This window comes from Lytechinus variegatus, chromosome 11 (assembly GCF_018143015.1).
Source record: "Lytechinus variegatus isolate NC3 chromosome 11, Lvar_3.0, whole genome shotgun sequence".
Lineage (NCBI taxonomy): Eukaryota > Metazoa > Echinodermata > Echinoidea > Temnopleuroida > Toxopneustidae > Lytechinus > Lytechinus variegatus.
The window spans coordinates 9,963,069-10,107,247 of record NC_054750.1 but is presented as its reverse complement, the minus strand read 5'-3'; the positions used below and the strand labels follow the sequence as shown (position 1 = coordinate 10,107,247).

General features: G+C 36.1%; 2 protein-coding genes and 1 pseudogene across 3 annotated transcripts; 2 read left to right on the top strand and 1 right to left on the bottom strand.

The window, feature by feature from the left end:
• Positions 1-8,771: 8,771 nt before the first annotated feature.
• LOC121423776 (selenoprotein Pb-like) lies at positions 8,772-18,238 on the top strand. The gene is made up of 5 exons (XM_041619263.1): positions 8,772-8,864; positions 12,755-13,006; positions 13,686-13,949; positions 14,770-14,923; positions 15,411-18,238. The coding sequence occupies exons 2-5, from the start codon at positions 12,771-12,773 to the stop codon at positions 15,471-15,473; spliced, it is 717 nt and encodes a 238-aa protein (XP_041475197.1). The 5' UTR covers positions 8,772-8,864; positions 12,755-12,770; the 3' UTR covers positions 15,474-18,238.
• Positions 15,494-18,238, top strand: LOC121423775 (annotated as a pseudogene).
• A 5,640-nt stretch (positions 18,239-23,878) lies between these two features.
• On the bottom strand, positions 23,879-105,780 carry LOC121423646 (pikachurin-like). 2 transcript variants are annotated; one of them, XM_041619060.1, is made up of 14 exons: positions 105,664-105,780; positions 103,861-103,875; positions 76,772-77,014; positions 48,498-48,702; positions 42,981-43,125; positions 40,854-41,052; positions 39,584-39,709; positions 30,663-30,903; positions 29,830-30,058; positions 29,051-29,231; positions 28,335-28,413; positions 27,498-27,641; positions 26,385-26,575; positions 23,879-24,205 (listed from the first exon to the last, which is right to left on the bottom strand). In XM_041619060.1, exons 1-14 carry the CDS (start codon positions 105,764-105,766, stop codon positions 24,057-24,059), a joined length of 2,250 nt encoding a protein of 749 aa, XP_041474994.1. In that variant the 5' UTR covers positions 105,767-105,780; the 3' UTR covers positions 23,879-24,056. The 2 variants fall into 2 exon arrangements, with proteins under 2 accessions (XP_041474994.1, XP_041474995.1); XM_041619061.1 differs by lacking the exon at positions 103,861-103,875.
• Positions 105,781-144,179: the final 38,399 nt, after the last annotated feature.

Below are 144,179 nucleotides of genomic sequence, written 5' to 3'. Positions count from 1 at the left end.
GATGGGGCACCTTGTCAAAAGCCTTGGCAAAGTCAAGCAGAATCACATCAGTCTGGACACATGCGTCGATGTTGCGAGCAAGGTCGTCCACGGTTAGGATCAGCTGGGACTCACAAGATCTTGCCTTCCTGAAGCCATGTTGCACATCAGTGAGAATCTTATGAACATCAAGATGGCCCATTATGGTGCTGTGGATGATATGCTCTAGGATCTTACAGCATATGATGGTCAAAGAGATCGGGCGGTAGTTGGATGGTAAACTCTTGTCCCCTTTCTTATAGATGGGTGTTACATTAGCAGATTTCCATGCCTCTGGTAGAATGCCAGTGTCAATTGATGCTTGGTAAAGAGTGGCAAGAACGGGACCAAGAATATCTGCGAGTTCTTTCAGAAGTCGGGGAGGAATGTTGTCGGGTCCAGATGCTTTGTGTGGGTTTAGTTTCTTAAGGAGTTTGATTATTCCATTTGAAGTGACGTCAATGTGCGATAGGCGGGGGTACGGACTAGGACCAAGGTTGGGGATGGGCTCCCTGTCCTCATCAACGTTGTTGAAGACTGATGAAAATTGGTCGTTGAGGAGGTTTGCCTTGTCCTTACTGCTGGTGAAAGTTGCGCCAGTTGGTCCACGAAGGGGGGAGATGCCATTACTATCACAGCGCTTGCTTGAGATGTAGCTCCAGAATCTTTTGGGGTTAGATCGAAGATCAGGACAAATGATGTTGTTTATGTATGTCTCGTAGGCCTCCTTACAAGCTTTCTGCGTTTTCCTCTTCAGTGAGATGAATTTCTCCCACATCCGTGCCTTCCTCGGACCACAGTATGAGCGGGCCTTGTTGTAGGCTCTTTGTTTCTGTCTACTTAACCTCTTAACTTTCCTGTTGACCCAGGGTTGATTGTATCTTTGAGTGGTGAATTTTGATGGAACATGTTTGTCAAGTATTTCCTGTAATTCTGTTTTAATGGATGACCACATCTCATTTACCGATGAGGACGCGTCGTATTTGCTAAAGAATTCTTCAGCCATCCTTTCACCTCCTTTACGGACATCCTCCATGTTGGCCTTGTCCCACAGATAGATCTTGCGTTTGGCAGGTTTGCGTCTGCGTGGTATGATGTCGGTGTTGATACACACGATGTCATGGTCACCAATTCCAGGCATCGACTGACAATTGTTGATGAAGGCTGGTCTATTTGTCAGGAACAGGTCGAGAGTATGTTCCAGTCTAGTGGGAAAGGTGACAATCTGCTCAAGACCTGCTTCGACGATTGTAGTGAAGATGTCATTATTCACTGATTGCGTGTTGCGGTGGCCAGTGACCACATAGTCACTCCAGTCGATGTCTGGTAAATTGAAGTCTCCTCCAATCCATAAGACAGACTTTCTGTGTTGTTGAGCCACATTTCTTATGTTGGTGCAGAGACTCTCCATGTAGTCATTCCGAGAGCTTGGTGGTCGGTAGACTGCTCCAACAATGATGGACTCCTTCCGACTCCCGTTGGCTGTAATATTAAGCTCGATAAACAGTGCTTCACAGTCATCTGCAGTGTGAAGATGTTTTGCATCTGAATGAAGATGCTAACCAAGCCGAAGGGTGACGGTGGAGGGGGTTGAATGTTGGTGTGTGTGTACATATTTTGGTCTTGGGGTAAAGGTGTGCAAGACACATTTTTTGCATGTGTTGGAAATTGTGTTGCCATGGTAACAGTGTATTATTGCAAAAATAAGGTAAAAATCTTGCAGTTAGAACCACTTCCTCTGTTTTTAACTGATTCTCATGAAATTTGGCACACACATTGGTCTTGAGGTGAAGATGTCTAAGACACACTTTTGTGTGTCTTTCAGAAATCTTGTTGCCATGGTAACAACATATTATCTGGTGAAAATTTGGGAAAAAACCTTACAATTCAAACTGTTTCATCAGTTTTCAATCAATTTCCATGAAATTTGGCACACATAATGGTATTGAAGTAAAGATGTACAAGGCACTTTTTGTGTGTGTTTCCAAAATTGTGTTGCCATGGGAACAACATATTATATGGCAAAATCTGTGCTCATAAAAGTTGACACAAATATTCATTTTGGGTAAAGATTCATATTCAGTATTAAAAGGGAATCAATCATCCCTAAGGCTACTAGTATGTAGAATTCAAATTGGCAACTGGGTAAGTAAATTATGACAAGGGGTGGGGCCGCAAGGACAACTTTCCCATAAGACTAGTAGTTATCAGGATTTTTGGTTTTCTCCTAAATCCCTATTCCATTGGGGCCGTAATATAAACCCGGTAGTATGTTTTGTGTCCTCATGAAAGAAAGATATAATTTGAAGTAAAACTTTTGAAAAAAGAAATTTTAGCTAATTAATTATTCCAGTACATGGAAGAGTGGTCCTTGCCTTCTTAAATCACTGTGACATAACATATGCAGTCAATTTGAAGTCTTCATGGGTATAGTGATTACCAATGTTTATAACTTCAATATGTTCACAACTTTGTTATGGTTTGTCCGATATTGTTCAAACTTTGACCTATAAACTTGTCTGATTTTTCATTTTCCTCTAAAAACAAGTGTTTATTTGGGTTTGATTCCCCTTTATAACGTCATATAATAGCGCAGGGTATTAATCACCTTCAATAATATTTATAGGCTTTTGGGGGGGGGCGGAGAAGGTCCTTAAAAACTGACAACATAAAAATATAGAAGGTTAAAGGCCATGACCATGAGGAACTTAAACACTCTTAAAAAAATACCCCTTACATTTTTTATTTGGGGGGGGGGCTTTAGAAAATTGCCACATAAAGATTAAAATGAAATTATAACGACTAGGAACTTAACCCCCCCCCCCCAAAAAAAAGGGAAATCCTTTACACTTCAGCATATTAATTTAAAGCCTCAAACATTCTGCTTTGAAAAAAAAAGTTTCCGGTGTCCAATTAATCAATGTTTTATTTGAAGCTTGAAGCAGGGGCTGTCACAGAAATATACTGAAAAAAATTAATGAAAGAAAATGTAAGGCTAAAATCTATTGTGTACATTTTTGATATGGTATGTTACTGAGTCATGGATTTGCAAGTGAATTTCTAAAACAAGTGCAGAGATTTTTGTATATATTTATATTTCTATAACAATTAGTTGCATGATTAAAGGTACACTTTAAAATATGTCAGAAAAAATATACTTGGAGAGAGACAGGAAACAGAAGGAGATGGCATGGTGAAGCTCAAAATCAAGAGTGATGTGAAAGTTAAAAAGAAAGAGTAGGAACGGAATATGAATATGAATAAAAGACTGAGTAGGAGAATATAAATAAACAATGGTTAATTGGGTACTGTAAACAATTTTTTATCAAATCAGAATGCATAAAGCTTCAAATGAATGGTCTGAAGTGCAAAGGACTCTTCTTACCTTTGAAGGGGGGGGGGGGCATTTTCTGCTAAAAAGTATTATCAGCCCCCTATTTTTTCGGGGGGGGGGGTTAAATTCCTATTCATAATCCTTTAACTGTAATTTTAATGAGGTCATTTTCTAAAGACCTCACCCCCCCAAAAAAAAAAAAGAGTAATGTCTAGCTTTAAAAATGCATTGACCCCTGAGGGACAAAGGTGTAGACTGGTTTGAGCATGGGGAAGTAGAACTAAAAGTGGTATGGGGAGGGGTGCACATCTTGGGGAGGTGGAACTAAGGTTTGGAAAATCAGCTGTTGAAAGTAGAAGGGGTACACATTTTGTTTTGCTTGCCAGTGTTGGAACTCCTCTGCTTCAGCGGAAGGTTTCATATTCACCCAATGTACCTCCAGCCTATATGCCCTTTTTTTAAAGAGTGTTTATCATTTTTATGTTTCTAATGGCCACTGTCTTTAACCTTCTTTGATGTCAGATTTAAAGGACTAATCCTGCCCCTTCCCCCCTAACCCAGAAATATTAAAGAAGGTGATTAATACCCCCACATTTTAATACAGAGAAGACATTTAGAATTTAATATGAATCTTTACCCTAAGATGAATATTTCTTCCAATTTTTATGAGCACTGACTAAAAACAGGGGGAGAAGTTTGATTCACAATAAGTTTTCCTACATTTCTGGCTATCATATGTGGCTACCCTGGTAATGCACTCTCTGACAAATGCAAAAAAAAAGGTTCTTGCACATCTTTACCCCAAGGCCAATGTGTGAGCCAAATTTCACGAGAATTGGTTCAAAACTGATGAAGTAGTTCAAATTGCAAGTTTTTTACCTAAATTTTGCCATATGATATTTTGTTACCATGAAAATAGAGTTTCTAAAACACACACAAAAAGTGCCTAGTACATCTTTACTTCAATACCAATGTGTGTGCCAAATTTCATTAGAATTGATTGAAAACTGATGAAGCAGTTTGAATTGTAAGATTTTTTTCCCAATTTTCACCATATAATATGTTGTTACCATGGCAACAAGATTTCTGAAAGACACACAAAAGTGTGTCTTAGACATCTTCACCTCAAGACCAATGTGTGTGCCAAATTTCATGAGAATCGGTTAAAAACAGAGGAAGTGGTTCTAACTGCAAGATTTTTACCTTATTTTTGCAATAATACACTGTTACCATGGCAACACAATTTCCAACACATGCAAAAAATGTGTCTTGCACACCTTTACCCCAAGACCAAAATATGTACACACACACCAACATTCAACCCCCTCCACCGTCACCCTTCGGCTTGGTTAGCATCTTCATTCAGATATTTGGTGCATTGAGATGCGAGGACAAACAGATCTGTTCAAAAAGGGTCTGAATTCAAGAACTAATCCAATGCAAAATAATGCACTGCTATTGAGTTTTGCACTAGCGCTAGTCTATATATCAGACAAATCTGAACTCATAAATTCTGACATTTTCACCCATTTTTTCACTGTTCCTGCAGCCAGATTTTTTGGAGCATACCCCATTCTTAATTCTTATACATAAACAAAGGTCTGGAGAAAAAATCACGCTTTTGTCCACCGTGTCCACATAATTCCGCTAACTGACCAGACTATAAGCGATGCGATGCAAAAAAAAAACTATACCAATGTGTCTTCACAACGAGAACGGACGAAGAGATTTACAGGGTTAATGGGAGCCATTACAGCTAATATAAAATAATAATAAATAATGTCTTCCAGATAGCATCCCAAATACATACAGTGGAGGATCGGGGGGGGGGGGTCACATCCAACCCTTGCCCCCCCCCTTAAGAGCCATAGTCAATATTTCGAATGTAAATAATTATGTCGTTGATCAGTGGCGTAACTACGGGGGGGCATAGGGGCACATGCCCCCCCCCAATCGGCTAGCCAAAAAAAAAAAACGAGGACAAAGAGAAAAAGAGGGAGAAAGTGAAAGAAACATATAGTGAGAAGGAAGAAATTACTGTTAATTATGTTATGTTATATTACATAAAAATAAATATAACTTTATGAAACATAATTTGCTCAGGGCCTATGTCTTCATTGTTCCTGATACTCGCATTGTCTGTTTAACGAGATATACTGTATAATCCTGTTGTACTAAAACCTCCCGTTTTCAAGTCAATATACACCAAATATATCTCCTCGCACTTCGAATTATTATTGTTTTATGTAGTGACATATCATTTTAAGGTCTTAATATAAAACATTTCCCGTCCGTGCTTACGTTCGCATTAGTGGATTAGTGAGATAATACGTCTGCTCTTCATGATTTCCTAAAATCAGTCCTTAAAATGTCAATTTTTTTAAATCTGAATATCAAAGATTTCAGCTTGCGCTCGCATCATTTGGTTAGTGGTCTACGTGAATTCCTACAAACAAGCCCCTCTTCAGGTGTGAATTTCCAAATTTTTCAGCTCGCGCTCGCAATATTTGATTAGTGAGATGCGTATGATAATCATGACTACAATGACTACAAAGAGTATGTCTTTAGGTGTAATTCTAACAAAATCAGCATGCGCTTGGCACTCGTATTAGATAACTATGGTGAGATATGTGTACTCTTAATGAATTCTTTTAAATATAGTCCTTAAAATATCCATGTTTGGGGTCAATATATACAAAAATTTCAGCTCGAGCTTTGCGCTCGCTTCATTTGGTTAATGAAATACGTAGGGTCGTAGTGAATTCCTACAAAAAAGCCTTAAAATGTCCCTCTTCAGGTCTGAATTTCCTAAATTTTGAGCTCGCACTTCGCGCTCGCATTATGTGATCAGTGACATACATATCCGTTTAATGACACAGTCCTTAAAATATATTAGGTCAGCATAATTTAGCAACTGAACCTTGCTGACTTAAAATTTTTGCTGGTGCCCCCCCCCCCCAACGCCGTGACACACGGTACGCCACTGTCGTTGATACAAAAGTGTGCCCCGTCCCCTAATTGAGAGTCATATGATTTTTTTTTCCAATTGGAATATGTCATTCAAACAAAAGTGAAATTCTTCTTTTTCGACTGAAATTTTTTTTTTTTGCTTGTCAAATTTTCCTTAGGCGAATGTACTTGTGCCCCCCCTTTTTTTAATCCTTGATCCGCCCTTGAACACATGCTATCGGTTCCAATTCCAAGTCAAATAAATGAATAAATTATTAAAATCAAAGAATGTTTAGAAACCGAAGTGCAAGCTAACTGTAGTGAATGGGTAAAGGTTTCGTCGTCGAAATGACGCTATCAGACGAATACCATCAATGAAAGTGTGTCAATAAATTTTGCATGACTGGTGGCGCTGTTCCACACGATCGGTTGTATTTGATAAAGATCATTTCATGAAAGCTGGAAATATTGGAGTAGATGTCGGTATTCTTTTTTTTATACGACCTTAAAGGGGAATCCAACCCAAATAAAAACTTGTTTTTATAAGGAAAAGAAAAATCAGACAAGTTGATAGGTGAAAGTTTGAACAATATTGGACAAACAAAAAGAAAGATATGAATTTTTAAAAGTTGTAAATATTGGTAATCACTATACCCATGGAGATTTCAAATTGGCCGCATATGGGATGTCATAGTGATGTAGGGCAAGGACTACTCTTCCATGTACTCTAATACATATTATGGCTAAAATGTCATTTTTCCCAAAAGTTTTTATTTCAAATTATATTTTTCTTTCATGAGGACATAAAACAATATACTACATGGGTTATATTTAGATTACTGCCCCAGGGGAATGGGTACTTAGGAGAAAACCACAAATCCCTGATAATAAAGTACATGGCCTATGGGAAAGTTGTCCTTGCCCCTTATCATAATTTACTTACCCAGTTGCCAATTTGAAATCTACATAGTATTAGTGATCTCAATTTTAAAGCAGCTATAACTTTCTTATTGCTTGTCCAATTTCTTTCAAACTTTCACCATTCTGTTCAATTTATTTTTCTCCTTCCCAACACAACATTTTATGGCCAAGGCTGGATTCCCCTTTAAATCCTAAAAAAAGCCGTGAGCATTGCAATCGGTAGCCTAGCTCACCCAGTGTAAAATTGTGCGGAATATCATTATTATCATCATCATTTATCAGAAATACACAAAATCTAAGCCCAATTCATTAACTCCGCTTACTGAAATCAATCATATATTATCTCAACCAAATAAAATCAGGGTTTGGATATCGGCATTTTTTTCAAAACCGGATAAAATTAATGTACATGCCGACATGTTGCGCTTGTAAGTTGAGAGTGAGTCAGATCAGCCAACTCGTCCATATGTTCATACGCTAAAAGTGGCGTCCGCCCCACCCCCCCCCCCAAAAAAAAAAACAGAGATCGTACACGTATAAGCTTCCCGCAGGCATTAACCATGATTTGATTGCTTTAATACTTTATAGGCATAATATATGTTTTGAATCTCGAAATTTTGTGACTATTATGCAAGTATACGGCCTCCTTAGTTTCCATAGCGAATGTTTATTATTTTGTAGAATCATGGGTAGGGTCCATGATAGAATTAAGAACTCTCAATCAGTCAATTGCAAAGCCCCCCCCCCCTCTCCCCTAATCACTGCAAGTATCGCTCATCACTGTCCTATACCTTTGAACTTTACGATGTACCTTCACCTTATTATTATCATAAACGCCTATGGTGGATTTAAATAAGTCTTTTTGCCTGTATCACTGCTTCTTTGTATTTTTCTTTAGCAGTCTAAAATTCATCGCATTTATTTTATTCCATCTGCCTTTTAATTCGTTTGGCCTTGAACAAAACCATTACCAACATGGAGGTATTGTATGTAAATTTAGATCCCTGGGCATATTTGGATTTACGAAGAGAAAATGGGTCAAACGGTTATGTTGGTGAGCTTTAAAGGAATTGGTGAGCTTTCAATAAAATGCCCACCTTGTTCGAGACGAATTGTGATGATGATGAAGATGATGATGATGATGATGATCACAGTGATGATGATGATGATGATGGGCGATGAGCTAACCTAAAATACAATTTTGTGGGAAAACAACCCAAGATTTCATTTTTTTTTAATTCATTAGATCAATAAATAAAAAATAATGGAATATTCAGGATTTACTAAAGTGAAGATATTGTCGCCATGCATATACGCCCCTTAAAAATAAAACATAACACGTAAATAATACAATTGATTTATATCATTTAATCATTATATCATGTAATTCACCCTCTTAAACGTGCAGTCAAGTACTGAAACATGGTGCCCAAGTACTTCTAGACATGTTATCAGCCGAGTATCAGTAATCTGCGACCTTTAATCTTATAATGCGATAACCCGTCGTCGTTATACCTGATTTCAAGGGTTCGCTGTAAACATTGGCAAAAATTCAGTTCAGGTTCATGCGTCGTATGAGGTGGGCGGAAAATAAAATTCTTCTTGGTTTTTGCGGCAAAGAAATTAGTCTATCAGCCCGGTGGTAAGTTGAACATGAATTATTGATAATTTATTTGTTTCTTAAAATTGATGTGATTTTATGCTCATTTTAACGAATGAATTTGTTGCAAACTTATATGTTCAACAGCAAGGCTTCGTCATTGTAATGTATCATATCAAGAACAAGTATTTTCGTAAGAACACCTACTTTGCTTGGTTGAACAAGATATTCAAAAGTTAGTAAACGCTATTTTTTTTTTTCAATCGCAACAATACCGGGGGTGATGTTTTCGATTTTTTATCGGTTTTAGATAATGACTCATTCTCCAACAAAGTATCAAGAGAAGAATGGAGAACTACCAAAGGGGCAATCTTCCCGAGTATTTTTGTTTTCTTTGCACCTTTTTGTAGACTATTATCTTCTGTGATAGAATACCATTTTTTGTCTTTCATTTGTTCTCTATTTTCATTCATTTTCAGTTTTCTTTTTTTGATATATTAATTGAAAGAAATCCTGGAACAACCTGCCACTAAAAATTAGACAGTTTCCATCATTAGCAATCTTCAAAAAGTCATTAAAAACTCATCTTTTTCATACATTGTAGTTTTTAAAATATTACATCTTATTCATTGTAAGCGCTTTGGGCCTAATGGGAAAAGCGCAGTACAAATAATAAGTAATAATAATAATAATAGCAGAAAACGATACAGTTCAGCGTGCTCTGTTTATGACCGTAGTTCAAGATCAAATGTCACATGATTGCGATTGCCCTCAAAGTTGATATCAAGGTTAGGGGCGATCCCAAAGTATTTTGATAGGGCCGAGCCTGGAAATAGGAGCGTCTGATGAGTTTGCTTAATGTTTTTATCAAACTTAAGGATAGAGGTATTACAGCCAAAACTGTTTTATATCCATATTATATTTGTTTCTCTTCTTCCTTCTTTTCTCGTTTTGAAATGTTTTTCGTTGCATGAATACTAGCTAGAAATCGTAGGGCAGCATCACCCTAAGACCGTTGTCTGTTCTCCTGACGATAACTACATTTTAAACCTATCTTGATAATCTTATATCTAATCTTACTACAATGGGTGATTTCAAGTTCACTGTTGACCTTTTGGTGTTGGTGTTAGGTCAATTTTTACAACAGCATAAAATTTGAGAAATCAATATTGTGATCTGGATCAGTTTTGCAAACTCAGAATAAGTTTTGGAGCTAGGGGAAGCAATCCAAATTCCAACACTAACACCAACACCAACGCCAACACCGGACTTGAAATCACCCATTTTCAAACTTCTTTTCGTGTCCCCCCCTTCAATTTGTAAAGATTCAGAGCAATTTTACAATTACATTAGCCTCGCATTTCATAGAGGAATTAATGATGGTACATATGTGATGATGAAAAATGTAACTTTATATTCAAATTAATGAAAGCAAAATTCATGACGGCCAAAAACTGCCCGGGAATGCTGTAACGCAATTAAGGTTTAATTGTTCCGAAATTATTGACAAATCGTTCCATAAGAATTTCACATGTTGCGTTAAGACATCTATATCAATTTAAGATTGTTGTGTTTGGTTAAAAAAAACGATGACAAACATATTCTAAAATTGCTTCTTTGGTGTTCTTTATGATGCTCAAAGGCCATGTCGGGTTATAAAACCAAAATAAAACTTTTCATGGATGCCATCGTGACAACGATGACAATGGCGACCTTTGAGATCTGAAGCCGCAGTCACACTATCGAGACCAGCTGCAGACCGATAAATGCTTTACCAATGACATACCATCGGTCGGTTTGGAGTCGGTTTGGTAGGTGTGACTGTAGCTACAGGAGGAAGACATACAGGATTCACGAGGCGATGATCTGATTTAGGGTCATTCTCTTGTTTGATTGTGAAAACAGTTAACATCTTTAAAGATTTCGTACGCTATACGACTACGTAATATTGATTAGCTATTTGGAGGAGATTCGTTAAATACCGCTCCACATTGAGGCGGCACCACCAGATGGAGGAGGGGGGGGGGGGGCAGCAGAGGCGAGCCCCTTTGTGATTTTTCAAATTGTTCAAATAAGAATAAATAAGATAGAGGAGGCAAGCTGATGAAAAATGGAAAGAGAAGAAAAGAAGTATAAGAAAAAAATATGAGTCGTGGGTACATTTTACAGAATCTGTACTTTTCAAGTGAATAAACATGATAGAGGATGCCACCTTCTGTTGCATTGACCATCCCCTATCAGAAAAGGACCTACCCTGTTACCGCCCCTCCAACCTCATGATATACAACTTACTATCATCTTGCAACCTGTCTTCTTTTTTTCCTTTTGTGAAGCCAGATATCTATCATAGGTTCCAACCGATTTTGATATTTATTCTAAAACAATAGTGCTGCTGACTACTTTTTTTCCAGAATTATTCACACATTCGGGGAACTAATAATAATAATATTTTGCATTTATATAGCGCTTAGCACATCGGAACGATGTCTTATAAGCGCTTTACAGATATATTATTAATATCACGGTCATCGGATCTCTGCATAGTGCCCGCATACAATGAATGTGCCTTCTCCACTCCCTGGGGAGCATTCCGACATGAGTTCCAAGACTCAGTTGCTATGCATGCCACATAGGCTTTCGCACCTAACGGGTACCCATTTAACACCTGGGTGGGGAGTGGCAAATTGTGGATTGATGCCTTGCCAAAGGACGCTAGGCCATTGTGGAATTCGAACACACGACCCTCTGTTTACAAGGCGAGGGTCAGAAAACCACAGCGCTTCCAAAGGGCGGATAAGGAGGTTGATCCTTGCGCAGTACCATCGAAATTATGGAACTCAATCGCCCACACCATTTCGCTTTAATTCTGTTCTTTCTTTTCATCGCAGCCTTATTTGTTGGTGTCATGACTCATTGTAGAATCGATATTTTCTGTATGATGGTGCTTCAAAAGGATGCAAAAAAGGAAATGGAATTGAAATGATTTTGTCAATACATTGGTGGATATAGGAGAGGGGTTCAAAGTCCATTCTTTTTTCAATAATCGACTCAAAGGCCCATATTCTGAACTCAGGTTTAACTTAGACCATGGTCTATAACTCTGTGCTAAAATTATGGGAAGCCGAAAGTGTCAAAAATTTTATTAAGATGTATGTTTTTTTTATTGTGCTCTTTCCTGATTCATCGATGGTGAAGACAATCATCTACTAATAATTCCTAGATAATTATGAATGATTTGAGGCCAAATGAGCCGAACTATGATATATATACTGTTAGTGATTTATGTAACAATTGGCTACCCATACTTAAACAACAACTTTAAACCTTAGTTTAAATTAAACCCGACTTCAGAATACGGGCCATAGAATCGAGAAGCAACAGGCATCAGAAAATGGTATTAGACTCTTTTGATTCTTTTTTTTTAGTCGCCCCTCAATAACCATTGAACTGTTGCTCTTCTTTAATGGCGGTATAAGGGTTTTTAAGGGTATGATGAATTTAAAAGGGGGTGCTGAAATCTGTATTATGATCGTCCAGATTTTATAATGTATTTTTAACGGGAATGGAATGATTCGTTACCCTGCAACGGCCGAGTTTGTCTACTTACATGTATACGGTATAATCTTTTTCAACAAAATGAATTAGTCAACAAATACAAAACCTACCAAATAACAAAATATTAATCATAAGAAATTATTTGCGACTCTCCACTTGTATTTTTACACTGTAAAAACGCTGTTTAAATTTTTAAGCATGTTGTTTAAGCCCGTCACTCTAACAACTACTGTTTAAACTTTGTAAGCAACTGTATAAACTTTTTAAATAACTGTTTAAAATTTTTAAAACAAGTTGTTTAAAAGTTTGAACAACTTGTTGTTAGAGTGGCCGGATTTAACAACATGCTGTTGTTTTTACTGTGAACCCTTCTGCAGATCCCGGACATCCGCTATGGGTTACCGGGGCATCCCGGGCCTCCTGGCTGCCTTCCTCTGCCTCCTGTACTTAGGGGCGGGGTCGGCTAGGGAACCCCCCTTCGGCACTTCAGAGAGGTGCAATGTGGCCCCTCCCTGGTCCCTTCGGCATGCTAACCAATGGCGACAGCCCATGCTGGAGAACCGTGGACAAGTGACGGTGGTGGCGCTGCTACAAGCCAGCTGAGGTTTCTGCCTGACGCAGGCCTACTAGTAAGTCAAATCATAGGGTTTGATTTTGGTGATAACTGGGTTGGAGACCCCACCCCCTTTTCAACAAAGTGAAGTCCCTGTATTTATTATCAACATGCACGATTTACATGAAATTTCTTCCAATTATATGTGGACGGATTCATCTTTTTAAAATGTAAAATCGATGTCTTACTTTCTTGATAAAATAATAGGCCTAGTTGGGGGTTGCTTGTTTGATTCCCTAACTCGCAAGTTTTCATATAATAAATCAATGTAGTAATGGCTCCTTAAAGTCGGACATGACACCTAGCCATCTTCGTAACATACTTTGGTTATGTAATACGAAGGCAGCGGTATATATCTAAAAAAATGTGTTACTTTAATTTTAAGACCATTTGGTAATGTGCATTTTGTTCAGAAAATTGAGCAGTTACCAAAAGAATTCCTGTAGGATATTGATTACTTCTAAACAATTGTGTCACCAATCGCTGGACGATGTTAGAGTTAGAAAATAAAAGCCCATAATAAACAAAATTATGCAACAGATGCTACAGTCCAAACAACGAAACTGACTCCATATTGACGGATGATATATTATTGGTAATAACGTAATAGATTTCATCGGGTTTGAATCTGATTCGCCGGTGTGAGTTTTCGGGGATCGTATTACTAAAATATCGGTTTTTCTCCTCTTTTCTAGTTTGGAGGACATGCGCAGGCAGTACATATCTCGATACAACATAACCGATATCAATTTTATCGTCATCAATGCTGGCGACATCCGATCGCGTCTCAGCCATCACAGGCTCCGTAGTCTGGGTTCGTACGATCTCTATCAGGATTATGCACCCCTGTCACACTCAGAAACATCCCAGTCACACCCAGGAACCTCGCAGTCACATCAGGATGATAGTGTATGGAATCTTCTGAATGGAGAAAAGGATGATTTCTTGATATATGACAGGTAAAGAGTTGATTGTATATTCTACTTACCCTTGATCAATTATCTACTTATTCTTAAGTGAATTTGTTTAGCATTTTCTATAAAGCCTCATTTATATTATGCTGACAGTAGTATGATGGTGATGCTGCTAGCATTGCTGCTCCTATATACTACTACTACTAATAATCATGACATTAAAAATAATGATTTTAATGATAATAAAAATAGTAATACCGGTAATACTAATCATGATTCTCCACACTACTTTTTTTCAAATGGTTCTATGTCTCTAATTCCATTCTAGTACATGTACATAATTACTGTTCACTTTCAACATTTTAATTGAGAGGAAAACTGATGGTTTAAATTGTTTGGTTACATTGAATATATGTATCAATCTATTTGTACAAAATTAGATAATTCCTGCTTTTGTCCTATTTCAAGAAACAAAAATAATGCATTTTCATGAGCACAAGGGATATGTTTATTTAATATCGGGTTAATATAACCAACTTTCATACTAAATTGATGTCACTCCAAACTCAATTTACTTAAAAGAAAATGAGAGAAATATAGAAAATTACATTACATTAAGTTCTTTGAGTTCAGAACTCATTTAAAAAGCGTCGCTCTCTAACGTTTAAACCATTGTGAGACAACTGGTAAGACTATTCAACTTCATTTTGTCAAATATCACAGAAGTGGTTTACAGTATTGTTCTTACGACCATGCAAATCTTCAAACGTCATCTTGTAAAATGTGTTTTGCTTGATTTGGATTCAACAAAATAACCTATGCCTATGGTGGGCTAAAAAGTTTGATTTTCTTCTTTTCCATGCAGGTGTGGCCAGTTAACCTATCACATCCCCTTGCCCTACTCCGCTCTGAGGTATCCCTTCGTTCAGATTGCCATTGAGTCCACCTACACTGGCAGACACCCTTGTAACTGCTCTGCGGATTACCCAACTACCACGGTAACACCTAGTACAGAACAGGTAGGATTTGGGATTGGAAACTATCCTGATGGATTCGGAGAGGGGTCTTATCAATCAATCAATCGATCAATCAATCAATCAATCAATCAATCAATCAATCAGTCAGTCAGTCAGTCAGTCAGTCAGTCAGTCAATCAATCAATCAATCAAGCAAGCAATCAATCAATCAATCAATTAATCAATCAATCAATCAATCAATCAATCATTCAGTCAGTCAGTCAATCAATGAACACAATGATTCAATATGGATCTATCTATATATTCACTCATTAACCTACCAATCTAAATGGATGAATAAATCGTCAGTGTAAACAATTCTGACATTTCGGCCAAAGAAATTGATCACTTTGATGAAGGTCTTTGGCCAAATCGTGAGTATACATACGTCCTCACTCATCACCAATGCAGATTTTTTTCTCATTTTCAATTATTTTGTCTATTTCATTATCTGATTGATATTCACATTTGTATTTTATGACATTACTAGACTAAAACGACATCTCCCTCATCTTCACCGCCTGTCGTAGTGGGGCCAGATACCCAGCTCTGAAGCGAAGCAGAGCTTACAGCATGCCAAGAGAGACAGCAACAACAGCAACTGATGGAGCAGGAAGAAGGCGTCACCAACGACAGACAAAGGTGATGCTGATGCTGATCGGGAGAGGTGCGCCTGGTTTCATGACGTCCTCTCGCTGGGGTATCATCCCAGCTGAATCGGATCCGTGGATCAAGGTGATGCTGACCTAACCAGCAAAGCGACGTAGCCGCTTCCTCCACTTCCGCCGCTCCCTCGCCGTCCAGCCCCAGTTCAACCGTGTCCCCTCAGCAATGACAGCCATGAGAAACATCGACAACGTCCTCTTGACGTCAAGGTGAAGGTCAACTGTGACAGCAGCAGCCCTCAAAGAGCTGACAACCTTGAGACACTGCCACCACCACGTCACCATGACATCAGGTTCAAGGTCAACTGTGACAGCAGCAGCCTTCAAGGAGCTGACAACCTTGAGACACAGCCACCACAACGTCACCATGACGTCAAGGTCAAGGTCAACTGTGACAGCAGCAGCCTTCAAGGAGCTGACAACCTTGAGACACAGCCACCACAACGTCACCATGACGTCAAGGTCAAGGTCAACTGTGACAGCAGCAGCCTTCAAGGAGCTGACAACCTTGAGACACAGCCACCACAACGTCACCATGACGTCAGGGTCAAGGTCAACTGTGACAGCAGCAGCCTTCAAAGAGCTGACAACCTTGAGACACCACAACAAAAGAATGACGTCAGGGTCAACTCTGAAAAGGCCGAAGCTCATGTCGTCAATGACAATGATAAACTGTCTGTTGATTTAAAGGACCACAGTAATTTCAGTTTCAAAACAAAAATCTTTGAAAATTTATTATTTTATAAAGAATTCCCACATACAAAAGTGAAGTTAATAATGTTTCCTATTAATTTCTTTTTCCGGCTGCCTAATTTTCATAATGTTAGAAAATATTTTGAAAGTAACAAAAACGAATTGATTTAAAAAAAAAAATTAATTAATTGTTATTTATCTTGGTCCATTCAATTACCAGAGACCCCAGAACCTTTTCTCGCGCAATATTTGATTGCATATCCGTAGCCATTCATGAAGGTACGCAGACAAACCGAAAGGCTCTGTTACCAGATTCTTTATAGTGCTAGAAGGGCATGCACTCCAATATTCGCCTTACTTTCTTTTGAAAGGATTATTATAAGTTTTAAAACTTGTTAGCTTTTTATTACGTATCACTCATTAATGATTTACATGTAACATTATGCAATTAATTTCCCAAAGAAGTGTAATCCCAGACAACTGTCGTCCCCTCTCGCCTCTTTCATGTGCTGCCTCTTTTCAAATACTTATTTCCAACACCAGGTTATTCTTTAAAAGGTACAATCATTTTGTGAGTGCAAAATAATATACTTAATTCAAACTGGTTAAATAATTTTAATTCATGTTTTTGTCAGTATTATTTCCGTCCAATTGTCATGTGTGCTTTTAAAGCATGTTCAGTTTCAAAGCAATTATGGTTTTACCACAAGATATGTGTGTCATGTTTATTTTAATGAAATTTAGACTCATCTAGTTGTTATGGTTTATGATATTTCATATAATGTAAAGATTTCATTCTCAAGATTTAAATAAAGATTAGGATATAATTGTCAGTTTTATAGTTTTTATAGTTCACACTTATTTCCGATGTCCCATGTAGAAAAATCAGAATCTGTGTTTCATTTTGTCGCTAGTTTTGTTCGTTTTAGAAATTTTCATTGGGTGCTTCGGGACTGTCTTTCCATGTAAACGAATATTAAGCGTTTATGGTCTAAGGTAAGAGGAAGATTAAGATTAAGAGTAGCAACACAGAGTCTTTATATGGATGGGATATTTCCCTTCAGCTTTGATTTTTTTTAAAGGGATGTATTCTTTCTAACAGCATGGAAGAATATAAACCTGGGTGGAGAGAGGTAATGCAGATAAACTTAATTCTTAACCCGACAGCTAAAACTGGATGAAATTCCCTCAAACGAAGATGAAGGCTTTTAACTTTGTATCCATTTATTCAAGTCAGGAACTGCTTTTAAGGGGAAGTCCAACTAGATAAAGCAAATGCTCTTAAACCTAATAGAATGTGGAATAACTATACTGTTGAAATGTTGGTTAAATTATGATTGAAAATAGGAAATTTATTTATTTTAAAGGTGTGAATCACAAAATTCAATAAAATCAAGAATTTATATATTTTTATTTTTTATTTTCAATCAACATTTACTCTAAATTTCACTTGTCCCTCTTATTTTGTTTTTCTTTTTTTTTCTGAAGGACTTCCTCTTTTAAAAAAACCCATGACGTTCTCTTCTTCTTTTCACCCTCTTTATTTTCTTTTCACATTCCCATCTTCTTCATTTTTGGTCATAAACTAAAGGTATATATAGCAAAATAGTTATAGCTAAGAAAATAGTCTTTTCATTTCTTCTGTAATGTAAAATTGTCTCTTGTTCCATTTTGCTCTTTCCTAAATTTCCATTTTTGTATTGTGCTTGTAAAGATTATTGGAATTAGCTGTAACTATGTTCATAATATTGTGTATGTTGTATGTACTGGTTTAAATCAAACCCAGGACTTTCTCTCTTTTCAAAATCGTGTATTCATGACAAACATTTGATAACCCACGCATGCGTGGATCAAATGTATTGAAAAAATAACACATTTATGGAAAGGAGAGAAAAGATTGGTGGATTTGGGAGTATTTTTTGTCTGAAATGAATGTATTGAGTAAAAATAAGACATTAAATTGACTCTTGATGTGATTGTTTTGTCTAGTGTGTATCAAATGTGTATTATCAATAATATTGTTAATAAGATTTCCTTGAATTAATTTCTTTTTAAGTATTTAAGTATTATCTTCTTCTTATCTTTTTTTTTTACACTTTCTCATTTTTCAATTCATTTTCTTCTATTTTATTATTCTAGAATACACACCATACAAAAATTCTGTATCTATCTATCTATCTATCTATCTACCTACCTATCTACCCATCTATCAATCCATCAATCCATCCATAAAATTTACAAGTAATTGTTGCCATGATCAAACTCACAAAAAAAAACGATTCACAAAATAAGAACAGGTGCAATGCATGATTAAAATGTGGCCATCCTTTCTTTATTCTAATTCAGAAAGAATTCATCAGAAAACATTATGTACACAACAATGTATTTGCAGTTTAAACCAAAAACTATGTTCCTATATAGGGCAAATACAAATGACAATGGACTTCCATCAATATTACATGTTTAAAACACAAATTTCTATATAAGAAATCATTAAAATTTTAACCTAAAGGGTATTACAAAATTCTAAAAAGATAACACATGTAGATAAAAATGGAGGAAAAGAAACGTTTAGATGAAACAACTTGGGGCTTTGTAAATATAGACCTAACAATACAATCAAATGCACAGCAAAACACTGCTTTTTTTAAATGGAAAGATATAATGTTACGTCACAAACAAGGAATAAATAAAAACAGTTGAAACCAGTCAAATTAATTATTCCAAACGGTTGCTATTTATAAAGCCCATTATTTATTAGGACTGGTACCTAGAATGTATAAGTGAAAAGTGACCTGGCCGTTCTTTAAACCATATGTAGAACAGTTTGCTTTGTTATAATAAAAATAATATTATTCCACTTTTATACAGCACTTAATTCTTAATCAGATTGATGTCTATAAGTGCTTTACAGATCTATATATCCTTACCCCAGTCATAGGATCCTGACATGCTGGCACACAATGATATTCACAAGCAATTTCTTTTATGAGGACCATTTTACATAAAATGTGACTCAATGAATAGCAAATTGTAATAAATAATGAACAGAACCTACATGGATGATTAGGATAGTAAAGTAAAAAGATTGACCTTAATTAAAACTAAACCTTATAATTATATTTCTAGCAATCAATAATATTATACGTCAAAATGTTGAGTGTTGACATATTTTACATGGCTGCATGGAAATTAAAATGTTTTAAGTAAAACTATTAAACAATTCTTTAAAAGCACATTCATTTCTATGAATGACTGGCAAGGGTTGTTTTCTTATAATCCATTTATGATAAAGATTAGTGAAAAAATATATCTTTATCACTAGATCAAGATCACAGTTGTTCACTGAAATATAATAACATGATTTATGTATTCAATTGATTCTACAAAACCGTGACATATCATTCTAAAGAAAAGACTACACGCCACCAGTGTCAAAAAAATACCCATTACAAGCACTTATGTCATGATTGTCTGTATGAAATATTAATAACTAAGCATTCTAAAATATATAAATTGCTACATATTCACCATGAAATAAAGCATTAAGCTGATGAAGTCCTGAATTCTACATTTCTCTTTTCTTTGTTCTTATTTTTTTGGCAACATACTAGTCGACTTGAAAGTAATGCTGAGATTATTTGTGCAAAATGCTAGTACATGAAATTATACAATGAACTTTCAATCAAGACACAAACTTTTGTGTTTATTTTCTCATAATGAAATATATAATACAATTAATGGTAATTTAAAAGGCACGGTGATGTCAAAATGTTGGCTTTTTAAATTTGATACAAGCACAAGTGAAACAGGTTGGCAAAGTGTATAGCTTGTATTCTGAAATCTTGTTTAACCTAGACCATGGTCTAAATCGGTGCTAAAATTATGGAAAGCCAAAAAAGTGAAAAGTTCGTTTACATTGTCTCTTATTTTTATTCTCTATTTTCTCTCCAGTTTCAATGGTGAAGAAAACACTTCACTTATTATTCCCTGACAATTATGAACGAATTGGGCACCAAATGAACTGATAAATTGATCTTGTACTGTTTGAGATTAGTGTCACAACTGGCCATCCATAGTTTAACAACTTTACACCATATTTGAAATGAAACTAGAGTTCAGAATACCAGCCCGTAAGTATAATAAATGGATACAGTCATACATAAAAACATCCAAATACACCATTTGCATTACATGTCATATTCTATATACATTGCTACACCTAATATCTCAATAATACAAATGAGTTGATTAAATAAAATATAATATTTCTGATTGAAAAAAAGGAAAGATAATAATTTCACAAAACCTTTTAGACATTATTGCTGTGCATACAAGTTTGCTGTACAAAAATTATTATACAGCCAGGCATGGAATATGCCCTCATTTAAAAGTTTGAATTTCATCAGTAAGTTCAAAGAAAATAATGCTGTACATAAAAATGAAAGGTGCTGAACAGTAGATAAATCAAATGTAAATACATGTACTGTATAGAAAAATGATTACAAGTAGTGATTCTTGTACAACAATTATTTTTTGTCAAGAACAAGTTATTTTGTCAATAAAGAAATGAAAAAGTATATCCAAAGCAATATGTGCAGCAAGATAAAAGAAGAAAAAGAAACAAAATAAATATCTTTATGAACATATATGTGTCTAATATGTTTTACACTTATCAATCATATCACCAGCATCAGATCGGGGGAGGGGGGGTATTTTCCAAAACAAAGAACCTCTTATTTGTTTGCTTGTGAACAAAGTTCTGAAGGACAAATGCATACTTAAAAAAAAAACAGAAATCCTCCCCTCCTTTGTATATCGTGGGTCTGCTGCTACTGGATCCAATCTAGGCACATTCAAAAGTTGATTTAACATAATATAATAATAATAATAATATTCCGCATTTATATAGCGCTTAATACATCGGAACGACATCTCTAAGCGCTTTACAGACATATTATTACCCCGGTCATCGGATCCTTGCATGCCCGCATACAATGTATGCACCTTCTCCACTCCCTGGGGAGCATTCCAACAAGAGTTCCAAGACTCAATTGCTAGGCATACTACATATAGGCTTTCACATCCTACCGGGTACCCATTTAACACCTGGGTGGAGAGTGGCAAAGTGTGGATTAACGCCTTGCCAAAGGACGCTAGGCCATGGTGGGATTCGAACACACGACCCTCTGATTACAAGGCGAGAGTCAGAACCGCTACACCACGAGTAATGAATATAAATATTCATTACTTTAAGACATCTTTTTTAAAGAAAGAGAAAACAAGAAATATGTAGCAAAGTCAAAGGCTTGTAAAGGTCTTTTACACATCACATTTGCTAAAGTACTAATAGTCATTTATGGAATGCATTCTTTACATCTTCACGTTCTTATTTAGCATAATTTGGCAAAAAATTCTCTTCACAAACTACTTAAATATAAAAATGTTTAATGTCTGCAAACTTTCATGGTGCATATGATAAATACTTTAATAATTTTCTTACTTCAAAGTTAAAAACTTAGAAAAATACAGAAAAAATAAGATCTGTCTTCTCAGACTTTTAAATGAAATTTGTTTTTTTTTCAAATAGTTTGCAAAAATGCCAGTCAATTATCTATGATATAGATGTTCAATTTAAGTGTAAAAAGCTGAGATTAGAGGGCATTGTGAACTAATACTCAAACCAATTAATGAACAATGTAAAGAAAGTAATTCTGGATTGTCAACTTCAGCCTACGGACACACACATACATAAGAATGAAAATCAACTACCATTCTAACAATCAAGTCTAAACTTTAATGTTTAATCAATGAAAAGAAAATGTGATCTGAACCCAGCAACATAACATTTTACCGTACTGGCAAATTATCATAATCTAAAGTTCTTCCCATTACAAGACCCATGATTTTATTCTCTTTTGATATTTGAAGGTTTAATTAATAATCCCTTAAAGTACACTTAAGAGAAAAGGGAAGGACTCGAGAGTAAAATCACCTACAGTACTGATGTATGATTAAGTACTATGAAAATGTGTACATCTTGAGTTGATTTGATTAAATTAAATAATGAACAAAATGCAATCTTTTACCTGAAATAGGTCTAAAAATAATATGGATCCTAAGAAATACAGACCTGGGGCCCGATGCAGAAAGAGTTGCAATCAATTGCAACTCTAAAAATCATGCGCAACTTGATTTTCAACCAATCAACAGCGCGCATTTGGGACTTGTGACTGATTTTTTGCTTGCATTTAAACGCAACTCTTTCTGCAACGGACCCCTGAACCAAAATTGTGTGGTTTTATAATGACTAGCATTTTTGTAAATGGATACCTAGCTTTTGTGCAGTAATATTGGTAAGGAATAAATTCAATGCAGATGAACAAATAATGTACAACTCTCCCTATGACTACATATTACTTATTAATAATACATATTAATACTTTGAAATAAAAAAATGAAGTTTAGCCTTGCAGGACATAGAATAAAACCACCGTTGTCATACCCTGACAAATAGAATATAATGGAAAGATAATGAATATAAATAATACAATGACATCAAAATACAAAAGTTTAGAATGATGTGAACAGCCAAAGTGAGGATCGGTAATTGACAAGTGATCCTAATACAGCAGTGGCTATATTGTGATGGATCTCCTAAATAGCTTTCATTTCTTTGTACCATAAAAAATGAACTACCAAGGGTTGACAAACATTCCACTGAATGATCATTCCTGGTGGGTGTTTCATAATGCTGTTCGTAAGTTAAGAGCAACTTTAAGAAGGACTGGTGATCCTTTCTTGTGGTAAATGATATATTCATTGGCGATGGTTAAGCATGTATAAAGGATCACCAGTCGTTCTTAAAGTCGCTCTTAACTTACGAACAGCATTATAAAACGGCCCACTGGGGTTGTTACATAAGCTCCAATCAATATTTACAATTCATCATAACTTTTTTTTGCGTGGGGCTTTCCATAGACTTCCAGTTATGCTAAATTGTGTCATTGACTGTATCTTCTATATTACAGTGTCTAGTAATGATGGTCTCGTTGGCAATGGTGAATTCAGAGCTGCATTCCGTGAAATTTGGGACCAATAAAAATATCTCTGGATTTGAAGTAAAATCTCTGATTTTGGTTGGTCAAAAATCACATTTGCTATGGGAACTCTCAGTGAATGATAACTTTGTCATAAACAATATTCATCAAGCATTGCCCTGAACTTTTCATGAGGCTTATCAGCTCTGACAAGTTGACATTTTCTGACAGTAACCATATTAACGGTTACCATAGTAACAGTCAGAGGCCAGTGCTTCTCAACCAATCAAATCCAATGATTTCACTGAAATTTTCAGAGCACTGACATATAAGTCAGTGTTGGCAAAGCCCATGAGAGACTCACTGCCTTATCTTGACTCACTAGAAACGCTCTCCTTTGCACTGCAACATAAAACTTCTCATCTGATCATGGGGCCAATTGTTCAGATTGATTACACACAATAATCATTGCAATCAATTGTAAAAAAAATCAACCTTACAATCAACTACTGAGCTTTACGTTACAGGGCCCTGTTGAACATATTTTTTTCCTTAAATTATACTTGAAGCAGATGATACCGTGGCTTTGGCTAAGATCAGAGTTCCACCACTGAACACTGGACAGGTTGTGCGACAAGACGCAACTGAACTCTCATCCTCCAAGGCCGTACAAAAGTCTTTTGAGGCTGGACTTGAAGACAGTGATGAGGAAAAAGAGTCTCTTTTGCTCTGGGTGGATTATGAACACTGTCTAATGCTCCTGCCACCATCGGGTTGTTCCATTGAGAAAACCTTAAGGCTTTGGTCAATCTTGAAGTTCCTGAGGCACCCTGTCAAGCCTGTTGTGTACAGGTTCATCGTCGTCTCACCAATGTCGTCCATTCCACCTAGGAGATTAAATCAACAAAAAAAGGTTACCGGTATAAATAAGTTAAGAAAGCGTGTTGTGGCAGTTATCAATATTATTATTATTATTTGTTTGGCGTCACCTGTGCCTGGGAGGCAAAAAGCGAACTAAATCACTATGACCTGCAGGTCTCTCCTTGACCATTGGCCATTTTAAAGTTAATTGTCCCTACAGTCTTGTCCATTCCACCTTGGAGATCACATAAAGGGATAGGAAGCTTTGAAACAAGATTAAAATGATCATGAAAATTAATCTGCATTGGTAGAAGATATTGAGATTAAATCTTTATTCTCAACACAAAGGACAAGTGGAATGCCTCTAGCCGTCTCACCTGCATCACACGATTCAACATAGCAGCATACAGTGCTGACTTTGAAAACTATTATAACTCGCACAAGATGTTCAGTGATACTTGATTACTCTTATGTCCAAGTTTCAACAGTCAGATCAATAAACTTGCAAAATTATTATGGTAATTCAACAGATACACCCATTATGGCCTAGGTTCATTGACCTTCGACCTTGGTCATGTGACCTAAAATGCGCACAGGATGTTCAGTGATACTTGATTACTCTTATGTTCAAGTTTTATGAACTAGACCAACATACTTCCAAAGTTATGATGGTAATTCAACAAATACCCCCAATTCGGCCAAAGTTCATTGACCCTAAATGACCTTTGACCTTGATCATGTGACCTGAAACTTGCACAGGATGTTCAGTGATACTTGATTACTATTATGTTCAAGTTTTGTTTCATGAATCAGATCCAAAAACTTTTAAAGTTTTGATTGTAATTCAACAGATACCCCCAAATCGGCCAAAGTTCATTGACCCTAAATGACCTTTGACCTCGGTCATGTGACGTGAAACTCATGCAGGATGTTTGGTGATACTTGATTAACCTTATGTCCAAGTTTAATGAACTAGGTCCATATATTTTCTAAGTTATGATGACATTTCAAAAACTTAACCTCAGGTTAAGATTTTGATGTTGATTCCCCAACATGGTCTAAGTACATTGACCCTAAATGACCATTGACCTTGGTCATGTGACATGAAACTCTTAAGGGATGTTCAGTAATACTTGATTAACCTTATGGCCAAGTTTCATGAACTAGGTCCATATACTTTCTAAGTTATGATGTCATTTCAAAAACTTAACCTTAGGTTAAGATTTGATGTTGACGCCGCCGCCGTCGGAAAAGCGGCGCCTATAGTCTCACTCTGCTATGCAGGTGAGACAAAAACTAACCTTGAATTTTTTCACTACATCCACTGGAGCCTTTATCAACAATGTGACCCAATCTAACTTTCCTGATTTAATGGCAAGTGATCAGTGTGTAGACATTAAGAAGCTTAACAAAAATGAGGAGCGCTACAGGCTTGGGTCTGTGGGTAGCATAGCAAAAATAATTAAGTCAATATTCATAGACTAGTTTAAGATATTACATGGCACAACAGAATAAACAATGCCACTGATATATTAGGCAATGGTCAATATTTCAGAAATTGCTCAGTAATCTCATATTACGACATGGTGATATAGATCTGAATCAAATGATTTTGACTGGTAGTAATGACTAGTTATATTGAACGGTCATGGTTTTGTGGTGAGGATACTTCATCAAATAACATGGGTCCACATCGCTTTCTTATAGAATTTACAAATCACTTTGTTCCGGCATTAACTAGAACAATTACACACACTGTCCCCTTTGAAAAAGTTGAAATAAAATCCATCCATATTTTATTGATCGAAATACACATGAAATGAAATACTCAGAAAATTTGCTTTGCCCAATTGATCGTGGGCTCGGCAGCCGCTGTGCAGCGTCGGATCGACGAGGCTCTATGCCTTTAATCGTTGAACGCCAAACACGGTAGCAACAACTCCAATCTTTTAACGTCTTTTGGTCTGACGCGGCCGAGGTTTGGACTCCAGACCTGTGAGATGGGACACTCTACCAACTGTGCCAACACACCGGTATAAATGCAAAACTGTTCCAAAGGTACCTTGTGCATGTAATCTTACTAATGCCCTTAAAAATGTGTATTACTTTTATACTATGTACTGACAGTTTGGTGATATATAGGGTGATAGTTTCAACCATTTCCCCCTAAATTGGTCATTATTATAATACTACATCACACATTACCTAGGTACAGGCCATCATTGACATTGAGTTGCCTGAAGTCTTCTCCAGTCGCTTGATTGGTCACTGCGTCGTCATTGTCGACTTCCATTATACCCACAATTCCTAGCCTGTCTATCCTGACGACGTGCCACTCCCCGTCATTGACAGGTCTTCTGCTTCTTAGCACTGCCTCCCCTCCACCGAGGTCAAATCTGTAATGATCAAAATGTAATATGAAACCAGGGCCCTCTCTTACAAAGAGTTACGATTGATCCAATCAATCTCAACTGTATGGAAACCCATCCATACCATAAGATTTTCTACAGGAAATTATCTTTATCTCCTTAATAAACAAAGAAAATCACACTGATTCTTCAAGAAAATGATGAATGTATGAATATACATCATATCCAGAAAATATCTTGAACAAGTTTGTATTTTAGATGTTGACGTTGCGATTGATCAGAGTAATCGCAACTCTTTGTAAGATGGGGCCCCAAGGGAGTGTTTCATGAAGCTAATAGTCTGTGAATGTCACTAAAAGCTAAAGCTACCAAAATCTTGCATCTCACTGGCACATAACAAAGTTATCAGTGAATATCACAGAGTATTTTTTCATAACAATAGTTTACCTTCAATTCAGTTTGTGGTGGATAAAGGCATCTGGACACCAAATCTGGTTCCGGCGATGCACGGAAGTATGGTTCATAGACTAGTGCAAATTAAAATATTTGTCCATACTACTTGAAAGATATTTTCAGACCATTCATTAACTATGCCTGGTAAGCAAAACCATCACCAGAACAGTTATAATGCACTCATTCTACTAGTGATTTGATTTGGTATGGGGCAAAATTTGCTGGACTGTATTTGATGTGCATACACCCTAAAGCATTGGCTCTTAGCAGAAATCCCACTCAGCATCTTTTACTTTACAATCTACCAAATTCTGTGCGAGCAAAACAAGAGGGATCAGAGAGGCAATTCAACATTTGTCATATGACAACTTTCCTTGATTTTGATTGGCTAAGAAGCACAGGTGTCTGACTGTTACTAGAGCAACTGTAGGATAAAAGAAACTTTGTTGGATGAACATCCAACAAGTTCTCTCTTGATGATCTTACAAGAACTTACCTTAATAAGAGTAAGCCATCTTCAAGGCCCATGGCAATGAAATCACTTCCTGAGGTCATACTTGAATGACCTGCCCATAAGACCAGACCGTTGGGTTCTGTGGCCCGGAGTTCAAAGGAGAAGATGTTTCTTTCCCCAGACAATCTGGAAAGTAAATGAGGGTGGCATATAGATTATTGTAAATTGATGATGACCATGAAGATGATGGATTATAATAATGATTATGAAGTTGATATCATACATCTATATATTGTAACCTCACCATCATGCTCATGATATCAATGAATATTATCATTTTTTTAGTACGTTGCGTGCCCGGTGGCGGCCCTCCTACAGAGCTCTTGATTTTGTGTTTAATTATTTTGTTTCTGAGTAAATATCCATTGTGATTTGTATTTCACTGTAATTTACCCTTTCTTGTACTTTTCTTAGTTCTCTTTACTTTTATGTCTTGCTCTCTCATACATGTAAGCGCCTTGAGCATTTAATCAAAATGGAAAAAACGCTATATTTTTAAAAAAATTTTTATATTTCTGCGTTCACAATACATTATCAAAAATTATTTACATTGTTTGCAATGTATAAAATAATCCATAATGTATACAACATAAACATAGTACATGATTAGAAAAAAACGGTTTGGGCACATACTTCACATTAGGATGATAATAAAAAGCAGCATAAACGAATGAACGCAGGAGACCGCAATCGTATATATAAATCACATGTATTATTTTGATGATGTTCAATATCATCTATATCATCAACATTACTTATTTCATTATTGAAATGAAACTTCCTTAGAAGTAGACCAGTGAATACAAAATTATATTTTACCTAGAAGTGATTTCATTGCTGGCATACCAAAGGTAACTCCTTCCCGTAAAACTAGGCTCTGAAACATCTTCTTCAATTTCTGTTTGAGAGAAAGGGTAAAAGAGAGAGAAAAGGGGGGAAGCAGGGGGTAGTGATATGAGATTTGTAAGACACCATACCTAATTTCAAAGATTTAAAATATGTCCCCCTGAAACCCTACTGCTAGCTCCATACATACAATGGAAATTATCCATTCGTTCTGCAAATCAAAATTTCTCAACTGTCAATCAAAAACTTATTTTCTTTCATGGAATACTCTTCCAGCTTCCCTTTGTTCTATCCCCAATGTCACATTGTTCAGATCCAGCTTGTTCAGATCACCAGTCATTCGTAAAGTCGCTTGTAACTTATGAACAGATTTATTAAACGCCAACCAGACCTCCCAACCCAATTGACTGGTAAATAGGAATGATTTTGATCAAAAATAAGAAATAAACAGTATTTCCCATAAGCTTGTGCAGATAATAATGATAATGATAATAATAAAATCAATGTTTATATATTGCATAACACATGGTATATATGTCTCTATGCGCTTCAAGAATATAGGATGAATGTATAACAACAGAAGCTCAAAATGGTTTAAAAAAACATGATTTATGATTTCCTCCAAATTGAGATTGGTTGAGAGGTTTGTGATATGGTCCTACTTACTCTTCGCATTTAAAACCACCTACCTATTTCACAGTTGTCTCCCATGAAGCCTAACCTACAGTCACAGAGATAGTTTTCGTGAAGAGGATGGCATTCCCCGTTGTTAAGGCATGGCTGTCCCTGGCATGGGTGGTGGGCGTTGCCAACATTAGCCCCTCCCACTGCTTCACTGATGAGATCTAATTGGTTGTCATTGACCAGCACCTGCAAGACACAGAAGAAAGGGTATATTGTACCAAATGTTGAAAAAATAGAGTGGGTATAACATTGAGTATACTTCACTTTCAATAATAATACATAACACTGCAAGGGAGATTGCACTAATAACTGAGAAAAACATAATTTCCTCCTCTTCCCCTTTTATATTCTTCTTTATATGCAATAAATATGTTTTGTTATACCATTGTTTATGTATAATTATTATCATTATATTGGACCCCATGAAAGGACAGAGCTGGTATGCTCAGCAGCTCTGAAATGGGCTATCAACCTTATCATATTATTGTTACTGTTTTAGAAGACATTGTGTATGTTATAGTGTTTTTATAATTTCAGAAATAAAACAAACAAATCAATCTTCTTATCATCTATCCAACTTTAACCCTCATGCTATCTCTTTTCTCCTCTCACTCTCCTTCTATATATCTATCTGTCTGTCTGTCTATCTATCTATCTATCTATCTATCTATCTATCTATCTGTCTCTCCTCTGTCTATCTGCCGGCATGCCTCCCTCCTCCTCTCCCTCTGTATCTGTCCGTCTCTCCCCCCATCTCTCGTACCTTCCCGCTACCTTAACCCACCCTTTGAATATCTCCACTGAATGAATTCTTGACTGCCACTTCTCTCGATAAGAGGTCGATATCATCAATGCCTCCGATATAAAGGTTTGTATCGAATGATGTCTGCGTAAAAGCTCCAGGAGCTAATGCCGTGACGGTAGGTTGGTTGTCCACTCTTAGCATACCCTCCCTGGCTGTTCTTGATACTTCTACTATGTGCCATTCATGGAGTGTGACTGGCTGTGTTGATCTGTAGGTAAGAGAGGAAAAAATGTATCATGTCAGTAAGAATCCTCTTACAGAATCATTCAAGAAATGTTGAAGATTCTGTACAAAATGGATTACGACAATCACAAAAACCACTTGTCTTCACACATTTCACCCTTACCTAAAAACAGTGGGTCTTGAGCCCTATCAAACTTGATGTAGTTCTAATCTAGCATGATCATGTACTCACCACCATCAACACAAACAATCAACAATTACATACTTCACAACAATACCCATTTCCTCCTTATCTTATCTTTCTGTTCTATTTGTGATAATTCCCGTATAGGAACTCGGCAGGACAACATTTTGCCGGTGTTCCTCCTGAGCGAAAATCAAACTTGAGGCTAATGACATTTATAACCTCCAGTCTATAACTGCCGCTACTCACCTCAACAACTTTCATCCTTACATCGTACAGATTTCACCCTCACCTCAAAATACAGCGTCTGGAGTTCTTATTCAGCATGATCAAATCAATATCATCACCTTATCACCATATCACTAATATCATCACATCACCATCATTATTACCATGATCATTATATCACAACCATCAATTAACAATCACCAACCATCCATCTTACCTCAGAACAGCTGGTCCCGAACCACAATCAAACTTGAATCCGATGTAGTTCTCATCCAGAGTAATGGAGAAGAAATCTCCGTCCCTGGACTCAGTGCCGCTGTAGATGAGGATCCCTGATGGCTCCTTGGGTTTGAAGATGATCTCCATCTGGAGGAAGGAGAGATGTTTCTTACCCAGGGTGTCATGAGCGATGTGGGAGGAGTGCGAGCTATTGAAGGACGGAGTGTGGATCTCAATTACTGCAAAAGATAAAGACGATATCAATTAATAATAAAGTTTATCTCCAAAGATGAAGCAGGAAAATCCAACATGTGGATCTTAATTACTGCAAAATAAAGATGAGACCAAAGCATATCAATCTGAGATATGATCCAATCATAGTTCTTATATCTCAGCTCTCTCTCTGTCAACGAAAGCAGGAAAGAGTTATGTTTCTTGCCAAGGGTATAATGTGCGATGTGGGATCCCGGAAGAGTGAAAGATAGATAAAGATAGATAGATAAATGGATTTCATAAAAAAACATCATGTTTCGCAGTACAAACTGAAATGAACATGAATCACAGATAAAAATAATTACAAGACAATAAGCAATATACATGTAGAGTATTAACATAGGAAATAAAATTAACATTAAAGATATTAAATGACTGAGTGGATCTCAATTACTGAAAAAAAAATGACATTTAAAATATGAATTACTCATAAAGTTTGTTTGACGATGGAGTGTGAATCTCAATTACTTCAAATGCAAGATGAGACTGAATTATATCGATTTATGATGTTATTTAACCATTTTTCATACATCTTAGCTCTCTCTCTGTCAAAGAAAGCAGGAAGATAAATGTTTCATGCCAAGGGTGTCGTGAGAGATGTGGAAGGGGTGCAGGCTATTGAAGGAAGGAGTAAGAGTCTTAATCACAGCAATGAGATTGAAGGATATCCATTAAGATAATATTTTTCCTTTTAATTCAATTAATATCTTTTACATTAATGGAAATATATAGGTTTGTTCATAAAGTAGCAAATGGTAGAGCAAGTAGAGATAGTAAGAGAGAGAGAGAATGAAAACAAAACACAATCATATAATTTACTGAGAACTTGTATCAATTTCACCAATTAATCAATTTACAAAGTGACCCAGGGGCGATTGCCATCATGACAAATGAACCAGTGATAGAAATATATCTAACATGAATACCATAATTGGATTATATTCTAAAGACTGTTGATTTGATTTGATTTATTGTTTCACATTCCACAAAAACATACATCTTGAACACAATTATGAAAACATGATGACAAAAAATACATAGTTGTAGTATTTAACAAGGAAATACAATTACGTGAAATATGAGGAACCTATTAAAAGCTTGTAGACATATAGGTTCCCAGAAGAAAATAATCAAGGATTAAAAACTCCTAACGCAATGAAGCGACATAAATAAAATGAAAATAATCAATACATTATAAAGAGTTCTACATGATAGTCACTCGAGCAAGGCACTTATCCACTAGCGTACGATTGTAAAAGAAATATTTTCAGCCTACATTTAAAAGAATATAAAGAGGGCGCCTGAATTATATGGGTGTCTAAATTATTCCAAAAGGAAGGCCCTGTAAAAGCAAATGATTTAAGGGCAAGAACAGTGCGCACTGGGGAAATGTGGTAATTGTGTACTTGTCGAGTTGGGTAAGAATGGATTTCTTGATTTTGAACAAGCAAATCAGAGAATATGGTTTTAATGAGGCTCTCTTCATATGGAGAAAAGGCTATGCTGATTATGCATATTGCAAGTTGAGTTATTAAACAACGGCCAGAGAAATCATAGTGACTATAGGCAAGAGGGCAAATCAGGCAATTATCAGAGAGAGACATATTTTCATAAAATCCATTTGTCCACAATCATTCTTCTCTCTTACTATCAAAAACTTATCAATGTAGCCATCAAATCACCTCATGAATGTCAAGCATTTTTTTTAATAAACATAAAATTAGACATTAATTTTGAAGAGGTCTTTCATAGTTCTCACTCTCTCCCGAAGACAATTTTCCATTTTCTTCCACTTCTGGGTTGCTATGCAGATTTTAATATGCCTTTCTGCAAGGACAAATCGTATGGAAAACAATTACATTGCTCTCTTTCTACTCTCACTCTCTGTCAAAGAAGATACTTGTATCTTGTGCATGCACATTCTAAAAAAAATGAAACTGACATTGATACATTTAAAAGCAGACATATTCCCACTTTTGTACACTTATTTTCAAAACATTTTCATCCATTAATTGTGCTCTCTCCCTTCCTGTCTCTCTTTCCTACCCATGCTATCCTCCATCTCTCTTCTCTCTTAATTTCCCTTTGAAAATATGATTTAAAAATCTAGATACAATAATAGCATTTGACGATTTCTTATTTGTCTACACTTTGATGTGTTACGATCAATGAGTACACATTGCATCTGTACAATGCTGGTTTTCAAGTCGGTTTGGTGTTAGATCTATAATTTCACCTACTGTTAACACCTCCTTTCATGCGAGGGAGAGGGGTAATCGTAAGTATCATCAAGTTTTTACAACCGACATTTATTCCCTCATGTTGATATAGCTTATCCACCTGCCCTATTTCAATATTGCCCTATTTCACTCTACGATAGCTTGCTTAGCTTCGACTCTGGATGCGACACCGTAAGCAGACGATAGAAGGGCTCAACAGTCACTTATGTCTCCACGCCATGCCTGGGGGAAATGAAAACGCATGTATGATGATGCTTGTGTTGCCACAGTAACGGTACATGAGTATATTAGTTCAAGCTCCACCAGGACTGTATCTACGGAATGGCCCTGGGCTCACGTTTGAGTAAAGGGGTTTTAATGAAAACATAACGAGCAGCTACAAAGGGTATCTCATGAACCTAGGATGCGGGAGGGTCTTCTTTTATTCTAGATACCCATGTGCGTCCCATTTCCCGTTCCCCTTGTCAACAAGCTTTCTCCTATACCTCTATCCTAATTTAGTCTCCCCCTTCTTCTTCCCCCATTCTTAAACATTAACCCCCCTGCACTTTCCCTCTCCCATTCTGTTCACATTCTTGTTCACCCTCTCCTACCCTCCCTTCATTTCTCCCTTACACCTTTCCTTACCTTTCCCAGACTATTCATCCCTTTAATTCCCCTTCCATCCTTCCACTTCTTATTCTTTATTTCCATTTCCTTCCTTCTCCCTCCTTTCCTTCGATTTCTCTTCTTTCCTTCCATTTCTCAGTCTTTCCATCAATTTCCTCTTCCCCCTTTTCTTAACCCTAATCACTCTCCTGCTTTCTCTTTTATTTCTCTCTTCCTCCTAACTTTTCCTTCCCATCTTTCTTTCTTCCTTCTTTCCTTTCTTTCTTTCTTCCTCGCCTCCCTCATCTCTGTAACCTTTGTATTCCCCAACCCTTACCACAGCCCGCCAACCCCTCTCCCCTTTTCCAGTCCTGCATGATATTGCTGTTGTTGTATTTCAATATCTTCCTCTTAGCTGTATGGCCTTCAGGAATAATGATACTGGTTATGTCAACATGTGTTTGAATACAGTAATGTGACTTAACCCCATTCTATGTCTACTGTGTTTAAACATTATATTGTCCTCAGAGTGAATTCTAAACATTAAGGGCATGATTTCACATGTGACTACGATATGCTTGGACATGAATTCTGTTTTTTCTTGTGTACAGTATTCTACATCAGAAATAAATGAAAAGAGTTCAATGCAGGTTTGTTTTTATTACATGCAGCTTTCAGGCCATTGTATCATTTCCCAGCAACATGCAATCTATGCAAAAAAGGGGGTATGCATAGCTTCCTCAATAAAGATCATTTAACAAACTTTGGAACATCCTCTCATTGTGTATGGGAGACAGAGTATTAGCTTGAATAATTCATCACCATCATTACCAACACCATCATCACCAACACCACCAACATCATCATCATCATCGTCTTCATTTTAATCCTTATCATCATCCTCATCATCGTAGAGCGTTATGGCCCAGTGGATTTATCTCGTGACTTTGAAACAGAGGGTCGTGGGTTCGAATCCCAGCCATGGCGTAGTTTCCTTCAGCAAGAAATTTATCCACATTGTGCTGCACTCAACCCAGGTGAGGTGAATGGGTACCCGGCAGGATTAATTCCTTGAATGCACTGAGTGCTGAAAGGCAACTCGAGCAAAAGCCAGGGTAATGATAATATTAAACAAGATAGATTTTGCTATATAAATGCCTATTATTATTATTGTTATCATCATTATCATCATCATTACCATCATCCTCAGCATCACTATCACCACTGCAACCACCACCATCACCATCACCATCATCACAATCATCATCACCATCATCACCATCATCATCATCACCATCATCATCATCATTACCATCATCATCATCATCATCATCACCACCATCATCATCACCATCATCATCATCATCACCATCATCATCATCATCATCATCATCACCATCATCATCATCACCATCCTCATCATTATCATCACCATCATCATCACCACCATCATCATCATCATCATCATCATCATCATCATCATCACCATCATCATCATCATCTTCATCATCAATCTTCTAATCCGTGCGGTATCTTGAAGAAAACGAATTGCTTGTAGACCCAATAAACCCGCCTTAAAGGAACGGCTCATGGATCAATGATTGCTAAAAATGCAATGCTCTCGAACTAACTACATAAAAAATAGGGGTCTCCGGAACTCATTAAATCGTATGCGTAATTGGCAGCGGCTATGTAAAAAAACTAAAAATCTTGCTACATTCATATCGGGCTAGCGAAAGTTAGCTATGGGCACAGGAGTTTCAGCGGCCAGACGCTGTGGCTATGCGTGCTGATCGAGCTCACCGACCGGCTGAGTAGTTCTTGGTTCTTGATAGGCGTGTGCTGGAATGAGATATCACAAATTTGAGGGTCATACGAATGGAGAAAAATAGGAATTTCCATAGCAATATATATTGATGATGCTCTGGAATGGAAATTTAGGCTGAAAATGGTGTCTCAACTGCGGCACATACGTATCGTAAATTTGTACTAAGTACCCACTCCCCCTCCCGGGCCTACAATTACATTCTCCAATCTAAGAGTTCTCAAAATAATCGCCTTGACAAGGCTTGCCTTCTTTCTATCAGTTGCTGTCAATATTTCTAGGTCAGAACGAAACCGTTTTCTTTCTTGTATTCTTTAAATGTTTGATGAATCTAGACATATATATTAGATTGCCTCCAAAGCGGTAGATATAATCATGGATATAACCTGACCCCCATTCATGGTGTATTCTCTGCATGTTGGAGTACAATATGTGGGTATTATACAATGTATGTATGATTTGAATTGAACAGAATATGCAAAGAAATTGTAGTGAATTGAATTTGAATGACTTTAGTCACGTCTTTTAAATATGTGACCTAAGGAAGGTGCAAACTAAATTCATAAGGTTATCCTATTTTCTATTTTTTTTTCTTCCTTCATCATAATTATAATTACTAATATCATTTTAGAATGTATATAATCAATGAGATCATCACCATCATCATTGTCACTGTCATTGTTATCATCATCAACACCATCATCATCATCATTATCATAATCATCATCATCATCGTCATCATTAACACCATCATCATCATCATCAACACCATCATCATCATTATCATCATCAACACCATCATCATCATCACCATCATCATCATCATCATCAACACCATCATCATCATCAACACCATCATCATCATCATCACCACCATCATCATCATCCTCATCATCACCATCATCATCACCACCATCATCATCACCATCATCATCATCATCATCAACACCATCATGACGTCATCATGGTCATCGCAATCAAATCTCCATCTTAATCGTTATCATAATTGTCAACATCATCATTGTGACAATATTCTAAACATCATCACCACTGTCGCCTTGTTTTCTCATTGTCATCCTCGTCATCATCTCCACCACTATCATAATCATCATCATCAGCAATGTCATAATCATCATCAACATCCTAATCATCATTACTACCATCCCCACCATCATCACCATCATCATCATCACTATCATCATCATCATCATCAACACCATCATCATCATCATCCTCCTCACCATCATCGTCACTGTCATTATCATCATCATCATTGTAATTAGTATCATTATCCATATTATCATAAATATTATCATTATGAAGACGGATAATATGACCCCCTCACACCAACCTGCATCCCAGCCCTGGGCAAAATTAGCCTGCGGACAGATTTGCAATATTGTCAAAAACATTGTAGGACTACCATGGGAACATTGATATTTACATGAAATATTTTCTAAGATGAATGTTTCTCTGATTTCCTTCAGGAGCGAGAGAGAACAGAATCTTAAATAGTAACCAGACAATGCAGCATCAATGTTTTCATTCATCTTCATTCAAAGTAACAAGGGCATGAATCTTATGATTTGAACGCATCTCTTTGAGTATGACTAGCATACAAGTATGCATACACATGAAGAGAGAAGGAAAGAGAGAGGGGGGGGGATTGAGGATGAGAGTAAATCAGAGAGAAAGAGAGAGAAAGAAAGAGTGAGCAGTGAGGTGAATAGATGAAAATGTATATTTCAAACGCATTTGCAAAGCAAAGATGAAGCTTAACAGATGGAAAGATATTACAGGAATCTAAATACACAACTTATAGTCAACTAAAAAAAATATGAATTAAACAAAAATCATAAAAAGGCAGATAAGTGTAAAACAAGTGGAATGCCTCTGGCCGTCTCACCTGCATCACGCGGTTCAATATAGCAGCAGTGCTGACTTTGAATACTACTCTAACTCGCACAAGATGTTCAGCGATACATGGTTACTCTTATGTCCACTTTTTATGAACTAGACCAATAAACTTACAGAGATATGATGGTTATTCAACAAAAACCCCAACATGGCCAAAGTTCATTGACCTTACATGACCTGTGACCTTGATCATGTGACCTGAAACTCGCACAGGATGTTCAGTGATACTTGATTACTCTTATGTACAAGTTTCATGAATCAGATCCATAAACTTTCAAAGTTATGATGGTAATTCGACAGATACACCCAGTTCGGCCAAAGTTCATTGACCTTTGACCTTGGTCATGTGACCTGAAACGCGCACAGGATGTTCAGAGATACTTGATTACTATAATGTCCAAGTTTAATGAACTAGACCAATAAACTTTCAAAGTTATGATGGTAATTCAACAGATACCCCCATTCGGCCAAAGTTCATTGACCCTAAATGACCTTTGACCTTAATCATGAGACCTGAAACTTGCACAAAATGTTCAGTGATGCTTGATTACTATTATGTCCAAGTTTCATGAATCAGATCCATAAACTTTCAAAGTTATGATGGGAATTCAACAGATATCTGCAATTCGGCCAAAGTTCATTGACCCTAAATGACCTTTGACCTTGGTCATGTGACGTGAAACTCGTGCAGGATGTTCAGCGATACTTGATTAACCTTATGTCCAAGTTTCATGAACTAGGTCCATATATTTTCTAAGTTATGATGACATTTCAAAAACTTAACCTCAGGTTAAGATTTCGATGTTGATCCCTCCAACATGGTCTAAGTTCATTGACCCTAAATGACCTTTGACCTTGGTCATGTGACATGAAACTCTAATAGGATGTTCAGTAATACTTGATTAACCTTATGGCCAAGTTTTATTAACTAGGTCCATATACTTTCTAAGTTATGACGTCATTTCAAAAACTTAACCTCAGGTTAAGATTTGATGTTGACGCCGCCGCCGCCGTCGGAAAAGCGGCGCCTATAGTCTCACTCTGCTTCGCAGGTGAGACAAAAATGATGTACCTAAAAAAGTGGTAAGATGAAAGATATTCTTGCATTTTGATTTTGAAGAAGATTGTTAAGGAATTAAGAACTTCTAAGTCTTCAAAAGTAAAATGAAGATACAATATTCAAATTAATGAAGCATGTTAGATAATCACTAAGAAAAAATGGGTATTTCAAGCAAAAATATGAAACAAAATCTGGCTGGCATGTGAGGTACCAGTCCACCTCCATGCGAGGAGGGAAATGTGAACTGTAATCTACCTTTTTATCAAAATAAAACGAATAAATTGGTTGTGTGTAGTGAAATCAAAATAAAATATATGGGACAACCATGTGTTTCTAATCAGGTATAAATCCCTTCTCGGCTATGTGTGTGGCTGGCTCTCTAGGAAATATATACGATGACATATCTCACATACTATGCACATGTGTGTTAAAACATCAGCAAATGAATCATAGTTATAGTCACAGTTATCATGATTTTAAAAAATTTCTTTAGATAGAGTAAAGTATATATTGATCGCTACGGGCCATGTTGGGAAAAGCGCGTTAAAAATATTGAGTATTATTATCATCAGCAGTTTTTACTTGCACGGTGCATATTTACATTTAATGTATATAAGTGAAATTTCAAATTAGTTCACCATAGCACTGGTACACAGAATGTTTTCATCTCGGGATAGTTTTGAAGCTGCTGAAAGGGATTACTCTTCAAGGTTCAAGGATCATTATTGTAATATTTTTAGGGATATAATACAATCATTCTGCACAATTACTCTCACTTGCTCTAGGCCTTCATTTAACATCCTATCCAAAGGAAAAGGCACATTTAACTGACCATAGCCTGTTTGGAGCATATTTCTCACTACCCTTTCTACCACAGCAACATGGGTCTCAATCATACACTCATATATTTTCTAGGCTTTTATTCAACACCCTATCCAAAGGACATGGCAGTGTACCTGATCATAGCCTGCGTGTGAAACAGGGGAGGGTGCACTTTCATTCACAACTGGACTTACCATCCTCGCACACGGAGCCGTGTGTTCCGAGGGGGCACAGACACATGGCTTGATCCGGTGACCTGCTGATACAGGACCCTCCATTGGTACATACATGATGCTTGCATACACCTTCACTGCATTCACCTACACAGGGTCAAGAGATTACAGGGATGGTTCGGGCTGAAAATATTCATATCTTAATACATAGAGTAGAATTCACTGAGCAAAATGCCGAAAATTTCATTAAAATCGGATAACAAATAATAAAGTTATTGAAGTTTAAATTTTAGCGATATTTTGTGAAAACAATCACCGTGAATATTCATTAGGTGGGCTGATGTCACATCCCCACTTTCAGTTTTTTACATAAAATCATAATTTTTTCATTATTTCATACTTGTGTTAATACTATGTCTCCCTAATAATGAAATAAGTTACAGCAATAAATATCTAATGCACTAAATCAGTTGTCAATCAAATTTTTCTAGTCCCGTATTTAAGACAAATGTTAGCAATTAATCATACGCTTGATTTTGATGATCATCTGTATGTTGTAGTCAATGCAATCAATCATGGAAAACTGTTCTACGATGATTGCTAAGCTTCGCATTATAAGGGCCCCTGAAATTACTCAAGATTAGAAATTCAGAGGATATGGTCTGATCAATTCTACATATTTTGAATTTGAAATGTATCATCTGATTTGTACTTTTGTTGCTGTGAATTCATGCTCTTTTTTATTGATGTTTTCAAGTGAAAGGACAATTTTTGTTTTTAGATACCATTTGCATGAGGTCAAAGAGTCCTGATTACCAACAATTAAACAACATTCAGTCTACCATCCATTGAATTTTTTTTATAGTAGGCCTAACCAAGTTTAAGGACATTCATTTAAACTGGAATAATGAATGATGTCCCTTGGTAAAGATTATTGTAAAGGTCAAGGGCCAAGGGTCAAATTAAAATGAATTGCATTTAACAACTTACAAGCATTATGACCTTCAACCTTGAAACATTTGAGTTTAGATCACGTTAATAATGAATTTTTCATCCCTGTTCCCAAATTAATTAAAGTTGTCATCTCAGGAAAGTCCTTGTTCAAAGGTCAAAAGGTCAATACAAAAGGTCAACATCCTTCACAAATCATCAGCATTCTTTAAAATAACCATGGAACTTTTAATTACCAAAGTCCATGTTTGCAATGTACATTGTGCACTCAAAGAATAAAGGGCTGTAACCTCAAGAATGAAATCATAGGTCAAAGTTCATGAAGATAATAACAACTCACCAACATTCTGTCCGCCTACCATGGAACCCTTGGGTTGAGGCCTAAGATCCAAGTCCATGTTTGCAATGTCGATGCTCTCGATACATCCTCGAAATCCTTCAAACATGTGCTTGACCCTCAGACCATCCCGTATCTCTGCACTCACGTTGTAGCCTCCAACAAAGAGGTCTCCCCTAAGTGTGACCTTGGAGTATACACCCTATTCAAGATGGAATGAAAGATATGTTGTAACTGAAATGTGTTTCAATACCTGATTTAGATGCTACTTGCCTTTTTCTCACATCTTACCCATTTTGAATAAAATTGGAAAGAAAAAAAAACGGGAACAAAAACCGCAACATGTATGTTGATCCAAAGCAAAAATTGAGTTCCTAGCTGGCCCCTCTCTTGGCGCATGAGAAAGAGTATACTCATGTAGCTAAACGGATTAACTGCCAATTCAATTTGCTCTAACTGAAAACATTGGTGAGACATTGCAGTTTGTCAAATGTTTCTCCGTGCATTGCATGCTAATGTCATTATTCATTTAGCAAGAATATATAAAAATATGATGGCATCAAGGGGGGGGATGACAAAGGTCCTTGATGATCCTCATAAACAATAGTTTTTAAAAATCTGTGCAAAAAAAGTTCTTTGAAGAGCACAAGACAATTGAAGAAAATGTAATCTAATAAATATTACTATATTAAGGTTTTCATTACACCTTGTGTATATTAACACCAATCATAAACTCACCCAAAATGTCTGAGAAAGAGTAAAAAGAAATGCTATCCACTTGTAAAATTATAAACAAGCATTAACAGTAATCTTTGGAAGTGCAATTTCCGATAAGCGTTTACGATGAATGCCGACGTTCATTCTGCCTCTCCAAATGAAGTATAAATGCACCCTATATGCTTAACCATCCTGTGTCTCATTGTAATATTTTACTAAAAACTTCCAATATTAAATCTTACACACACTTCTCACTACTTTCCTAAAACTAGTTTACCAGAAATTATAGTTTTGTGGATACTAGTTTAGCAATCTTCCAAACCGGTTCAGAAAACCACCTTGCGATGTAGTTTTCAAGATTGCTTTGCCTTGTTAAATTGGTTTTAGCATAAGTGAGGACACAACCATTCTCTGGGAAGCGATCTTTGCACATTTTGAGCGCGCTACTACACATGACAGGTGTAAAATGCCTACGCTGCAGTTTCAAATTTTGCAAGAAAAGTTTCACCCCACTGAGAGCGTTTCCATAGCAACAAGATCGCTTTATGTGAAATGATTTTGAAAACCACTTTCGTGTGATCAAGTGGGAACGCTAGCAAAGCAATTTTCCAAACTGGTGTCCTGAATCGATTTCCAGTAAACTAGTTATAGAAAGCGTGATGAGATCGGTGTCTATGCCGAGGTATCAGAATACAATGTACAAGATAAATTGTACTTTTTATCTAATTCTTACAACAATATCTTATGTTCTTATAACAGTGACTCATATAGAGTAGCAATGACCTGAAATAGGAAATAGTCAAGTGTTTATCTATCTCCTACCCAGTCTATAAAAACAGGAAAACTGTGAATTTTAATTTTCCTTTGTACTTTCATAGAAGTCAATACCTCTATGTACAAGTGGCAGGCAAGTGCAATGATACAAATTTTAATGAGAGAAAGGAATGAATTTTAACCTTTTCACCGAATGCAAAATTTTGGCACCATCACAAGAATATTCACTATTTTTGTTGTATAACATTTTAAGACTTGCTTACTTAGTTAAGGCCGCTTCAGCCAGGATAAACAACTTAAGAGGTAGTTCAAAACGCATGTCAATAAAAAAAAATCACAATATTGCATGGGTATGAAATTATTTCATTCTCTATATGGTTGCAGCAGAAGGATTCTTGGTGTATGGTAAGCCCCTTTCACATTTGGTGGTGCGATTGCTTACAATCGCTGTGATTGTGTGCCACATATATTGTGACCAATTGATCCCACGAGCAATTGTAAAAGCCCCCTTATATATCAATGTAGGATGGCGCAGTTATCAATAGAAAGACACCCGTAAAAAACAAATATTTTTATTTCTTGTTGATCTGAGAACGCTTTTGTTGTAAATGTTATCGAAGTGTAAGTGAGAGAACTTACCGGTGTGCTTCCCCGGACAATTTGAGCATCGTCGAGTTGAAGCCAACCTTTTCGATGGTCTCTCCCGATCTTGAGTGTGTGCCACTTGTAGAGGCTAACACTGTTTTCACTGGTGATCACGGCAGCACCCTGGCCGCAGTCAAACCTGATGGCAAAGATAATGATATAATAGTTATCATAATAATACCGAATTTACTAACAAAATGAAGAACAAAGAAAAAGCAGCCTACCTGAGAAGTAAAAAAAAAGAGAATAAAGGAATACTGATCATTTTACTTCAGTGGTGGAAGTGGTGGTGTGTTGATGATGACAATGACAATGTTGGTCATGCTGGAGGCAGTTATGGTGGGTCTGGTAGTGGTGGTGGTGACGATGATGATGATTATAATGAATGTAGTGGTGGTGATGGTGGTGGTGGTGATGATGATGATAATGAATGTAGTCATGGTGATGGTGATGATGATGACGATGAAGGTGATGATGATGATGATAATGGGGATGATGATGATGATGATAATGGGGATAATGACAATGTTAAAGTGGTGGTGATGACCATGAAAATGATAAAGGTGATGATGGTGATGACAATGATAATGCTGATGATGATGATAATGATGATGTGGCTGTAGTTCTAGTGATGCATGTAATAGTTGCAACAATAATAAAATGATGTGGTTCTTAATAAAAGGCCAACAGGCAACTGGATAAAAAGAGTAAAGAGGAGAGAAAGTGTGACAGAAACAGAGACTAACTTTCTTTCAATCCATAGAAACAAAATATAGGAAACCCTTTCTCAGAAACACTTTGAAGGAGGACAGATACTTGTCACCTGAATTATTTAATTTTTCACTTTCTCAAAGACACCTCTGACAATCCAACACTTCTACGGTAGGCCGACAGTGTAATAGAATCTCTTTACAAATTCGTACAGATTGATTTTATCGATTCATTTTGGGGGTATCCAAGGCCAATTCCAGAGTCATTCCGAGGGAGGAATAAAGAGAAATCCTGCTAACCGTCCGGCTCTCCACAATTAAAGAATTCAAGCGTGAGGGGCGTGTTCTGTAAACACACTCCGGGCGATGCGGCGGCGACTCTTCCCCCTAAGTTCTACACGATCTGTCAGAGTTCAGACGTGCGTGCAGAACGTGCAAACCATCTTGGAGCCAAATTTTATTGATCTGTTTCTTGGTACATCTCCCTTTTTATACCATCTCAGTGGTCATTAGCAAAATTATACAACAATATTTATACATCTCAAAATGTGAGAACAGAGATATACAGTATAGTGGAGGGGGTCATTTAACAACTTGTGATTGAAAGTAATATCAATTCTTTGATATGATAATGTATTGAATAATTTCACTTTATCTTGTATCTCTGAATATTTATGATAATAAGAGCATTAAGTGAGGGCAAAAGGTCATAAACAATTATCAAAATTGTAACAGGAGGTCATGGGTTCTATCCCTGAGTCATGCCAGAGATTTTAAAAATGTTACATTCTGACTGCTTGTAAGGTGCTTGACATTTGAGAATGGAGAAGGGTATTATTATTACTATTGTCATCATCATCATCATCAATGCCGTCATCATCATCATCATCACCATCATCATCATCATCATCACCATCATCATCATCATCACCACTATCATCATCATCATCACCATCATCATCATCATCATCATCACCATCAACATCAAAATCATCATCATCATCAACATCATCATCATCACCATCGCCATCACCATCATCATCATCATCACCATCATCACCATCATCATCACCATCACCATCATTATCATCATCATCATCATCACCACCATCACAATCATCATCATCCTCACCATCACCATCATCATCATCATTATCCTCACCATCACCATCATCATCATCATTATGATCACCAACATCATCATCATCATCATCACAATCATCATCGTCATCACCATTATTATTATTCAAATAGAAACTGCTAATATTAGAGCACAAGTTCTAATAGTGGCCATCCATTGAATGCCTCTGTTCTGTTTATACAAGTACAGAATACCGTTGCACCATGAAGAGGAGCCCTAGAATGTTTAGGTAGGCTTGTTACGAATGCTGAAATCCAATTAAAGGACTGTTAATAGAGCGACAGGGATTGTATTCAATCGCATGTCTATGTTAAAATATGCCACTGCCGTAGTCCGGTGACTGCAATATTGTTAGATCTACATGTATGACAGAAGTCATAGCGTTCTCTGTCTATCTTTGTTTATTTTTATAACTGGATTAACCCAATCCCCTGGTTAATCTATAGCACTCTTTTATATCACTATTTCTTTTTAACTACATCATATGTAAATTAGTCATACTGTCCATATATAATCTACATACTACTGCATTGTGATATTTGCAATTTAAATCTGTCAAATTTGGCCAAGCTTTGAGAAGAATGGTCTAGAAAACCGCAACACCCACACGATAACTGGACTTTGCTTGTCTGACATTTACTCTTGATTTTTTTTTTAATATAAGTCATTTACGGAGCCTTGCAAGTACAATGAATGGTATTGATAAACTTGACTTCACAGATGTGGACATAAATCCATCCGCCTCCAGTTTTAAATCGCAAAGAGGAATTCATGTCAATTTGGGCTATTGAGTCAGTGTATTGATGATTCATATAGGCACCAATATAATTACAATCCATTATCAAAGTATAATATCTTCCTTTGTAAGTCAGCCTACCACAGTTTGGCATCAATTGGTGTATATGCCAGGGATTATACATAAGAATTGAAAATAAAGAATATTTATTGGGATAATGATAGAATTGTGGTGATAGACAACAATGGCCTGAGGTGGAATACTCCTCTGGAATGGTAAAAGGGAAGTAAGTGACAAATGTTCAGTTTTGGACCATGGAATTATGTATCAATGTTTTGAAAATGAATGAATAAAAAAAACAGTAAAAAGTGAATTTGCAAAGATTTTACATAGTTTAAAGAAGTGGATAGTTCGAAACAAAAGCAATTGTTGACATTGATCCTGCAAAACTCAGTATACTACCATATTAAATGGAAACAACTTTTAGCAAGAAAACTCAACAATGGGACGTCATGATTTGAAGTTTGAAAATTCAGTCATATAAAGCATGAGATGTGCATAGTTTGCGGTCTGTTGACATTCTCAGCAGTCCTAGAAATTCGATCTACATGAAAATCCTGTATTTGTGTTCCGTGGAATTTCAAGACTAATTTCTTGAAATTATGTACATGTAGAGTCATTCTAATTTACTAAACATCTGTGTTTGAACCCGGAATGAAATCTAATGTATCAGTACTTATCATTAAAAGCGATATATCAGGCAAACACTCATGGCATAAACATTAACATCCGTACACAAAACATTTTGTTCATAGGGAAATATCACTTTTGTTACTTGCTTCCTTTTTGCAATTGGAGGGCTGAATAGTTTGTTAACCTTGGCTTTGATATGGAATGAAAGGATCCATGGAGGGGTAATAAAGACTCTTTTGACGGGGTACGAAAGGCCCTATAGTGGGGTAATAAACCCAATCTATGACGGATACTAGTGACGCATCTGCTATGAAGGAAAAGAAGAGATATTATATGTGAACATGATAGCCAGTGTGTGCCAACGTTTGGTTAGTAAGCCTTCTTATCAATTAATTACAATTCTTGATATAAATAAATTATTTAGTGTTGTCAAGAAATGACAATTCTTGATGTAAAAATAGGATTAACTGATAAAATGGCTTGCAATATATACAATGGCGTATGCTGATATGTGTGAAAGCCCCTTGAACGGATACTGATATTGCATTATATCAAATAGCTTATTGGAATTTTAAGGATAGTTCATGGGCTCTACTGTGTATGCAATTGATAGAATGATATGATTCACAAGAATCTTAAATGATACCACTTTATCACTAAAAAATATGCTTACATTTCAGTGCAAGAATGAAAAATTATGATATTCAAAGACTTTTTCCTTTGAAGAAAAAAGGAAATGTTTTTCTTTATATAACAATCATCCCTGGCGGACAACACCAAATGCCTAAAATATTTTGTTATTATGTGAAGAGAACTGAAAAACAATGTCTTTTGGAAAAAGGTCAAGCTGGCTTAGTATGGATTTTCAACCAATTTTCCAAAAAGCATGAAATATGGTTTCACTCCTAAGTGCAAAGAAAGGCTCTGCATAATTCATCATGAACATCTTTCAATTTCAAACGAAATCTGACATCCAAAAAGCTGCTGGATATGCGGGGGTTTGGAATATGAACTTTAGGTCTTTTTTAAGTCAGAGCTCATTGTAATCCACGACAAGGAAAGGATTTCAATGTTGGGATAGGCAACAGTTTGGCTGACACTGAGTAAAGATCTTACTTTTGAGTGAATTTAGGATATGAAAGATTATAATTGCCTTTTGGAGGCGTAAGAATAGGATTAGCAACCACATGCAATGACATCATAATGGTTTTCTTCTCAAGGCTAAAACCACAAGTAACTTTGTGCGATGTTAAAAGCCATTCACAGAAGATACAGAATAAAGGGATTCTTGCAAGTAGGGTGTGATTTATCTCATTCCTTTTAATTCCCCACATCTTTCCCCAGGCAAAAGTTGACATTCAGGTTCTCAAAGGTAGCAGATAAAGCTTCACAAAGCTAAATGGATTGATATTTTACTGCCAATCTACTATTGTATCATGAGTAGTAGCTGAAATGTCATGTACAAACTTCTGGGCACATTAAAGTTATATAAAAAAAGAACATACTCTATAATGGAAGCCTGAACAAGGCGGCTACTTCAAATGAAACCTCAATAGTAATACTAACCATGCTCTCCTAAAAAATGATGAATTGTAAAATTCCACACAGGCTTAGTTAACACACATTACAGATGATTAATTTAATGAATCAAATTGAATATACCACAAAGAACAAGGCAAAAGCGATTTTGTGTCTTGCCCACTGATGAAAATAACCAGAAATATTGTTATTTGCGAGGGCATGCAACAGAATTGTATCGAAACTTCATTGTGAAATGACTGGGATGGAATAACACTTGTCATAATAGCCTTGCTCGTAAACTTTAATGTTGACCTGAAAATGACCTTTGACCTAACCATGTGACCTCCGACTGCAGCATGACATGCAGGTCGCTTAAGTCCATCTACCATCCAAGTTTGGTTGAAAAGTGACTTATGGTTGAAGAGTTAGGTGTCATAAGAGAGTCTTGCATGTAAACTTTAACGTTGACCTGAAAATGCCCTTTGACGTTACCATGTTACCTCCGACTGCAGCATAACATGCAAAGTCCCCCAAGTCCATCTTCCATTCAAGTTTGGTTGAAAAGTGACTTACGGTTATGGAGTTATGTGTCATTAGATTTCTGACAGACAACATTTGGATCCTTAAATCTCGCCTTCACTTCTGGTGAGTGAGACAAAAATGAATCAAATTCTTGGTAAAACAAAGAAAAAGAGAAAAGTGGGACCTACCTGAAGACTGCCTTTCCATTGACCAGCCCTATGGCTATGTAGTCTCCTTTACCGTCCTCCTCTTGGCTAGCAAAGAGCAGTCTCCCGTTGAGAGACTCTGGCTTGAAGGAGATGGTTATGAAGAAAGACTGGTATAACTTGTATGCTGGTACCGGCATCGAGAGGTAGGAATTGCCATAGAAACGTGGGAAGCGGATTTTTAGAGCTGAATGTGGAGATATAAGACAGAGAAAAGTATTAAGGATGAGAACTAGTAGCAGTAGTAGTAGAAGTAGTAGCAGTAATTAGAGAAAAAGCAGAAGTAGTTGTTGTTGTAGTAGTAGTAGTTGTAGTAGCAACAGCAGCAGCAGCAACTGCAGCAGTAGTTGATCTAATCGTTGTTGTAGTAGTAGTAATAGAAGAAGAAGTAGTAGTAGTAGTAATAGTAATGGTAGTAGTATAGGTAGTAGATGTTATTGCAGAAGTAAAAGTACACATACTACAACAACAACTACTACTACTACTACTATTACTATTACTACTACTACTACTACTACTAATACTACTACTTGTAATAGTAGTACATGTAGTAGTAGCAGTACAAATAGTAGACGTAATATTAGTAATAATATCGTACTAGTAGTAGGAGGAGTAGGAGTAGAATTAGTAGTATTATTGGTAGTAGTAGTAGTAGTAGTAGTAGTAGTAGTAGTAGTAGCAGTAGCAGCAGTAGTAGTAGTAGTAGTAGTAGTAGCAGCAGTAGTAGTAATAGGAATATCATACAAATAGCAAACAAATCACATAAAAAACCTGTGTTTCCCTGATAAAAATTAAAACATCTTAAACTTGATCTACGTTAGATGTGAAAGTAGGGCAAAGTTTCAATTTTCTAGATTTCTGCTAAAATGGTGATAATTGAACTGTGAACTGACAACTTCATATACAATTTTCTTCTTTCAGACCACTTTAACCAATGTCCCTTATAAATCTACAAAAATTGATCTGAAAAATTCCTGTTCCTTATAACTCCTAATATTAAAATATACAAGACTCAATACATGACAAAGGAAATAAAATGTCTGTTTAATGATACTGAACTGACATATCATTAAGAAAGTTAATAAATCTTGCCATATAAAAAACAAAAGTTGCTACATTATTTTGACTATTCTGCCCCTTAAATTCTATATTCATTAGAATTACAAGTTGCTAATTACTTCAACTAAATTTCAACCTCAATCTATTTTCAGAAAGCAATGCTAGCTATATAGCTAGTTCATCGACATCCAGAAAGTCATGGAGTTTGGGGATGGGAAGTTAATAATACAGGATTTCATTACTTTGGGCTTCATTTGCTTTTAAATCCAGTAGATTGATAGAATTACCTCACAGACGAAAAGTAATCATTCCCCGAATTAAATTCATTTTGTGTGTTTAGTTTAAAGCAATCAAATTTGCAAGACCCTCTGTTCGAAATAAATGAGGAAGAAATGAGATAACAAACTGCTTCTTCAGATTTCATTACGGACTTTACGGCGTTGCCAATTTGACCAGATATTGAAGGAATGTGGACGCCGTAATAAAAATGTGATCCTGGCCGCACCATTAGAGGAATGGGTAATTGGGTTTCAGGCGAAACACAGTTTATCTTTTCATCTTTATGATTAAATGATTTGGCGCTTTCAAATGCTTTCAAGGATGAGATTATACTTTTTATGGAATTCATATGGCCTCAGGTGTCCATCTGATATTGTGGTTAGATTTTAGATAAGTTCAAACGTCTTCTGTGCAGTAATTTACTGACCACATATCACAACATCTGACCACTCCAAGGAGTTCATGTAGATAAGAACAGATAAAGAAGAAATGATACATTTGACCATCAAGATAGAATTGACTATATTTCAGGGACAAAGAGATCACTATTTTCCTGTAAACTGAAAAACAACACATACAATAAAGGTAGAATGTTGAATGTGGTAGGGAAAGGGGCATTTTTCTGAAATAAGGAACTATTTACATTGAAAATTGTTCATCAAAATTTTCAATAATGGAAAACAACATATCGTTTCCTTTAAATATTTATGGCTTCTGCATGATATCATTTTATCTTTACAATTACATATTTGTAGCTTCTGTGTAATTTCCAACTCTCCAAAAATGTCAAAGAAAGGAAATCCCCTTTATAACATTGGTCTATGTGAATGAAAATGAAAAGACTCCACAAACAAAACCATTTTAAAGTTAATTTGATGGGAAATATCAATTTATGTTGAATCAGCTAAAATTCACAATTAGACTCAAATGCTTTGTGGTGACTATCTTGTCAAAAAGGTTCTCCAACTTCACGATAATCTAATTCAGAAGACTATAACCCCATATTGATTCGCCTCACATAGAAAACCTTTGAAAGAAATCAATATGATTTGGTAAGTGTTACATAAAAACCAATTATCCTTCCCCTGTAAGTAAATTTATTGCATAAGAGTAGACGAGAATGATACGGCAAACATGCAAACACACATCATCCATGAAACGCATCCTATTCTGTCTATCACCTCTCCGGCTCTCTATCTCTACATTACTTGGGCAAATAACGCCAAAGTTTGTTTTTCAATTATCATCTCTTCCTCATTGCCGGATACGTGCTTTCTCTCTAAATTGGCCTCCTGTGGTAGACTGATGATCTGGTGTGGATGATGGGTAGTCTTTTCACAAGGAACACTGCTTTATTTTCTTTCATCAATTGGCAAATAGGTTTGTATGGATGGTGACCGGAGAAAGTATATAGGCGACAATAATGCTGTGTTGAAAATGGTTCTTGTTCCTTTTTATGGTAACAGTTCTGAAATGGACAGAAAATGGGTCTCAAAGTTGAGAACAGTGTGTTAGGTTCTTCATCAGGAGTCTATTTTGCTTTTGTTGTTGTTCATGGAGCTGCCTTAGCTTGCTGGAAGAGTGCTTCATTAAAAACGAGCTTTGGTCATGAAAATAATACATGAATATTTGCAAACTTTATTTGCATTAAAATAATTTACACTGTAAACTTGATATGATTCTAATTTATCAATCCTAGATATCAATCCCAGTCATCACTATTTACTGTGGTCCATGATCTTCACAATATTCTATCTCTCTCGACTTCCAGGCTGCTACGCCTCCGCCCCCCCCCCCCCTCTCTAAATGTATCTTCCCTCCTGGCTTATCCCACACTCTCTTACCCTTACACTTTCCATAAACTATAAATTCTCTTTACATTGCTCATGTATAACTCAAGTTCACTCTTCCTCACTCTTCATCTTGTTCTGCTCTTTTTTCACTCTCTCTCTCTCACCCCTCCTTGCTCCCTCTCTCCCTCTGCCATTCTGTCCCATGGTCGGTGTGTGGTTCACAGACATCCACAATTTATTCAAAACTCACAACCACCCTAAAAGCATCATCCAGAAATGTCACAATCTAAGACACAATTCAACATTTTCCTAAAAACATCCAAACATGCATTCCTCAACTTAATGCAAAGAGCTTCCCTTTCCCCCGATGGTGGTGGCAGCGAATCGGAGATTGCACTCGGAGACTAGGAAATGTCGGCATCGAGATAGAGACCATGTTAAGCGAGAAGTTGATGGAAGGAGGGATGAACTAAATAATCCGGGTTTTAATATTGATCTGTGAGTGAGGATGAGTGTAATGGACTACCCGAGCTAGGATTACAAATGCAGTCCAGCATGAGAGAGAAATGCAAACTACACAATCATAAATGATAAAAACAGAGGATACCCCCTTTATGCTAGTGTACTTTTACACAAGAATATTGATAAAAAAACACTTGTTTTACCTCTATCTCCGGAAGTGGGTCATATGGAAGCTTTCAGTACCAGTTCACTCCCAATGCATTATCCCTAGCTCTTCTCGATGATCGATTTCTTGTTACTGTACAATGTTTAGAACAGTTTGTACGAAAATTGATGATGGCATGCAGATCCCATGCAATTATCCAGCGGTGAGTCGCTACTTTAAGCAGTGTTTTATCATTTTCCATTGCCACTTTTCTTCCCCAACCCTGTATTATAATTAATAGCAAGGACCACCTTTTGTTATTGTGGCTGTTGTTGTTGTTAACCATCAAATGGGATGATAAATATAATGTCTTGAGTTTTACCATGTTATATTTCCATGTATTCTATACCCCTTGGTGTAATAGTTATTCACCATTTCTTTTTATTTCACATATAAACCACCCAAAGGTTTTAGATGACATATTGGACCAAACACAAATAGTGCCATTGGCCTGGGTGCATGAAAATGGATACTTTCAACTTCTGACATATAGATATTTCACCAATTACCCCAAGTGACTCTTCTTTTGTAAAAAGGCTTTTGAATTTAAGAAGAAGAGGAGGGATATTATGAACAGTATCAGACAACGTCAGATTAGCAATTGAAATACGACGACTCGGGGAATGGAAAGAGTTATCTCATGGGTGAATTGAAGGGGATGCGAATGGCCATTAAGGAGGTACATTGTACCTTTTCATATGCCGAGCTATAAATCACTGCTTTCATTGTATACAAACAATGGGCTAAGTGATCTAGAAATATCAAACATCATAATTCATCACCATCCTCAATTTTCTATAAACAATATAGATATTCCACTGACTTTTTGCTCTTTCAGTACTTTTGCGAATAACTGATTAGTCCGAGTGAGATAAACTTCTGAAGATGAAATGGGGATTAAAAGGGGTGAATCATTATCCCAAGAGGGATTTCTCAGTTTAATTTATCAGTTTAAGGGGATTATTTAGCATATAATATTACTATGATGAACAAGTTTATTTTCAATTGGTCTTAATGCCAATTCGTCCAATTACCAACTCGTCAACTATTATTTGGTCCACAATCAATTCGTCCATCAATTCACATGGTCTTATTGCCATTTCTTCCACTCACCATTTTGTCTAATAAACAATTGGTCCAATAGCCATGTAGTCCATAGATAGTAGTCCATGTATTCCATTTGGTCTAATTGGACTAAGTGTTAATTAGGCAAAGTGAATGACAATAACTTGGATATTGACCAACTGGTTATGAGGCAAAGTGGTCAAAGATGAACTAGTGGTTAGATGAAGTGATTATTGGACCAAATGGCTGTTATACAAAATGTTGATGGATGGAATGGCATTATACTAAATGGAGGTAGACCACTGATTAGTGGACGAGTTGGTAATAAACGGATTGGCAATTTACCGATAAAAGTAATTTTTAGGCTTCTGTAAAGAAAATTGTACTACTTTTTAAAATGTTTAATCTAAATATGTATCACTCAACATGGCCATGATCTGGCAAAACTACGTATCTCCTTTTTTGCCATTCCGAGATATTCGAGCTTGAATATTTTACATTGCTTCTTTTGCTTTTCTTGGAAAAGTGGAAAATGGTATATCGATTTTTTTTGTTTTCCTTTGATCTGCGGAACTTATATAAGCTATTGGCACCAAAAACTAGTTGATTTACTCATTTAATCTTCTAATTTTCCACTTTTTTTAAAACATACGCACTTTTGCCTGATAAAATCGATGACACACTCCGAGCTTTTTATCAGGCAAAACTACGTATGTTCTAACTTATCAGGCAAAACTATGTATGTCACAAGGTACGCGGCCGCGTGGCAAATGTTTATCAGGCAAAACTACGTATGTCACAAGGTACGCGGCCGCGTGGCAAATGTTTATCAGGCAAAACTACGTATGTCACAAGGTACGCGGCCGCATGGCAAATGTTTATCAGGCAAAACTACGTATGTCACAAGGTACGCGGCCGCGTGGCAAATGTTTATCAGGCAAAACTACGTATGTCCTACGCATGGCAAAGTTTTATCAGGCAAAACTACGTATCTCTTAAACATTGCGAAATTATCAGGCAAAACTATCCGGTGTCTTTGCCGCGCATTTTTACACATACGCAAAGCACATACGTTACACACATTGAAGCATGCACACACAATCGGCAAACGCATGTGCAGCCGCGGCGGCAGACCATCATGCAGACAGTTAGCTGCGCGTTCGCTCTGCGGTATAATTTACGAGGGCGACCGGTAAAATGCAGAATTTGGGAGATACGTAGTTTTGCCTGATAAATCACCTTCTTCTTTTGCGGCTATTGTTCTGGCAAAACTACGTAAGTAGACTTACATAGTTTTGCCTTTTAATTCTCGTCAAAGCTTGAAAAACTACTTTTGTAAGTCGACTTACGTAGTTCTGCCTTTTAAATTTAGTGATTTTTTAGAGAATTTTACAAAAACTGGGTTTCGAATCTCCCAAAATAATTGGAGTTAGAATTTGAAATTTTGACAGATGAAAGAGCGTATTCAAAATTATAAGAAACACTAAAAAACTGAAAAACGCCAAAAAATGACTTACGTAGTTTTGCCAGATCACGGCCGAACAAATATCAACCATTTAAAACCCACACACCACAGACAGCATTATCGGTGTATATATGAGCTGACCATATATAAGACCATGTAGGATGAGAGTAAGCAGAGGTAAATGAATGGGTGTAGACCTATTCACAATTATAAAAGACTTTATAGAAAAAAGAAGATCATCAGGGTACAACATTAAAAGAGATGACATTTGAGGATGCAACATGACTCACCAAACTATACATATTTAATACATCTCTCGACCATGCTTGATTGAGTGCTCTGCAATACCCAGCAGAATTCAAACCCAACACTTGAAGGATCAATCATGATTTCATGGGCCCTTAAAATAAAACTGCTTCAGAACATTCAAATCTTGATAAAAATGGTGATTTAATACAAGGCAGGCCTTTTTCAAACTGAGGGAGGGAGGTTCCGTAAGTGTGAATCATTCCCAATCCTGAAAAATATCCACTCCCCACAGATCTATTCATGTTGAAACCAAGTTCAGTCTTATCACTGCAATTTTTCTCTTGTAATATGAGATCAATGAACAGATATTATGTCACTGACTGCATGTTAGTAGCATAAAACCCCGTTCTCATTACTGTCCTAAACTAGTTTACAGGAAACTTATTTAGTGGAAACTCGTTTAACGTGTAATGAGAACGGTTGAAGTGGTCTTGGAAGCGATCTTCCAAACTAGTTTGGAAAACCACCTTACAAAGTAGTTTTCAAGATCGCTTTGCCCAATTAAACTTGTTTTAGCGTGAGGACACAACCGTTCTTCGGGAAGCAATCTTCACACTTTTGAGTGCGCTACTCCACACAATATGTATGTAGAATGTCTACACGGCAGTTTTAAATTTCGCGCAAAATATGTCACCCCACAGAGAGCATGAAATCCCGTAGCAACAAGACCACATTACGTGAAGTGGTTCTAACAACCACTTTCGGGTGATCAAATGACGCTACCAAAGCGATTTTTCAAATTGGTTTCCTGAACCAGTTTCCAGTATACTCGTTTTAGAAAGTATAATGAGAACGGGGTCTAGTATTCTCAAATCAATATCATTATTCACAAGACCATTCTTCTTGGAGTATTTGTCGGTCTAATATGTAGGAAAAAAGAGTGGAACATACAACCATTTGTATATTTTCACTCAATGTGAAGGACGTGATTCAGTTTTCTGAAGGACATTTCCTAAAGTTTCATTTATTACCCATATTACACTAATAGCATGCTAGGCCATGCACGAGGCCAAGATTTTTAAAACTCAACCAATGGCTTTAAAGGTTAGAGTCTCATTAACACCTTTCTACTTTAATGGGTTAATATTCCCCCAGAGTAGGCAGATGATAGCTTGGTATCATGTTTCATTTCATTTCATAAATGAGGTTTCCAATCCCGTAACACAGGACCATCGGGACACCTATGTCCTTTCTTCTATCCAACATCCAGAAATGGTTTGTAAAGCAACATGCCCAGAAAAAAGAGTGGAATGCATTTCTTTCGGTGAAATATGAATCAGTGTAATTAACTATCTGCTTTTAGAATCTGGAGGACTGCTTGCTGACACAGTCACAATTCCAGCATAATTGTCTGTATAAATTGAGGATATTTTCAAGCATTTCTTTACAATGGACATGGTTTACATTATAAACTACAGTATTCGCTATTTCAAATATTTCTTTATAATGAATGGTCTACATGAAGGAAAACATCTTTCATCTGTAACAAATATAAAATGGAAATTGCAATATCATTCTGAAAGTGATGAAGCAACAAGACTTCAATATCTATGCACTGATCAAAAGGGTATGTCAGAATTCTCCAAAAGCAGAGATGACATTATATCAAAGAAATCATTGTGCATTTTCTATTTGCCTTAAAAGCTCATGAAATGTCAATCAATAGTGATTTGTCAAATACAATGCAAAATCAATAGCAATTTTTGCCAATTCCACCATAATAAGTGCAGATTAATGCACCACCCAAACGTACAAAATAAAATCATATAAGGGAGATTTCAGCGATAAATCATTTTGCATTTTATATTTAACAAAACTAAAGCTTAAGAAATGTCAATCGTGAGTAACTTGTAAAATGCAATGCAAAATCAATAGCAATTTTGGCCAACTTCCACCATAACACAGACAGATTAATGCACAACTAAAAAAAACCTACAACAGAGATATCACACAGAGATATATCTGCCTTCCTAAAGCCATGGTAATCCACCGAAGAGAGAATATCCAGAATTTCATTCATTTGATTGCCCTAATTTCAATGTACTCACTTCAACAGTAGGATTAGTGACCTAGTTTCACAAAATAGTAATCATTGCAATGAAACCGAAATATCCCCATCCAGGGGCAGATCCAGCAGGATTTTCAAGGGGGGGGGGGGCACATTTTCCCTGAGGAAAATTTGGCAAGCAAGAAAAAAGATCCTCTCCTGTGTTTGAACATCATATTCCCATTAAAAAAATTATGCTGTAACTCTGAAAAGGGGGACACACTTGTATAAAAATAACACACTTATATAAAAATGGCACACTTATATAAACAATATTGAATATGGCTCTCAAAGGAGGGGGGCCACGGGTCGGATGTGCCACCCCCCCACTGGATTTGTGAATCCTTATCATAGTCATTTCTGGATTGGAAAGGATTTTGCATCTAAATCCTCCAATTTGACATACTTTTTAATTTAGAATGATATCTCCTCATGGAAAAAAAATTGCTTGGAAAATGAATACTTGGGGATAATTCATACAACTAATAATTCAAGTTAATAAAAATAACTATAAAACAACTTTTTCATGAATTGGATCACACTTGTTTTTACTCCACCATTTTATTCAATATTCAGTCACACTGCTTCAGAAAAAGGAGCTCATTTAACACATTATGTGTGATAATGAATGTATGAAATTCTTCAAAAGTTCTCACAAAATATCTTTTCATGTTTAAGACAATACTAAAGAAAAGAAAACATCATACTGTGATCAATATACTGAGTGATTTGTCTACTTTCCTTGTAGTTTACGATTAATTAACTGTTTCATTTGACATATTGCATATAAGCTGCCCTGTTATTTTTATTTTGTTGTTATGTAGTGTAGCTTAATTGAAAGTTATTTTTGTTTCTTTCAATTCCCTGTTAGTGTCAAATCTTAAAATTTCTACAGTGCACTTGTTACTTTGAGAGTTGTCACCTCCATTTTATTGTAACTTTTATAAATGTCCTAAAGTAAATTTTGCTTAGCCTTCGGAAATCAATGTTATTGAATAGAATATGTTATCATGCAAAACTTCACAGAAGTCTCCTTTACTTGAGGCATCAAAGCTCATCCTTAAACAGCACATTTGTGTTGCACCAAATCTGAACAGTAAGTACATCCTGTCCTTTTCACATTGAAATTCCCAGATTGGTACCATTTCTCAGCTTCAGATACACTTGATCATGTCTGAATATATGACACATATTTGTACCTGAACTGACATCTTGAGAATTGCTGTTATTTAGGTCAACTCGGTGATGATCCAACAATTCTTGCCTCAGGACATGCTTAACCTGAGGTGGCCATTACAAACACGTGGTGGTTATCAAACCTTATAATTATGGAAAATAATCTAGCCATCACTCAAATATTCAGTTCCATTCTATTCCAAAATATTTCTTTGATCTATTTCCTTCTCTCTCTAACCCTCTCTCTCTACTTCCTCTTTCTTCTCTCCCACTCCCTCTCTTTCTTCTTCAATAAAGTCTTTCACTTCTACTATTCCTTTCTTTTTTTGTTCTTTAGCATCTTATCATCCATTTCTCACTGCCTTAAACTGCCCATTCTCTTTTAAGTCTATATCTCTCTTCTCTCCCTCTCTCTCTCTGGCTAAATATACATTGTCTTTCAATATCTCTTAGCCCCCCCCTTGTCTTTAATTCCATCCATCACTTTTATTATCATTTCTCTCTCTTAAGTAACTCTAAATTAATTATTCTCAAATTATCAACAATTATCTATAAAGCATAATATCTCTTGTCTGTCTGCCTATCTATCTATCCATTTATCTATCTATCTATTTGTGTCTTTCAATCTCTCTCTCTTTTATCCCCAACCCCCCTCTCTCTCTAGCTCATCATTTTCATCAACATCCTCAACTGACATGATCATCAAATTTGCTTCCAAACTGGCGTTCTTGTAACAGATCCGAGACGATGACAAGCTGCTAAATTCCCTTCAACAATATTGATTCCTCAGACTAACCCAATTTGGCAGAGTTTTCGCTCAGGATAAATCTTGCTACGCCTTTCAGAAGTGAAATTGATCATAATAGATAGGCTTCTATGAGATAAGTAATAGATTGAATATGACAATCATGCAATGTTATTAAGTTAACATGATACAATGTTACTAAATTAATGATTGGAAATTAGGCTTGTGGTAGGACTCTAGAAATACTACAGAGTAAGAAGGTAGTAGACAATTTCAAAGTATCATATTCATTCTCAGAGCAAAATGCTGAAGATTTCATCATACTCGGATAACAAATAACAAAGATTTTGAATTTTAAATTTTATCAATATTTTGTGGAAACAATTATACGTACATCATCATTAATATTTATTAGATGGGCTGATGATGTAACATCCCCACTTTCCTTATTTTATCATAAATGTTTCATTTTATCATACATGTGTAAATGATGTGTCTCCATTATGATAAAATAAGTTGCGGCAATAAATAATGAAGCACTTAATCAGTTGTCAATCCAATTGGTTTAGTTCTTAGGAGAAAATGTTTTAATAAACCTAATTTCATATAATAAAAATACAAAAGAACAAGTGGGGATATGATATCATCAGCCCACCTAATGAATATTCATAAAGACATGCCCAGAACTGTTTCACCGGAATAATGCAAATCTTTAAACTTAAATAACTTTATTTTTTATCCGATTTTGATCAAATTTTCAGCATTTAGCTCTGTGAATTCTAAACTATTTATTGAGATATAAATATTTCCAGCCTGGACCATCCCTTTAAAATAAATCTAGATCGGTTGTGAATAGTGACCAGCCGAATATTAGATTAAGATTCAAACCATTAGGATTAAAAAATAAAGCTAAATGATTTGAATTTAAGTCATTTGGGATTTAAAATTTAATCCTAACGATTAAAAATAAATCCAAAATTTGGCTGGTGACCATTCACAGCAGATCTGGATTTATTATAAATCCTCGACATTTAAGGCGACCGCACACCTTACGACTGGTCTACGACCCGATTTTAGAATAAAATGTAGTAGAATTTGATGCTAATATTGAGACTTGGAATATCTTACTGTGTAATGTTCTAAATCATTGTACGAATACCTATGATCGAACTTGTGACTAAGCTATCATTCTTCCTAGAATAAAAGCGACTTCAATATCTAGTCGTAATGACGTCATAATAGTCGTACGATTGGCTACGATTTGAAACTAATTTGGACTTTACTCCAGATAAGGGCTTGCAATCTTTCAAAATGGTTGTGATATTATTATTTCAATTAATTTTAACCTCGAATAAAATGATATGTTCCATTCATTTTTAGAAAATGAGCAAAATGCGATTTGTCCCAAAATCGGGTCGCAGACCAGTCGTAAGGTGTGCGGTTGCCTTTAGAGTGTAATAAAAGTAAATCACTTGAATGCAGAGCAAGTGGAAGAAGACAGGTACGCCTGTCAAGCAACAATTCCCATTATCAAGGCCTATTAATTAATTTGAATGTTTCTATGTCTAATTCTGTTTACATCAATGTAGCTTCAGACAATAATGTGTCAACATCTAATCTCTTAGTATAACTTGCACTCTCTCCCTGTTTACCTGAAAAAAATCTGTTTGGATTCCAGAGACAGTGTTTAACATACTCCCTTCAGACAAAAGAAAATGTGGTGTAAAGAATCAATATTTTTGATACAATTTGTAGACAATATGACAATAATGTCACAAACAACCATCATTTCCATTGATCATTCATCCATTTAAGTATTCTTAGAATTACATATATATTAGGGTGCGACTTACAGTCAAGACACAATTGTTTTTTCTGCTCAATTCACATACAATATTAAAAGCATTGTATTGTTTTAATGTCTTACTGTTTCAATGTAACTCTATCATGGTGTAGCCGCTTTGGAGCCAGGGAGTAAGAGAAAAGGCATACAATGTGTTCAATCAACCTAAAATCAATCAAAAAATAGAAGCCTTTAGACTCAAAATTTCTTTGCATGTCTGATCATTCATGGAGAAATTAAATTTTTTATTTGTCTTCATATCTTGTATCTTGTTTGCAACAGATTCATTTGATACTTTTAAAGATAAATTCCAGTTCTGGTAACAATCTCAAAATGACTTTTTACAGAATCTAATATAATGACCACCCAAGTGTCTGTTTGTATGAATAAAAAATATGTGCCAAAGGATTCTGGAAGAAATTGTGTAACTGCTGAGAAATAAGCAAAATAAGCGCGGATTCGGTCACTTCCGTCGGGTCTTTATTCCAGCAATAATAATACACTGTCCCACGTGTGCCTATCTGTGTTGGTGATCTTCAGTGTGAACATTTTTCAGCGTAGATTTCAAGATTTCACAAAGTTCAGTTTATGTAACTGTACCAGATCTAGATCCTTGATGATATACTGACAATTAAGCCTGGTTTTACAGACTTTCTCATGAAATCAGTGTTTACTGCAACTATACTGGCATTTATCTTTAAACTATGAATGCTCAAAATACTGAATCTCGTAGTGTGAATGTGACAAGTGTTTCAGTTTGTAGGTCAGGATCTGGGATGAAAGTGCAGTAGCGTGTCTCATTCTCTATGCACCATTAACCTCCTATATAGAGAATTGACATGGGCCTATTCTCACAGGTTTCCGTGGCGATGGAGCAAACTTCAAGATGGTGAAAATGAAATTAAGTCAGTCACTTTGAAAGCAGGTGCTTGTGTTTTTTCAACCTTAAGTGGGTCCCCATTGTTAGGAGGAAGATAGAAGAAAGTTTATGTCTGAACTGACCGTTGAAGCGATGTCCTTTTACACCTTAATGGACAAATCTAAGATCAATTTCTACTTGGTAAGATATTTTAACAACTTAACACCAAGACCCTCAGCTTATCAATTAATCGGCGGGCTGATTTTGATAATTGATCATACTCAATAATCGATAGAATTAATTGTAGAAATCAGTCCTACAATCAATCCTTAAGCTCTATGACACAGGGTCCTGATGAAACAATCACTTCCATATACCTTCCTTCATGAAGATACAATCAAATTTACAATCTTTTGCAAATATTCAGCACATGATGTTCCATAGACCTATGAAACAAGATAAGACCTTGCATTTTAAAGTGCGCAGAAGTTCTGTCTCTCCTTTTTGCTTCATAAAGGTAAGTTAATCTCCACATTTACCCCATTTTAGAAGAGTTTTTAATAAATCACAATCTAAATCCATGTATAACCTATTCCTTTATTTTTTTGAAATAATGCCCCAAATGTCTATTTCACAGTGTTATTAGACTTATTCAAGAATATACTTTTATAAGAATGAATATTTTTCAAGGGATTCAGTTTCATTCCCTCAAAAAAAAAATGTGCAAAAAACTCAGATAACTGGAGCCAATTTCTTACTTCAGCCTTTTTGCAACAATCGATGCTCTAGATATACCTTGTTTCTGCGCATGTACATGGACAGGGGAAGTATACATGAAAACTTCATCATATTTCAGGATTTTTAATATTGCAAAAAAAGATGAAAAATTAATAACCCTCATGTCCCTATGAGACAAAAGTTATATACATCAAACCGTTACAAAAGTGCGTAGTATTCTTTTCCTCAAAGTAGATAGTAGGTAGTATAAAGGATATCAATTTGCAAGGCTTTCTTTTGAGATGGAAGTCCAGCAATGGTTTTCTAATTAACGAAGGTCAAAGTCTTTATATGAAGATGGGGGATGCAAGTTCACTTGCTGACCTAGCTCTGGATTAGGGTTATGAATAGAATTATTGAGCTACGATCAATCAATTTTTCATCAAATTTTGAGGAGCAAGTAAAACTCATAGAAAATTTTCTTATCCCATGGGGAGGGGGGTAACATTTTTTGTCTTACTTTAAAATCTTTTGAAGAAAAGGATTGAGAAGACTACAGTGTATATCAGACCATATCATAATTTGATGAAATAGCTATTAGCCAATAAATCTATGAAAGAGATGAATTAACACACTGACAATTCAACCTAATTCATACTAAACCAGATATTTTTTACAGCGGGTTAAGAAAATCTGGGAATTGGACCAACTGTTTCATGTGTTAAACCAAGCGGTAGTAACTGGCTTTCTGTACCCAGGTTGGTTTCTTAAAGTAAATTGTTACTGATTTTTCAATGACAACTTCAGTAGCCTTATAAATCCTTGTATATGATTGGCTGAGAACAATCTTGTCAGTATAAAATCACTGTTCAGATGGTTTGTACAACACTCCCCCTGATGTGAAATCTAATGAAGATATGAACTGACTACCAAAGGAGTTGCACAATGACAAAAGCATAATAGTGTTTTAAAGATAAATGAAAGTAGTTGCAGTAAACACCGATTTCCCAAGTCTGTAAAACCAGGCTTAATTGTCAGTATATCATCGAGGATCTAGATCTACGCTAAATAATGTTCACACTGAAGATCACCAACACAGATAAGCGCACGTGGGACAGTGTATTATTATTGATCTGAATGTCAGCCTGATGCATGACCTGAATCCTGTACTTATTTGCTAATTTCTCAGGAATTACACAATTTCTTCCAGAATCATTTGGCACATGTTCTTTATTTATACAAACAGACACTTTGGTGGTCATTTCATTAGATTCTGTACAAACTCATTTTGATATCGTTACCACTACTGGCATTTATCTTTAAACATGTTGGCTAATGGAACTAAAGGGTCACTGTAGAAAGCATATTGGAACTGCAGAATTTGGTAGTCAGTGGATTAACAAAGCAGATTGGTGGTATGGAAATGTCTGCAGTAATTACTGTGGTGGTGGCTGGTGTATCAGGCGTAGATCCAGAGTTTGAAATTTACGGGGTGCTCCAGGATCCAGGATTTTTAAAAAGAGGTGGCACATTTTATCCGTTGGAAATTTGACAAGCAAAAAAAGAATGTTTTTAAGGTCAATCCATCTCTCTTTTTAAAAATCCTACGGGGGCTAGCGCACCTTCAGCCCCCCTTCCCCTCCCCCTGGATCCGTGCCTGTGTATATATACTATAAAACCATTTACTCTTTGTTTTAGGTCAATACCTATGGGTTTTACTTTAATACAACACTTTCAGTTGTTCCTTTCTCATTTCATAACCATTTCTTAATAACTGTATGCTCATTAAAACCAAGTGCATGACCCACTCCCCCAATATATGAATTATACCCTTTTAGGTCTCTTCACCCTTTCCTTTTCAGATTTTGTAACAAGTTTAACACCGCATCTTGAAATGAGAGTCCTTCCAGGAAGATGGAACATGCAGATGCTTGTTACCAAAAACTAAGAAACATCGCATTTTGAGCCAGGATAAAGTATCCCACTCAAAGGTTTTGGAGCATCCAGTTTCATCAAGCCAGTCGCAACATTGGACTTGAGCAGATCACGGGAGCATTTTGTTAAATGAAAGTTTAGAGATTTAGAATAATTTTGTTATAAGCTACTGTAATACTTGCAGCTGATTGGCTCAGAGCAAACTCGTCAGCAAGAATCATTGACTACTTGTTTTATGAAATGCAACCCTGCCTCAAGCAAATCAGGCTTCAGGGGAGCATTTCACAAAACAAATATTCAGTGAGAATGTCACCGACAATTTGTTACAAGCTATTGAAAACCTGAATCTGATTGGCCTAAAGCAATTTTGTCAGGAAAAATCAATGACCAGTCGTTTCATGAAATGCAACCATGATAAGAGCGATTGGGAAGCAAGGGAGCATTTTATGAAACAAATAACAAGTGATTTTCACTCATTATTGTTATAAGCTACTGAAATCCTTGCATCTGACTTGCTCAGAACAAAAATAGTCAGTGAAATCACTTTTCATGAAATGCTTCCCAAAACAACTTCTCAAAGAAGAACGCCATTCCATCACATCCCTCGCATCAATTTTCGATTTCCTGCATTTTCCTCTCATTGATTCTTGTTCATCTCAGGTTGCCATGGTAATGGATAATGCTACGTGACATGAATGGTGGAAAAAATGCAGAAAATGGTGATCAAATTTGTGTAATGGTGCGGGGGATTGAATGTGGTGGTCTGTCACAGAGTGCGCGCCATTTTAATTTGAGTGCAATCATCTGAAACTGATAGAAGTAGCAATAAAGGAAAATGGGTCATCTTCAAGAAGTTGATCCCTCAGCACTAGATGTCTCATACAAACAACTGAAAACAATAGTGGGCAAAATACCTATTCATCAAGTTTGTTTATATATTAAGGACTAAAGAAAAAGTTCAATTTATTTCAATTAGCTTTTTGTTTCATTCTATCGCTAGGGTAACACTTGCATTTTTTGACCATTCAAAAAAATATTTTCTGAAGCTACTGAACATACAATTGATTGTACATTTTGTAAAATAAAATCATTTGCTATGGTTTGTGTAACGTGGCCCTGATGCACAACAAAAGTATATACACAGCAAAAGCTGTGGTGTTAATCGGTGTACATAGAGGACCACACCAGTTATTTTACACCGGTGTTAAGTTGGTGGTGTTAGTTTTACACCTATAGGTGTTATTACAACACCTATGGTTGTTACATTTACACTGTTATGTTCAATCTCAAGGGTGCTATTTTAACACCTCAGGGTGTGGTCCTCTATTAACACCAATTGGTGTCAGCTTTAACACCACAGTTTTTACAGTTTATATAAACTACAAACAATCATTGAATCAAATTAAAGTTAGGGCTTTACAATCTTAAGACATACAAACAGAATAATCAAGACATTAATTTTAAATGGATCTAAGGATGGTTGAACTTATCTAATTTTTATATTCTGTTTCTAGTTTCTTTCAAATGGCAAAAAAGTGAAGAAATTAGTTTCACATGGATTAAGCTATCCGATAGAGCTCATTATCTGCTCTTCTTCGTATCTATTTCAACATGTCTTTCCCTTATCTTATTTCACCTCATTTTCTAATCCTCTCCATGTATACTCAAGCCAACATAAAATCCCCCTGCTATGGTATATTTAGTCTCTGTTCCAATCTATATGGTAATTCTCCATGATCGCACTACTCAAATATGCATGATTCAAATTCGCAATTAACTTCCTGTGGAGCGTTTCATGAAAAACATACCCAGTGGTTTGCATTGACTATTTTGTTATAAGCTACTGAAATCCTTGCATCTGATTGGCTAAGAGCAAATTTGCCTGTGAAAATTCACTGGCGAAATGCTCCATGAAAATGCACCCCAGATAAAATGCTGGTTCGATACCAAACCGCTGAGAACCCATGATCTCTTTTCCTCCAAAGTTTTCATTGATAATACATGTAGATTGGATATTAGGATGAAGTGAAGGTTCCCTGTAGCTGTGAGTGAGAGAGTGCATAACGTTACACATTAGCATGTGAAGGAGAAGAATCTTTTCCCTGTTCCTCAATGAACCTGAAATTCAAATGTCTTTTCGAATCGAAGTTCATTATTCCTCGGCATATATTGATTCATTCTAAAAAGATGAGTCTAATTAAAGTTTCAGAATTACAATAATATTTATCATTGATCATAATTCAATAGTAGAAATGGCAATGGTAGCAGAAAATATAGAAGTTGAATCAAAAGTAGTAGTATCAGTAGTAGTGATAGTAGTAGTAGTAGTAGTAATAGTAGTAGTAGCAGTAGTAGTAGTAGTAGTAGTAGTAGTAGTAGTAGTAGTAGTAGTAGTAGTAGTAGTAGTAGTAGTAGTAGTAGCAGTAGTAGTAGTAACAGTAGTACAACTTTTGATGCTATTAAGACTTGATTTTATTTTAATTGCCAAGCATCTTTCAGTAGACCATGAATGCCTTCAAAAAGACTTAACCCCCCCCCCTGAAATTCACGTACCTGGAAAATTTTGCAAGCTATGTAAGATAAAGTTGATTTTCAATGGTCAACCCAGGGATTGTAGTACATACATGTTCAACCAGTGCCCAGTAATGCTCCTGCCTCCTTTATGCCAACTTTAATCAAACTTACAGGAGACAATGAGTAGTATCATTAACCTCAGATTGCAAACACAATATACAGATTGGAATGAAGAGTCTGACTCACCGAGTATCTGGAAGCCATCCTCAAATTATATCAAATTATCATTATAAGAATCTAATTTTCAGATCAAACCATTTTTTACACGTATCAAATCTTACAAATGTTGTCACATTTTCATAAACCTTTGCAAGAGGATTTTAGCAGTCAGAAATAAATTTGAAATACAATAAGTTCTCTCCCTTCCCATCCACCCATCAATAATTCAATCTACGCATATACGCCCGTCCTCCCCTGAATTGCCTTTATTGATTAAAATGCAGGTTTAATGCAGTATGATGCAGTTCTACAATAAATATACAAAATGTTCATAAATACCTAAGCAATGAAAGACGTCACCCTGTGCAATTTCTTTCTTATTCATGCAATTCTCTCCCTTCTCCCAACCCACTATGCCCCTCGGGGGGAAAAAATTACATGGGGGTGCCACTCGGGGCAATTTTGCCCTCAAACTGCTCAAAAGAGCCCTGGAAAATTCCCATTCCCAGCAATTTTAAAGCTTCTCCAATGTTGCAGATTAATGCAATAAGTTCTGAAGGTATAGCCCATGAAAATACAAATTATTGTTCAGCCTAATACCCATCCATCCACTTCAATCCCTAACCCCTTTGAGCGGAGTCGGAAAGGCAGCTTTAAATGGCGTCTTCCTCATCGGCTCCATAAAACGTCACACTAGAGAGAAACAATGAAACAATGGCATCCCCCTCTGGCCTGTGATGCAAACCTCATCTTCCGTTCTCCCTAAAGACAGAGGTCCGTTCACACAACCTAAACACTAAATAAAAAATATATAATTTTTCCATGTTAATCAATCATATTTTTGATTGAAAATTAAGAATGAAACATCAATGTTTGATGTATTAGACTATCTGTAAAGTAGACCAAATGCTTGAGGATCAAGTCAACATAAACAAATTTGAAATAATGAATTTCTATGTTAAATAGTCTCAGTTTTGAAAACAACAATCTGGATAGAAAATCAAGAGAGACATATAAACTTAAACTCAGTTTTGAATTTGTGTTTAAATTAGAAAAATGTAAACAAACATGAATTTACATTATAGTTTTGGTGGATTTGGATTATGAAGTGAATTCAAAGTTCAATACAAATTCAATACAATTAGAATTGGAATATGGACTCAATGTTGACTTCTATTCCTACATTGAACATGAATTTGGAATGACATTTGGTTTCAAAATTGATTTTGACTTTGGAATTGACTTTTAGTCTAATAACGAGAATGAAATTTAGTTTGAATTTGAATTCTAACCTGGATTTAGAATTCAATTGGAATTGCGTTCCAATTTAGATAAAAACTGTTCAATTTGCATTTATTCAAATATACATGTAAATATGAAAATAAAATGAAAAATTGCTTCGGTGTGAACGAGGATGATCCTGCATACAGTATCGTCCATCCGATTGTTTTCATTGGCCTCGTACAAGAAGCCTACGCCTTGGGGTGTCACGAATTTAGGTTATTTATTTCTGGCGAGTGTGACATTTTATTTAGCCAAATTAACTTGTCATATTGACTACTATTAGGAAATAGAATGCACAAATTTCTCAGTATTAGAATTTTTGCAGCTTAGAGGCATGCTCAGGAATTCTGCATCATATCTTTTTTTCCCTGTACCACTGCTCGTGCTTTCCCCTCCATTGTATTCCATTAGATGTGTTTAAGTAATTGTCACCCTCATAATATAAGCTCTGTATCAACAGTAAAACTTGATCATGGATTCATAATTCGTTTAAAGCCTTTTGTCACAAGCAATTTAATAATAATGAACATTTTCACGACATTATCTAACTATTCTATCAAAAGATAATTAATATGAAAATGTTAAAAGCTTGTAAAAGCACACGTTCAGTGCTGACAATTTGCACATAAACATTGATATCATTATGTTCACTTTAAAACATTTTAAAAATTTATTTGTAGTTAATATAGCACCTTGTGAGTTCACTACGTGATGAGTAATCCCCAAATTTCTTAAAAATGAATTTTTTAAAAAGTTATGTATATTAAACATGGTTCAACTCAGCAATGAGTAAAAATTGATTAAGCTTTTTGAATACCATCGTTTTGCACTGTCAACTATACTCCATGGTTGCTTTTTTTACATCTAATATAAATACATACCTGCACATCATGTTATGATTATTTGCAATAAATTAAAGGTTTTCCTCAAGAAAGCTTGGAAATTGAAGTGCTCTGATTTAAACAAAAAATATTGGTACAACTCGAGTTAGCATTTTACAAGATGAATTATTTTAAAATAGAGGCTTGGTTTTTTATTAGTTGAAGTTGGACATATGCATAAAGGCTCTAATTAAAACAGCCATATCAATATTAAACTGCAACACTTTCAACTGTTACAATTAGAGCCTTCCCAGTAATGGCTAAGCCTATGCACCTACTGTTGAAAAGTAAATGGATCACATTTCACCGCTATGTCAGGTTTAAGTATCATACTGACCCTATGTGTTGAAAGCTTGTATGATTAAGCCCATGTCAAAGAACCCCCATTTGTTTTTCTAACCTGCAAGCGTGATACCCCTTTGGCATGCCCGAGTTGCCTTAGTGTAAACTTCCCCTTCAACTTGGTCATCATTTAGAGTGGGATAAAAGACAGTCATATTGCCCCATTCACATCAGATGAAAGTTTGAAATTCACAATTGAATACATGTAATTCTATGATATTGCATTGAGATGGAAGACATATCTTTATCCTATATGATCACATGACTTTGAAGTTCAGATACACATAATATTGCCCAATTACGAAAAGTCAATCTAAAATCAGACAATCTACCAATGTACGAATTCAGCAATATATAAATTTATCTTGATTTCTTTAAAATCAAGATATATTTAAGTAACCAGATGTAACACCCAATTTGAGAATATATCAATTGCTCCAATGACAATAAAAGAAATTGCTGCTTTCATAGAGAATTAATTTTTCTAATGGTATTTCTTTAACCCATATTCTTTACACATGATATTACAATTTTGATACTCTTTTCATCTCACTATTACACAGAACTAAACAAGTTAATCTCCTGTTGATATTCTTAAGTATTTTGGCTTGACGCATGATTTTAAAGTAACCAGATATAAATCCCAATTTGAGAATATATTGATTTGCTCCTATGACAATAAAAGACATTGCTCCTACTAGAGTAAAAAAAGTTTAGAAAGATTTGAGATAAGAGAAGTGGCGCATGTCTCTCTTCTGCAATACAGGCGAGACAAAATTCATTGACCAATGGGTGGATCATGTCATCTGTGAAAGCTATTCAGTTTGATACCAACATGGATACCTTAATCAAATGTACCCCAGTCATGGGTGCCCCGATTAATTATTTACAGTCGAAGAGTAATTTATTGTGAGTCTGTTACTCACACGCGCAAAGCAAACCTCTCAAAGTTGATATCGTAGCAATCATAAAAGTAGGTCCATTCTACTTAGTAGGGTTGTAACTCAAGTGACTCCTCTGTCAGGCATATATCATGGAATGAATGCAGAACACTCTAGAAGGAAATGATCTCTTAAAGAGAAATGCCAGTTGTGGTATAATGATCTAAAAATGGGTTCTAGCAGAATCCAATAAAATAAGAACCTAAGTGTTTGTATGTATGAATAAACAAATATGTATGTTGCATATGATTCTGTAAGAAAGTGTGTAATTGCTGAGAAACAAGCAAAATAAACACAGAAATTCCATAAAAATTTCAGGTATTTTTCCAAGCAATATTAATACACTGTCCCACATGATCATAATTGTTGTCAGTTTTCAGCTAAGATTTCATGATTTCACAAAGATAAGTTAATGTTAATGTTATGGTACCAGACCTACATCTATGATGATAGGGTGGTAATTAACCTTGATTTTGAAGACTTTCTCATGAAACCATTGTTTGCTGCAACTAAATTCTTTTACCTTTAAAGCATTCCAGGGTTGTCCATTCAAACAATCTACTAATACCCCTTTCATAAACCCAATTAAAATGAATTAGGCGGCTAATAGCAGCATAATTTGGTCGTAAAATTGGAGGAGGACAAGAGTTATCCGCATTACTCTGATGCTGCTATTATCCGCATAATAGCGGCATCGGGATAAGATTTTGAGTTTATGAACACATTTCCAAATAATGCGGATAATTGCCATGGTGCGGTCACAAGGTCACCCTTTTCCAACACAACCGCATCGGAGGGGGCGTGTCCAGTTGTCATGGCGATTATCCGCCTTTTTCAGGCGCTCGTAAAAATAATGCGGCTTATTTTCGGAGTTTATGAACGCAATTTTTATTGAATTATCCGCATTACTCTTAGGCGGCTAATTGGAGGATAGGTTTATGAAAAGGGTATAACAAAACTAATGATCAAGGTCTTGTATCATAAAGCATAGCGATTGAACCCATGTTTGATTTTTACAATCGATTGTAAATTTTGGTCACTGCAATCGATCGCAAAAATTTCATGATACATTTTTATGAATAATTACTTTCAAATCCATTTTTTTTTTCATTTCTTGGTCCTATTTTGCAATTTTCTACTTTTTTATACTCAGGGAAACTATCTTTACAAAAAAGGTGGTTTTAAAAAAAGTGTACTTGAAATGCGAAAGACAGAGTGATTTTAAGACAGTTTTGTACATGATCCATTTTTAATTTAGTAAATCCCCCAAAAGTAAAGGCACTAGGTAAATTCATTACAAGTCTATAAGGATGCCTATGTTAAAAGTGTTATTTAATACCCTTTTCATAAACCTATCCTCCAATTAGCCGCCTAAGACTAATGCGGATAATTCAATAAAAATTGCATTCACAAACTCCGAAAATAAGCCGCATTATTTTTATGAGCGCTCGTCCTGAAAAAGGCGGATAATCGTCATGACAATTGGACACGCCCCCTCCGATGCGGTTGTGTTGGAAAAGGGTGACCTTGTGACCGCACCATGGCAATTATCCGCATTATTTGGAAATGTGTTCATAAACTCAAAATCTTGTCCCGATGCTGCTATTATGCGGATAATAGCAGCATCAAAATAATGCGGATTACTCTTGTCCTCCTCCAATTTTACGACCAAATTATGCTGCTATTAGCCGCATATTAATTGGGTTTATGAAAGGGGTATAAATGAAATATGAAATCATTAATGAGAGAGCGAACTACACATTAGAAATCAAAACTTGAATTTTCTCAAAGAAAATGGTTGAAAGAACATTCAACAGCAACTACATGATTGTAAGATTGGAATGGTTCATTTATTACCCTATTACCTGGGCTTTAAGATTGGCTTAAAGACAAAATTTTGAGTTTCCAGGACAAATAGATGCTTCTTACCACCGATCTGGATGTATCTGATGAAAGGAGAGACTAATATCCAATAAGAGATTTGGGCTAAATGATTGACAGTAGCATCCAATCTCTCAACTCTTAACCAAGTGCCCCAATATCATCAAGTTGAAATACTTGATTCCATTTCATGCCAGAATCAATCATACCTTTTCCCTATAGCCGCTTCAATGGGGACTCGAGTGTGTGCCCGGAAAGTCAACAAATGGTTCTTTGGGATATTAGAGACACATCACTTCATCCTCTGACAAGTAAGAGTGTGTGAGAAGCAAAACAGTATGGCCGAATTCACGAAGATGGTTTTGAAAACCCAAGGTTGAATCCATGCTTTATGCAGATTTCCTGTATAAATTACGCTTAATTTAGCGCGTATCGGGCGCGTGGATAACAAATGTCCAATGCTGATGCGCGATTTTGTCACAATGCGCAAAATTGACGCCTGTTTCCATTGTTGGTATACGCTATTTTATTAATGAGTCCACTGTTTGAAGAGTGGACTCATTAATTGAAAACAGTGGACTCATGAATAAAATAGCGTGGATAACCATGGCAATAGGCATTAATTTGGCACATTGTGACAAAAGCGCGCATCAGCATTGGACATTTTTTAATATTGCGATAAAATAAGCGTAATTTATACAGGAAATCTGCATAAACCATGGACTCGACCGTGGGTTTTCGAAACCACCTTTGTGAATTAGGGCCTATAAGTTATCATCAAATGTGGTTGATACATGCAAATTTCAGAACTTTCTTTGAAAGAAAGGTGTGGTGTACCCCTTAAAATACCACAAGCTATTGTTAATGAAGATGGGACATAGCCTGCACCCCTCCTCCTTGTGAAAAGTGTCTCCATAGTCATTTATTATCATACATTTATTTGGCAAAGAAAATACAAGAAAGAATACATTTCAGTGTAAACAATATTACAAGATAAGGAATACCAACCATTGGTAAGCCAGGGACAGAAAAGGTCAACTAAATTACTGTGGCATAAAAGCCTCCTGTCCCAATTCCAATGGTTGATAAAATAAATAAACAATTATAAAGTACCGTACTAGTAATGTAAGTAACATACAACATGAGTAATCAAAACGAATATGACGTGATAAAGATTTGGTTTCTTGTTTTTAAATGAAACCCTTTTGTTGAAAATTTGCAATGCTAACAGCCTTTTATTCCAAAAAAGGTAATAACTCTTTTAGGGGATGGGTTGGTTTGACAGAGAATATAAAAAAAACAGCAAAATTTTCAGAAAATTTTGTCCCGTGTTTTAGTGAAATTCTGGATCTAAACCTGGCAAGGAGAACTGTGATGATTTTAGATGTAATTTCAAAATTATGACTAGTAATATTATGAGATTGAAATCATTTTTTTTTATGAACGAGTGATAGATTTACACATTGATTGCTTATTAAGTAATGAGCTTCATTACTGAATAAGCAATCAATTATTAAATTAATGTGATTTGGATCTTGTGTTCCTGTTTTAAAACTTGCAATACTTTGAGATATTGAATTTTCAAGCCACCATTCCTCCAAAATGTATACATTTCCTTTTCTTTAGCAAACAAATTGTAGAATGCTCACTCTTTTTCAATTTCGCTGCTCAACATTTGAGACCAAAAACACAACCGGTATGAAGATCAGGGGGCATTTACTTCAAATTGGTTGTAAAGCTTTGATATCAGGCGATTCTTTGCCCCACTTGTTTCCCATGGCAAAAAGGGGTCCCCATTCAGACTGAAACATTATTCTAACAAAAGAAAATGAGCATAAGTCCAGAAGAAACAATATGATTGGGTATTATCTGACATTTGAGTCTTACTGAAGTGTTGAATTTTTTTTTAGCCAATGATTCTTTTTGAAAAAGTGTTAAGTTAACTTTTCGAGGGCGCTCTGTTAATACTGTTTTCATTTACAAAAAAGGACCCTTTGAACATTTATCTTACAAATTCAGTCAATAAATACACAAAAGGTACATACGAAGATTAAATCCTAAGATTTTAAATGAGAAGTGTTTTCATTTAACAATTTTACAGATACATTACTTTCAATAAATTAATTAAATTAGAACATTTAGATCTTAAATCCTTCAAATCACAACTGAATTTGGAAATATACATTCATGTTATCATTGTATTATTGTAAAACAAAATATTCATGTCAAGTGAATAAAGTTTTATAAAATTCAATTGAATTCACATTAATATATAAATCTCATCATGAATTTGAATAGCGACACACATTCTTGGAAGATGTTTGTGGATTCTTTCGTATGACTTACTGTATCATACTCAATTAATTTGTCTCTGTGTTGATATTCATTCAAACAAACACTGTTTATTTTTTTCTTCTTTAGTGTGAATGTCCTAGCAGAAATCATAACGCACTATCTATAGCACTTGGAAAATCATATTCCTCTCATCGCATCGTTATCACAAATATTGGGTTGCCAACAAGCCTCCTACAAATGCTCCGTTTATTGCAACCACCCAACTATATGGCAGACCAGATACCATGCTCAATGGGCAGGCGGTTTTGATTGTCGGTTTGGAATGATTGTTCGGTATGATGTCTGGCGAAAAGTGACTGTTGACAAGACTTATTGATAGGGAGGTATGATTGATAAATTATGGATACGTTTGGTTGCCTCCTCTTGGAGCGAGCGGAAGAGAGAAACATAACTATTACTCATAAGTGCTCTGGATACGGTATCGTGGCAAACAGCCTTGCAATCAATGGCAGCAAACTTTAATTTGATTATTGAATATGAGTAATGCGCATTGTTGAGATGCTGTTCTTAAGACAAGAGCTTTCTGTTTCTCTTTCCACCTTCTCCCATCTCCTTCTCACTCACATTTTCTATGTGTCCTCTGCGATTGAAGTCTACCAATTCGTCATAAAGTTATTCTTATTCATATGTGAGACAGTGAAAGAGAAAGGAAACAATGAAAGTTCAGTAGTATTTTGATATAAAATTGTCTCCCTTTTCTTTTTTTTCTCTTCTTCACTTTTTCTTTCTATTTTTCTTGGTTTCTGTCTCTTCCCTTCTTTGTTTGAAGTTCATGGATACTTAACAAAAGAGAACATTAATAGCCTGCAAATCAATTGGGGGCTACAATCACAAACCCTGATATTTTTCAGATCAGTTTTTCAATATTTTTTTCTTTTAAAGCATAAATCTTTTTCAGAATAAAAAGCAGCAAAATTCAAGATATAACAAAATAGGCAGGTGCCATATTTTCTTCCCTCTTTTTTCACTTTCTCTTTCAATTTCCAGACTCCTTGCCGGAGAGCATTTCCAAACCCTTGGTTCAAGATTTATTTGCATTGTTAAACGACCATGCAGTCTGTTTCCTAATTCATACATGGGCTCGCTGGCATAAAAATAATATTGACTGTTTCTCGGCTAGAATAACAAAGACAATTTTTCTTTCCATCCAAAATATTTAGACACCCAAAGGGCTTTGGTTAGAGACTGAACAACCTTGAATTTAATGCAAATTCTCTTTTACGATTCAGAGTTTAATCATATATACTTCATATTCTAAATTTATTTAAAAGTGCCATGAACAAAATATCCCCATTTCTACATTATATGGGGGGAAACAAGCTTCTCAGATAGAGCGTTGACCCTCCCCTATGTAAGAGGAGAGTCATAAGGGTGCTGTATATCTTTTGTCAGGGAACTGGTAAAATTAGGCCAACCCTATCTGGGATATCCTAGCATGTCTTACAAATGATATTAGGACTAACAACAGCAAAACATTGGTTAGATTTGAGGAGTTAATGTGGTAACATGAAAGGGAAATTTTTCTCTTTACTGAAAGCTGCCTATACTTCATGATTTATCAAATGTTTGATTAATATCAAGGCAGGTTTGTTCAAGTTCCAGATCGAACGACATATATTAGCTGCGGGCCTGTAGCCTTTCAAAATGAAATACCTCAATTATGAAACAAACAAATATCAAAGTGTAGGATAAAGTGCTAATTTATATGGATTCACAGGAGCAATTTGCATCATATAGAAAATTTGTAAATGAAGTATGATAGTAATTTAAGTATAATTACCACTTATAGAAATTTATTGCAATTGAATATGATAAGTACTATTCATATAAAAATTATTGAGATTAAGAATGACTGTAAGTTAAGGATAAGTAGCACTTACCTTCCTCGCACATTGCCCCCTCCCATCCAAGGGTACAGGTGCACATGGGGGTATCGCCTACGATGTAACATGTACCCCCGTTCTCACATGGCCAATCATCACACGTCAGATCAGCCGTCTGATCTGGAGGACCCTCGCCGCCGTCCTCTCCGTCACCGGAACCGCTCCCTTCCACCATGTCCTCATCGTCGGTGAGGATGCCGTCCGTCGTGGGCACCTCGCTGTCGATGTCGATGGTTTCGCCTGGATGGGGGAGAGAATATAGGGATTTGAGTTATCTTTGGGAGTCTCATTCTTATTGTGAGACACATGGGTGGATAAAAGATCACCCACTCTTCATAAAGACTGCAATTCATAAAGATAGTTATCCATAATCAAATGTGAGATTAGATGAATATTGATACTTTATAGCCTTTATGAATAGGAAGCAAAATACAGACAAACTTATTTGCTAATTATAAGGAAAGCATTCCTAAGGACCATGATGCATGAATTAATATAGTGGTCTAGTATGAAATAGTGAGCACACCCTCTTGTCATAGTTTGCAAATTTCAAAACACAAGTTGACATTACAAAATCATCAGCAAAACACTTGTATGATCAAGGCACTAATGAATTAGTTAATATAAGACATGCATGTAACCATACATTCAGAAACAAGCATGGGAAGCATGAGATTACCAATAAATGTTACATATGTAACCAGTTCAATAGAATACCGAAGTGATGACGTCACAAAAACTTTATTTGGCATTTCAGCATTTTTATACCAAATTTGGTGAGAATCAATCCATGGGGTCCTGAGATATGACCTCATGAATATGTAATTAGCCCCATTGAAGTCAATGAATTATTGGCTCGGTTCCTAACTTTTCGAACCAGTCCAATAATACATTGACTTTAAAGGGGCTAATTACATATTCATGAGGTCATATCTTGAGCCCCATGGACCAATTCTCATCAAATTTGGGTTGTGGGTCACACGGGTGTTCCGTACCCTATTTTCATTGTATTGTTGAATTTTTGAAAATGCATGATACTACATGTATATAAACAAAAATCTGCAGAATATATAAGTATAGCTCAAAGTGTCCACAGAAACTTCACAATATCTAAGAAAAAATGATGAAAAGTAAAAAAAACAAAAAATTACAGACCACAACAAATGGGTAAAGGTACATGAAAAACAAAGTTAGGAAAATTCTTTCAAAACAAAACTTGTTTGAGAATTATTTTAAGAAGGCCTGTTTTAAGTAGATCACTGGAAGGATTTTATAGGTCATTGCCACAGTGGCAGAGGATCTAGAAGCTTGGGCTACCATTGTCAGATATCTTGTTATAAAAGAACTTGCAGTTCAAGAAACCACAATGATAAACTTTCTTGCTTACACTGTTTCCATTGATCCACACCAAGACCTAGGGGTTACAATAATTTTCACTTTTTCAGAAGAAAACTATCAAGTTGTTCTAGAAATAATTCAGAATGGAATTTCTTTTCTTTAAATCTATATTTCATTGGAATTCACCTCTCTCACTCTCCGGCTTGGGGCAATTATTTATTTTCACACACTGGGTTCCTGGGTTGCATGTTTCACGGCTATTCTCTGCCGATTAGGGCTCGACTTGTCAAACATGTCACATCGGTCAAAAACCACATCACGCCTAATGATTGTTTCCCTAGGATTCTGATATTGAAATTGACATCTGAAATGCGGCTCGTGTAATAGGATCGAGACATTAAGACCAGAGGGGTGGAAGGAATGCACTAACAGAATGTAGATCATATATTTTTTTTTAAATAAAAAGATCGTTTGGGGGAATATCAAAGGGAATACATCATCAGTACGCTGATAAAACCTTGTATGTCAAAATTGTAAAAAAAAAAATAGAGGGCAGCTCAGGAAAAAGTTGTAATTTAAATATATGCCAATGGTGAAAACCTCACATTGTCTGAACTTAGTTTTCTTATTTCTTTGGAAATCTCTTTCTTGGCAAAAGACAGTTGCTTCTTATGTCATACGTCTAAAATCTAGCTAGAACTTTTTTACCTTTCCTGAATTAAAAAAAAAAATAAAAGCCCAGCAATATATACTTACATACTTTAATATCACTTATAATAGACTTTTATAAGCTTCATACATCTACATGTAGCTTGAAATCTAAGTGTGGAAAAAGGCAAGATAAGGGAGGGGTCCAATTAGTTGTAGACAAACAGAAAGCTAGAACTTGTTTGTATTGATTTTAACCATTCTTAAAAAAACCCCAAAAAGATAAACCTGGGGTAGGGAAAATATAAGAAGTAATAATAGATGTAGTTGTGCTTTAAAACACACCACAAAATGTATAGTATATGAATTAAAAAACATAATGAAAATTATTTTGGCTAAAACTGCTGACAAAAAAAATTACAGCATGCATCAAGAGCATTTCTTTGTCAAAGTTTGTCAAACTATTAAAAATATGTGTTCAAGACTCAAACAATGACATACTGCCTGACTCTTTTACAAACATGGCATGGAAAAACAAACTAAGCAAAGACGGATTTCAAATAATCACTTTTCTTTGAACAAGATGCCAATCTATTCTTGGCATGTGAAGGAATTTCTTCAATCCTGCCGTCATCCGACTCCAACCCTCTTTGAGGCAGATCCCAACCCCGGGCAGATGTACACTCATAACTGACGAAATTTGATCCATAACCATCAAGCTTTTTACACTCTACTTAGCCCGAATACAATGTAACCACACAGCGGCTCCATTAACTTGCGACTTGTCAAAACACACGGGACAGTGCGTACAGCACACACCTAACAGTCTCGAATATCACCTCCCCGTTTTCGCAATCCAGTCGATGCAAGAACCTGCAGGACAACAGCTCTCCCTGCTTGAAACTTTTATTTTTCTTTGCGATTATCGTCCTTATCTCCTCATCTGATATTAATTTAGGACCAGCTAAATGGTTCGATGCACGAATGTTTCGCCCCCGGGTACCCAGTATAAGGGAATCCTAAATGTCATGTTGTTCAACAATGCATGTTTGTACTTACAAGAGAAATGCATTTCCTTCTCCCTATTAAATTATTGTTTATATTATCATCAATGCACAAATGATGAATGACAGATGTAATAATACGATCTATTCAATACATTACCTCTTTGTGTAGTTTATTAAAGATTGCTTCTCATTTCGCTATGCTACTTATAAAATCTATCTAACAATCTTATTTAGCTTCTTCTAATCTCACTCTATACTTAATGTTAAGGCCCAGTCCCACTGCACTTACAAATGGAGTGGATGTAAAACAGAAAAGAATCTTGCCATCCGTTGGAAAACATTATGCATTCGTTTTGTACTCTTTGCAGACGTGTTTCATACGCTCTATTATCCATCGAGTATCCGTCCACTGTGATTTCATTGTTTGCCCATCTTGTCCATTGTCTGGAACGGATGAAAATGGATGGAGCCACCCCAAAAGTTTGCCTGTCCGCAGTATCCGTTATGAATACGTTTTGTGTCTGTCGGCCAGTAGGACACGGCCTTAAACTACTAAATAATCTAGACAGGTCTTCAATCATTTGGAAAGCTTTATTAACAAGCTCCATTAAAGACTTGAGTTCATGGTACTTTCGATCAGGGTGCTACATAAGCACTTGCCCAATCGCCCGGGGCAAGTAAAAGTTAGAGTCAAGCAAGTGTTTTGAAGTAACGACCAAAACTACTTGTCCAAATTGGGCAAGCAAATTTCACACAGTAGAAAGCGAAATTCTCAGTCGAATGACCAAAATTAGGGTCGACATGATATGATACTGACCCTAACTTTGGTCATGGCAGGCAAGATAAAATCACTTTGGAAAAAGAAATGCAATAACAAGGTAGATCAGTTCATATCAAAAGAGAGAAAAAGGTCAATGGTTTATAACACCACAAAACTTACTTTTGAAGAGGTAAAACATTTTTTTTCAAGAATTCAGGTTTGTGGGTAAGAATAAGCAGGACCAAGATCGTGAACATGTTTAAATGATGTCATTTGGTACATGTTTCCGGTGATATGAAAATCTGCAGGCAAATACAGTTGCATGGTTCTATTACAGGCAGTGACCTCCATGGAATTACCTCTCAACTCCCTGGTTTTAATAATGACCAATGTATACTTGCATGCATGTGTGAATATTAAATTAAATACTATCACTCTCATGATGAATGTTGAGGGATTAAATAAAAGGAACATATGAGTTATAATGAGGAGACTTTGCTGAGCCAGAAGCCCTGCAGTAGCATAAACAAATTGATGTCTTATTATTTTCTTATGTATATGTATACACTTTATTTTGTCTTACTAATTATCCTCACCATGGTAGAAATTCTATGGCTATGTCAAGTAGCTCTATGCAATTACTAAAAGATCATAAATTGTTCAGAGTTAAAATAATAGTCGACCATAACAACACTGAAAAAAAATAAAAAATAAAAAAAGGGTGCCCCAAATTTGACCTCGCTTTCCTGCTTAACGAAAATAACGATGCAAAGCCAGCTGCAGATTGCGATTTCGTCTTTGAAAAATGAAGCATAAACAGCACTCCAAGAATTGGGATTATGAAACGCTGTTTGAAAACGCTGATTCTGTCTCCGAAACGGAAGCGAAAACACACCCTTTATACATGCCTGTCATTAACTAGATATGAAAGTAACTAGCACCTAAGTATACTGATTACATGTTAACACTTGGGTGGAGAGCAGCAAATGTAGAATAATGTCTATGACCATAACCGAAGGTGAACTCCTGTCTTTTGAAACAGAGTCATCATCATTCCCTTTCAATGTAATTTTGGCCGATGCAATCAGAGAGCTTTATACTGTGCTGTCATGATTATTATTGAACATGTCAGAGAGAATTAATTTCACCCAATGGCTTATTTTTCATCCCATTATGAAGATCGTAAGAACTGTTTTCCCGAAAACAACAGAAACTTCCTTCAGGCAGTTTGTAACTGAGGAAATTGCACTATTGATTGATGACGTTTTAGTTATAATTGCAGGAAGCCCAATTTTTACTTCTTCTGTGTTATGAAAAACACTTTTCAAAACTGCAGTTTCTCTCCTGGTCTCTGCCGATCTCTCTGACTCCATCTTAAGAGTCTCACTTGTACTTTTCCTCTTCAATTTCAACATCTTTTATCTTACCAGATTCATTTCTATTATTCACATTTGAAAAGCAAATGTTTTCCAACCATTACCTGTCACCGATGCCAATCTTTTTCATCTCAAACAATCAACATAGACTTGCTTCATCCCTTGAGATGTTTAATCCCTACATGTACAGTGTACCTCTATCTACATCTCTATCTATGGGTGTGTTTATGCTTCCATTGTGAGGACAGAATCAGCATTTTCAAACGTTGATTCAAAACGCTGATCATAAACACGTTAACGATCATGGTTCTGTTTATACTTCCCCAGAAAGCCTGATTCTGGTCAAACGATGTTTACAAACACACCTTTTTGTGAGTTTACGATCGGCATTTTGAAACAGTGTTTAAATGAAAGTAAGCATGGACGCAACCGTGTTTTGGACTAATCACATTTGGAAACGCTAATTCTGGCCTGAAAAGTGGAAGCATAAACATGGCCTATGTCTCTCTATCTTTCCATACTCTTCACTATCTGCATTTCTCCCCATCTCTTTCATTCTCTTCTCCATGCCCCTCTCTCCGCTGTCTCTATCTTCTTTTTTCTTTCTGTATTTCTTCGTCCTCTCTCTCTCTTCCTTCCTACCGCTCTCTCTCTCTCTACCTGTCGCTCTGTCTCCGTCTACCTCCCCCTTCTCTCTCCATCTATCTTTCTTTCTCTTCCCCACTCACCCTCTCTCACTCACACAACCATACTTGTGCATCACTATATTCTTCTTCTCTCTCTCAATATATACTTTCTATCCTTATTCAGTGTTTCTGTCTATCCATCTTTCACCCTTTCCCCTTTACCTTCTTCTTCTCATTTTTGTCTGTATGTCTATCCTTCTATTAACCTATCTCTGTTATTCTGTCTTTCTCTGCATCTTTATTTATCCTCCTTTTTTCCCTCTCTCTTTCTCCTACATCATCCTAAGAAGAGCCTTTCATCTCCCCAGTGATGAAGTAGTGTCTTAATCCCTCCAGGGATCATCAGTTGCCAAATTTTAACAAAGTTACCCCTCAATTACCAACCAATCTGCCACATGTTAGCCCTTAGCTCCCGGCTCCATCTCTCCTCTTCACCTCATGCTATCGATTCCTCAAAATTAATGTAGTGCCCCGAGGGGGGCAAAAATAAGTGCAATTTTGAGATCCTACCACCTTTCTACAAGCACGCACTTGTAACCTTAACAGTCTGTTCATGTCGGAAAAAGGGTGTGATTTTCAGGATCGCGCTTTCCATTCACTATTTTATGAGTGGTTGTGATTTAACTGTTCTAATCTAATCTTTTCTCTCTATCTGCTTTTCCCCTACATCATCATATACAAAAGTTTCCAATTGAAACCAATTATAAAGTAATCATTTTCTTAGGTAACTGTTTTATTTTACTTTAGATTTTTTTTTTGGTTCTGTTGCACTTTTCTCCTTAAGATTGAACAAAATCTTAATGATTTCAAGATCTTTATCAAAATTTCATGACATTTAAAAAGAATAATTGTGTGGAATTTTGTGTGTTTTTCAGGTGTATGCTTTGATAACACAACATTTGATACATTAACCCACTTATCTGGACAGGTTACTTGATATCATAATTTGGACTCACCAAAATTGGGTTAAGTTCTAGAGATTTAGGACATGGTTATAACCTAAAGAAATCCCAGTTGGAAACTACATCTTCCAATTATCACTGTTTATTCACAAAGTAGCACCAAATTACTTTTCAAGAAAACCGTGATTAAGGCTTTCATCTGATTTGAAATTGCTCATTATAATGCATTTACAACTATGGATCTATACTCTCACCACTTTGTAAAAACACCACAGCATTGCTTAAAGCAGATGTCTTTTGGTGAAATGGTGTTAATGGGTATTATGAATCCTGAAAGTATCACTTGCCAAGAAGTCTCATAAAATGACACAAGGAAACATGTCACGATGCGTTTTATCAAGGATTATTTTTGTATTGGTGTTTTTTTGTTTTTTTTTAATAGATAATGCTAGATGTATTGGAATCTGGATTTCTGAAACAAAAGACTGGGGTTGGAGAATGATAAAACTGAAGACCCCCCCCCCTCATAAAATTTATCTTTGGATGCATATTCAGGGATTTGTGCCACTTTTACAAGACATAGATGACATGCCTCAATTCATCTTATGAAGATATTAACATATTCATCAGTTTCAAAAGTTATCTATGAAAATCTCATAACAATTATCGACTCCACTTTTGATACCTATTGAATACCAACTTTCGTAAGTTGACCCATTAGGTTTTTAAGGGGACGACTAGTTCCAAAAGGCAATGAATTAATAGTAGTAAGGGTATATATGTTTTTAATATTGAAAGGTATGCTAAATTTTGTATTGCTTCGTCCAGGGTTAAATATAAAATTGACTTAAATTCACACTTAAAACGCCTGATACATGCCAGCAAATATGTCCAAATAACTAAGTTAAACACATATTTTGCACATCACTTCAGACCACTCTATATTCCAGAGTAACAGATGCATTAAGACATGCTTCTAAATTCATGTCATGAAGCCCCCTTCACTACCTCCTGTCCGGTCAACACAAACACTTCACTGTGCATCAGGGTAAGTGACATAGGAAATATGCTCGATGTCAACGGAATGGTGGTTAATATTCATTTGGTCTACAAGCAGTTGGTCTAGTAACCAGACAGTCTAATGTCACAAGGGCTAAAATAAATCCATTTGGTCCAATGCTGTTGGTTTACACTTCTCTACACCTGGGCTCCGTAACACAAAGGTTTGCGATGAATTGCACATATGAAAGAATCACATTGATTGGTCCCTGGTCAGTATTTTAAACCTAACGCGCGTGTAACATTGATATTGATTGGTCAGTTTATTTAGCGATTGATCGCTAATCTTTGTGTTACGGAGCCCTGGTCTACTTATCATTTAGTCCAGTGCCCAGTTGATATAATTTCCACTTCATCTGCTTATTCTTTGTTTAGCTTTGTCAAATAAAAACTTGTTCATAAAGAGTTTATCTAACCATATAGGCTATGTGGTGTTTGCCGAGTGGATATATGACCAAATTAGTTGAGCCTGACTGGAAATCATACAAACTGGTATTACATGGGCTAACTGGCAATTAGACAAAATGGTTAGTAGACATAGTGGTTGTTGATGAATTAGATTAGACCGAATGGGATTACACCAATTGGAATATAGATGAAGCGGGTGTAGACCTATCGGCAATTTACCCTTCCGGGGTCGTTACTGCTATCAGCTGAAGATATCTTGCAAGTAACAGAGGCATAAAGACATGCTTTTCAATTCATGTCATGAAGCCCTCTTCACTTCCTGCCGTGTCTCAGCGCTTATTGGACAACACAAACACTTCACTACGCCACAAGGGGTAAATAACGCACCATGCATGCCTCTGAAATCATGCTGGGTCTGTCTACGTTCTTATGTCATACAGGCCAGGAAGTCATGTCAAACATGATGGTGACATCTTTGTACGACCCTGTGTATTAGAGGGGACTGGGGTCTTGTGTAAGAAGTGAAAAGTGAGAAAAACCTTTGTTACTCAAAAGAGGGTCTACAAATTTTATTGGCTTATGCTGCAGTCAATTACCCTCCAGTGTCCGTCCCGGTGAGTCGAAATCAACCGTTTTACGGATTTCTATGTGAACCGTACAGAAGAAGCTGGTACAAAAATGATAAAAGCGGCTGTTTTTGACTAGTCATACGGCCATCGTAGGCAAAACGTGACTGCGCAAATTACTGACAATCTAATCAAATATTGGTTGAGTTTAATATATCTACAGTGAAGTAACCACACTTGTTTTACAAATCTAAGGTAGATGTAGACATAGTGATCATCTTAATGGGCAAAGATTTGATTAAAAACGCTTGGTTCCAATGGCTTTAGTTAAATAGGACTTCAGAATACTGACCATGGTCTTGTCTCTAGGTTTGAAGTGGACACACTACCTTCAACATTTTTACTCATCAGATTATGGAAATGACTCCCTTGGAATCTTAAAAGCTTTATTGTGTTTTAACATGGTAAGATATGTTACGTTGAAGAGTCAGTTTACAAAATGATGTTTGCCGACATGGCAAGATATGTTTTCTTGCAAAATCGACTCATGTAAAGTAATATGTCATCATGACACAATGATAACTCATAACATTTAATAAGTCAACTTGGCATGATAACTAATCTCACTGTGTCAATATAATAAGGTTAAGTCGATCTTACCATCTCATCAAGATGGCACTTTAAAGCTTCCGTAATATTACTCAAATGAATTGCCATGCTTTCCAATCGTGTTCACGGCTACTAGGAAGGATAGGGTTTCTCCACTTTCCTGTCACCTTTAAAAAATTCATTCACCTTTTCTAAAAAAAAGGTGTTTCAGCGTAATCTGGAGTCAATCCATACAGTTGCACCTGGATTTTACAGTGATGACAAGTTACCATAGCGATAGGAGAGTTAAAGCCAAGCGGGGGCAGAAGGACCTGACACAGTGGCACTATAGATATGTATTAAATTGTTGTTTTCCTCCCACCTGTACGGTACCTATCTACACCATATTACAGTATTAAGTAACCAGTTACAGTGATATTTTGGTTAAAACGTTCTGGGGTTTTAAACTGTTTTTAAAAAGTTGTGGTCATCATGATCATGCTTCTAACAACAACCATTACTACATTAATCAAATAAATTTGAAATAAAATTATTTCACTGTCAATCTAAATTAATCATTGGAAAAAAGAAGTGAACTGAATTAAAATAAAATTCAATGGTATCAGCGACTGTAAAATCATTGGTCAGTTTTCATGAAAGAGCATCTCCTATTATCTTTCCTTATATATGGATCTGTCTCAGTGCACAATCAACTTTTGTTCTGTCTCGCTTCACAATAAACTTTTGTTGCAGAAATGGTTGATTAAACAGACTGCAAATTAAAACATGACCCATTGTTACTTGTGGCAACTGATAGTCTACCAGTATACACGATTTTTCCCCTCAAGGTGTTTTGGTTGCCTCTATTAATAATAAATCTAATCATCTTTAGTTACGCTTTTTTCTGGCCTCCTGCCATCAGGAATGAATCCATCTCTGTACATCTGATGCACACATAACATAATTCCGGGTTTATTTTCATCTGAAAAAAAAGGCTGTTGGCACATGAAGGATGATACTGATGAGAAATGATTACATATTGCCATGGCAACCACATCTTTTGTCAATGATAGAGCAGATATGATCATCAAAGCCCCAGTTCTCCCACCACCGAGATGCACGCGTTTATTCATGGGTTAATCTACATTCATGGGTGGCCGGTGGCTTCAAGTTTGTTCTCTATGAATCGCAATGAGGGGTATCATTTTCCAATGAATATAGATGATTATTGTGGATCATTTGCAAACCTGCCTATGTTTCCCAAGGAGTCAGGTGTCACATAGGGGAGTGTTGAAATGAAACATTTACAATCAATTGCAAAGCCCCGATGCAAATTTACAATTTATCTATCAATTGTATCAATTAAATTATTAAAATTGCTAGTTTCAAGAAGTAGATTGCACTGCAAAAACTCTGGTGTTGATTTAACACCAGAGTTTTTTTTTATGTCCACACAAGAAGTGTTAAAAAACACCAGTTTTGTTTTGGTCTAACACCAGATAGGTGTTTATACAACACCAATTAGTATTAAAACAGCATTGGTTTGATTCCAAACTGGTGTTGTTTCAACACTTATCTGGTGTGGACATATATAGATATATAGATTCCGGGCTGGTGTTAAGTCAACACCGGAGTTTTTAAAGTGTGTAAAATATGATTGATTTTTTTCAAACCCATTTTGACTTGCAATTGATTGCAAGGTTCTTGCAACACTCCATTAGTATTTGTGAATCACCACCCTGTTTAGTATGGTCTTGCTATCTCCCATTTCTGTCATCTTCCCTTTCCCTTTGAGTAGCTTTCTTGACATGAATACCTAAGGGCCTACCAATCAGTAGGTGGTTTCAAACCGCCTCGATCATAAGAATCCCCGTTAAATTACGAGAACTTTTTTAGGCTAAAAAATACCCATTAATTATTCCTGCATTCACACCGCCCCGAAATGTACCCTTCGGGATAAGTTCCTGAAGATACGAGCATGCGCAGTATGGTCTGATAAGCATGCATGGCGCGAGATTCAAAATCACTAGCCCAGCAGCCACCCACAGCTCCCACGCCCAATGACATGCTGGGCTAAAAGTTCCAGTAAATTGCTTTCACATTGCCAAAATACCTGCGACCTTGGAAAAATCCCCGCGAAAGTTCTCGTAATTTCGCCAAGTACCTACTATTTAGCAGGTATTTTCTTTCGGGGAAATTACGCGTAGTTTGCTTTCAAATTACCAAAATACCTGGAACTGACGAACTTCAAGGCGGTCTGAAACCACCTAAAGATAAAAATGTACACAAATGTGATCACTGCCATTCATCTCCTGAGATAACCGTTGCTTGATGTTAACAAGAGACTGATATTTTAATATCTTTCCTATGAAAAAAATAGGCAGAATTTCATGAACAGACATGAAAATAAAAATACAAATTTGATCCAGCAAAAATTGCTCCAATGGAAACTTAAAAATTAGAAGACAAGGGGAGAACAGTCAGTGTTGAACACAAACTTGTGCAGAAAAAAAAGAGCTATAATATTTGTAAGAATTGGAAAACTGGGATATTGATATATTTTTTTAATTACAGTACTACACAATGATGCCATTATAAACACAATGGAGTGGGTATGTGTCATTCATAGCAACTCCTGATGCAATAAGCTGTTCAAAATATAGATTTTTATTGTGACCTTAGTCGATGGGATTAAGTCAGTTTATTACAACACAACTCCATCGCTGGTATTAATTATTGAGAAAAATGAACCAGTAGCCTTGATGCATTGTGTGTTTACTCCCTGTACAAATAGTAGTGTTCACACAAGCTTTAAAATCATGATTGAAACCTTAAAGCCCCCTTACACCTAACCAAATTGCCTGAAATATGCCTTGCGATGGCTGGCGAAAGGCATTTTTTCAAAATCGTTTTCAATGGTAACTGATAGTAAATCATATTTACAAATCGTGTCTGAGTTTGTACACCTTCTGAACTAGCAGCTGAGATTATTCAAATTCGCGCGGAAATTTTGAACATGTTTAAAATCTCCTGACGAATTGAGAAATCATTGGTCATCTGTTTGAATTTGCATCTCTTATTTAGTAAGCGGTTATTATTCTTTTGTTCGTGTGTTTATGTCACGCATAGTCCCTCTTCGCGCTTTTGCCAAAGTGGACCGATCTCGAAAGAACCCGTAACGAAGCAACATGATGACACAACGAACAAGATTGCCTGATCTATTCCCTAGTCTTCGTTTCTAATCTAACCAAACCATTGCTCAATGTTCATTCATCTTATTGCGTTATATCAACCCTTCGTTCGCCTTCGGCCGCAATTTTTCTCAGAGATGAACCGAAAAATCAATATCCTTTGCATGTCATATTTATCCTTCGCTTACAGTTTGTTGATAAAATTTGACAAAAGTTACTGATTGCATGATTTGACGGAAATTTTATTTGAATTCGTTGAATTCGTGTGCATTTTGTTCATTTTTCCCATTCGTCACCCTTTGTCCGCCTACATTAGGTCAGGTGTGAGGGGGCCTTTAGTTTGTGAATATCATTTGGTGGAGACAATTGCTCCACTGTAAATTCCACACACTAATGGAATGACTAACTTCAACCCTGGTTTTTAACACTACACCCTATCCCAAACCTAGCCCTGAACCTAACATAAAACCCAATTGCAATCCTATATCTTCAATGAAATAAAGTCTGGAGCAAGCGTCACCAGAGCGAATGTGTCACCCATTTGGGAAGTTTTGTAATGTGTTTAACACCACATACAACTGGAAAGGTAAGCGCGACATTTAAACACACTTGAAACTCTCCCTTTTTTCAATGCTTTACAGATTATTTCCTCAAATTTCTCATTCTACAGCCTGTCAGTGATAGGTCCCCCCTCCCCCTTGAAATGAAGAGAAAATTTTCTTCACAGTTTGTTTGGATTATTCACAACTCTACACATTTCATTACCTCCCTAACCCCCAAATTATAGAATAGGTAACAATATATTCCATGTAATCTCTGCAGGTCCTATGTGTTCAATGAGAAAAGACCACTGTCAGTTAAAATACTGAAATGATCTTATTAAAACTTTTACAAACATATTTTGGTAATCGTTGACCATTACGATTCTTCAAATCTATATATGTAGGCCTAGTGAGAACAGACCTCAGCTAGTTACATTGTAATACCAGGTACATGGCTGTATAGATTCATATTGATCTAATATCTATTTAATTGGTTTTGTGAGGAAGCTGACGAATGCAAAAACAAGAGCGTCATTACTGTGTGTCTTGCAACAGGACAGAGTTATTGATATGGAGAGGAAGAGCATTTCATTCACAGTTGGAAGATTTTTTTTTTTCGTTTTGAGAGTCTTCTATTGTTTCAAAGAGAAACAATATAGTACAGTTAAACAGAAGTTTAATAGTTGTACCCAAATGGTCATTTTGTAACATTAATAGCTTATACCAGATTAGAAAATGACACTTAAATTTTGTAGCTACATACAATGTCTATAATTGATTTTAATCAAAATATCAACTTGTTATTTTTTCTTCTTCAATGTAAACAAATTATTTCTTTCAACCAATCTTTCTTCTTTATCTGTATCCCTTCCATTCTTTTCCTTCCATTATTTTCCTTCTCCATCCAGTATCTTTTCTCCTCTTCTCTTCCTCATCCCCTTCACCTTTACCTTCTCATTTTCCTCCTCCTTCTTCTTCTCCTCCTTCTTCTTCTTCTTCTCCTTTTCTTCTTCTTCTTTTCTTCTTCTCCTTCTCTTTCTTCTTCTCCTCCTCCTCCTTCTTTTCTTCTTCTTCTTCTTCTCCTCCTTCTTCTTCTTCTTCTCCTTTGCCCCTTCACATCCACCTTCTTTTTCCTCTTTCTCATCCCTCTTCTTCTACCAATTTTCTTCTCCCCCTCATTTACTTCTTCTTTCTCTGTCTCTCTTTCTCATTCATATATTCACATTCTCCTCTTTTCTCTTTCAAAAGATTTTTCCTTAACTCTTCTGTATGTCTCTCTCCCCCCCCCCATCTTTCTCTCCATCTTATCTCAGCTGCATCATGTCACGTCATGTTATTGTGCGTCTAATGACATTTCACGTCATCCAATTTACGGGGGTGCATCTTCTCTCTCGCTCGCCCAATTAGTCCTTTGTCAGTGCATACTGTAATTATACCTGTCTTTCTACACCCTTCCCGATGCACCTCTGACTATTGAACCCCCTCTGATTTAAGAGATTAAAGAGAAATGCCAGTAGTTGCAGTAAACACTGATTTCATGAGAAAGTCTGTAAAACCAGGCTTAATTTGTGAATTCTTGAAATCTACGCTGAAAAATATTCACACTGAAGATCACCAACACAGATAAGCGCACCTGGGACAGTGTAATATTATTGCTTTGAATGTCGTGCCTGACGCTTGATCCGAATCCTGTACTTATTTGCTAATTTCTCAGCAATTACACAATTTTTTTCTAGAATCATTTGGCACATATTCTTTATTTATACAAACAGACACTTTGGGTCATTTCATTGGATTCTGTATGAACTCATTTTGATATCGTTACCAAAACTGGCATTTACCTTTAACTCCAAACCAATAATTATCATGTAGGAAAAAAGTGCATCTAATACCAAGCCTTGGAGGTAGAGATAACTACAACGAAAAGTTGTTCACCTGGATCAAGCATGCATAAATGATCAGACCTGATTATGATTGATACCTACCTTGGATCAGGATCACCAAAAAAAAACACTACTTCTTAGAAATCAATTGTAATAATAATATGAAAAAAAATATATAATGAAGAATCAAATGATGGGAGACAGATATTTCTGTACTAAGTGCTTAAAAATGCAATGGAGTAATTTTCAGAGAACACAGAACATATCTGTCACATTGATCAATTCTTAAAAATATAACGATCTCATAATAATGTTTTCATTGTAGTATCGCACCAAAGAGTTTTGCTAATTGGAGCTGCTCTGGAAAATTTATTTGTGAAGTTTTTACTTCTCGCCAGATTGCTAGGAGATTGAGCAATGTTGTTATTTTGGGGATTTAAAGTTACATTAGCAAATGAAGAAACTTACATTGTAGTAGTTTTGTTAATTGGAGCAGCTCTGAATTTTTTTTGTGAAGTTAGCAGGTGGTAGCTTTGAAGGCTTGAGGTTCTTGCTTTCATTTTTAATAGATGTCTTACAATTTATAGCATAATTACAAGACTCCTTAGCTCCCCATAAACACCCAAACAAAATATTAGATCATTACTAATTATTTGAACCTACTAATGATAAGAACAAAATTTCTGATATCATACTTCTAATACCAATAAGTTAATTATATTCTCAGCAGAGAAACTGGATATTTCCTTCCTCCTCTACCAGTGCTAGTAATCCTTCAAATTTTCTGCAGATCTGCTCGGAACAAGATTAATCCTTTCGTCGCTTGAGTAGGAATCTACATACAACAGCAGTGCGATGCGACAGACGCGTGGAGGCCTAACAATATCAAAATCAAATTAATCATATCACAAAAGCCGTCCCCCATCTTAACGACCTTGGGGGCTCGGAAATTAGTCTGCTAATGATGGTAAGGGGCAACATCACAAACGTCCCCAAAGAAAGTTGTTGGTGGATGTTGAATAATCAAGGCTCCGTAGTTACACAGGAGTAATAGGGGTTCATTGGATTACATCCAATTCTGATTGTATCAGCGGAATCTGGCGAACGTATAACTGCTTTGATATTTTCCATCTCCATGTGATATTTTGAAAATATAAGTTTCAAACGTTGAGCTATGTTACTATTTCTTGGATTTAAAGTTACATTAGCACATGAAGAAACAAATCTCTACATTGCAATTATGTGCTTTCTTAGACAACCAATATTCATTAATATATATGATAGTTTGTTTTCAAATACTCAATGTTTACATTGAAATGCCAGCTAATAGATATAGGTCTCACTTTAATTGAATCATGTAGAAACAAGTATGGAAGCTGGTAATTAAGTGAAGTATTAATCTAAAAAAAAAAATAGAAAATCTTCATAATAACAAATGCAAATAACAATAAACACAAGAAAATTATTTTGTGGTTGCAAATAGGTAATTATTTGGGAGAAAAAGTAGGTCAATAACATACTCTATGCTTTTCTAATCTTGTAAAAAAAATCTTCATTTTAGATGAATATTCAATTTATAACAGGTCTACTTATGCACATTCATTTGTTCTACTGTAATATATGATTGTAAAGTATTTTTAGTCTATACTAAGAATCAAGAAAATGTAGTAAACAAAGTTAATGCTATTTTAAGTATGATTAAAAAAGAACCTTTGTTAAGCTTCGCTTTAGCAAAGAATGTAATTGTAGTTTTTTTTTACTCTTTCTGTAGATACATTATAGGAGCAAAACTCAATCAATAAAGTCATGTTCACATACACATGCCTCTCTTGGGTTTCGCAAATGGATATTTAATGCATGATGATAAGTGCTCTAAATGATAGTCCAACATTTCCAAATTGAATCAAATGCATTCAAACATCTTCCGACTCTCCAGTTTCAAGCATTTTCTAGTATTTCCACCTCGGTGCATTTCATTCGATCAATAACCGTAAGAGGAATCTCTCTTCCCGTACCTTCAACCGACCGACTGAGAAGTGTTCTGTCTCCTCTTGCGTCTCACCGTTTTCGTACCATATCCAAGGACATTTTCATGTCATCATATTTTCCCCTCGATTAAGCAGCATATTACATCTTTCATGATGACTGAAGTGATTGGAAGAATAAAGGATGAGGGAAGCAAAAAAGACCGAAGGTTGGGAGGAAAGGTTTGATTATGGAACATAAGAAGACCAAGAAATTCTCAGGGAAAGTTTTGGATGGTGATTGAGAGAGATTAGATATTCTTAAGACATATATAGCAACATCTACAAAAACCATGATGGGATATTATCAAGCATTATAGCCAAGAAGCCTGCAAGTCTCACGACACAATTATGCAATTCAATCTAAATTTCAAGTCACTGACAAAATTCTTGTAAATTATGAAAGCAAAAAAATCTTTCAAAGCATTCAAATTTCAACTGCTCTAATAATGGTGACCCATAAACCTCAGATTTTTCTTTTTTTCACCAAATCTATCTAAAGTTCCTCTGGCTCTGAGTGGATATCATAATATACAACATTACTGGAGATCTCATTCCTTCAGTCTTGATATTATCAACCATGAATTATAATGGGTAACATTTCTTAGAACATATCGTGCGAGACAGCTGACGCATCCATCAAGTATGTTGACAATGGGATGTATCATTGAAAGGGTATGAAAGGATATATTGTGGGAGGAAGGAGGATAAGGGGTATTAATATTTTGATTTACATTACTCCTCTGCATGCATGTCAGAGTACCTTGTTTATCATCTTATGAAGCTGTTACAACAGCATTATCATTATCACTGTGTTCATTGTCATTGCTATCATTGCCATCATCTTCATGAACATATTAGAATTGTCACCAAATGTTTTAATTATCACCATCATCATCACCATAATCACCGTCACTATCATCATCATCCTCATCATCATCACCATCACCACCATCACCATCATCATCACATCACCTTAACATTATAATCACCACCACCACCATCATCATCATCATCACATCACCTAACATTATAATCACCACCATCATCATCATTATCATCATCATCACCATATCATCACCATCATTATAAATATCAGTAGAATGGCCAGCATTACAAGTACCATTGCCATTGTCATTACCTTCATCAGCATCATCATCAGTCATAATGAATTTCATAAATTCCATCAACATCATAAAAACACACCCCATCAATGTCATCCCTATCATCAATGAAGCTATTCTAGAACATGAGACTCATTTGGGGCTTCATGTATTAGGAGTCCGTGACAGAATTCTATGGTTTGTGTGCAAATACAAAATAAAGCTAACAAAAACAAAACAGAAACAAAAGAACTGGTTGAAAATTGAATAAATTTTCTTTAGTTTGGTTAAAGTGCAACCCTCTCTACATGTAAATTGAGCCCAAGATCTATATAACTTTCCTTTCATGACAGCAAAATTTAATGTATTCATACTAAAAATTACTAACATTATATGGTCAGGAATATATCAGGTTCATTTTTACAGCTATCTGCATTCTTCTTCAACTATCCACCACTAAATATTCTTACAGTCATTATCTCCTTCATTTTCCCCTATCAATTTCTTCATTATATTATTTTTCATGATTCACTTTTGATACATGAAAGTTTCTCTTTTAGCTTTCATTCATACTTCTATTTATACAAAGGCGTGTGACTCACTGGAATGGATCTGTGCGACCCACAAAAGTCAACATCCAACATGAAGGATGGGAAAAAGGCTTCCTGCAATATTCTCATAATATTCTTTTAATTCTATATCAAATTTTCTTCAGCTCTTCTAGTCCTTCATCCACTCTTCTTTCCCTTCCTCACTCTCATCTATCTATCCATCCATTCATCTATTCATTCATTCATTCATCCATCCATCCATCCATCAATCCATCCATCCATCCATTCTTCCATTCATTCATCCATCCATCCACCCATCCATTCTTCCATTCATCCATCCATCCATTCATCCATTCATCCATTCATTCATCCATTCATCCATCCACCCACCCATCCATCCATTCATCAATCCATCCATCCATCAATCCATCTTGCACTATGTTCCCAACTCCTCTCTCCTCATTTCTCTCTCCTTCATCTAAAGCCTTTCTACCTCTACATATTTCTCCCTCTTTCCTCAACTCTTCATCCCTCACCTCCTCTCCTTGTTCTCCCTCCTCCCCATTGTCATCTCCTTTCATTCTCTACATATCTCTCTTAAATACCACCCCCACTTCTCTCCTCTGTCCCCTTCTCCACCATCTTCATTATCTCTCTCTATTCTTATCCTCCACTCACATCCCTACTCACCACCTCTCTCCCCTTACCTCTTCATCATTCCTTCCCCTCCTCTAACCTGTCTCTCACTCTTCTTCCCTTCCCTCATTCCACCTGCTTCATCTCTTTATCCTCCACCTCTTTCCAATATACCCCACCTTCCCTATCTTCCTCACCATTACTTCATCCTCACACCATTTTCATTATTTGCTTCCACTCCTCTCATCATCTTTCTTCCTTCCCTCCCCTCCTCTCTCCTATCTCTCAATCCTTCCTCCCTTCCCTCATCCCACTTTGCTTCATCTCTTTATCCTCCATCTCTTCCAATACATCCCATCTTCCCTACCTTCCTCTTCCTCACCATTACTTCATCCTCACACCATTTTCACTATCTACTTCCAATCCTCTAATCATCTTTCTTCCCTTCCCTCATCCCACATTGCTTCATCTCTTTATCCTCCACTCTCTCTTCCAATCTCTCCCATCTTCCCTCCCTTCACCTTCCTCCACCTATCCTCCTTCACCAAAGCTTTCTGTCACATCTCTCTGCGATGATCACAATCTTGCCAGCATTACACTCAATAACAATTGAAATGGAGAATTGGTTGTCAAATATTCAATTTCTGGTCCACCCACGCAACTTGTCATAACCTCTCAGCTTTGAATACCTCATGAACACAACAAAAGGTTTTTATATTCCTTTCCTTATGAAATAGTAGTGAGGTGTTTCCATACCCATATGAACACAAAAATATCTATATTTCTAATTGAGGAATCTACCCCTATAAAGTACCTTGCCAGTGGAATGTGAAAAAAATAATTATTAGTACCCGAACCATATAACCTCATATCCCTAACAAAAATAGAAAAATTAGAGGTTACATAACTTTTGAAAAGATTTCTACAAGTTTGCATAGAGATATTTCTATGTCTTGGTAGTTTTTATGGTTTCTTTCCAATTGGTCTAATGCCAATTCGTCCAATTGCCAACTCGTCTACTATCATTTGGTCTACCATCAGTTCATCCACTATTCATATGGTCTAATTGCCATTTCATCCACTCACCATTTCTTCTAATAACCAGTTAGTCCAATAGCCATTTAGTCCATATACCATTTGGTCTAATGGACTAAGTGTTAATCGGGCAATATGCATGAAAAGAAAAAGGGTATTACACCAACTGGTTATGAAACAAAATGGTCAGAGAGGAACTGGTGATTAGATGAAGCGATGATTTGACCAAACGGTTATTGGACCAAATAATTGTTAGACGAAATGTTGATGGACTGAATGGCATTAGACTAAATGAAGGTAGACCATGTGATGCGTGCCTGAGTTGGCAATGGACAAACTGACAATTTACTGTTGTTATTGGCCAGAAAACAATGAAAAAAATTATGTATTACAGATTCTTGTATTACAAAGTATGTATTACAGATTCTTGAAGAAACATGAATATTGAGTGAGAGGTATTTGCAGAATTGCAGTATGGAAACATGAAATTCTGGCATAATGTGAATGCATGAGCTACATTATCACGTATTACGGGGGCATTCTACAAATAAATCTTGCAAGTCGTATGGGTATTTTCTTAATCAAGCAGGTGTGATAGTACCTCATAAGAGGGGGGAGGGAAAGAGAGAGGAAAAGAGATGAAGAGAAGAGAGAGAACATGCACAAGAAACAGATTGTGACTGAAGCTAAAGAGAGAATGAGAGGGGTACAAAGGGGCTGAATAGAGACACGAATGGCCTCCAGTTTGCGTATGATAGATCTTGATGTGTCACAAAGCCCTAACTCCTTTCCTCTCCTTCCTTTTCTTTCCTTTCAGTTTTTTAAGATATTAACCCCAACCATAGCCGATGGCAGAATTACTCAATCAAAAATCAATGTGCCTCGAGATTTTCTTCATTCAAGAAGGGCGGAGAATACTTTCTCGGTCTACTGAAGGTATATTGCTTGCTGTGCAAAGTATTGTCTCTTGTGTTAAATAACAAATCAAGTTCCGACCGGAAGACAATCGCATCGATTTTTGATGGATTGGTATCTACCTTTGAAACTGACCCAGACAATGTAGCTCCTGTGAGTACAGTGAGAGCTATATACTAATGACTACATTTCAGAAACATCTCTTCAATATTCCACTATATCTAACTTCAATTGACACATTTCTATGCTTCTACCCTTTTGAACTACACACTAAAAATTTCAATGTTAAATCAGCAATAGAAAAGTTGGAGTGACAACCGTTTCCAAATGTTATATTCAACCTTTCATACACCAACAATTTAAGTGTTCAGTCGAACCATTTAAAGTAGTAAATGCACATTTACATGATTTAGAAATGGTAGTCACTCCTCCACCCTTTCTATTGCTGATTTACCATTTCAGTTTTTAGAGTGTATATTTTTTGAAGATTTTTTTGTTCAAAGTAAGGTTATATGTGGAAAAATAAGGGGATTGGATCTGCAACTAACTGGAGACATCGAGGATGAGATTGTCGATTCTTATTAAAGAAGGTGTGACGAAGATCAACCAGCGGTAATTAAGGGATTATGAGCATACAATGAGGCACAGTAGGTGGTTTCAGACCGCCTCGAAGTTCGTCAGTTCCCAGTATTCTCTGACCAGGAAATTTACCCCACTCAGAAAATACCAGGTATTTTGGTAATGTGAAAGCAAACTAAGCGTAATTTCCCCGAAAGAAAATACCCGCTAAATAGTAGGTACTTGGCGAAATTACGAGAACTTTCGCGGGGATTTTTTCCAAGGTCACAGGTATTTTGGCAAAGTGAGAGCTTAGCCCAGCGTGTAGTTGGGCTAGTGATTTTGAATCTCGCGCATTGCCTCCTTATCAGACCATACTGCGCATGCTCGTAACTTCAGGAACTTATCCTGAAGGATATGTTTCGGGGCAGTGTGAATGCAGGAATAATTAATGGGTATTTTTTTAAAGTTCTCGCTATTTAACAGGGATTCTCATGATCGAGGCGGTTTGAAACCACCTAGTGATTGGGTATATCAATGCTGATATAGCAGTCATGAACAAGAATGCAATCTCTTGCGATGATTGAAATACCATCTTTCCTTTCATTGTTTATAGCTAGGCCAGATTCATTAGGCGGTGCTGCACCATCCCGAGTTTGCTCAATCTTGAGATTTTAGCCCGATCGACCCTCTTTGCGATTAATCTTGAGATTCAAGAAACCCCGTCTCCACTATCGCAAGAGCGATTCCTGCTCGAGCGAGGCATCGATGCATTATGGTCTGACGCCGTGAATAAATAATCCTGAGTGCGTCTGCACCTACGAATTAGCGCGATAATTCGTAAAATAGCGCGCTATTTTGCAAATAATCCCAAGTTGACTTAGGATTGAATCTCGAGATTAATCCTACGAATGAGCACGATAATTGCGTCTCCATTGCAAATAATCTTGAGATTGTTCAGATCGGGATGATTTGCCAGATCAGAAATAGCGCGCTAATTTGAAAACTCGGGATGGTGCAGACGGCCCTATTAAGGGAGAACACATATATTCCCAAAAGGATTAATTAAATTTCATTTATCTTTTTAGTTTATTCTAGACTAGCCAGTAGCTAGATGTAGGCAAGTCAACTTTTAATATCCATCAATCTAGTTATTTTATCTTCTTTAATACATTGATTTTAAAAGGAATTCTGTAATTGCTGTCTAAAACCCTCATATTTAGGGATTATTGTTCTGGCTATGTCAGTATTTCAACAAATGACATATTTAGTACAAAGCCCCTTTGGGCATCACTTAAATATAATACCATGGAATGATATAATGGACCACTCGTCTTTCAGAACTCATAATCATATGAATGCTAAATATGACTGCAAATTTTGACATTCCTCAACAAAATGAACAGTTTTCAAAAAAGAAATATGATTATAGGTAGAGCAAGTGATTATTCATGTACATCTGGGTAACTTTAATAGAATTATTGTTGCAGCCTACCCCCCCCCTTTGTGTCAAAACGTGGATCCTACCTATTTTGTTGTAGGATCGTGGTCAAAATGACTCTGAGAAAGAGTCAGAATCGTGGTATAGAGTCAATGAAAAAGTGTTTGTTGATCACTGCACCTTTAGAATCAAATCAAGGACATCATTGTTAGATATGAAACCATTAACCTTAAACCCTTTAAATCAATGAACAAATATTACCATTCATTACACCTTCTGAATGAAACTTCTGGAGACCGTTTCATAAAGAGTTACAGCTGTCGTAACTCTGCCTTTTGACAATTACCATGGAAACCTTCGTTCTGATTGCCATAATGGCAAAGTTACAACAGTTGTAAGTCTTCATGAAACGGGCCCCTGGGCTACGTTGCACGAAGCTTAGTAATCAATCGCAGAACTTCTTTTTTTACAACTGCTTCCATTGAGCACAATGTAAAATCACCTGAGAAAATCAATTATATGATCAGACCTAAGGCGTTGTGTCACAGGATCCAGAAAATGGTGGCTAATAGGGCAAATTCAATATCATATTTTATTAACATGCATGTAAGTATACACGTATTTCACTTAATTCAACGCAATTTCAAACAATCACAGACAAGAAGTATATGTAGCACTATTAGTATGTCTACAACACAACAAAAAGGGGAACAAATGTTCTGGGGGGTGTTTCACAAAGGTTTAAGTATGACTTAGAAACACACTTAAATGCTGCGTGCGGTATAAAAGACATGACCACATTGGTCAGAACATGCCAAGAGGATGCCCACTACTGCGTATTGATCAATAAGATTGCGTGTTGCTTATCATGTATGCATCGGCATTTAAGTGCGATTCTAAGCAACTCTAAGTCATATTTAAATCTTTGTGAAACACCCCCTAGTATCACATGATGCTATACAAATCACATGACTTAGCTACAGGCTACATATTGAACACAATGTATACAACACTTTCAATTTAGTAATGACTACTTTCTATCTTTTACTCTCCTGATAATTTTCAGGGAGGTTTATCCTCATATTGAATGTAGGCTACTCAAAGAGCAAAGTAGTAAAAATTTCTCACTTACACAGTCATATACAAAAAATGAAAAATGGAATATAAAGATAAAAAAAAATAATGCTTTCTGCAAATATTCTTCATTGTTGGGCGGTCAATGGTTAGACATCTGATGAAGAAAACTTTAAAAGTTAGACGATATTTAATGGGTCAACCAAAGAAAAGAAGGATATATACTGTGGTCTGATAACAAACACACAAGGCCAACAAGACCAAGTTGAATACCAAATAGGTCATTTTTCTATAATCAGTGGTCACTTTCTTGACCAAAGGAGGATTGTGTATTAGGTCATCAACCCAAGTCCTCAATTTGATCAGATTGTTCTACTTTATTTGCTATACTTTATGAAATACTATTTTCTTATCAAAGATCATACACAATAATGTTAGAGATCAGCATGCATATAAAAATATCAAATAGAATATATAACTTCAATGAAACAATGAAAAACAGTCACAAATACAATACACAACTCTTCATCATATTAACTATCATTTTTAATATTTAAAGGAAAAGGTCAATGATAGGATATTCTTCAATCATTTTCCATCTATTTACACCCTCTGTAAGGCTTGCTGGGCTAAAGTTCCTCAGGAAGTGAATTTAAACTTTAGGTGATAACGTAAATCAGGCTTTTGACTGATTGCTAATTATATCCAATTTTGATTTATTAAAACCTCTGTATTTCAGAGTGAACAATGTATATTTATTGAAGATCATTGTTGAATACAATGTGTGTTACTTGTCTATCATTGCACACATTAGTTCTCTATAACCTCCCAGCTCTCTCCCAAAAATCATATCTTGCCATAGCTGGACATGACAGACAAGAATGGCTGTCTGCTTTGTATCAAATAAACCCCCTTTAACTCCTATCAAATCCCACCACAACAATAATCATATGAACAGAATCAGATCTCATAATTTATCCTCAAATATTTGTGGTCAAGACACTTTGTTGGACCATAGGTCATATGAGTCCCTCTGTGCTAAGGGGTACAATAAGGCCCTCAATCTCACTGGAGATAAAGATCAAAATCATGCGGATGGTATGAAAGATAGAAATAAGAGCAAAATGGATATCAATTTGGAATCAGAAGAATAAATTTGTTTTCAAGACAGGAGACAAACATCTACATACAAATGAAATATTGATCCTCACACGAAAATAGAAGCGGATGATATCATATCTATGAGCGCCTCACACTATAGTTCTCGGCAGTTATACCCAACTCATATTTCTGACTGTTATTGACAAAGATTAAGGTTTGTTCAGATATGTACAAGGTGAATCCTGCAATTGCTTGAAGTGTGAACTGCACCATGAAACAGCAACGTGCTATTCACAGTGTTCAGAAAATTTTGAAAATCATCAGATATTCCATCTTAATTAAAGGTCAAGTCCACCCAGAATTTTTTTTATTTGAATCGATAGAGAAATATCAAACAAACGCAGCAAATTTCATCGAAATCGGATGTAAAATAAGAAAGTTGTGACATTTTAAAGTTTCGCTTATTTTTCACAAAACAGTTAAATGCACAACTCAGCAATATGCAAATGAGAGAGTCGATGATGTCCATCACTCACTATTTCTTTTGTTTTTTATTGTTCAATTAATACAAAATTTCAATTTTTACAAATTTGACAATAAGGACCAACTTAACTTTACCATAAACTGTTGAAATAATGGTAATTCCACATAATCAGGGAGAAATAAACCTTTGTTTCACTTGACAAGGAGGAAAAAATTATAATATTTCATATAATAAAATACAAAAGAAATAGTGAGTGGGTGACGTCATCAGTCTGCCAATTTGCATACCAACCAGGATGTGTACATAACTGTTTTGTGAAATTAAGCGAAACTATAAAATGTCATAAATATTTTAATTTTACATCCGATTTTGATGAAATTTTCAGTGTTTTGCTTGTTGGATTTTTCTCCTTTTTACAAATTAACGTTTTGTTGGGGTGGACTTGTCCTTTTAGTAATTTGCATGAAATATTCACATCCTATCAATATTTTTTTGTTTCTACTTTTTTGCTGATTTTTTTCTTTATAAATGACATTCAGGGCAACCATTAATTGTATCAATTTGATATCATACTATATAAAATAAAAACCATGGATACTACAGCCTTGATTTAGTCAGCAGGCACAGACCCCAAGATAGCACTTTAAACTACAAGTGGGTCTTGCCACAAGTATAGCACAAGTTCAATCTTGCTGTGGCACTTAAAGTGATTGGTTAACATTGGTTTGACTTTAAAACAATCTGAGCTAGGTCACACTTGTCACCTGTGTCTGTGATATGTTACAAAAATGAAGCCCAGTAAAAATTGGGTTCGAAAATAACTATTTAGTGCTTCAAAAATTGAAATATAAAGTGACCGGAAACACCATTTTAATTTCATCCTATACACTTTTGTGTACTATTTAGGCGTCTATAAGACACCTATTTACAAAATCTGGGTTTGCCTTGTAGTTTTAGCTTTTCATTCTCAATAATGGTTGTTTTCAGGGCTTATTGGTTCTAATACATGCACTTGTACACATGTTTCATCTTGGTTTGAGAATTTTTTAAATTGGCTGCTCACAAAGTTAAACAATACCTTTAAGGTTTGGATAAGCTACAGTACACAGTATCCATTGAAGCCTAGTAGTCTACAAAATACAGAGTGACAAACATGTAGCTTGTTCCGAAGAACAAGGGGGTCTGCAGGTGTAGACTAGCTGTGACTTACCTTCCAGTTCTATACCTGTCCATGGTCAGTGGATTGATGAAGAGGTGAGAAATGAGCAAAAATATATATCATGGTCATGTCAAGATAGGGGGCAATATATCATATCACCCTTGAACTAATCTGATAATGATCAGCAATAAATTTGGGCTTATTCACAATACTAAAGCTCTGAAGATAATGGAAGAAAGATCCAGATGATATAATTGAGATCAGAGTTAATATGAAACAATAATTCCTTCTTTGCAGACTCAATTGGGCATAAAATCTCTGGAGATTAAGGAATAAATGTCCCAGAGGGATGGGGGGGCTCTCTTTTGGTATAGACAAGTATAACCAGAAAAAAGAGGTAAAAGGAAGGTTTTCCAGGTTGAAATGCGATATGCGCATGGTGCGTTTAGGGTTTTAATACTGACGGAAATTGATTAAAAAGCATAGAGGTAAAATGACTGCCCCCTATCAGCACTGGTTAAACCTATAGAGCCATAGTTGAGGTCTGACCCAAGCTTTAACCATCCTACTTGTGCGAATTTACGCCTACATTCTTTGAAATGGTTGAAAGTCCACTTATTCAAAACCATAACCTGTCTGGACAAACACTTAAAAAAAATTCTTAAATACTGCACCTGTATTTGAGTTCCTCTACTCACCTAGACAAAGCAAACCATTTCCTGACAGTACGTGACCAGGAAAACAATCCAACACTGTAAAAAACACTGATGTTAAAATGACACCATCCGTGTTTACACATAGAAAACGCACTAAGAAGTTGACACCATAAATTAATGGTGTTAAGGTTTTGAACTAACAGTTAGTCCAAAACCTTTGGTGTTACAATAACACTCCTTGTTTGTTTTCCATGAAAATTTGCTCTATGACCAATAGCTAAGCATGATCAAACATCGCCAAGATATACTGTCATTAATTGAATCCTTTTGAAATCTATTTCAAATTTCAATTTCAAATTTATCTTAACTTGATTCCAACAGTCTATCATCCACAAAATATTTTTGCCAGGGCTTCAATACACCAAATGCCACTGAGTTAGCCATTGGCTTTTGTTGCCCTATTAAAGGGGAAGTTCACCCTGAAGAAAACTTTGTTGTAAAAAAAGCAGAAAAAATAGTAAAAAAATATTGGTGAAGGTTTGAGGAAAATCCGTTTAAGAGTAAGAAACTTATTACAGTTCAAAGTTTTGGATTTGTGACGTCATAAACAAGCAGCTGCCCCATGTGTTATGTAATATAAAATGTATGAATTTCAAATTTTGTATGGTTCCTGGTGACTTAATTTTGTTTTCTATTCATGATCCGGTGTGAAATGATTTGCCTATTGATAAACAAAAGGTACAGTGAAGACCATTTTCAATTTTCTGAGAAAATGACATTTCATTGATTTTTTACCATTCGCTTTGTAGGAATGCTGCTCGCATATGATGTCACAAATCAAATAATTGAAATTCTAATAACTTTTTGATCATTTGATGAATTTCTCTCAAACCTTCGGCAATATTTTTTCTGCTATTTTTACAATAAACATTTTGTCAGGGTGAACTTCCCCTTTAATTGTCTTTGATACCCCTCTCATTGAAGTTGGATATTTTGGGTGCCCTTTTAAATGTTTCACATTAATTAATGCTGTGATATAGAAAGGTGACCTTTACAAGAGTGGCCTTGTCCTAAATTCATTTAAATGTCAGGCAAGAGGCCCTTCTTGTAAATCATCTTGAATTAGAATATGTAAAAACTAACATTTACTGTTTGACAGAGATATAATTGAATTCATTGATTGCTTTCTTCTACTTACCTAAACAAAGGAAGCCGTTTCCTGAAAGAACATTACCAGGGGTACAATCACACCTCAACCTATGTGGGCTGGTCTCTATACATATCTGTGAACATGGGTGCATCTGGTCACATGTACCTGCAAGAAAATAAAAAATTATAGTAAAGATTATATTCAATGTAATAATCAAATCAAATGTCACAATGGATCATGTGAAGTCAAAAATTCAAAGGCATTTATTGTCGAATGAAATTGAGTGAATTCTCAGTTGTTGCTCCATTCTTAGAACCAAATATTCTTAGATAACCAGGGCTCCTTAACACAAAGATTAGCGATCAATCGCTAAATGAACTGACCAATCAATATAAATGTTACACGCGCATTAGGTTTGAAATACTGGCCAGCAACCAATCAGTGCGGTTCTTCCATATTTGTAATTCATCGCCAACCTTTGTGTTACGGAGCCCTGATTAAACTAAAACATCACTGAAGGTGATTAACACCCAATCTCATTATGTCAGCTATGTGTGAGGCCTGAGGGACATATATACTAGAATGTCAGAACCATGGCAACACAGTACCCGACACATTTATAAAAATGTGTCGTTTTAGGCAAAATATCAACTTCTTCAATGCAAGACCAATTTGTGTATGTTCTGTGTCATGAGCATTGGGCAAGCATCAAGAAAGCAGTGTTCACTTGGCAAGATTTCTCCCCGATTTTATGCTTTAAAATCCTTACTATTGCAGCACAATAACCAACTCAATACAATTTAAAATGTGTCTTGCTCATCTTGACCCTCAAGACCAATGTATGTAGTAATGTGCCAAATATGAGATTGGTCAAATTCTGGGAGAGTAGTTTGATCTGCAAGATTTTGAAGCGATCAACAATAACCATATGCTGATTCTGATAAAAGTAACACCTCCAAACTTCAAAAAAGGAAAAAACAGTACAATTAAGCACTCTTCCAAAATAGCTTTACATTCAGATTTGACATTCTTGTTCATGATTCTAGCCTTAAAATACTAGAAAATATTTTCAATATTCAGATGAGAATAAAGACATTTCTTCCACCTTGAAAATTTTGCGCAGAAAACTTCCCAAGTGGATCAACTCCTCAGACCACTGGAAGTGAGTCATCAGAACCCTGGCATCCCTCCCCTCTAACCATCATGACCTTTGACCTCCATTATAACCTGTCACACAGACTTGACCTCCGTTAAATGCTTGAAGTTCGTTTGGTGGTTGGCATTGAGCTACAATTAAGGCTGAATACTTTCCCAGTTTCGGTTCCAAATGCGAATGTCACCTTCTTTATCGTTCTTTTTATTTCCAAGGATATTTTTCTCAATCAATTTGATTATGTATTCCATGAAAATCTTCAACTTACTTCTCACATAATCCATTCTTTATTCCGTCTCTTTACCAAAAGTAGTGTAACTACTGATGTTTTGTGCTCTATCACATCCACACCTTTCTCACACCCTCCTCATCCTCCCCCTCAACCTCTTTCTTCATCTCTCTCTCTCTTTTATCTCCCTTCCTTTCTGTCTATCATTCTCTCTCCCCTGCCTCTTGTTCTTTTTATCATGCTCCCTCTCCTTTTCTCTACACTGTAAAAACTGTGGTGTTAAAACTGACACCAATTGGTGTTAATAGAGGACCACACCCTGAGGTGTTAAAATAACACCCTAGAGATTAAACATAACACCAAAGAGTGTAAATGTAACAACCATAGGTGTTGTAATAACACCTATAGGTGTAAAAGTAACACCACCAATTTAACACCGGTGTAAAATAACTGGTGTGGTCCTCTATGTACACCGGTTAACACCACAGTTTTTGCTGTGTACCACTCCCTCCCACTCTCTCTTTTTCCCTTGATCTCCGTCTCTTGATGTCCCATTTCCCACCACCATCAGCCCATCATCCACCCTGCCAAGGATCACGTCCAGGAATGCCATGTTTTTCCACTTGTTCCATTAGCTTTACTCTGACTTCTTCACCCACCTTGAGTGACTAGCACCAGACATCCATCAAAAAGAAAAAAAAGAACCCGAAAGTAAGCTGGTTTTCTGGACAAAATATTTTATAAACAGTGGTATACTTGACCCTAACAGCCATCCATATTTCTTGGTCTATTTTTACAGCCTCCCATCTCGAATTTTTGGTGAACTTGAACAAATACGGGAAGTTTGGGGAAAGTGACATCCTAATACATCAAAATCAATGCTGTTTTTTTCTATAAAATGCTTCAGTTATTTTGCATGTGTGTAAGATCTATTGAACAACATAGACATTAACCAACAAACTACATGTATAAACCAATCAATTTCCTACAACTACCTTTCAACATTTTAATAATGCATCTGTTCTTGTTCTACTTTAGAGGAAACTTTATAGCAGTGCTACACTGCCCAAGCCCCCTCCTCATCCACCTCTGTGCGCATGTGTTTGCATCTATGGCTGGTGTACATTACTTTCACTCTATAGTATTGCATAATTCCTTACAAAGTAATATGTAGGCCTATGCTGAATGTCCTTCACAGTTGTAGTTTTACTTTTATATCCATATTACTCGTTACTTCTATGTGACCTTTGACTATTCTTTGAGGTTAAAGAGAAACTCCAGTAGTTGCAGTAAACACTGATTTCATGAGAAAGTCTGTAAAACAAGGCTTACTCGTCAGTATATCATCGAGGATCTAGATCTGGTACAGTTACATTAACTGAACTTTGTGAAATCTTGAAATCTACGCTGAAAAATGTTCACGCCGAAGATCCCCAACACAGATAAGTGCGCGTGGGACAATGTATAATTTTTGCTTAGAGCGTCGGGCCCGACTCTCTACCCAAATCCTGTGCTTATTTGCTGATTTCTCAGCAATTACACCATTTCTTCCAGAATCCTTTGGCACATGCGTTTTATTTATACAAACAGACACTTTGGTAACCATTTCATTGGATTCTGTACAAACTCATTTTGATATCTTTACCAAAACTAGCATTTACCTTTAACACCAGTTGATCAGTGACTTTTATAAAGAGCCTACCAATGGTGTATCGAAATGTATGACAAAAAAGGGGGGCACTCAGGCCCCCCCCCCCCAACAAAATTTTGAGATATATTTATGGTTGTCGCTTGTTACAAACTTTATTTAGATAAGGTAACTGCCTCAAAAAATGAGCTTTTTTACTGTCAGAAATATTTTGCCCCTCCTGACAGAGTTTGCCAGGGATGCCACGGCCAATATCAATCTCAAATTCTCCATAAAATCTCAACCTCTTTATATCTGTATCAATAACCCTGTTGGGTACAGGACAGAGAGATCCTACAGAAATATTGATTTAAAACTGAATGAGTATTCCCAGAGGAAATGAAACAAGTGTCTCAATTCAAAAAGAACATTTCCTCAAGCAGTGAACACAGGAAAGGAGCGATTGTTTGTCTGCGGAAACTAGAGTATTGTCAACTTAACCATGATGCTACAGTCAGACCAACGATATTGACTCCAAACCGATCAATGATCTGTCATCGATCATAATGTAATAGATTTGGTTGGGTTGGAGTCGGTTTCACCGGTATGAACGGAGCACAAGAAATTGTTCCTCCTTCTGACTGCCTGTATTACAATTTAATCAACAGGAAAGCAAAAGGAGCAAGGATATGTATGTATTTAAAGAAAAAAAAACATGTTTATGAATTTGATCTTAGTGCAATGATATGTCAATTAATATAGGTATATTGGAATGCTATATATCAAAAGGTATTTTAAGGGGCAGAAAGTGATCTTTTTAAAATGTCAAATGTTTAGTTTTATTCTTTTTCTAGAAAAGACACAGATACAAATTTATGCTAATCATTTAGATTTTGTTATTACATGTTGAAGTCAGTGTAATGATACCCTGACTGTAATAATCAAATTTAAGTAAATAAAGCAACATATATAAACTAATGTCTAATAATTATTCATTCCTTCATTAAATATGTTTCAAATAATCTCAGTGAGTAATACAAGATGATGCAAACTATTTAATATTATCATCTAAAACATTTTACTAAGGAAAATCCAAATATATTATTTCAATTATTGATCTTATATTGATGATATGGAGTTGATAGAAAGTTCTATATATGTTTGTAGTAAGTCCTCCAGAAAACAATTAAAGAATGTCCATCAGAAACTTATGTGTTCTAATCATATTCCCCTTGCTCCAAAAATAAAACCAAACGTATGTCCTCAAAAGTCACTGCCTCGAAGATATGCCATACCACTAATCAATACTGGCTATTCTCCTGCATTGATCCGTAGGAGGAAAACACTCTTAACCCCAAAAGCATTTCTTGGCCTCATCATAAACGAACCCACAAAAGAACTATGGAATCCTATTGTGACAATATACCAAAAGCCCTTTTTGACTTACGAGTGTTATTTGCTGTCATAATGTTTCACTATCAATGGATTAAGACCCACTTCAGACGGGCCGCAAACTTTCAAAGGCTGCAAAACCAAACAGCTCGCATTGAATCTTGATTCCCATCTATTTGTTGTTCGGTCTTCAGGGTTTTGAGGATATTGATTGGAAAAATGGAGATGGAGCGGATTGCTGGGCATGAAATTGAAAGTTGGGGGTATGGCTTCAGACTACTTTCAAGGTAGTTTCTGGTCAATTGAGGACTGACCACAGACTTGGTCAAGATCAAGATTTGGTCAAGTGGTATCATTATGTGGGTTTACCATCTGTTTGACTAGAGACCTACGTAGGTGCAGGCCTGTAGGGGTGTCTTCTGTGACTGGACTAGTAGGTCAGAGCATGGACCTATGGTCAGAGGGCCAAAAACCTTCACTTTGAATTTCTAATGCTCCAGAGAAAGTAGAAATGTTGTGTTATTTACAGGCTAAACAAAAGCATGTTAATATGCTCACTAATGGGATGGATTGATTCTCATTAATACAAAGTAAACAAAGAAAGATTTTAAAATCTTATTCACCTTTTTTTGTATTTTAATATATATATTTCGATATCTTGATTTGCCTATCAATTTGATATCGGAGACCCAAGAAAACTCCTAAAGAGGGATACCACTGCCAAAAATTGGCTATTGGCTCTCATGAAGGGGTCGACAGGAGACACCACCTCAGCAAATACACAGGAACTTCAAGTGTCCACGCAGATAGTGACACTACCAGCATGGCCGGGGCCCTGGTGCATATGGTGACATTGCCTGCCTTCCGATGGTAACTTCCATGGTAACATGACCAAACAGCCAATCAAAATGAAGGATTCAATGAAAGACACGATTAGATGGCAAAGTTACTATAATGGTAATTTTTATGCAACTAGGCCCTGTACTGCTTGACAGAGTACTCTTCTGTGAAAGAAAAAACGAACACCTTGGGTCAGAGGTCTGGAGAAGAAAATGAAATTGACCTGTAAAGTGTTTTGGGACTCCACTCAAGTTTATCTTGTAATTCACTTATTCAATTTTCTAAACTGGAATAAAGTTGATTGTATTGACACAACAGGTGTTTCACAAAAAAGTCTACAAAGGAACAGTACATTATTAAAAAAAAATTCACTTGGGTGCAAACGACCATCAGCAGCAGATGATGTTTCATTAAGGTTGCAAGGTGGCCAAACACTTATGTCAGTTTAAGAAAAAGTTCCTTTTAGAGACCTACACTTAAAGAGAAATGCCAGTAGTTGCAGTAAACACTGATTTCAAGAGAAAGTCTGTAAAACCAGGCTTAATTGTCAGAATATAATGGAGGATCTAGATCTGGTACACTTACATAAGCTGAACTTTGTGAAATCTTGAAATCTACGCTGAAAAATGTTCACACTGAAGATCACCAACACAGATAGACACACGTGGGACAGTGTATTAATATTGCTGGAATAAAGACCCGACGGAAGTGACCGAATCCGCGCTTATTTTGCTTATTTCTCAGCAATTACACAATTTCTTCCAGAATCCTTTGGCACATATTTTTTTAATACAAACAGACACTTGGGTGGTCATTTTATCAGATTCTGTCAAAAGTCATTTTGAGATCGTTACCAAAACTGGAATTTATCTTTAAATCTGATAGGGCCATGTGTGAACACCAAGGCACTATAAGATAAAGCTTACCAATTAATTGTTAGGCTGATTTTTTTTAAGGATAAATCATACAAAATAATCAATGAAATTGATCATAAAAATCAGAAATACGATCAATCACTAAACTTTATGTTACTGGGCCCTGGTCAGTGCTACCTTGAAAATTACCCCTACACAAACAAAATGTCATCATCTGTGCATGTAAACAAAAACAAAACAATTAAATGACAAACACTGTGCTGACAACGATCTATTATCACCAAATCATTTTTACACAAAAAGCTATCATGGCTGAATATAATATGTGTGTGTTTTTTCAGAGAATCAAGTGCCAACTGGTATAATGATGTGATCGTTTTAACAGCTACACACCCCTCATCGATGCGGCTTCTTTCATCAAATCATCTACTATGCTAGGACAATGTCTGACTCTAGGTACATTATCAGTGTTAAAGAAGACCCATTAATTCAAATCTTTTACCTTTGAAGTCAAATCCACAAGGTTTAAAACAATTCTAATGGCCAACTTGAATTAAGGATGGTTGCATAACAGGGCCTATATCAATTTCAAACCTATTGGACTATTGGTTCTTTATACAAAATGCATGTAATAATGGGGACTAGGCAAAAATTGGTAGGTAAATATATTTGTATATCCAATTGGCTGGTTATAAGTTTCTGAGAATGTACAAAGGTATAATTGCACCATTCAGCAGATTCATTTTATTCATTTTTTTTGCATTCAGCACTTCCATGATTGCATTACAATAATATCATGGTCCATGATAATATAATACAACAGTATGTCAAATTGATTACGAAGTTAAAAAATAAGGCAACTTTGATAAAACCTATACATATTTTTTTCTCTATTATCATGTTACTTTTATTTGAAAAAAATGCAAGTATCAATAAAAATAAAATTTTAACTTTTGAGTTAGAACAGTTTTAGCAGACGTTATTATCCCGCCAGGAGGTTGTAGTGTCACGTGCCAGTTCCCAGGTGCCTTGGCTTTGTTAGCTTTTATCCTTCACCAAATTTAATTGAATCCCTTTTTCTATTTCATTCCCCTCTCTTCAAACCAACCAACCAACTCTGTTATCATGACCAATTTGTGCAAATTATCCTCTTAGATCCGCAATAGAATGTTCAGCTGAACAATCCAAGGAACTTCTCCCAAAGAGTTTGCCTTTTGTTGCTTCTATTGATTATCATTGGTCTTATTCCTCTTTTTAAACTTAAGGGGTTACAAAAAGAAAAGGATACAATTATCAGCTTGTAGGGAATGCTTATTAACAGGGCACCATTATCATCCCATTTAATCTGTCATCTATACATGTCAGACTATTATCTATCTTGTTTCGCAACTGTTTTCTCTTTATAATTATTGTCATACAAGTATTTCGGGATGAAAAGCTAACGGAAAAGTCTACTCAGACATAGAGAGGTCTGCTTTTAAATGAAAATAAATGAGAACGGCTGAGCAATAGCAAATGAAATATATTCTTTTATATCATCAGTACAATAAACGATTTGCCTATTTTTTTGCTTCTATTGATTTTCAATGGTCTTATTCCTTTTTTGAAACTCTTGGGTAAAAAGAAAAGGATGCAATTATCAGCTCGTAAGGGATGCTTACTAACAGGCACCATTATTTATCAGTTTAAACTGTCATCTATACATGTCAGACTATTATACTTCTGGTTTGGGACCATTTTCCCTTTATAATTATAGTCAGAAATTCCAGAGAAGTATTTGAGGAAGAATGCTTGACAGAAAAGGAGGTTGCACTCTACAAGCTCCGCTTTTTAGCAGCCTCCTCCATTTCCAACCTGATTTGTAATAATCTTGAATACAATTTTTTGTACAGGAATAATTGAAATATGTTTTGTTATTTATATATGTCAACATGTACAGAAGAAACTGTAATTGTTGAAAATGGAAATAAACGAATGAATGAATGAATGAAAAATCTACTCAGATACAGAGGACAAGGTTTATATTCATTTAAACTACTTCTAAGATAGTCTTATGTCACATAGGTTAAACCAATTTATTTTGCTATCATTTTAGTTTAATTGTCGTTTGGTATACACAACACTTGGTATATTAGCAGCTTTAAACTTCATCAAATTCTCTCTCTTTTTTAGTTTACAGCCCCCCCAGTTGGTCTAATTTCCACAATGTTTACTTATTATTTTCTTACATTGGCAAATTACAATTTAACCATTAGCCAATCGGATTGAAGGGTTTCAATAGCTTTTAACTTTTATTGCAATTTTGTTTTATGAAACAGGCACCTGATCTGCATCACTTCCAGCTATGATAATTGCATGGAGACTGGAGAGAATTCAGAAGTCAATAGAAAAAGTTAATCACCTTGGAACTGCCATTAGATTCACATAGTAAATGCTCTGAGTTGACAATTTACAACATCTTATAAACATCTACGAACAGCAGAAATGACATTTATGGAGATTAGAATTCAATTCAATTTGAAGCCATTACTGGCAAATGGTACTCTCCGGTGGGCATGAAAGGATGATTCGATCCATCGCCTCTTTCTTGGAGATACTAAATGGCTACAACATAACCTTGGTTAGTAATCAATCCAGAGCTTTATCATTAGTTATCTATGTACTTTCATGAAATGAGGATAATTACAGGTTTATTCAGTCTGGGGGATATATTCATCAGGGGCCCGTATAACACAAAACATAGTGATCGATCACAAACCTATTTCTTATGATTAATCATACACAATAATCAATGGAATTGATTGTAGCAATAAGCCCAACGATCAATCACTAAGGTTTATGATACAGGGCCCTGGATAAGAAAAGAGAAGGACTTCAAAGTAAAGTCATTTCATGTTCCCATTGATGAGAACATTATTCAGTGATTGTCCATTGAGAATTTACGCATAGCTCTCATTGATTGAGGCACTTAAAGGCTTTTTAGAGTGAATCATTCTGACATTAAGGAGTAAACAGGACTTTAATGTAAAACATGAATTGACAGTAACTTCTTCGGACTTTAGTTATTATAATGGCAGGTGAGGTGTATCAATCAATATACAGGGAGGGAGAGATGCTCTGATAATTTACCTTTTAATCCCATGTTTCCCTCATCAAAACATTTATAACCATCCAAGCCAAAGAATTTTAGAATTGTTTTCTTGATAATTATGGACTTCAATAAGATATTCATTCTTACATTACTCTAGAGGCCTCTTATTAAATAGCACCCATGGGTTCATATCGTCTCGCGAGTGAAGGATTATCAGTCATACGCACGCGACACACCACTACACTTCGAAAATACAGTGGGCTTTTGCCCACATAAAATATTATGTATAAATAAATATTCCACATCCTGCTATGACACTTACCGAATCATTTAGATCCTTCCGTGACTTCTCCTTGAAGTTTCTTTCTAAAAATATGTATATTTTCTTGATCTTTAGTGAAGATTTTACGGAGATAGAAATCGGTCAGCGTTGATATCAATTTTCTCCTGAAGAGGGCGCCCGATTTATATTCATATCAAAGACACGACAAGGGAAAGAATAGGCAGCTACACTATTTTACACGCATATTGACGCAAGGCATTACGCAAAGTCCGTGAAGTGTCCAATCTTTTCATTGTATAGACTTTGGGATACCGTATACGTATTATTGACGTTCGTTAAATCCTGTACTGCTGGTTTCTTTCCAGGCATGTATATTATTTTCATTTTTTTTTATTAGTCATCTTTTTAAATTCATTGCAAATAAGTGTTATCATCACCAATAATAATCTTTAATTATGTTTTTGATGGTATTTCATTCATTGGTGCCCATAATTAGTAAATTAATCATAAGGATTGCGCATTCAAAGAATTTAGATACAGTTATAAAATTACCGAGGAGCTGAATCAAGTTTGTGAAATTATTAGCGCCACCAACGGGCTTCCTTGTATTTCCGTGGAAGAGACAAGCGAAGTCACTTTCGAGGCCGAGGTAAGCGAAATTTGTTTTTTTTTTAATGATTATTATTTTATTATTATTTTCATATTTCTTTAATCTATTGCTACTTACCGGCAAGAGCCCCGGTGCGTAGCGAGAAGGAGTTTCGGCAAATATTACTTCAGCAATGAAGCGATGTTTGCCGACTACTTTGAAATCCAGGGTCAAACACGGTCTATTGTACGAGGTTAGTACATACTAACCTCGTACAATGTGTGAGTGATTAAATAGGGGAATTTATTTTCATTTATACGGAAAGGATGTGAAACCAACTACATAGAGAGGACAGTTTCTTTTGAATTGCAAATCATTTGTAACAACATTTTGTCACATTCAGTGGGGAACATACGCACATACGAGGCTTGCTGATAAATCGATACGAGTCGTAGGATTTTGACACGAGAATCCGAGCGAGCGGGGGCTCCCATGGAAGGTGTCCTCTTGCGCTTGAGCAGCTGACTGGTATTTTGGAAACAGAGATGTCAGGATTTACCGCCAGTGGCGGGATTTCTCGGGCACTTCCGCCGGCGGGAAGTCCCTTTTGTTTGCCGACTGGAAACCCACCTGCAGTAACCTTTATCATAGATCAAGCGATGTTCACTCTTTAAGGGAGTGTTTCATAAAACACTTTGTCAGTGATTTAAACTGGCTACTTTGCTCTCTGCCAATCGGATGCAAGCATTTCAGTAGCTTTTAACAGATGTCAGTGAAAAATCACCATTTATCACAGCTCACTCTTTTGCTTAGGTCCTTTGAGTGCATCCCCATTATCTGGGACAAGATTGAACTTGAGATATTCAACCCCAGTTCAATTTAAAATTTCCTCACAAAAAAATCATAAAAATACAAATAAATGTCATTGAAGTTTACATAAACAATACAAATTCACAAAACAGCAACAAAGTATACATTGGCTTGAGTATGAGAGGGATAGCAATAAAGGAACAGGCCTTGTGATGTATGTTTTGTTTTTAATGAAATCAGAAAAATTTACAAGAAAAAATCAAGAGTGAATAAACAGTTCGAAGACAGGTAAAATGAGCTTATTTAGAAGACGTTCTATTATCTATGACTATATTGAACTTGAGTTAAAGGTTTATTTTTAATGAAGCAAAAAATAATAATTAAAAAACCATGAACACACATATACAGTTTGAAGACATCAAAATGTCCTCCTAGTGCAAAAGTAAAAAAAAAAATTTAAAACTCATTCAGCTTGAATTTAGAATGTTTACTATAAATCTCTCAGGTTCTCAACCAAAATAGTAGATTAGTTCCTTCTCATTAAACATTCATTTTCACTACAAACCCCTCTGAAAGGACTCAGGAATAGGCACCTTGTTGATATATCATAGACCTAATTTCTTATTAAACCATGGACCTACTAGCAAATTCCATGATTAAACAAAGATATCAAACAGCAAATGCAATAAAATGTTAGTTGTCAACAACAAACAAAATAATGATCTACAAACTAGCTAAATGCACTTGGTATTCATAAGTTACAAAACTTAAAAATTTGCTGCCATCTATGACACCATTCTCACCACCTTCCTAAAACTAGTTTAGTGGAAACTAGTTTAACGTGTAATGAGAACGGTTGAAGCGATCTTCCAAACCGGTTAAAAAAACCACCTCACGATGTAGTTTTCAAGAGTACTTTGCCTTGTTAAACTGGTTTTAGTGTGAGGACACAACTGTTCTTCTGGAAGCGATCTTCGCATATTTTGCGTGCACTACTCCACAAGACAGGTGTAGAATGCCTACACTGCAGTTTCAAATTTCGCGCGAAACGTATCACCCCATTGAGAGCATTTCCATAGCAACAAGATCGCTTTATGTGAAGTGATTTTGAAAACCACTTTCATGTGATCAAGTGGGAACGCTTGCAAAGCTATCTTTCAAACTGGTTTCCTGAACCGGTTTCCAGTAAACTAGTTTAAGAAAGCGTAATGAAAACAGTGTCTATGATCTTGCAAATCAGTCATTTGAAAAATTTGCATTAATAATAATGAATAGGATTCTATTTCAAAGGGTAGCAAAATCTGCTGAAGAGAACAGGCCAAGAATACCCACACTTTCACTGAAGAGAAAGATGGAGAGCATTCATTGTTGAATGAGAGGCCTTTGGGTGAAGTGGTCCTGATGGGGGAAGCTCAAAGCATTCAAGAGTCACATGTACTTTGCACTACTTGCCCCAATGAAAATAGAACATGCTGTATTTGGAATTGGGTCAAGTGTATGTTGACAGAGAAACGAGTTATGCACTGTATTCGGCTCCAGGACATATTTCAATTTGTGGATCTTCAAATGATGTGAAACTACTATGCAACATTTAGTACATTAATTTTATCTCTAAGATGTGATGAAGGGAATCATGATAAATCATCATATATCTCCCATTATTAATAGATTTATTCTCTCCCACAATATAGACCTACTGATATCCCTCAAGCTATTTCTCCTTTTTACTTAAATATTAACTCATTTTGACAAAGAGTTCTTTAAACTGATATGTTATCATTTTCAAATAATTATATTTTTCCAATTTGCCCTATCTAAAATGCTGTTGGTTATTTTTTTTCATAAAAATGTTACAAATTGATGAATCATGATTTTTTTTTTCAGTTTAGCTCACCAATTCCATTCACAAGGTATGTACAAAGTTATTTCCTACTTTCTATGAAATCTTAATATGATGTGCTTTTCTACTAAAAGGCAAAGAAGAAATTGTTATCTTCCTCATAATCTACTCACCCCTTGAATGAGTGCAATTCTCTCAATTTCTCTCTCTAAAACATTCTCAACATTTCAAAATGGATCGAAACCCATGACTTCTTTTCCAAGAATATACCCAACAATGCTCATGTACTTTCGGTAGATGAAGGGGTCAAAATCCTACCATCCCCCCCACCACCTCTTGAACAAATGCAATAATTTCACTTTTACCTCTCCAAAACACCTCAACTTTTCACAATGCTCTAAGCTACAGGTACACCGATGAAACCAATTCCAAACTGATCGATGATCTGTCACTCAAACAAATGCAATAGCTTTGATCGGTCTGTAGTCCATTGTGTTGGTGTGTGACTGAGCATTAAGATACCAAACAGAATCCTTCTTTCAAACAGAATCTGCTGCAATCCTCATGCACTCTTGGCAAACATCCTTCAAATCCTAACCTTGATTCCAGAGAAAGAACTCTAAAGATTTTCTTTCTACTTGGTGCAAAAAAATGGTCCAAAATCCTTTCCCTTTCATTATTAAGCCAAAAATCATTCTCACTACCGGCTCAAAGTCCGCCTTTTATTAAGCACTTTCAATGTTTTTGTTGTTTTTTACCAAAGGGCATTCTGGTCTAGTGGTGCGGACTTAAATCCTTCAGTCAAAGAGTTGTAGGTTCAAATCTCAGCCAGCTCGATTTCATTCAGACAGCTGTACCCTTAGTACAAGATAGGCCTACATCATTCCATGTCCATATTCCACAGATTATCATTTTCTCTGTTCTGATACTAGATTGTCATCGCACTGGCAGGGCAGGGGCATACCTAGGATCTATCAGTAGGGGGGGGGGGGTTGAAAAAGGACCCTTTAAGCTCCTATTCTACAAATTAAGTGACAAACATCAAATCCTGAAATTTTCAGTTAATTCAATACTTTGGGAGAGGATTTATATAAAAAGAAAAAAAAATATGCAGACATTTTAATTTGATCATGTGCCAGGCCCCAAAATTATGTAAAATTGTGAAATTCATCAAATAAAACACATCGTGACATGCAAGTTTTGGGGAGTTACCAAAATGTACATAATATGCTTTAAAGTTAAAAGCAGAGCAATATAAAGCAATGGGGCTCACTGTATCTGTAAAGCATGGTCACGGCATGTAATTGTGTAGGAGCATAACCTACAGTGTATACTCCATCAGAGGGCTGTGTTGCAAGAGTTCTCTTCAGCGACTGTCAGAGATGGCACAACATGAAATATCATCTCCTGGTTTGTCTGTCAACACTTATATTATCTGTCTGATCAATGATACCTGATAATAAACATTGTCCTCTCTCATGTTTTCATTTAGCAGCAGACTACATTGACCGTCTGACCTCATTATACCTCTCCTTTCCCTCTCTCTCTCTCTATCGCTGTCTTTCTGTTTCTCTATCTTTCTGTCTTTGTTCGTCTATCTCCCTACCCCCAACGTCCCCCCCTCACTCTTCTCATGCTTGTATTACCATTAGGGCCTAACACTCAATCTCAATGTCCCTAATTGCACTCTCTTTATCCCACTGCTACTACAAGCATCCAAACTCCCTACCTCCCACCATGGACCTACTACTACTACTACTACTTTTAGTAGGTCCATGCTCCCACCAACATGCTTTTGCACTCGCTTGCATCTCAACCCCCACCAACCCCCTCCCCTACCCCCCCCCCACATCCCCTCCCCCTGCTTACACATTGCATGGCCACAGAATTTTCAAAAATCACCCAGAGGCATAAATGCTTTATGTCAAATATAATCTACTTAGCATATTTCCAAAGTAAACACAGATTACACTCACTTTTTCCATCATTCATTTTCCAACTCCATCATAAAAATCACTTCCCTCAACCACAAAAAGATCTTATTAGTACAAATAATGTTGATTCACCCATCCATTCATTCACTGAACACTATCTATTGAATAGATAATAACAATTCTAATTTGTTATTTTCCTTTCTTATATTTATGGTTTATTAGATCTCAAGGGTCGCTAATTCCGCCACTAAGGCAATACCAAACTTTATTATGACTTTGGGGTTTGTAAATGAATGCTAGTAGCCTATTCAAGTCTGCTGCATGTTACAATAAAATAAAATTTCTCTAAATTGTGGTAAAGGATCACAAAAGAACTCAATCTAGCCCAGATTTACGCAGCATTAAACCCTTTTAACATCCAATCAGTATACATCCCAGTAATCAATGCTGAGATGATGGGGTTATCAAACAAATTGGAAAAAAAGTTTTAGATTGAGTTGTGACAATGTAGTGGTATAATCATTTGTTATGACTGTTGAGAGGTTCTGCATGAATGCACCAAGTTGACTTCAGGCGGTTTCAAACCGCCTCGATCACAAGAATCCCCGTTAAATTACGAGAACTTTTTAAGGCTAAAAAATACCCGTTAATTATTCCTGCATTCACACCGCCCCGAAACACATCCTTCGGGATAAGTTCCCGAAGTTACGAGCATGCGCAGTGTGGTCTGATAAGCAGGCAAGGCGGGAGATTCAAAATCACTAGCCCAGCAGCCACCCACGCCGCCGCGCCCAACGACACGCTGGGATAAAAGTTCCCGTAATTTGCTTTCACATCGCCAAAATACCTGCGACCTTGGAAAAATCCCCACGAAAGTTCTCGTAATTTCGCCAAGTACCTACTATTTAGCGGGTATTTTCTTTCGGGGATATTACGCGTAGTTTGCTTTCACATTACCAAAATACCTGGTATTTTCTGATCGGGGTAAATTTCCCGATCAGAGAATACCTGGAACTGGCGAACTTCGAGGCGGTCTGAAACCACCTTTCAAGTGCACTTCAAGAGTGCCCCTTGAAACCTTTGGCCCAAAAGAGCTCCCAGTCTTACTACTCAAGAAGATTGTTAAGGGACTATCAAAGAAACAAATTATAATTAAAACCAGGAAGTTATTCACTGGCACTAGATCCCTTTTAATGAGGCAAACATATTTGTTTGTAAGAGGTCTTAAAATCTACTTGTGTCACTCAAAACTTAAGCCTTTTCTAATTCTAGTACTGCTGAAGAAAATAACTGAACTTGGTTTGATCTAAACCGATCTATATGTTGATACTAAATAAATTTCCTTAATATAAAGCAAATACAAAACTGAAATCATAACAAAAGACAATAAAGATATAATTTTGTCATGTTGGCAAAAATACTTTTCCAATAACACTTGTAGATATCTACATAATACACATCTCTTACAGCAGTTCAAAATTGTACTTGAATAACATATCTAATTTCAAATTAAAAATGAAAGCAATACAAGAAGATTACAAATCAAACATATGTTAACACATTAAATGTATGCATTTGGTGGCTGCTGTATTAAACCTATAATGTAGGCCTACTCAAGTGATTTGAGTTGAACATTTAACATGTTAAAGATGGTATGAAAATTGAAAGGTTCAAACCTTTAGAAAGAAGTCAATTGAGATACTGACGAAACCAATTTAATAGACACTATGAAATTGATACAGCGAAACCAATCATGGACAAGTCTTGGGAATTCAGAGATCATTAGTATATACAGAAAAGATGCATCTAATGGATCACTTCTGTTACAAAAGAAAGAAACAAATTGGGTTTATTCTGCTCAACGCATAAACAAGTTGGTTTCAAATTAAATAAATTTGTTCATTAGAAAATGTTATCTTCATCCATCCTTGCCACTGGTCTACCTCATTACACTATATTCAGTGGATGAACAATAAGTTATATGGACTTATCATTGCATCTTGTAGTATAGGAATGCAATCAGTCAAATTTGTTTGCAAACAAATATTCAGCCACCCTAAGGGCATTTTGGTGGTTTTTCCCACCAGTTATATGCATTCATTTCTGTCCATAAAATCTTTGTTTATGGCAACCCTCTTCTCTGATTCATAGGATTCACATTAGTATCTGATATGACAGACTCTCCTGGTGTTACCTTTTCATCGCTGTCGACCGTTCACAGCGCTTGGAGTCTTGTGTCTGAGCCAAAAAGATTGGCCGTATCCTGAGATCAGGTTTAACTTTGACCATGGCCTAACTCTGTGCTAAAATTATGGGAAGCCAAAAGTGTCAAAATTTTGATTAAGTTGTGTGTTTCTTATGTTTACTGTGCTCTTTCCTGATTCATCGATTGTGAAGACAATCATCTATTTATACTTCCTAGACAATTATGAATGATTTGAGAGCAAAATGAGCTGAATATGATATCACTACTGTTAGTGATTTATGTAACAATTGGCTATCCATACTTAAACCACAACTTTAACCCGAGTTTAAGTTAAAGCCGAGTTCAGAATACGGGCCAGAAGTTTTGAACAAGACTAAGAAGGTTTCATAGTACTCTGACATGAAAATAGCATGTAGCATAGCATATTATGTATCCAAACATCCAATGAAAACAGCTTTACCCTAACAATTCTACAACCAAAAACATTGCTCCCTCCTCCAAAATTTGTCCTCACCCCTCAATTGAGTACCACAGTGATGACATCACAAAAATTTTTTTTTTGCATTTCAGTGTTTTTTTATACCATATTTGGTGGGAATTGGTCCATGGGGCTCCAAGATATGACCTCATTAATACATAATTAACCCCATTGAATTCAATCATCATTGGCCTGGTTCCTAACATTTAGAACCAGGCCAATATTACTACACTGACTTCAATGGGGCCAATTATGTATTCATGAGGTCATATCTTGGGGGCCCCATGGACCAATTCCCACCAAATTTGGGTAATGTGGGTTTCCCATCATGCTCTTCCACAATATGGTATCAAAAATGCTGAAATGCAAACAATGAAAATTGATGACGTCACAATTGGGTACTCTATTGAGTAGGGTGAGAGTTCTCTGCGACTGTTAAAATCATTGATGTAAATCCCAACGGTAAACCTATTGTTTAGGGGGGTGAACTATTGTTTCATCCCCCAATTGAATTGTATGACATAATGGATTAACGTCCATGGTTCAATTCGATGAACACAGCTGTGCCCAAATATTTTTGCACCCAATATCACTTTCTACGCTGAATTTGTCCTAAAACTCCTCAATTTAGAGATTAGAAAATTGGCTGCAAATGTTAAAAATACAAGAATTCTTCTACAAGGCAAAGGGGGAACTCCCTTCTAAATGGGTTCCAATTTGAATCAGGTTTACCATGTCTACTGATTTCCTTTTGTCTTCCTCTCTTTTACATTACTTTTGTTTTATCACTATGCTCTACTCCTCTTCTCTTCTCTTCTCTTCTCCTCTCTTCAGTGTTTCTGTGTCTCTCTTACCATGTTTACACTTAATCGGCTTTTGCATCGGCTCGTGGTTCAGAACCAGCAATTTTGCACCACCAAAATAGTAGGTGCAGAACCGCGAGCCGATGCAGAATCGTTTTTTTCACTACGTGTAAACAGAAAGCCAATTCTGCATCGGCAATTGGTGCGCATTTCATTTACTTTACCATTGTGACGTAATTGTAAGCGTTAGGATCCAACGTTGTCTTTATTATGACGTATATTGTTGGTGAGCGTATCATTTCAGGTTTTTGCATCGGCTTGCGGTTCTGACCATGAGCTGTAACAGCATGTAAACCCAGTGCAAGGTAAACCAAAAGGCAATTCAGCATCGGCTTCAGGTTCTGAACCAAGAGCCGATCAAGTGTAAACATGGTATCTTTCTCTATCTCACTTATTGATTATCTCTAAAACACACATCTTACACCCCTCACCATGTTCCCTCCCCTCTCCCCTCCCACCCCATCTCTCATTCTCCCTCCCTCCTCATTTTCTCCATTTGTATCTACACAATTGTATGGACAGTTCCATCCCACACACTCACCCATTCAAATTTTATATATACCCAGGTCATTCACATCGACCTATTAGTCAATTGTTCAACAGAGTCACTTTATAGTTTGGCTTCTGTAGACAAACTGTTTGGAACCCAACAAAATTAGTTTGCTTATTGATCATGAATTTGACAGTTTGACCCTAAAATCAGATCTTTTTTCAAAAACAGATTTGATAGAGTCGCTCAATTCTCTTGTAATACTGCATTTATTTGACAGATTTAGAATAAAAACTTTACTACCCTTTTTGTATTGTATCAACTCTGGCCTCACAAGAAGGCAAATGGTTAACCCTTGCAGAAAAACACTAATTCAGGAACAACCAAGTTCAAAATTTTATAAAATTTATCCCTATATAAGGATTGGTTTTGAGCCTCTGAAACTAACATGGTGTGCATAAATATAATAATTAGATTTTTACTAATCTAGTTTGTAAATCCATGGATGATTAGAGCCTAGATTTTGTTTAAATACCAAAACTCACCAATCATACAATTTGAATACTGTGATTTCCTCCAAAATAAACTGGTGACATGATACAATTACAGTGGAAATCATTTTCAAATAGTTAAGCTTACAGGTATATCTTAACAATATGGACATTACATATTCATTTTTTAAAAATCTATCAGAAAAGCTTTAACATGAATGAAGTATAATCAAATATGCAACTTGGTATACAATGGGCTCAAGGTCCAATTAACATAAAAGGAAGGGGTGACAATAAGATCAACTATTACCATACTTACGATGTAACAGATTGTATAGACATTCCATGTTCTGATAACAAGATTAAATACCCAATCTTAAACACATGTGCAAATACTACAAGTTGAATAAACGCAGACTGCAAACTTTAGAAGAGTGTGGATTCAGGCTATGATAGAGCTTTCAGTCTGAGATTTCGGTATAATGCTATTGATTTTGCCCCACCATGTGTCTTCAAACTACATCTCTGTCATGTACAACTTTACAATGGATGGCATGTGCATTATTAGCACCATACCGAATAGATTGATATGTTGTCTTTTAACTTTTTTTAATATATTAGTCTCAATTATAGGTTATCAATAATTCATAATACAATTAAAAACACATGAATTAATTCATTTTGAAGTATTCTTTGATAATTACACATTCACAATAGACACTGCATGCTTTAAGAAGTGATATTTGAAAACTAGAAAGTCCACCCAATGAAACAGACCATGCTTGAAAAGGTAATCCTTTCGGTAAATTGCCAATTTGTCCACTCATCACATGGTCTACCTTCATTTAGTTTAATGCCATTCCATCCATCAGAATTTTGTCTAACAACCATTAGTCCAATCATCACTTAGTCCAATCATCATTTTGTCTAATAACCGTTGGTCTAATACCCATTCTCTTTTCATTCATTTTGCACAATTAACACTTTGGTTAAATTAGACCAAAAGGTGTATGGACTAAATGGCTATTGGACCAACTGGTAATAGACGGAATGGTATTAGACTAAATGAAAGTAGACCATGTGGTGAGTAGACAAATTGATGATAGACCGAATGATAGTGGACGAGTTGGCAATTGGACAAAATGGCATTAGACGAATAGGAAAACAAGTGGAATGCCTCTGGCCGTCTCACCTGCATCACGCGGTTCAATATAGCAGCAGTGCTCACTTTGAATACTACTCTAACTCGCACAAGATGTTCAGTGATACATGGTTACTCTTATTTCCCTTTTTTATGAACTAGACCAATAAACTTAAAGAGATATGATGGTTATTCAACAAAAAACCCCAACATGGCCAAAGTTCATTGACCTTACATGACCTTTGACCTTGATCATGTCACCTGAAACTCGAACAGGATGTTCAGTGATACTTGATTACTCTTATGTACAAGTTTCATGAATCAGATCCATAAACTTTCAAAGTTATGATGGTAATTCAACAGATACACCCAATTCGGCCAAAGTTCATTGACCTTTGACCTTGGTCATGTGACCTGAAACGCACACAGGATTTTCAGTGATACTTGATTACTCTAATGTCCAAGTTTAATGAACTAGACCAATAAACTTTCAAAGTTATGATGGTAATTCAACAGATACCCCCGATTCGGCCAAAGTTCATTGACCCTAAATGACCTTTGACCTTAATCATGAGACCTGAAACTTGCACAAAATTTTCAGTGATGCTTGATTACTATTATGTCCAAGTTTCATGAATCAGATCCATAAACTTTCAAAGTTGTGATGGGAATTCAACAGATATCCCCAATACGGCCAAAGTTCATTGACCCTAAATGACCTTTGACCTTGGTCATGTGACGTGAAACTCATGCAGGATGTTCAGTGATACTTGATTAACCTTATGTCCAAGTTTCATTAACTAGGTCCATATATTTTCTAAGTTATGATGACATTTCAAAAACTTAACCTCAGGTTAAGATTTCGATGTTGATTCCTCCAACATGGTCTAAGTTCATTGACCCTAAATGACCTTTGACCTTGGTCATGTGACATGAAACTCTAATAGGATGTTCAGTAATACTTGATTAACCTTATGGCCAAGTTTTATTCACTAGGTCCATATACTTTCTAAGTTATGACGTCATTTCAAAAACTTAACCTCAGGTTAAGATTTGATGTTGACGCCGCCGCCGCCGTCGGAAAAGCGGCGCCTATAGTCTCACTTTGCTTCGCAGGTGAGACAAAAACCATCCTTTCAAAATCATTCTATCGCAAAACTTTTTTTTATAAAGCTGAAAACTTCACATGAATGTAGGTCTACTTAGGTGGTTTCAGACCGCCTCGAAGTTCGTCAGTTCCAGGTATTCTCTGATCGGGAAATTTACCCCGATCAGAAAATACCAGGTATTTTGGTAATGTGAAAGCAAACTACGCATAATTTCCCCGAGAGAAAATACCCGCTAAATAGTAGGTACTTGGCAAAATTACAAGAACTTTTGCGGGGATTTTTCCAAGTTCGCAAGTATTTGGCAATGTGAAAGCAATTTACGGGAACTTTTAGCCCAGCATATCGTTGGGTGTCGTTGGGCACGGGAGCTGTGGGTGACTGCTGGGCTAGTGATTTTGAATCTCGTGCCTTGCCTGCTTATCAGACCATACTGCCCATGCTCGAAATTTCAGGAACTTATCCCAAAGGGTATGTTTCGGGGCGATGTGAATGCAGGAATAATTAAAGGAGTATTTTTTAGCCTAAAAAAGTTCTCGTAATTTAACAGGGATTCTTGTGATCAAGGCGGTTTGAAACCACCTCTTGGCATAGATATCTTGAAGGGAGACAATCATCTACTTACTAAGATAAGCAAATGATTATTTGGGATAACTCTTAATCCTTGGATAACAACTTAATCTGACATTCTTGAAATTGATCTGTTTATCTTGTTCTCTAATTGAGGATCTAATAGGCTCAATCTGAATCAATTCCTCAGAGGCTAGCTATTGGAGTCTTCTGCTGATGGAGTGCTCTGTAAAAATTACATTACTTGCAGAACTTTGTATTACACCCCCCCCCCCCCCCCCCGCATGTGCAGAGCACATTACCACTTTGGGGCAATTCCATAAAACTGATCAACCTTTTAGTAAATTAATATTCTTTTGTGAGGCAGTCTTGAAGACCCTGTAAAAAATCACCATGACAAAACAGCACCCAAACTGAAATAGTTAACAGGACTGCAATTATGATACAATTAAAGGCTGAATCAGTTCTTTTGATTTTGAATGGAAGGCAAAATTATTTCCAACAGCCTTTAAAAAGAATTTATTCAATTTTTGGGGCAATGGCAAATTGCATTACCTGAAACCACAAGTCATCATATCATGCCAGGTGTGTTTATTGGCATAATGCCATTCACAGATGAAATTCAGTTAATTCTCAGAGGTCATGACCTCAAGAGGTAGCCAAATAACATTATTCATATTCACATTCTTGGAAGAATCAATATTATTGACCTTGGAGTAGCATCCACTGCAAATCTTAATTTTGTGTTTACTTGCAACATCGAAGAAAAAAAAAACAATCTTCCGTAATCATGATACAGATTAGCACATAGGCCTTAATAACAAAGATGGGTTTATGAAGCGCATATTAATATAGGCTTCATAAGTTTCATTATCCACTTTGAAAGACAATCATTTCCATATTTATGAGATTTAAAACAAAATATTCATAAGTATTACAAAATCATCTTCCTCTTTAACGAAGGGTACCATGTCCATGAATTCAGGAAGCCAAAACACACCCAAATTAAGTTCAAAACCAGACCAATGAATCATGGAAAGTTTCAGTTGTGACATCAATGTCATGTCCATCAATTCAACATTCCAATGTTCACATTAAAGAGGTGCTATTGACAGGTTTATGTCCATCCCAGGACAAGGATGGCGCCATCGGGATAGGGGGCGACTGCCCTAACTCCTATCATTTTTTAATTTGAAAAAAAGAAAATCAAGAGGGTAAAAAATAAAAGAGGAAGAAAAGGGAAAATAGAATGAACAGTATAAAATAGAGAGGGTGTGTTCAATGTCGACAGTAACATGAATCACGATTGAAAACCCAATGACAAAACACCGAACACAAACACAATTAACGGTGCACTGTTAAGTGTCAAAAATATAAAGCTGATTATTTGTCGATCATTGTTCAATTTCCGCTTTCGTTAGCGCAAGTTTAGTGCACGAAAGGTTGATTCTGGGACATGCTTGTGTAGACTTCTATCGCGAGAGCAAATTTAAAGATGTTTCAGAACTCAATTGTGTTCAATGTTGTATTCGCGATGCTGAAGGTCGTAAAATCTGAGCTGATCGCATTTACAAACGCATCCTTTTCGACGTTTTAATTTTCCTCCGCATCATGATTTGAAAGACGTTTACTTTTACTACTGGGAATAGAGGACATTTGAAGGGGACACACCCCTTGTTTCTGATTATATTCGCATTTTGTTTTCAAACCATAATTCATATTGCAGTTTAAATGTAGCAACCAACATTGAACGGTGTAACGCTATGACATCTTGGTTAGGTTGTGTCCCCCTCCCCCATTAAGATATCCTGGAGCTGCCCCTGTCCCTGGAACTTGGGAGATCCAATACTCCATTTAGGAAGGGATTAATGTCAGCACATGATGGTTTCCAGATACACTGTACACCACGAAATTTTATCCTTCCACTAAAATTTAGTCTTTTCAATTTCCTTGCACTAACATTCTTTTAAATGACTTTACAACAATATACTAACTGGCGACCGACCGAAACAAAAAAATATAGGCCTAAAGCATGACTACTACTCAGTTTGAGTCAATCAATGCAAATTATAAACAACTTCCAACTCACTTTGAATACCTCAAAAGTTGAATTCCATCTTTCAAAATAAATCTCACAATGAATTCATCTAAAAATTGAAATAACGGCAAAACTTTCTTTCATGTTGGGATATTTGAAGTAAGTGCTGGCCTACTTGCATTTACTAATTTTAGTCATAGTCATACCTTTCTTGAAGAATTATAATACAGGATTAAAAAAAAAAAGGATGGACTTCGATCGATCGGTCAAATCGGTTTCTGTGGCTGCAGAGGCCAGTATTTCAACTATGTAGCACCTTGCATATTTTGATCGGTCAATAAAGATGTATTCATTCAGGCAATGCTATTGATGAGACTCACGTTCCTTGTAATAATCATCGACTAAATCAATATTAACTCAATCTTGCTAGATCAATAAATCATGAGCATCTTAGATCATAAAGCACAATTATGATGTTCTCAGTGCTCTCGTGCAGGAAGCATATTTTCTGAGTTTAATCAGCTTTCTAATCTCAAATATAAAAGCCCCTGTTCCATCTTCGAATGGTTCATAATGATTTATTCCTCATATTCTAAAAAGTATTGAAATTTGGCATTCGCTCTAAATTCACTATTCAATGTTGTGTACAACATGAACAAAATTATATTCAATATGAATATAATAATATATGAATTGAAGAATTCTATACAAATAATTCAGCTTAACCCACTGAATACTGTAAGTCCTTGGACCACCTGTTTCAAGTAGGCAATATCTTTACAGACAAATAGTATTTTCGATTACATGAAATATAAGGAGATAATGATTGGGATATTCTAATTCTTTACTGTAATAGTATAGGCCCATCCTCCAAACAGGGTATTGAGAACTCATTGCCTGTATACTGGAAAATATAGCATCATTGAACCTTGAAATTGTTTCACACAATGCACTATCACAGAAATATCATTTTCTGAAATCTGAATTGAAGCAATTACATGGTGTATCACCGCCATTGTTTAGTATTTCATTGATGTTTGCAGCATCGCCGATCTCTTTCACCATCACAGACAACATCGTTTTAATTTGTTTGATGAATAAAAGAAACAATACCGTATTGAAATTCAAACAAAGGGAGCAAGTGGATTTCTTTGGCAGGTCTGTGCCACTGTTCCATCCTACTAGATATTCTTTCATGGTAACCTCCCCATGAAATTGTTTCTAAAAATGTAAACAGATATTATCATCAGTCACTCTCCTGAATCCCTTCATATCTATCTCTTTCTCTATCAATTCCCCATTTCTCATCCCTATTTTGTTTTATTCTTTCTCATTATTTCTGTTGAACTACCTTTTTCTCTCTATTTTTTTCTTCGGCTCTCAGCTCTTTCTCTTTCTTTCTGTAGAGAACCATTCAATTCAATCCAATATTTTTTTCATCTCATATTTTTTCTTCTTCTCATTCTACCTTCCACCTATCTCTTGTCTACAAACTATCTCCTCCCTATATCACCATCCTGTCTTCTGTCATCTTCATATTATTTTCATAGACCTTTCTCTTCATCCCTTCATCTTTGCCTCTTCCTTCTTTCTTTCTTTCATTCTTTCATTATTTTTCTACCCATTCTATTCATATTCACACAATTTACTACAAAATATTAATTAACATCAAGTCTAAAGCAAGTTGGTATAATTACATTAGTGTTTCTTTGTGCTAATCTTAGATCACTCTGTCTTTGTAATTTTCAATTTATTTATCAATACCCATTCACAAAGTAACAAAACCCAACTGATTAACAGCTCTCTTTCACACACTATAAGCTGATTTTAGAACACATCTCAAAAAAGGAATTTCATGGCAGTCCATAACAAGAGGTTATTCAAAGCATTTTTATGTTCAAAGCAAACACAGCAAAAAATAAATTTCATGTTGCCTGGTTTCGATTCTTCCACAAGTTTGCCATTATTTCTTTCCCACATCCATTTATGGTTGCATATGGAGATCAAATTACAGCAGTAATCCCGAAGCTTGCTATGTCTTTCAGCAGCACAATAAAGTGAAAATTCAAAGAGCTTATGTTTGACATGAAGTTCATGAATAGAAGGTGAGCTTTTAGCCCCATTTGCTGCAAGGGGGCGGTATGGGGGCAGGTGCAACTCTTGTGGGGGGTGTTCTTGCTTTGGATTTAAATGACAATTTTTCAAATGCACATAAGTAACAAATGCAGATTCAAAATGAAGTTTGCAGGAGTATGTGTATGTGCAGAAGTATGCTGGGTGTGTGTGAGCATGACTGAGTTTCAATGAAATATGATTATTTACAACTCTGATCAACTTTTAACATCACGATCTGAAATACATGACCAGGGCTTGAAACTGGAACCTCTGTATTACTATCAGTAACTTTCCCAATGTACCTTGGACTATAAAATACCACAGTGCCATGTTACACAATGCTCTATTCTCACTCAAGATAGCATCCCATCTTAAAAGATATCTGCAAAGATTTACTTTGCAAGGGGTTGAGAGATCAAACCCACTCTGCACAATGAATATTCACAGATGGAATATGTGAACAATGAAATAAACCCATTTATGTCAGTAAAATTACAATCAGGCTTCAAGGGAATTTTACACACACCTAAATTCAAGTTTATGATAAGCATTCATCTATTAATATGCAAAAATGAGAAAGAAAACCTTATTTTCAACAGATATATTCTAAAATGCCTTTTCTGGCCTAAACAGTTACACATTAAACACACCCTAAAAAAAATCTGAATCCTTGATACCATGCAGTGCCCCCTTTTGCATGAAATACCTGACTATACCTGATAGATTCAACTCTGATTTAAGCTTGGGAATGGGAAGTAGAAGGTCTGTAAACTTTACAAAGGTGACATGAATAGTGGTTTTTAAATAAAGCACAGCAGCTGAACTAGTAATTGAGATGTACATGTACTTTGGTGATCCGTCAGATTTGCAGTCGTCTTTATCAAACATGATATGTGATGTATATGATACATTGATAGATCTGTTTGTATTACCATTTAAATCCCTCTATTTGGAGATGTTTGCACATACGATTTATGATTTTAAAAATTCATTACTTTTGTTTCGCATGTAAGTTATGGCAAGTAAAGACTATTTTCATCACCTCTTTCATCATTATCATCACTATCATAATTAGTATCACTATTACTTTTCTCATTTTTATCAATATTACTATCATTAATACCAAAATCACTAATAAAGTTGTGGTAGTGACATAAGAATTATGCTTCTGTTCTGAAAGCAGTTTCATTGTTCTTACCACAAGTTTTGAGTCTTGATATATAAAGAATCTTGCAAATTTACTGGCTTTTTTCATAAGACATGTAAGAGAAAGGAACATAAAAACATATTCCCATGTTGAAATATAACTTGAAAATTGGAAGATCTACCAATGTCATTGCTAATGGCATAAAACACCTGCTACCGGAAAATAAATGGCAAACCGCAGACAGTCTTGTTTGACCACAACATGCAACATTCTGTCCACTTGCAGATTTGTTGTCTGGGGGGAGTTCGGCTTCACAAATTGCTCAGACACATTCTAGGCGACAAACGGACTTGAAAAACAACTTTGCCGGTTGGGAATGATTGAATGGCACTGCGACGAGAAGTGAAGGAAAACAACTGTACAGTGTAGGAGCCAGGAAAGGGATCAACGTGACAAACTTAGAGGATTAGTGATGGAGTTCTGGTGAGAATTTTATCAATCAAATGGTCTGTGATTTTAACTGATTTTCACTGACTAATTTGTTGTCATCCAATCAGATGCAAGGATTTCAGTAGCTTGTAACGGTTGCCAGTGGAAATCACTGACTATTTGTTTCATGAGAAGCTCCCCTCCACTGACAGGAAGATCTAAACATCAAAAGAACGACAGGAATTGAGTGGTCCAGAGAGAGATGCAGATCAAGACGGATGAGAGTACATGCTCCTTGCCAAGTGTGCACATCTATATTTCTCTTCTGTTGGATGCAGCATGAAAAGCCAACTCTTCATCCGTCTGGGTTTAAGATCTTGAGATTCTAGCCCAGGTTTGGGACAAGGCATCTTTACATTTATTCAAACTGATAGATATGGCACATTTTGGGGGAGATTTCTGTGAAAATTTGTGATTAAAAAGTAGGCAGAATCCTCTTGTCACCCCCGCCCCCATGTTCTGCACTAGTCTGCAGGCACAGACCTTGATTGAAACTTTGATCAGCAAGTGTGTCTCCATGCAAAGACTAGCACATACAAAACTTGTGAGGGCATTCAGTACACAAGGCATGAGTAGACTGCACATTCAGACCATAACTCAAGTGAAGGGTTGCACAGCAGACTAGTTCTGCGCAGCCATGATCTTTTGAGACTTTTCTACACTTCTCATCCTTATTTTCGGGGGGGGGGGGGTCATATTTGTGCAAGAAATCCTTTAGCGCCTCACAAACTCCTACTACCCTGCTCACATCAGGGATATTTTGTGCATAGTGTAGCAGTGCGTCTGTGCAATACAATGTACCAACATGTGGTGATAATAGCTTTATAGCTCCAATTCAGTTTTTACAGGAAATCTTTGTCGTCACAGATCTTTTTTTTCATTCTCTTCTTTCTCTCTCCTTTTACATGTTTTCTGCTATTCTCCTTACATATATACATCCCTCTGTCTACCTCACTTTTTAAATATACAATTGTCTTGGCCAATGAAATATCTTTGACTAAAAGATTATCACTTCACTCATGAAATAAGCATGCATAAAACTTAGTAGCCATCCCCCCCTTCTCTCTCTCTATACAAAAAAGATAATAAAACCACAATCACTCTTTAAATAATCATTAAAAAACCTGGTGATGATATTGACTGTGAACAACAGAGGCTACCTAACTCCTGACCTTAAACGAAAGACAATATTTGTGAATAATGAACATTTTATGGCCAAATAAATGTCAAAGAATACGGCTCGAACCATCAATTTGACCCAGAGATATGCATCTTTTGGAGGACATTTTTTACAGTGCTTCTGTAAACCCAAAGGGCAAACTGATAAATATTTAAATATCAAGAACATCTGGAGATATTTATATGGATTCCATAAAAGTTTTGATATTTCACCCAAATAAAAAGTTATTATCAACTTGCAATAAAATCTAAATTGTTAATCATAATCATATATTCACAAACAGACATTGTTATTAGAATTAAGTGACAACAGAGATCACAACCATTCTGCACTCTCATTTCTGCAGAGTCTAAGTTTAGGTGACCCAGAATCTGAATCAATTTGACCAAAAATGATTTGGCATCAAGTATAAAAGTTCAGTTCTAACTTCTAAGTCAAAATAACTTGGAAAAATTGGTAACTTTGAGTTGGAACAGTTTCGGCTCCTAGCTGGAGCAAATCTGAGTCAAATTATACCCTGCAAAATAGTCTCATAATACATAGGTAATACTAATAACAAATTTTGTTGCATGTTAAAAAAATAAAACAATTCACAGTTGCAATATTACTTTCTTTGTACTTGCTAACAAGACAAGATATGGATACAAAAAAATCTCAACCTTAAAACTTTATTTTCTGCTTAATTGCAAGAAAACTGTTTTTTCTCTTTAACATATAAAATATAGTTATACTGGCTGATGAAGTGCCTAATACCTCTTAAACAGAAGTCTCTATAGTATTTTACAATAAATGGAGCATAAAAGACCCTGCAGGCTTTAGCCAAGCTATACTATTACCTCACCAGGTTCTAATTTATCTAACCTGGGTTGAGTGCAGCATAACATGGATAAATTTCTTGCTGAAGGAAATTATGCAATAGCTGGCTGGGATTCGAACCCAAGACCCTCTTTTTCAAAGTCCTGAGACTTATCCACTGGGCCACAACTCTCCCTTCTGTACTTCGATTATTTAATTTCTTGATAGTGTAACACATTGATTACATCATTTCATACTCGGTCCATTATGACAATCCCATTACCAAGGATAACTTTCTCCCATCACCCCATCAATACAAAACAAGATTGGTCTGTAAACCAAGACTATTTATCACATTACAGGTGTCCTTCAAATGACCCAGGGTCAGTTGTTACCCTGGAGTCTTGAAGCCAACTTGGGCTTGAACCTTTGTAGTCAGACACCCCCTCTGGGGGGCAGCCAAGAATGCCAATCCTCAAACCCACTTGATGCAGACACAATGAAGCAATTTAGAACTTCATCCAACAAAGCTCTAATCAATACATAACTAGAGTGGACATAATTTTGCTACTCAGAGCCTGCTAATCAATAATTGCAGTTCTAAACTCTTAAAATGCAATACTGCCACAATATTAATACACCTGAGTTCCAGAGCACAGCTCTGCATATTTTCTTGTATGTGAAGGGTTTAAGGTTTGAAGTTCTACAGATTAAAGATCTTGTAGAACAACAGCATCAGAGCTGAAAGGATCAAGAAAGACCATTGATCTTTTGCCTCCTTGAATGTCAAGATCGTATCTCTGGTTATTCTACTCCACTAAACAATCTCTATAAACCTATTCCATCCCATCTCCCATCTCCTCGTCCACCTCTCCTCCAAGTTTTCCTGGATGTTGACTCCATCTTCATCTCCCGGTTGACAAATAGGAGGAGATGAGCGAAATAAGAAGGGTAAAGATCTCCCATCAAAACCACATCCTTGCACTTTTACCCTGGGTCAGCTGCTCAACTAAATCTTCCCCAAAATTTCCCCAGAGTTCACGTCCGAGCTAGAATTTCACATTCCACGGTTTGCTCGGCTGGGATTCGTCTAAAAAACACATTGACGGGACGAGAACTTGTCTGTGATGTATGATTTGTTTGTCAATTGTTGCAGCTTAGAGAGATATTTTGCTGTATTTGAAGGTTTGGTATTAGATCTGTCGGTTGGTTGCATTTGGATGACATGAGGTATAACAGGTAGAGGGAGGACATGCCAAACCTGTCTCCTGGGATAATCATCATTCTTGGGAAAATGTTGCTTTTCTCCTCTACCAAAAATAATAATAACCCTCTCAAGATTTTTCATCAATACTTCAGTTTTCTTTTTCTAATAAAATACTTCTCCCTTTTTTCTTGAGCCCTAACTTTGACTTTCCTGACATTATCAACAGAGTTACAATTCATACATGTACTAGTACTTAACAAGTTCATCGGGATTGCTCCCAAAATCTGGCATTAACCAAAATATACTGAAATAAGAGGAGCAACGAAACTTGCATTGAATACACTCCTATAAGGTCTTGGGTAAGGGCTCTGGCAAACACGCTAATCCATCTCTCTGATCTTCATTCGGTTACACAAGACTTTGCTTCTGTTGGTACATTTCACATGTTACCTGAAGACATACTGTGCCTAAATAACAATTCCCATGTACAATTGTAAATTCTTGATTGGTCCTGTTGTTGTTTTGGGGGTTTTTTTTCTTGGGGGGAGGGGTTATTTTCTTCCTTGCCCTTTCACTTCATTCCTTGTACCATGTGCAACAATGGCATAAATTAAAGCAATAAACCTATTGTTAAGGAGATGAACAATTGTGTCATCGCCCTCATGTGAATTGTACGACATCATATATTACGACCAAGATCTGAAATGTGCATATGGTAAATCTTGAGGTTGTTCTTATTACACGTATCACTATTTTTTTTTCAATATATCATGCATATATCATAAATTGTGTACCATTATGGAATACACATCCATTGTATGGTATAGAGAAGATGAGGGGTGATGCAGGAAATATCTCCTAAAAACCTCTTTGGACCTGTCAGACTCAGACAGTCTTTCAGCAATGGCCTTCTCTCTTAAAATGAACATGCATGGCTTTATGTTTAAAGGTCAAAGTCCCTGTGATGAAACCAGGAGGAATATAAAGAAAGTACAAGAGGATTTGGCCATGTAACAATTTGGGCCTTTGATGAGAACATCTTGGATTCCACTCAGGATTGACAAAAGGTTTGCCTTGGTATGGAAAAAGCATATGTGGAATATATTGTGAGAATAATCGGATGAGAATGCAAGATCACCTGGTTGTCAGATGGGGGAGGGGGTGCTTCATAAACGGGGGGGGGGAGTCAAATATATGCTGTACACATGCGTGACCAAAAAAACATGTTTAAGAGGGTTTTTTTTTTCAGTTTTGGATTGGACGTGGTCCGCGTGTGCATTCGTTAAGGATATCGAAAACACTGATTTTCAAGAAAAAGGGTGGTTTTGAAAGACCGGTCATTGGTCAATAGCGTGGTCAAATGTATTTAGGGTATGTTTTTTTTAACCAAGCTTTTTTTTCTAGGCAAACGTGTTTAGGGTAGATTTTTTCCCCTGGCGACAAATTGTTTAGGGGCAAATCTGTGTAAATAAAGACTGCAAAAAAATTGTTATGGGGATATTTTGCACACAGAGAAAAAACTTGTTTAGGTGGTGTTTGGAAATTATTTGGCCATGCATGTGTACAGCAATATATGTGACTGCCCCCCCCGCCCTCGTGAGTGTATGATGTCATCAGTCTCCTCATTTGCATACCGACAAGGATGTGCATACACCCCGGGTTCATAAGATGTTCAGTAAGTTAGGAATGAGACGACGGTGAATGGATTGCCATATCGATTGTTTGTTCATTTTAATCACATCAGCAAAAGATGTACAGATGCCGATGGACAGTATTCCACTCCAAAAAATCAAAGGGTGGAAAGGGGAAACATCACCTTTAAAATGGGCCGAAGGGTGACAGCATTTTAATAAGAGTGGAAAACGCTGATACTCTTTGGCTTTATACCACCCATTTCGACCCATTCAGACTTTTTTTTTTGCCTTTATGTTACACAGTAAAAATGTTAAATATTGTCATACAATGATGTTTAATATATGAATTTCACAGAAGTTGCTTGAACAGTTTGAACAAGTGTTTAAAATCTTATACAATAAAATTTAATTCATCAATATTAAATCTTCAACAATTTGAACATGGTTGTTGAAAGAGTTAAACAGCTCCTGACTTTGCGACCATGTTTCAAATTATTGGAGGAAAACATCCAGCTATGAGAAATTTTATATGCTACAATATGAAAAAATATGGGTTACTATGGGGCGTTTTTTATAAATAAAGCAAAGTTTTGAAAATGCTCTGACTTCCTTATTTAATGTATATGTATAATTTCCACAAATATTCAGCATCAAACTTGTTTGATTTTTGTTTTAATCCTCTGCACATCAACTTGCTGTCATGGTGGACTTGATCTCACTAGCAAACAGCATTTTGAAACATTCTGCAAAATACTCAATATTACTGTACTTGTAAATATATTGCATTTTTTAAATCAATTTTATTATCCAAATATTCTGCACAAACAGTTGTCTAGTGCTGGCATGTTGGATCATATACCTCTTTGTATTATTACAGAAGTGATGTCAAAATGACACAGGCAGACAGGGCATGACATCATTACTGCTTTTATTATTTCGCAAAATTGAAAAACCAACTGCTTTATTGAGACTTTGGGTGTGTTTATGCTTCCATTGCGAGGACAGAATCAGCGATTTCAGACGTCGATTCAAAACGCCGATCGTAAACGTGGTTCTGGGAGTGCTGTTTATGCTTAACTTTTCTGAGCAAATCATGATCTCCAGCTGGCTTCGCATCGTAAAGCGAGGTCAAATTGGGCGCGCCTTTTTTCGAAAGTTTTTTTTTCCGATTGTTGTTATTACGTGGAGATAACATGGAGCAATACGACTGTATTTTCCCGCGGATTTTCATCTCGCCGCAGGCACGTACCAAATGACGTCATTTAAACACGTTTACGATCGTGGTTCTGTTTATGCTTCCCCAGAAAGCCTGATTCTGGTCAAACGACGTTTACATACGCACCTTTTGTGAGTTTACGATTGGCGTTTTGAAACAGCGTTTAATTGAAAGTAAGCATGGACACAACCGTGTTTTGGTCTAACCACGTTTGGAAACGTTGATTCTGGCCTGAAAAGTGGAAGCATAAATACGGCCTTAGAGAGCTATTGTGAGCTCCTACCAATAGATCTTTGCAGAGAGAAGAGACTGTGTAGCATCATACAGCAATTGAATTAATATTTCTGCATCCTTCATTATGCATCAAATTGAAGTGGCTCCCGTTTTATCCTGCCACATTTCACGTACAAGTGGAAATCGATCATTTTGATTAGCAGAATTTATTCAAAACAAAATATTTCAGACATATAATAAGTTATTGACAAATACTTGGATATATTGTTAGTTCTAAAGGCTATCCTTTTGCAATGCACAATCACCTTAGATGAAATATTGCTGTATCATAATATGGTACATAAAGGTGATCTTGAAGACCAAATATGCATATGCAGTTCTGATATGTAAACCTGACACTTTTAACTCAAGTTTAACATTATAGTTTAATAATAGTTTAATTATACATTGAGCACTCCCCTATCAATTTTATCTAAAACAGAAACACAACATTCAGAGTCAATTAACTTTTCACTCTACTCAGAATTTTTACAAATTTTTTATAAATACATGCAAATTAGCAAAATTTGGATTAGGGTTTTACAAGTTTCTCTGAGTCTGAGCCCTCTCACTGTAAAAAAATAAATCATAGAATCATATTTACATGTATATCTACATGTGGTTTTTTTTATTCTAAATAAATGTACGTGGCATAATGATAATCAAAATTATATTGATTTTCATCAATTTATTCCTTTATTATTGAGGGGCCCTTCTTGAAATAAACTTCATCTCAAGGTTGACTCCCCCCTTTAAGGGCGGACAAGATTGTTTCTGACAAAGAAATTGAGGTTTCTTTGTTCCTATTACAGCTGATACAGTCTAAAAATACAGAAACCGCAAATTGGTACAATAGAACTGAACAGCATGCCTGCCAGTTCGCAGGAAAATAGCATCGCTTCTTGTATCAACATGAATTAAATATCATCAATTGCTATTCTACCAGGATTGATTCGACTTGTGAATTAGTTCTTTCCGCTTTTTTTCTAAAGTCATCTCTTTCGTTCTTCTTTCCATCTCTAGGTATATTTGCCTTCTCCGTACATGTATTCTCTATTAAATATCATTAATATTTTGTCTAAAAGGATTGACTCGACTAGTAAATCAATTGGTTCTTTCTATTTTTCTCACATACATCTCTTTTATACCTCTTTTCCCCCTCTACATGTTGATTTATTTTCATTTTACACAGGTGATTAAATAAAAACATGCTTTTCGATTGATAAGATCATGGGTCCATGATAAGCTATTCAGTTCATGGTGCCATTGGAAGGTAAGGAATTGGAGCTAATCTTCCTTTAAAAAACCTGGTTGGTGTTTCATAAAGCTGTTCGTAAGTTAAGAGCGACTTTAAGAACGACTGGTGATGCTTTCTTGTGGTAAATGACATACAACCAAAATGTTCATTGGCGATGGTTTACGTGTAAGAAAGGATCACCAGTCGTTCTTAAAGTCGCTCATAACTTAAGAACAGCTTTATGAAACACCCACCTGGTGAGAATCTATACTTTACAAAGATTAGATACTATCTTTACCTTGTATCATGTATCATTAAACATGCATACACCGAATATTTGGCTTTTTAAAAGCTCAAACCCCTAGGCCCCCATGTTGCATCTCAGTTCTCGTCAATGACCCGTAAAGCAATAAAACATGATCAATCAATGAAATCAATGTTAATTGGACATATTGAAAAATTACCATCCTTCTCAGTACATTACACATCTATCAGAGCCCATCATCACAATCATCAAACATTACAACTAAAGATGCATTTTTCTCTGAATAAATACTGTCAGGGGAAATAGGACCTGTTCACACTGTAAAATACACCAAACAAGAATGTCATTAAAAAATAAAATAGCATCTCAATCTGTAACTAAAGCTACAGGAACCTATCTGTATTCAATGCTCTGTATATACCTAACAAAATTTAGTCAAAAAAATAAATGTAGGGAAAACAAAGAGTGTTGTATAATATATGAATAATAAAATAGTTTTTCATCACTTTGTGGGTTTTTCTGAAGACTGAATTTATAAATATTTACATTTTCCATCAATGAACAATCTACTGAATGTTCTCAAGAAAAACCTTGCTCTTCATAAAGTATTCATATGAAAGAATAAAGACTATTAAAGTTGCATGCACTGGTTAAAATTTCAGTACTATTGCTTAATAATGCATCAAGAAAACATACACTAAACCAACATTCTGTTAATATATGTGATTAGAAGATGCATTAATCAAACAGAGCTATATTGAACGTTACAAGTTTTAAGACCAAGTGGATGAGAATGGGGCAAGGCAAAAAAAAAATCAACTTTGCTAATCTGTTTCTGCTTGATTTAATACGTCCAATGGCCTTATTGAATATGAGTTACTATCACCATTACCCTCTATTAAAATGAAATATGTTATTGTCCTCGAGCTAAAGATGACAAATCTAGGATCCTCCATTCTTCATCACAAATACTTCCACAAAGAGATTCAACGACAAAGGAGTGGAATACATGGCACTATCAATTGAAGATTTCATTCTCTTCACTCGACTCTAACCTATGATGATGATGAAAAGAGAAACACCAATTCAATGTATAGTGCCTTTTTGCAATGCACTTGCCATACAGAGGTCTCTTACTACCCAAGATCGAACCTTGGCAGATGGCAAAGTACGTACGTGTACAACTGCAGTATGACTGTAGTCTAAAAACTGTGTTACAAACACAGAAGAACTAGAAAAATCCAAAGAACGACATCACTGTGATATTGTCAACTTCATTGCTTGATCCAGCAAACTGTATTTATTACATGAACATATCATCTTTATTAACTTTTTTCTGTTTTTATCGGCATCCCCATTTTAAAACTTTCTTTACTACCAATTCAAACATATATATTAAACTCTTCCCTCTTTTGATTAAGCAACACTGTGATATTGTCAACTTCATTGTTTGATCCAGCAAACTGTATTTATGTGTAGACACATTTCATCTTTATACAGTCAACATCAATACACAAACTATGTCCTAAAGTCCTACTTGAGTAGCAGACATTGCTATTTTGTGGCACCAATTAGATATAATTTACTTGTTTGTATGCTAATAAATTTATATTGCATTACCTTGTGCGATAAGTTATTATTTAAATGAAGTTTAAACTTTAACTTAAAATAGCAATGCTTATCTTGTCACCATACTATCATCCCTAATTAGTGAGAACACCACTTTATGTAAAGCTGATATATTGTGCATCTATAGGACAAATATTATTTAGTATTTTCCTTCATTGTACAATTATACAAAATAAGGGTGCAAGATGATTTTAAGAGGTTTTATTATCAGATATCTAAATGAGATGGAACACTCTTCTATAGTCCTCTGCTACATCTGCAATTTATCAATGATTAAAAATGTACAGTGTATATAGGGCCTAATGTAGGACTTGCATTTTAATTTCTTCAAGTGGCTGTAATTCCTTTGTGATAACTACATGTACCATGTTGCTGCTTAATTTCATTTCTGAGAGAGCTAGGGTTCCAAATTCTTTTAAGATGCTCTTTGGTCATTTCTGTATTTTGAGATAAACCTAATATACCTGACCACTTCCTCTTCCCACAACAACAAATCTTTTGTTTCAGCATGAGGATATCATTGTTAGTGGTTGCCATGGCAATCACTCATTCAATTACAGTTTTGAAAACTTACTATCTAAGCAAGATCGTGAACAAACACATTTATAAATTACTGATGCACAAATAGATTGAATAACACATTCTTTTTTTGTATCAATGTTGTAAAGTATATCATAGTTCCTTCATATTTGCACATTAGTTAATATTAACTGTACAAAGGAAAATCAAATTATAAATTTAATTATTGGGACGTATATCATAATTCCTTAATAATAATTTCCCCTATATTATTTGCCCCTTAGAATTGTCCCCTACACTGTATTTGCCCCTTCAAAGTGAAGTAATAAGCTACATGTATATACTACAGTAATGGAAATTTTACTTGAAAATGCAGACAATACAAGTAATGAAAGGTAAATTCCTCTCAAATTAAGCAATAAAGATGAAAGAGCTTAACTAATCTTTTCATTAAAACAAACAATTTATGGAGGATTAAGCAAAATCTGCTGCTTTTGCAAGTGACTAGGAGCATTGATTGTGGGCACTGGCGGACCAGTCAGGTTGACTGCACTAGTTTATCTTTTCATGGTATACTTGGTTGATGTTGAAACTCGAATCATAAAGCTTATGACCATCTTGACAATCATGATGCTATTCGCATTGATAAGGATTATATTTGACAGAATATACATGTATAGAATTTATTTTCAAAGTCTACATTCAGCTGTACACTCCTTGTCTTCTAATATCATTATTTGGCATCACCTGTGCCTGGAGGTGAGAAGCAGACTGAATCACTGTGACCCACAAGCCTCTCCTCAAAATAAACT

What these genes read in the sequence shown, in the direction of transcription:
- LOC121423646 (XM_041619060.1), bottom strand. Translation starts at nt 105,766, where the DNA reads ATGCACCCATGTTCACAGATATGTATAGAGACCAGCCCACATAGGTTG. An exon ending in GGTAGGCGGACAGAATGTTG is followed by an intron (nt 39,710 to 40,853) that starts GTGAGTTGTTAT and finishes GACCCTGTGTAG; the next exon opens with GTGAATGCAGTGAAGGTGTA. An exon ending in CGGCTCCGTGTGCGAGGATG is followed by an intron (nt 30,904 to 39,583) that starts GTAAGTCCAGTT and finishes TATCTTTTGCAG; the next exon opens with TAATTGAGATCCACACTCCG.